Source organism: Cololabis saira, chromosome 20 (genome assembly GCF_033807715.1).
Source record: "Cololabis saira isolate AMF1-May2022 chromosome 20, fColSai1.1, whole genome shotgun sequence".
Taxonomy (NCBI): Eukaryota; Metazoa; Chordata; class Actinopteri; order Beloniformes; family Belonidae; genus Cololabis; species Cololabis saira.
Window position 1 is genome coordinate 11,348,139 of NC_084606.1, and position 102,500 is coordinate 11,450,638.

Here is a 102,500-nt window from a genome sequence, read left to right on the forward strand (position 1 = left end):
CTGGTTCTAGTAGTTTATGGTTCTTTGTTTTTACTGGTTCTAGAAGTTTATGGTTCTTTGTTTTTACTGGTTCTAGAAGTTTATGGTTCCATGTTTTTACTGGTTTTAGAAGTTTATGGTTCCATGTTTTTAGTGGTTCTAGAAGTTTATGGTTCCATGTTTTTACTGGTTCTGCAAGTTCATGGTTCCATGTTTTTACTGGTTGTACAAGTTTATGGTTCCATGTTTTTACTGGTTCTACAAGTTTATGGTTCCATGTTTTTACTGGTTCTACAAGTTTATGGTTCCATGTTTTTACTGGTTCTAGAAGTTTATGGTTCCATGTTTTTACTGGTTCTACAAGTTTATGGTTCCATGTTTTTACTGGTTCTAGAAGTTTATGGTTCCATGTTTTTACTGGTTCTAGAAGTTTATGGTTCTTTGTTTTTACTGGTTCTAGAAGTTTAACAGTTCCTTGTTTTTAGTGGTACTAGAAGTTTATGGTTCCATGTTTTTACTGGTTTTAGAAGTTTATGGTTCCATGTTTTTACTGGTTCTAGAAGTTTATGGTTCCATGTTTTTACTGGTTGTACAAGTTTATGGTTCCATGTTTTTACTGGTTGTACAAGTTTATGGTTCCATGTTTTTACTGGTTCTACAAGTTTATGGTTCCATGTTTTTACTGGTTCTACAAGTTTATGGTTCCATGTTTTTACTGGTTCTAGAAGTTTATGGTTCCATGTTTTTACTGGTTCTAGAAATCTATGGTTCCATGGTTTTACTGGTTCTACACGTTTATGGTTCCATGTTTTTACTGGTTCTAGAAGTTTATGGTTTTGTGTTTTTACTGGTTCTAGAAGTTTATGGTTCCATGTTTTTACTGGTTCTAGAGGTTTACGGTTCCATGTTTTTACTGATTTTAGAAGTTTTTGGTTCCATGTTTTTACTGGTTCTAGAAGTTTATGGTTCCATGTTTTTACTGGTTCTACAAGTTTATGGTTCCATGTTTTTACTGGTTCTACAAGTTTAAGGTTCCATGTTTTTACTGGTTCTAGTAGTTTATGGTTCCATGTTTTTACTGGTTCTACAAGTTTAAGGTTCCATGTTTTTACTGGTTCTAGAAGTTTATGGTTCCATGTTTTTAGTGGTTCTAGAAGTTTATGGTTCCATGTTTTTACTGGTTCTAGAAGTTTATGGTTCCATGTTTTTACTGGTTGTACAAGTTTATGGTTCCATGTTTTTACTGGTTCTACAAGTTTATGGTTCCATGTTTTTACTGGTTCTGCAAGTTCATGGTTCCATGTTTTTACTGGTTGTACAAGTTTATGGTTCCATGTTTTTACTGGTTCTACAAGTTTATGGTTCCATGTTTTTACTGGTTCTACAAGTTTATGGTTCCATGTTTTTACTGGTTCTAGAAGTTTATGGTTCCATGTTTTTACTGGTTCTAGAAGTTTATGGTTCTTTGTTTTTACTGGTTCTACAAGTTTATTGTTACTTGTTTTTACTGGTTCTAGAAGTTTATGGTTCCATGTTTTTACTGGTTTTAGAAGTTTATGGTTCCATGTTTTTACTGGTTCTAGAAGTTTATGGTTCCTTGTTTTTACTGCTTCTAGAAGTTTATGGTTCCATGTTTTTGCTGGTTCTAGTAGTTTATGGTTCCATGTTTTTACTGGTTCTAGAAGTTTATGGTTCCATGTTTTTACTGGTTCTACAGGTTTATGGTTCCTTGTTTTTACTGGTTCTAGAAGTTTATGGTTCCATGTTTTTACTGGTTTTAGAAGTTTATGGTTCCATGTTTTTACTGGTTCTAGTAGTTTATGGTTCTTTGTTTTTACTGGTTCTAGAAGTTTATGGTTCTTTGTTTTTACTGGTTCTAGAAGTTTATGGTTCCATGTTTTTACTGGTTTTAGAAGTTTATGGTTCCATGTTTTTACTGGTTCTAGAAGTTTAACAGTTCCTTGTTTTTAGTGGTACTAGAAGTTTATGGTTCCATGTTTTTACTGGTTTTAGAAGTTTATGGTTCCATGTTTTTACTGGTTCTAGAAGTTTATGGTTCCATGTTTTTACTGGTTGTACAAGTTTATGGTTCCATGTTTTTACTGGTTGTACAAGTTTATGGTTCCATGTTTTTACTGGTTCTACAAGTTTATGGTTCCATGTTTTTACTGGTTCTAGAAGTTTATGGTTCCATGTTTTTACTGGTTCTAGAAATCTATGGTTCCATGGTTTTACTGGTTCTACACGTTTATGGTTCCATGTTTTTACTGGTTCTAGAAGTTTATGGTTTTGTGTTTTTACTGGTTCTAGAAGTTTATGGTTCCATGTTTTTACTGGTTCTAGAGGTTTACGGTTCCATGTTTTTACTGATTTTAGAAGTTTTTGGTTCCATGTTTTTACTGGTTCTAGAAGTTTATGGTTCCATGTTTTTACTGGTTCTACAAGTTTATGGTTCCATGTTTTTACTGGTTCTACAAGTTTAAGGTTCCATGTTTTTACTGGTTCTAGTAGTTTATGGTTCCATGTTTTTACTGGTTCTACAAGTTTAAGGTTCCATGTTTTTACTGGTTCTAGAAGTTTATGGTTCCATGTTTTTAGTGGTTCTAGAAGTTTATGGTTCCATGTTTTTACTGGTTCTAGAAGTTTATGGTTCCATGTTTTTACTGGTTGTACAAGTTTATGGTTCCATGTTTTTACTGGTTCTACAAGTTTATGGTTCCATGTTTTTACTGGTTCTGCAAGTTCATGGTTCCATGTTTTTACTGGTTGTACAAGTTTATGGTTCCATGTTTTTACTGGTTCTACAAGTTTATGGTTCCATGTTTTTACTGGTTCTACAAGTTTATGGTTCCATGTTTTTACTGGTTCTAGAAGTTTATGGTTCCATGTTTTTACTGGTTCTAGAAGTTTATGGTTCTTTGTTTTTACTGGTTCTACAAGTTTATTGTTACTTGTTTTTACTGGTTCTAGAAGTTTATGGTTCCATGTTTTTACTGGTTTTAGAAGTTTATGGTTCCATGTTTTTACTGGTTCTAGAAGTTTATGGTTCCTTGTTTTTACTGCTTCTAGAAGTTTATGGTTCCATGTTTTTGCTGGTTCTAGTAGTTTATGGTTCCATGTTTTTACTGGTTCTAGAAGTTTATGGTTCCATGTTTTTACTGGTTCTACAGGTTTATGGTTCCTTGTTTTTACTGGTTCTAGAAGTTTATGGTTCCATGTTTTTACTGGTTTTAGAAGTTTATGGTTCCATGTTTTTACTGGTTCTAGTAGTTTATGGTTCTTTGTTTTTACTGGTTCTAGAAGTTTATGGTTCTTTGTTTTTACTGGTTCTAGAAGTTTATGGTTCCATGTTTTTACTGGTTTTAGAAGTTTATGGTTCCATGTTTTAGTGGTTCTAGAAGTTTATGGTTCCATGTTTTTACTGGTTCTGCAAGTTCATGGTTCCATGTTTTTACTGGTTGTACAAGTTTATGGTTCCATGTTTTTACTGGTTCTACAAGTTTATGGTTCCATGTTTTTACTGGTTCTACAAGTTTATGGTTCCATGTTTTTACTGGTTCTAGAAGTTTATGGTTCCATGTTTTTACTGGTTCTAGAAGTTTATGGTTCTTTGTTTTTACTGGTTCTACAAGTTTATTGTTACTTGTTTTTACTGGTTCTAGAAGTTTATGGTTCCATGTTTTTACTGGTTTTAGAAGTTTATGGTTCCATGTTTTTACTGGTTCTAGAAGTTTATGGTTCCATGTTTTTACTGGTTGTACAAGTTTATGGTTCCATGTTTTTACTGGTTGTACAAGTTTATGGTTCCATGTTTTTACTGGTTCTACAAGTTTATGGTTCCATGTTTTTACTGGTTCTAGAAGTTTATGGTTCCATGTTTTTACTGGTTCTAGAAGTTTAACAGTTCCTTGTTTTTAGTGGTACTAGAAGTTTATGGTTCCATGTTTTTACTGGTTTTAGAAGTTTATGGTTTCATGTTTTTACTGGTTCTAGAAGTTTATGGTTCCATGTTTTTACTGGTTCTAGAAGTTTATGGTTCCATGTTTTTACTGGTTGTACAAGTTTATGGTTCCATGTTTTTACTGGTTGTACAAGTTTATGGTTCCATGTTTTTACTGGTTCTACAAGTTTATGGTTCCATGTTTTTACTGGTTCTACAAGTTTATGGTTCCATGTTTTTACTGGTTCTACAAGTTTATGGTTCCATGTTTTTACTGGTTCTAGAAGTTTATGGTTCCATGTTTTTACTGGTTCTACAAGTTTATGGTTCCATGTTTTTACTGGTTCTAGAAATGTATGGTTCTTTGTTTTTACTGGTTCTACAAGTTTATTGTTACTTGTTTTTACTGGTTCTAGAAGTTTATGGTTCCATGTTTTTACTGGTTTTAGAAGTTTATGGTTTCATGTTTTTACTGGTTCTAGAAGTTTATGGTTCCATGTTTTTACTGGTTGTACAAGTTTATGGTTCCATGTTTTTACTGGTTGTACAAGTTTATGGTTCCATGTTTTTACTGGTTCTACAAGTTTATGGTTCCATGTTTTTACTGGTTCTAGAAGTTTATGGTTCCATGTTTTTACTGGTTCTAGAAATCTATGGTTCCATGGTTTTACTGGTTCTACACGTTTATGGTTCCATGTTTTTACTGGTTCTAGAAGTTTATGGTTTTGTGTTTTTACTGGTTCTAGAAGTTTATGGTTCCATGTTTTTACTGGTTCTAGAGGTTTACGGTTCCATGTTTTTACTGATTTTAGAAGTTTTTGGTTCCATGTTTTTACTGGTTCTAGAAGTTTATGGTTCCATGTTTTTACTGGTTCTACAAGTTTATGGTTCCATGTTTTTACTGGTTCTACAAGTTTAAGGTTCCATGTTTTTACTGGTTCTATAAGTTTATGGTTCCATGTTTTTAGTGGTTCTAGAAGTTTATGGTTCCATGTTTTTACTGGTTCTAGAAGTTTATGGTTCCATGTTTTTACTGGTTCTAGAAGTTTATGGTTCCATGTTTTTACTGGTTCTACAAGTTTAAGGTTCCATGTTTTTACTGGTTCTAGAAGTTTATGGTTCCATGTTTTTAGTGGTTCTAGAAGTTTATGGTTCCATGTTTTTACTGGTTCTAGAAGTTTATGGTTCCATGTTTTTACTGGTTCTAGAAGTTCATGGTTCCATGTTTTTACTGGTTCTACAAGTTTATGGTTCCATGTTTTTACTGGTTCTACAAGTTTATGGTTCCATGTTTTTACTGGTTGTACAAGTTTATGGTTCCATGTTTTTACTGGTTCTACAAGTTTATGGTTCCCTGTTTTTACTGGTTCTACAAGTTTATGGTTCCATGTTTTTACTCGTTCTATAAGTTTATGGTTCCATGTTTTTACTGGTTCTAGAAGTTTATGGTTTCGTGTTTTTACTGGTTCTAGAAGTTTATGGTTCCATGTTTTACTGGTTCTAGAGGTTTACGGTTCCATGTTTTTACTGATTTTAGAAGTTTTTGGTTCCATGTTTTTACTGGTTCTACAAGTTTATGGTTCCATGTTTTTACTGGTTCTACAAGTTTATGGTTCCATGTTTTTACTGGTTCTACAAGTTTAAGGTTCCATGTTTTTACTGGTTCTAGAAGTTTATGGTTCCATGTTTTTACTGGTTCTACAAGTTTATGGTTCCATGTTTTTACTGGTTCTACAAGTTTAAGGTTCCATGTTTTTACTGGTTCTAGAAGTTTATGGTTCCATGTTTTTACTGGTTCTAGAAGTTTATGGTTCCATGTTTTTACTGGTTCTACAAGTTTAAGGTTCCATGTTTTTACTGGTTCTAGAAGTTTATGGTTCCATGTTTTTAGTGGTTCTAGAAGTTTATGGTTCCATGTTTTTACTGGTTCTAGAAGTTTATGGTTCCATGTTTTTACTGGTTCTAGAAGTTTATGGTTCCATGTTTTTACTGGTTCTAGAAGTTTAACAGTTCCTTGTTTTTAGTGGTACTAGAAGTTTATGGTTCCATGTTTTTACTGGTTCTAGAAGTTTACGGTTCCATGTTTTTACTGGTTCTAGAAGTTTATGGTTCCATGTTTTTACTGGTTCTAGAAGTTTATGGTTCCATGTTTTTACTGGTTCTACAAGTTTATGGTTCCATGTTTTTACTGGTTCTAGAAGTTTATGGTTCCATGTTTTTACTGGTTCTAGAAGTTTAACAGTTCCTTGTTTTTAGTGGTTCTAGAAGTGTATTGTTCCATGTTTTTACTGGTTCTAGAAGTTTATGGTTCCATGTTTTTACTGGTTCTATAAGTTTATGGTTTCGTGTTTTTACTGGTTCTAGAAGTTTAAGGTTCCATGTTTTTACTGGTTCTAGAAGTGTATCGTTCTTTGTTATTACTGGTTCTACAAGTTTATGGTTCCATGTTATTACTGGTTCTAGTAGTTTATGATTCCATGTTTTTACTGGTTCTAGAAGTTTATGGTTCCATGTTTTTACTGGTTCTAAAAGTTTATGGTTCCATGTTTTTACTGGTTCTAGAAGTTTATGGTTTCGTGTTTTTACTGGTTCTAGAAGTTTAAGGTTCCATGTTTTTACTGGTTCTAGAAGTTTATGGTTCCATGTTTTTACTGGTTCTAGAAGTTTATGGTTTCGTGTTTTTACTGGTTCTAGAAGTTTAAGGTTCCATGTTTTTACTGGTTCTAGAAGTGTATCGTTCTTTGTTTTTACTGGTTCTACAAGTTTATGGTTCCATGTTATTACTGGTTCTAGTAGTTTATGGTTCCATGTTTTTACTGGTTCTAGAAGTTTATGGTTCCATGTTTTTACTGGTTCTAAAAGTTTATGGTTCCATGTTTTTACTGGTTCTAGAAGTTTATGGTTCCTTGTTTTTACTGCTTCTAGAAGTTTATGGTTCCATGTTTTTACTGGTTCTAGAAGTTTATGGTTCCTTGTTTTTACTGCTTCTAGAAGTTTATGGTTCCATGTTTTTGCTGGTTCTAGTAGTTTATGGTTCCATGTTTTTACTGGTTCTACACGTTTATGGTTCGTTGTTTTACTGGTTCTAGAAGTTTATTTTTCCTTGTTTTTAGTGGTTCTAAAAGTTTATGGTTCCATGTTTTTACTGGTTCTAGAAGTTCGGTCTGGACCCGGACCTGGTATGAAGTGGTTCTGGAGAGGATGTGAGCAGCTCTGAACAATCAGCTGCAGGACGAGACAAGAACTTCATCCAGACATGAGACTTTTACACCTTTTATTTCCTCAAATTTTCAGAAAAGAAAACAAAAAGTCTGAAACTTCAGATGAAACAAATCAGTTGGTTAGTAACGATGAAGAAGATTAATAATAATAATTAATAATTAAATACTATTATTATTATTATTAATAGTTGGTTAGTGAAGAAGAAGAAGAAGACTGGACCAGTGCCAGAACCTGGACCGGACCGGGACCGATACTGGACCGGACCAGAGACACACGCAGGTGAGAATCGAACCAGACCTGGACCTGGACCTGAAGCTGAAACATCTGGAAGGGATGGTAAAACATCTGGACCTGAAGCTGAAACATCTGGAAGGGATGGTAAAACATCTGGACCTGAAGCTGAAACATCTGGAAGAGATGGTAAAACATCTGGACCTGAAGCTAAAATACCTGGACCTGAAGCGAAGTGCTGGACCTGAAGCTAACATCTGGAAGTGATGGTAAAACATCTGGACGTTAGTCTAACAGCTGGAAGTGATGCTAACATCTGGACCTGATGCTAACAGCTGGACCTGAATCCTGTCCAGATGTGCAGCAGCTACTCCACAGTCGTGCTGTTTACCTTCTTGATCCTCCTGCAGGGACACCTGAGCTTCACCTTCTGCTGGCAGCGACTCTCACACAGACCTGCCTGCAGCGGTGGCCGCAGCTCAGCTGCAGAGTAGAGGAGAGTTAGTGAAGGAACCTTCCAGAAGAACCTTCCAGAGGAACCTTCCAGAACCTTCCAGAGGCACCTTCCAGAGGAACCTTCCAGAACCTTCCAGAGGAACTTCCCAGAACCTTCCAGAGGAACCTCCCAGAACCTTCCAGAGGAACCTTCCAGAGGAACCTTCCAGAACCTTACCGTAGGTTGGGACTGGGGTGGAACGTAGGTTGGGGACTGGGGTGGAACATAGGTCGGGACTGGGGGGAACGTAGGTCGGGACTGGGGTGGAACGTAGGTTGGGAATGGGGTGGAACGTAGGTTGGGGACTGAGGTGGAACGTAGGTCGGGACTGGGGGGAACGTAGGTCGGGACTGGGGTGGAATGTAGGTCGGGACTGGGGTGGAACGTAGGTTGGGACTGGGGTGGAACGTAGGTCGGGACTGGGGTGGAACGTAGGTCGGGACTGGGGTGGAACGTAGGTCAGGACTGGGGTGGAACGTAGGTCGGGACTGGGGTGGAACGTAGGTCGGGACTGGGGTGGAACCTAGGTTGGATCTGGGGTGGAATGTAGGTCGGGACTGGGGTGGAACGTAGGTCGGGACTGGGGTGGAATGTAGGTCAGGACTGGGGTGGAATGTAGGTCGGGACTGGGGTAGAACGTAGGTTGGGACTGGGGTGGAACCTAGGTCGTGACTGGGGTGGAACGTAGGTTGGGAATGGGGTGGAACGTAGGTCGGGACTGGGGTGGAACGTAGGTTGGGACTGGGGTGGAACGTAGGTCGTGACTGGGGTGGAACGTAGATCGGACTGGGGTGGAACGTAGGTCGGGACTGGGGTGGAACGTAGGTCGGGACTGGGGTGGAACGTAGGTCGGGACTGGGGTGGAACGTAGGTTGGGAATGCGGTGGAACGTAGGTTGGGACTGGGGTGGAACGTAGGTCGGGACTAGGGTGGAATGTAGGTTGGGACTGGGGTGGAACGTAGGTTGGGACTGGGGTGGAATTTAGGTCGGGACTGGGGTGGAACGTAGGTCGGGACTGGGGTGGAACGTAGGTTGGGACTGGGGTGGAACGTAGGTCGGGACTGGGGTGGAAGGTAGATTGGGACTGGGGTGGAACGTAGGTCGGGACTGGGGTGGAATGTAGGTTGGGAATGGGGTGGAACGTAGGTTGGGACTGGGGTGGAACGTAGGTCGGGACTGGGGTGGAATGTAGGTTGGGACTGGGGTGGAACGTAGGTTGGGACTGGGGTGGAATTTAGGTCGGGACTGGGGTGGAACGTAGGTCGGAACTGAGGTGGAACGTAGGTTGGGAATGGGGTGGAATGTAGGTTAGGACTGGGGTGGAATGTAGGTCGGGACTGGGGTGGACGTACAGTAGGTTGGGACTGGGGTGGAACGTAGGTTGGGACTGGGGTGGAACGTAGGTTGGGACTGGGGTGGAACGTAGGTCGGGACTGGGGTGGAACGTAGGTCGGGACTGGGGTGGAACGTAGGTCGGGACTGGGGTGGAATGTAGGTCGGGACTGGGGTGAAACGTAGGTTGGGACTGGGGTGGAACGTAGGTCTGGACTGGGGTGGAACGTAGGTTGGAACTGGGGTGGAACGTAGGTTGGGACTGGGGTGGAACGTAGGTCGGGACTGGGGTGGAACGTAGGTCGGGACTGGGGTAGAATGTAGGTCGGGACTGGGTTGGAACGTAGGTCAGGACTGGGGTGGAACGTAGGTCGGAACTGGGGTGGAACGTAGGTCGTGACTGGGGTGGAACATAGGTCGGAACTGGGGTGGAACGTAGGTCGGAACTGGGGTGGAACATAGGTCGGAACTGGGGTGGAACGTAGGTCGTGAATGGGGTGGAACGTAGGTCAGGACTGGGGTGGAATGTAGGTTGGGACTGGGGTGGAACGTAGGTCGGAACTGGGGTGGAACGTAGGTCTGGACTGGGAGGGAACGTAGGTCGGGACTGGGGTGGAATGTAGGTCGGGACTGGGGTGGAATGTAGGTCGGGACTGGGGTGGAATGTAGGTCGGGACTGGGGTGGAACGTAGGTTGGGACTGGGGTGGAATGTTCGGGACTGGGGTGGAACGTAGGTCTGGACTGGGGTGGAACGTAGGTCGTGACTGGGGTGGAACGTAAGTCGGAACTGGGGTGGAACGTAGGTCGGGACTGGGGTGGAACGTAAGTCGTGAATGGGGTGGAACGTAGGTCTGGACTGGGGTGGAACGTAGGTCGGGACTGGGGTGGAACGTAGGTCGGGACTGGGGTGGAACGTAGGTCTGGACTGGGGTGGAACGTAGGTCGGGACTGGGGTGGAACGTAGGTCGGAACTGGGGTGGAACGTAGGTCGGGACTGGGGTGGAACGTAAGTCGTGAATGGGGTGGAACGTAGGTCAGGACTGGGGTGGAACGTAGGTTTGGACTGAGGTGGAACGTAGGTCGGAACTGGGGTGGAACGTAGGTCTGGACTGGGGTGGAACGTAGGTCGGGACTGGGGTGGAACGTAGGTCGGGACTGGGGTGGAACGTAGGTCTGGACTGGGGTGGAACGTAGGTCGGGACTGGGGTGGACTTCAGATCTGGGTATTGAAAGGAAACGAGGGCAAGTCGAGTCGGGCTGAGTAGGTGCTGGTGGAAAAGAACCATAAGTGTTGTGATAAGACTGTAGGTCCAGGACCAGCTGGTCCAGGACCAGGACCAGCTGGTCCAGGTCCAGAGGGATCTGGTCCAGGACCAGTTCTGGGTGACTCGGGTCCGCTCCCAGGCCAGCGTGAGGCTGCATGTCCTGGGGGAGCTGGTCCAGGACCAGCTCGCCCAGGTCCAGGACCAGTTCTGGGGGACAGGGGGCCATTATTACCCAGTAGGATCTGGTCTAGGACCAGTTCTGGGGAGACAGGGGGCCGTTACCTAGTAGGATCTGGTCCAGGACCGGTTCTGGGGAGACAGGGGGCCATTACCTAGTAGGATCTGGTCCAGGACCAGTTCTGGGGAGACAGGGGGCCGTTACCTAGTAGGATCTGGTCCAGGACCAGTTCTGGGGGACCCAGGTCCGCTCCCAGACCAGCGTGAGACCGCAGGTCCTGAGGGAGCTGGTCCAGGACCAGGACCAGTTGTATGGGGACCGGGGTCGTTCCTAGACCAGCATGAGGCTGCAGGTCCCGGACCAGCTGGTCCAGGTCCAGGACCAGTTCTAGGGGGACCGGGGTCGTTCCTAGACCAGCATGAGGCTGCAGGTCCAGGACCAGCTGGTCCAGGTCCAGGACCAGTTCTAGGGGGACAGGGGGCCGTTACCCAGTAGGAGCTGGTCCAGGACCAAGGCCAGCTGGTCCAGGTCCAGGTCCAGGACCAGTTCTAGGGGGACCCGGGTTGTTCCCAGACCAGCATGAGGCAGCAGCAGCTACTGTTTCTGCAGATGGAGGAAATCAGAGTTTTGATTCATTCCAGAACCAGAACCATGTGGTTCCAGGAAACCTGAACCCCCCCGGAGCTTTGATCCTCAGAAGCTGCAGCACACACACATAAGAACACACACACATCAACACACACTTAACACACGCTGAGGTGTTTTGGTCCGTCATGAGTCGTTAGAGCTGAGTAGAAAAACACCCTGGTGAGATAAGAGTCGGCCAGAGTCCTGCCGCCCAGTGACGCACTGACACACACTGGAAACACACACTTACACACACTGGACACACACTGGACACACACTGACACACACTAACACACACTGGACACACACTGGACACACACTAACACACACTGGACACACACTGGAAACACACACTTACACACACTAACACACACTCTACACACACTGGAAACACACACTTACACACACTGGAAACACACACTGGACACACAATAAACACACACTGAACACACTGGACACACTGAACACACACTAACACACACTGGACACACACTGGACACACACTAACACACTGAACACACACTAACACACACTAACACACACTAAACACACACTAACACACAACGTCTCTGTCTGGCTTCTGTTTCATAACAGAACCAGAACCAGACTCCGTGGTGGTCCGGGGCCCGTCTTCAAAGCCAAGTAGTGGAAACGGCCCAAAGGGCAATGTTTCTAACATTTTGCTAGGAAGCTAAAGTGGCAGAAATCCCCCTGCGCAGCGGCGGGTCTACAGCATGACCCCGCTCTGATGTGGAACAAAAATATCCCCAGCGCTTTTTTGTCCGTTAATGCGGCCCGAACCGCAACGTGCGCCTGGCGCCGCGTCAAACTTCAACGTTAAACAGGAAGTGATACTAGTAGCTGATTGGTCGATATTTGATAGTTGCTACTTTCTGCTATAACTTTTGAATGGTTTGACATAAAGAGTCGTGGGTGGTGTCATCGGACTTAGTTTTGAGTCCTTGACTTTTATTGGTGAAAATTGCACGCACAAGGGCCCGTTCATCGCTGCTTGCAACTTTAATTATTATTATTATTACTTTGGACCCTCGGGATCTGGGACTCACCTGCTGGGACCGGACCAGAACCAGGTCGTGGCAGGGTTCTGGACAGCGGTTTCGTGCTCTTCTCTCGGCCGCAGGGAACCACCAGAACCGCAGACCCGCAGGTGCAGGAAACCTCCACCGTCTCCGGGCAGGGACAGCAGCTACCTGCACAGGTGAGAGGGTGGGACAGGTGGGACAGGAGAAATTCCTACAAATACAATAGGGCCTTCGCACTGTCAGTGCTCGGGCCCTAATAATTATTAGCAGTATTAGGAGCAGTATTGCAGATGACAGAAAACCAAGGACTGTATTACCTGACTGATCGTAGAGGATGACAAATAAGGAGAGCACTTTCTAATCAATGCTAAGCCTCTTCCCATTTTGGACACAGTACTATCAATGTGATCAGACCATGAAAACAGTTCATCCAACATTACACCAAGTAGTTGTGTTTTCTTGACCTGCTCTATTGCTGTTCCTGACGTTGATAGATGCAGCCGAGGGTCACCAATAATCAAACTTCTCCAGCCAAAAATAATGCATTTTGTTTTAGAGATATTCGGGACCAGTTTGTTATTTTTCACCCAGCTAGAATATAAATAAAATTAACTTAATTTGCTTAAGACAGGAAGTATGCTTATTGGAAGGCTGTTAGCATCTGTGAAGTTAGATTTATTGTCCTTTGGTATTGGAATTATTTTAGCCTCTTTCCAAATCCTTGGGCAAACCCTGTTAGTTAAACATCTATTAAAGATGTGACAAATCACCCTCTGGTACCTCCAGTACCTCTGGTACTGGAGGTACTGGAGGTACCAGAGGTACATGGAAACGGATGATACTCAGGAGTACCACAAGGGTCTGTGTTAAGACTCCTGCCTCTTTAACCTGCCAGCACCAGTGTGGTCTGATGTTAATACAAAAGTCTGTTTATATGCAGACGAGTCTGAGACGACCATCTGATTTATGTTCCCAGTTGGTATCCAGACCGTTGTGGGAGAACTGGTCCAGGACCAGGACCAGGACCCCCCAGACTGGTACCAGGAGGCGGTTCAGAACCCCCACTGCGCTGGTCTGGGGTAAAGTTCTGGTCTGGGGTAAAGTTCTGGTCTGGGGTAAAGTTCCCATGTTAGGCAAGGCAAGTTTATCTGTACAGCACAATTCAACACAAGGTAATTCAAAGTGCTTTACATCAACATTAAAAGCGGAAAGACACAATTAAACAGTAAATAACAAATAAAATGAAATAAAATAATAAGAAAAGAGGTAAAATAATAAAAAGCTCAAGTTTTTAAAAAGTAAGGGCAGTAGAGTACAGCAGGTACATCTCATTCTTACAATGGCAAGAATTAAGTTTCTATACGGTCAAAATGTACAAAGACCGGGTCAAATACAGTATTACAAAGTAATCTGTAACAAATCGTACGGTGAATTAAACCAATTTGACAATTCTACGTCACAATGCCTGCATTCAGGGTTTATTCATGACTTTGCGCGGTTTTCAAAAAGTATTTAATTTAAGAGGATGCTTAAATAACAAATAAAATGAAATAAAATGATGAGAAAAGAGGTAAATTATAAAACAATAAGGGCAGTAGAGTCCAGCAGGTGAGTATTTAATTAAACAGTAATGTTTTTAGGCCTGACTTAAAGGAGCTGACAGTTGGAGCAGACCTCAGGTCTACAGGAAGTTTGTTCCAGCGGTGAGGAGCAGAACCGGGTTAATCCTGGAGGTGTGTCTCCGGTCTGCCAACACCTTCAGCTGAGTGTTTCCAGCTGATAATCGGAGTCTGGCTCCTACTTCAGATAAACGAGCTGCAGCTACTTCTGAACCCGGTTTACGTAACGCTGGATTTTAGCTTCAGTCCAACACCGACGATGAAGCAAACAAACACATCTGCTGTCTGGGAGAAAATCCAGACACCCAGATGAGCAGGAAACGATGTTTTTGAGGCTCTGAAACGTCGATCTACCCGGCTCGGTCTACTACTTCAGTTCTACTAGTTCTGGTTTAGATCTTTAGATCTAAATCAGGACAAATAAAAATACATTTAGATCAGGGGGGCGCAAACTTTTTGACTCACGGGCCACAACGGGTTCTATAATGTGACAGAGGAGCCGGGAGTATTTGGATGGAGTGTTTGGGCTGGATATACTAAAGCATTGCATGTAGTTTCTGCAAACCTCATAGTAATGACACGCAAATAAATGTACAACTTCTTGGAATTTCTTGGAATTCTGAAATAATTAACTTGTTAATTCAGAAAAACAGAGCAGATTTTTTTTTAAATTAAAACTTTTCTCGGAATTCTGGGATAATTAACTTGTTAATTCAGAAAAACAGAGTAGTTTTTTTTTCTCAAGTGAATGCAATACGCTTCTCTAAATTTCAGTGGGAACAGTATTGTTGGTGTCAGTGCATCAAAGTGTGAGTTAGTTTTGTTGTGGGAATTTTCAGGATAGATGTGAGGTTTTTTTATCAGTTAACCGGGATCTGTGACGCGCTGTGTTGATGTTCATGATGCTGAAAGTCTGCTCACACACGAAGGTTGAGCCAAACAACAGCAGAATCTTCTGTTCCGGCATACTCGGCACTCACTGTCCACTTTCCTTCTCTCTGATCCGCTGGTTTTTACAGAAGAGCTCGAATGGCGACATGAAATGAAATGAAATACGCGCCATGTTGAGCCGCATTTTGTAATAATGTTGCATTTTGTAATAAACATCCAAAATGTAATAACTTTGTCATTTCATTTTGTAATAAGCCGCATTTTGTAATAAACTGCCGCATTTTGTAATAAACTACCCCAAGGCATTTTGTAATAAATTTTGCTGCATTATGTAATAAGTTATTACATTTCGAGAAGATTAATACAAAATGCACTTGCAACTTTTTTATTCTCTAGGAAATGTAATAACATGGTGCATTTTGAAATAACAATTATATATATATATATATATATATATATATATATATATATATATATATATATATATATATATATATATATATATATATATATATATAATATATAATTCTATCTATATATAATTCCAAACTTCAAATAGGCAACTAAAGTTATATTTGGAGTATTATACATAGATTTATTGGGCTACATAGCTCTAAAGGAAATTGCATAAAAAACAACAAAAGTCACTCTTGTATAAATTAATTGTTAAACAAACAACAATAATAGGTATTATTACATAATGCACCATGTTATTATATTTCCTAGAAAATAAAAAAGTTGCAAGTGCATTTTATAATAATTTTCTCAAAATGCAATAACTTATTAAATAATGTGGAAAAATGTATTACAAAATGAGGCAGTTTATTACTAAATGCGGCTTTATTACAAAATGAAATGAAAAAGTTTTGGACCTTTATTACAAAATGCACCGTTATTACAAAATGCGGCTCAACACGACACTCCAACAACGGTCGATGTGTTGTGAGTGCGCAGGCGCCATCTAGTGGGGAAACGTGGGCATTGCAGGGAAAGGGGAAAATGAACGAGGTCTTTACACACACTTATACACACACATACACACACACACACATACTTATACACACACATTTAAACTTTAAACACACACACTTATACACACACATTTAAACACACACACACCTATACACACACATTTCAACACACACACACACACACACACTTATAAAAGAGAATGAATGATGCCCAACAGGAAGTTGAGGTCAGTGTTTTCCAGAACTTGTGTGTTTGTTTTCTAATCAGCTGCAGGAAACGTCCGTCACTCGGTCACATATAATAACATGCTCTAAAGATAAAGAAGATCTAGATGTATTTTTATTTGTCCTGGTTTAGATCTAAAGATTTAAACCAGGACCCGATACACCAGGGGTCGGCAACCCAAAATGTTGAAAGAGCCATATTGGACCAAAAACACAAAAACAAATATGTCTGGAGCTGCAAAAAATGAAAAGTCTTGTATAAGCCTTAGAATGAAGACAACACATGCTGCTTGTATCTATATTAGTTATAACTGGGGGAAGATTTTTTTTTTCATTATGCACTTCGAGAAAAAATTCGAAATGTCGAGAAAAAAGTTGACTGACTCCATATCAGACTCTGAAAGTCGCCTAAACATCCAATAACAACTTTATTCATTCATTGCTGAATCACATCAGTTCGTACCAACCAACCTTTCCGTGACATCTTAGTTTTATTTTAAAAGACAACTATACAGAACCGGTTTTTCGCTGCAAAATGTATTTTGATGTTTTTATGTCCAGACGCAGTTATGGGATGTTTTAGGATCTGGCTTTTATCTCCAGTAGTCGTCCCATACGGTCGTCATGGCGACTGAGATGTCCGACCTGTCAGCAGCTCCAGCTGAAAGCATCATGTTGGTCTGAACCGGAGCAGCTGGTCCAGTTCAGGGCAGAGATCCAGAAGATCCTCTTGGTACCTGAACCAGCTGATGGTCCAGTCTTAGTCCTGGACCAGCAGATCAGTGTGATCTGATGCATCAGCAGGTTCCTCTAACGGAGCCAAAGCTCCATCGGGATTTGCAGGTTCCATCGTTGAGCTCCTGCCGATAGTTGTTTGTTCAGATCATGTGGTTGATTGTGAGATTGTTGCAGCTCCACTTTTGTGTAATTTATCTGGTGATGTCAGGACTGTCGTGTCCTTCACGTGGTCATGAACTTATTGTTGACGTACTGCATCACCAGTGAGAGTCGCCAACGGACAAAACCTCAGAAAAGTGCGTAGGCCAGACATGATTTGTGCGTGGATGACCTCAACTTTCTACAATCAAATCACTTTTTGAACATCCGACCGTGAGCGTAGAAAGTTGCGTACGCACGTTTTTTGTGCGCCGCACGTTTCGTACATGAGGCCCCAGATCTTGATTGAGTGCAAAACAACAGGGTTGGTGGTAAAGTTAAAATGGGCTGTGTAAATGGCAACTTAGTACACAGTAAGGCTTTTAAAGATGTGGAATTTACAAATGCCCCCTCCAGATTTAGCCATTCAGTGTCAGTGTTATCATTATCCATCCAATATAACAGTACTTGAATGTTAACCGCCCAATAGTAATACAAGAAATTAGGGAGTGCGATTCCTCCCAGTGACCGAGGTCTCTGAAGTACACTCCAAATAAAACTTGATATCTGATTATTTAATTTCGTAAAGAGATACACTTACCCATGACATGAATGCATTACACTTTGTGAACATTATACGATAAAGAGAAAAAAAACCCAATTTTATCGCTTTATTTGATATTCATCCAGTCATTCGCCTTTATTTAAGCAGGCAGGTTATTAAGAACATTCGTATTTACAATGACGGCCTGGTAAGCGACAAGGACCACTTGGGGGAAAGGGAAGTGGTTTAGGGAGTAAAACACAGTAAAATTGTAGCTCTACAAAGGTTAGAACACCGGTGTTCTGCCATTTTTTGCTGCTTTGCCAAAAAATGCTACCTAATGGTTTTCTACCTCTAGAGCTACAATTTTAGTGTTACTCCCTAGCCCACTTCCTTTCCCCCCAATTGGTCCTTGTCACTTGCCAGCAGAGGTGTCAAGTAACGAAGTACAAATACTTCATTACCTTACTTAAGTAGAAATTTTGGTTATCTATACTTCACTGGAGTAATTATTTTTCAGACGACTTTTTACTTTTACTCCTTACGCAATTATCTGTACTTTTTACTCCTTACATTTTAAAAACAGCCTTGTTACTCTATTTCATTTTGGCCTTTAAAAAAAAACTATCCAGTTAAATTGCTCCATCCGGATAGAGTGAATTTGGTTGTGGTTGTTTCAGATGTTCTTGTCCAGTTTTGTTCTTACATCCGTTCCCTCAGATTCCTGCAACTAAACTTGGATGTACATTCCAATAAAGGTTAGGATAAATGATAACATGCCTCTGAAGTTTGACTTTTTGCACCATTACAATACTTATAGGCAACTAGTCATCATATCTCCTGCTCTCTGAAACACATGTTAATGCTCAATAGTACACATATATGGTTCTTTAATATATTTGCATTATACTAAGATGCATTCATTTTCAATGGCTTTTGTCCTTAATGGCTTTTTTCCCCCTTACATTACTTTTACTTTTATACTTTAAGTAGTTTTGAAACCAGTACTTTTATACTTTTACTTGAGTAAAAAACTTGAGTTGATACTTCAACTTCTACAGGAGTATTTTTAAACTCTATTATCTATACTTCTACCTGAGTAATGAATGTGAATACTTTTGACACCTCTGCTTGCCAGACCGTCATTGTAAATAAGAATGTTCTTAATGACCTGTCTGGTTAAATAAAGACGAATAACTGAATGAATATCAAATAAAGATATATAATTGTTTTTTTTTCTCTCTTTATCGTATCATTTTCACAAAGTATAATGCAATTCATGTCATGGGTAGTGTATTTTGAAGGATCAAATACTCAACATCCCATATTATCAATTTAGCGTGGCAATCAAACTTTGAAAAACGTCTGTGCGCATGCGCAGAACCACAAAGTAGCATTTCTCGGCAGGTAGCAGAGATTGTCAGAACACCGGCAGCCTCGACAACCGGCGACATCACTCCATCCCTCTGCAGCTTCATCCCTGGTTGCCAGGTGAGGTGTCGGAGCCGGGACCCTAGCAACCGGGACCCTAGCAACAGTAACCAGGGGGCGGAGTCTCTCCCGGCTGCTGCTCACTGCAACAAAGACGTCGATCCAAGCAGGATACAGCTTTTTGTCAGAGAACAGCTGGTCATCATGGACCAGAACCAGAACCAGGACTCGGAGCAGCAGGTTTCCGAGTCCAGCAGCAGGACAGAAGCTGGATCCTCCTCTGGTCTGCAGGTCAGTGATCAGGTCTGTCTAATGCTGATGATCCAACGAGGTTATTTTATCACTTATAAACTTATAAACTGAGCCCGTATTCAGATAACGGGCTCGTGGTGGTTGTAATCGAGCAGGGATGCAACGGTTTAAAAGTACTGCGATCCAGAGAGCCGCCATCGCTGGAGGCGCGGTCAGATTTCTACATGCGCCTCTATATCAGACTTTACGGTACATAAGCGCGCAAAAGACAATCACATGTGGCATAGAGTGGTAGTAATTTACCTCTATAACAAGTACTCGAGTTGAGGGGGGATGAGGGGGGATGGCATCCCCCCCTGAAATAAAAACGGTCCAAATCATCCCCCCTGTAAAACTGCTATCCCCCCTTTCCATCCCTTATGTCATTTCATCAATGAATGTGGTTTTACTGCTATTTCAACATTTAGAGTCATCACCAGAAAAATAACACCAGAAAAATAACTTATTTGACAACTTTCACCTGTTTTAAGTAAATTTTCACTTGAAATAAGTAGAAAAATCTGCCAGTGGGACAAGATTTATCTTCTTATTACAAGCAAAAAAATCTTGTTCCACTGGCAAATTTTTCTACTTATTTTAAGTGAAAATCTACTTGGAACAGGTGAAAATTGTTGTTTTTTCCAGTGATGAGTCTTGTTTTAAGTGTAATGAGATTTTTTTACTAAAATGAGACATTTTAACTACAAATAAGACAAATATTCTTAATAATAATAATGACTTGGATTTATATAGTGCCCTTCAAGGCACCCAGAGCTTTACAGAGATCATTATTCATTCATACACATCCTCACTGGTGGTGGTAAGCTACGTTTTTGTAGCTTACCACCACCAGCCCTGCAGACTGACAGAAGCGTGGCTGCCATATCGCGCCAAACGGCCCCTCCGACCACCACCAACATTCATACACATTCAAACACATTCACACGAGGCAAGGTGGGTAAGGTGTCTTGCCCAAGGACACTACGACATCAAACTGGGACAGAGCGGGATTCAAACCGCCGACCTTCCGATCATTGGATGACACGCTCTTCCACCTGAGCTACTGCCGCCCCCCAATTCTTGTTAAGATTTTGAGTTTTTGCAGTGATCCATTTTACTTATCCTGTGAAGGACAGAGTCATATTGATAAGTTCAGAAAACTGTTTTTTATTGTTGTGTTTTGATGTATTAGATGTAAGCCCAGTGGATATTTAAAGCTTACAGAAGCTGCATTTAACTGCTGCTATGTCATTCCTGCAGTATTTCTGCAGGTGTTTTGGTCAGTGCTATTATTTGTAATATATTATATTATTTGTTATCAGCACAAATTATCTGTCCCCATATGATAAAATCCACCATCCCCCTTGATTTGTTTTTACAACTCGAGTACTGTCTATAACATATTTCTCATAATTAGCATTATCAAATGACATTTTAGTGCTGGGAAGTTTAATATTTAAAGAATAGCGCAGTATTATGATTTGCTGCAGGTCAGTGGATCATGTTGGTCCCCCTTCAGCTCTATAGCAGCATATCCAGGATGAAGCTGTTTCAGACCAGCTGCTCTAGTCTGGTCCTGCAGCTGCAGCTACAACTACTGGCTCTAACACACTAGAGTTACACTAACTATAGGTTTAGTTACACTAACTATAAGCTTTACTTAACACTAACTAAAGGTTTACTAAACACTAACTAGAAGCTTTACTAAACACTAACTAGAGGTTTACTAACACTAACTAGAGGTTTACTAAACACTAACTAGAAGCTTTACTAAACACTAACTAGAGGTTTACTAACACTAACTAGAGGTTTACTAAACACTAACTAAAGGTTTACTAACACTAACTAGAGGTTTACTAACACTAACTAGAGGTTTACTAACACTAACTAGAGGTTTACTGAACACTAACTAGAGGTTTACTAAATACTAACTAGAGGTTTACTAAATACTAACTAGAGGTTTACTAAATACTAACTAGAGGTTTACTAACACTAACTAGAGGTTTACTTAACACTAACTAGAGGTTTACTAACACTAGAGGTTTACTAACACTAACTAGAGGTTTACTAACACTAACTAGAGGTTTACTAAACACTAACTAGAGGTTTACTAACACTAACTAGAGGTTTACTAACACTAACTAGAGGTTTACTAAACACTAACTAGAGGTTTACTAACACTAACTAGAGGTTTACTAACACTAACTAGAGGTTTACTAACACTATCAGCTATCAGCTTTCTCAGTAAAGAGCGGTCATCTCTGGAATGGACTCCCGCCACCAAAGGAAACCCTTACTAGAGGTTTACTAACACTAACTAGAGGTTTATTATTATTATTATTATTACATTTATTATTATTTCTTACTTTTTAGGCCTTTTTTAGGCGTAGAAGGCCCTGAAAGTTTTACCCCTGCTAAACACCAACTACAGGTTTACTAAAGACTAAGTAGAGGTTTACTAAACATTAACTAGAGGTTTACTAAACACTAACTAGAGGTTTACTAAACACTAATGGCACTTTTCCACTAGTCCCGCCTCCGCCCGGCTCGGCTCGGTGCGGCTCCACCCGTTTTGTCCCCGTTTGTTTTTCCACAGCCAGGGGAGAAGTGGGCAGGTTGGGGTGAAGCTGCTGTGACGTACTCGATTGCGCAACACCTTTGTTTGTGTCGGCGCAGATGAGAAATCAGCTGGAGCCGCGAGCGGCTGAGAAAAAAACAGCCCGTCTACATCCCTTTTTTAATTTTCTCGACAGCCACCAGGTTTATGAACATCTGCACCTCAGAGTTGGATCACCAAACAGACGTTTGCGCTGTATAATAAAATCGCCGCGAGTCGCCTCGCGCTGACTCCCGCTTCCTGATTCAAACGTTTGACGGCCCCGCCCCCCGACCAATCAGTGGCGCGGAGGGTGGTGACCTCAGAAATAGTCCCGGCTCAGCCCGGATAGAACCTCGCCAGAATGGTTACAGAAATAGTATCGGCTTGGAGCGGCTCTACCCGCCTCAGCCCCTAGTGCAAAAGCGCAAAACGGGGCCGTGGCGGGTAGAACCGAGGTGAAGCGGGACTAGTGGAAAAGGGCCATAAGTAGAGCTTTACTAAACACTTACTAGAGGTTTTACTAAACAGAAAGGTTTTAGTTTGGAAGTTGGTTCCATTGTAACGGTTCCTGGTAGCAGAAGACCGTCCTCCAGATCTACTATCAGGTCTTGGAGAAACCAGGAGTTTGGAGGTTTGGGACTTTATTCACCAGTACCAGAACTTTGAATTGGATTCTGAGTTTTACACGGACAAATGGAGGGAGGCTAACACTGGAGAGACGTGGTCTCTCTTGCTGATTCCAGGTCCACATGTACAAGACTGTTATGTCTGGTAGTTCACGACATACACTGTCACTTTAAGAACTTTCGGGGTACGACTCCCCGGTTCTGGATTACGACAGTCTGTTTTTACATGCGTTCATGGGTAGTTCAAAAATAAATGGAGTCACGTCAACTCCGACTTGAGTTACGTGTCGTGTTATCTTTTGCAATATAACATTGGCGACGAGAGATGGCTGAAGCGTGTTCCCTACCACCACCCGCTCCGTTCCTGGCCCTCCCGGGGGAACCACCGGTCCCGTGGCACCGCTGGATCTCCGCGTTCGAGACGTACATCCTGGCTGCCGGCTTAGCGGACGTGTCCGCCGGGAGGAAACGTGCACTGCTGCTGCACTGCTTGGGAACTGAGGGACAGCGGGTGTTCGGAACACTCGGCGACGCACCGTCATACTCCCTGGCCGTGGAGTTACTGAAGGGACATTTCGCGGCTCCAGAGAGCGCTCTGCTCCGCCGGGTCCTGTTCCGGCGGCGACATCAAAGGCCAGGGGAAACAGTGGCTCAGTACGTGGCGGACCTGCGGGGTTTGGCTACTTCCTGCAAGTTTGGAAGACTGCGGGACGAAATGGTCAGAGACCAACTGATTTTGCACACGAGCTGCAACAAAATCAGAGAAAGATTGTTGCTGGAAAGTGATGATCTGACTTTATCAGCAGCAATAAACCTTGCGGTTCAGGTGGAATCTGCGCTGGAGTGCGCGGCGAGCTTTTCAACTCCCCCGCCCTCACAGACACAGGCAGCGGGCGCGCTCACCTCACAGACGCCCCTCCTTCATGTGAGCGCTGACAGCGGGGAGGAGAACATCCTACTGGCCGCTCGGCCCCGCGATCAGTACCATCAGCAGTGTGGGAACTGTGGTTCTTCTGCACACAACTCCAGAGCCCAGAACTGCCCTGCCCGTGGTAAAACCTGCTCCAACTGTGGGAAATTAAACCACTTCCACAAAGTCTGCAGGTCTGCCCCAGCTCGAGCCTCTCAGCCACCCACTAACACCACAGTCATCCACAACGTGAGCTCAGCACGAGCACCGTTCAAAACGTGCTCGTTAATGGTTGGAGATGTCACTCTGCCCCTCCTCCTGGACACAGGAGCCACAGTGTCTCTCCTGAACCTGGCGACTGTTACACAGTTTTTCCCCTGCGAGCCACTTGGACCGGCCACCACCACCCTGCGTGGTTACGCCGACTCCAAAATTGACATTGTGGGCTCCCTCCAGCTGCCCGTAAAATATGGGGATAAGACACTGCCAGTTTTTAGATTCAATGTCGCACGCCACGGGACCAACCTCCTGGGCCTCGACCTCTTCACCAGCCTCGGTTTCACCCTGCTGGACACCCACGGCTCAGAGATCAACGCCGTTGTCATCCCCTGGCAGCAACAGTGGCCTGCGCTGTTCAGCGGGGTGGGCTGCCTCGTGGGTTTCGCCCACCAGCCCCTGTTGGACCCGACTGTGACGCCTGTCATACAGCCCCTCCGTCGTTCTCCCCTGGCCCTCCGTGATGACATCTCTGCTCAGCTGCAAGGTATGCTGGATGACGACATCATCGAGCAGGTGAACGCGTCACCCTGGATCTCCAATTTGGTGGTGGCCAGGAAGAAGTCTGGGGGGCTGCGACTCTGCGTGGACCTTCGAGCGGTGAACAAGGCCATCATCTCCGACAAATACCCCCTGCCAACCACAGAGGAGCTCACCGCCCAGTTCCACGGGTCCACCGTTTTTTCGAAACTGGACCTCCGCCAGGGTTACCTCCAGGTGCCACTACACCCCGAGAGCCGCAACCTCACCGCTTTCATCACCCACAGAGGGGTGTTCCGCTACAAACGCATGGCGTTTGGGCTAAGTTCCGCCCCCAGCTGCTTCCAGAAAATTATGGCCTCCGTCTTCGCAGGTATACCGGGTGTGGCAGTCTACCTGGATGACATTGTGGTTCACGGGGCCACGATCGAGAAACATGATGAGCGCCTGCACAGGGTGTTCAGTGCAATGGGCAAGCACCACCTCACACTCAATGGCGAGAAGTGTGTCTTCGCTGCCCCAGCCATTGACTTTGTCGGGTTCCACCTCTCAGCGGGTGGCACGTACCCACTCCACTCCAACACAGAGGCCATCCACCGTGTCCCGGAGCCAACCTCAGCCGCTCAGGTGGCCTCTTTCCTGGGCATGACGGCGTATTACCTCCGTTTCTTGCCACAGTACTCTGCCACGACTGCGCCGCTGCGTAAGCTGCTGAAGCAAGACGAGCCCTGGGTCTGGACACCGGCATGTTCCGACGCCGTGCGCCTACTGAAGTCCCAACTCACCTCTGCACCGGTCCTGGTCCCGGTTCCTCTCTGTCTCACCCCTTAAAGCCAAAACAGGTTTAACTTGATCAGGCAGTCAATCTGAGAACTTTCAGAGATCTCTGAACGAAAATGTGTGACAAGGGTGTGTGGCGGACCCAAGTGCAGCGCAACGGCACAGAGTTTTCAGTAAAAGTCTTTAGAAAAGTCAACCTCACAGCAGGCAATAGAGCAGAGTTCAGCCCTCAGGATCGTGGTAACGCTCAGAGTGGCAGGAGAGTGAATACCAGAAACCAGCTGGTGTGAGCGCTGAGTAGATCTGGAAGCCGGAACACAGGAACTGAAACGCCGGTCAGTCAGAGGAACTCCTCTGCGGACCCCTCCGATGATGAGGGGTCCTCCGCCTCGTCAGGACCGGCTATGGCCGTGGCAGTGGAGGTACTGGGACGGGGCCTCTGGCCGCTGGGAGGCTTCTGGGCTTCTCTTCTTATGAGCCTGGTCCTGCTCAAGGTTTCTTCCCTCCTAAAGCCTGAATTAAGGTTCTGCGCCAAACCAATGCAGAGCACACGCCGTCGCCGTGAGGCCGTCGTGAACCCTTCAGACTTCTCCGTCACTCCATTTCTCCACGGTGCAGTACCCCCCATGACCGCTAATTCGCGATCTTTTCCGGAATGGTTTATCCGACTTTTTCCGGTCACAGTGAATCAAAGAGATAAGGACAACTATTGTGCAAAAAAACAAAACAAAAAAAATCACACATAAACGAAGAAAAGAGCGCTGAAAGTTCACGACTGCTTCAAACCGGAAACCGGAAACCGGAAATGCGTTGCTACCAAGCGAACCAATCACAGCCCTCTCCGTCTGCGTGTGGTCTGCGTCGCCTCGACGCGTAGTTACAATTTTCGGGAGGTGCACGTCAGTGACGGCGTCAGTGACGTGTGGTCTGCGTCGACGCGTACCACGCGCTGTAGGCACGGCGTCGTTTTGATGCAGAACCATAACTCAAGCTTAAAGGGGAGTTTTTTTGCCACTGTTTGGCTTAAGGCTTTTCTCCCACTAGGGGAGTTTTTACCTGCCATTGTTTATGTAATAACTGCTCGGGGGTTTATGTTCTGGGTCTCTGGAAAGCACCTAGAGACAACTTTTGTTGTATTAGACGCTATATAAATAAAATTGAATTGAAATTGAATTGGACGGCTGGTCCGGGTATTCCCGATTGAAGTGGGTGATGAGTCGTGGGTCGAGGATAAAACCGGGGGGAACCAATGATCTTGCCTCCGGACCATAATCCTCCCACTCGGAGTAGACGAGACCTCCATCGAAGATGCAGAGAGGCGGGGGAGCAGGGGTGGGGGGGGTTCTCCATCACAGGCTTGACTTTAGAAAAGTGGAATGTAGGATGGACCCACATGGAACAGGAAAGCTTCAGGCGGACTGCAGCAGGGTTGATGATTTTGAATGAATTTAGGAGCCAGCTTTTTGGAATCACCTCGAAGAGGAAGGTCCCGGGTTGATAACATGACCTTCTGCCCCACTCGGTAAGTGGGTGCGGCAGAGCGTCAGCGGTTAGCTGAGGCGGAGTATTGGTCCACAGACCGCTGGAGGGCAGCCCTGGCCCGGGCCCAGGTGCGCCGACATTGGCGGATGAAAGTCTGTACGGCTGGGCAGGAAACCTCCTCCTTCAGGGCTGGGGACAGGGGTGGTTGGTACCCGTAGGCGCACTGGAACGAGGAGATGAGCTGAGCAGCATATTGTGGGCGTACTCCACCCACATCAGTAGTTTGGACCAGGTCAACGGGTGGCTGGAGACCATGCGATGGAGGGCCACCTCCATCTCCTGGTTCTGTCGCTCCGTCTGGCCATTGGACTGGGGATGAAACCCGGAGGGCAGGCTGGCCCTGGCCCTGACAAGGGTGCAGAACTCCCTCCAAAACACCTAGCAGAACTGCGGTCCCTGGTCGGAGACCACGTCCACAGGAAGGCCATGGAGCCGGAACACGTGTTGGAGGACCAACTCAGAAGTCGCTTTGGCCAAAGGCAGCTTAGGCAAGGGGATGAAATGCGCCATCTTGCTCAACTGGTCTACCACCGTGAGGATGGCGGTGTGGCTTTGGGATGGTGGTAGACCGGTTACAAAGTCCTGGGATATGTGGGACCAGGGGTGATGAGGTACCGGAAGCGGGTGCAGGAGTCCTGCCGGAGCCTGGTGGTTACAGACGGGACAGGCTTTAACAAACTCCTGGACATCTTGGTCCAGGGACTCCCACCAGAACCGGCGCCGGATCCCTGGGTGGCAAGTGAGACAATATCTGTGGCCCCACTGGAGCACCTCGGACCGGAGTTGGGAACAAAGAGTTGGGACAGGCACTGGGATCTGGCTGCTCCTCCAGTGCTGCCCAGACCCTCTCAACTCTCCAGGTGATGGCAGCGGCCAGGCGAGCCAAAGGAAGGATGGTGTCCATCTCTGTGGAACACTCCTCCTCCCCCCTCAAGAATTGGCAAGACAGAGCGTCAGGCTTGATGTTGCGGCTACCTGGTCGGTAGGAGAGGGTAAAGTGGAATCGGGGGAGGAAGAGGGACCAGTGGGCCTGCCTGGAATTCAGTCGTTTGGCCGTCCTGATATTCCAGGTTTTTGTGGTCGGTCCACACCTGGACCGGCTGTTTGGCCCCATCCAGCCAGTGGCGCCACTCCCCTTCACCACCAGGAGCTCTGGGTTGCCGTCGTCATAATTACTCTCAGCAGGGTTCGGCCGTCGGGAGAAGAAGGAGCAGGGATCTATCTTTTGATCATCGGTGGCCCGCTGACACAGGATGGCCTCTACGTTGACATCCGAGGTGTCCACCTCCACTACAAATTGTCTTTCTGGGTCAGGCATGCGCCTTTATGGTGATGTCATTGAGACCCCGGTAGTCTATGCAGGGCCTCAAAGTCTTGTCCTTCTTCTGGACAAAGAAGAACCCAGTCCCACCCGGGATGAGGAGGGACAAATTATGCTGGCCGACAGAGAGTCATTGGTATAGTCCTCCATCGCCTTTCTCTCTGGTTCCGAGATGAAGTAAAAGCGGTCCCCGGGAAGACTGGTACCAGGGAGGAGGTCAATGGTGCAGTCGTACGGCTGGTGCGGAGGCAGTGAGGAGGCCTTGGACTTGCTAAAGATTCGATGACAGGCTGTTTTCCAACCCAAGATGGACCCTGTCGCCCAGTTAATGTGCGGGTTATGGCGACGAAGCCAGGGGAACCCCAGGAGGAGCGGGATGTGAGTTGAGTAGAAGGATGTGGAAGGAAATGGCATTGACTCTGGTGCAGACGTTTCCCTCATCAACGGCGAGTTAGCCTGCCAGTTGGAGATTGGGAAGGTCCCTCTGCCTCAGCCAGTGCCCACCAAAGGACGGTCACGCCCTCGGAATGGTCAATTTGCAAAGTTTGCACGTCTGGTGGTAACACGACGAATATTTTATAGTTTAATCCCCTGAAGAGGAAACACCCCAAGCAGTATGCTGAGAGCCAAACAGCGAGGGGCCCGGCGGCACCGCAGGCGAAGGCGACAGCTAGCGTAAGACAAAACAGACAACATAAACAGGCATTTGACAAGTTCTACAATAATTTCTCAGTCCCAAAAATGATATTTGTTTTTTAGTCACAGGTTTGGGAGCTTGGAGGATTACAGTTTTCTTACCTTCAACTATTGTTCATCCTCCTGCACTAAGATTGGGTCACAAGTATTTTATCTGTTCTTTGTACATCTAAAGCTTGTTTTTACTTGCTTTATGACCTTCTTTAGCTAAATATTTTAGGAGTGCTAACGTCTCTTTGCAAACTTAGCAAATTACATTTGCTTGAGCTCGATTACTTGCGGAAAATCCAAACCAATTCCATATGATGACGTGGAATTGTTTTGCGACCGACTCCGTTTGGCTTTCAGCCACCGGTCTCCATGCACTTCTGCTACACACAGAAACAAGGAGGCGGGTAGGAAAGCGTGTCACTGCCCGTATTCACTATGATTGGTCGGTCAGGTTGGCGACATCAATACGTCTGCTGAGTCAGTGCATCAGCATAGAACTGCAATTTCTAGAATGTGTCGTAGATGATCCCACGATCTCTGAAGTTTGAAAGATCGTCTTCACGTTGTAATGAATGTGTGCAGTGTGAAGCGCTTTGGGGCTGTAGGAGTACAGCTGGAAAGCGCTATACAAGTGTAAGCCATTTACCATCTTAAGTTCCACAATGGAACCTTTGGAGTTTAAAGCGCATGATAGGCGCTGAGGCTACGTTTATTTTACAACACTGTTGAGTATTGATGGTTGTTTGGTCTTTTGACCAGAGTGGTCACATGACCAGGTTCTGTTCATGCCATATGTTTAACATTGACAGATGAGAGCGTAGCTATGACCACTGGACTAGTATGTGCTGTAAACTGCATTATAAGTTCAGTATCTAGTTAAGCAATTAAGAGAATACCATGTTTTCTTCTTTGTTGTTACAGAAAAAAAAAAGACGAAAGACGAAAAAACATCTCTGCTGTCAGGCCTGTGGAAAAGTCTTCAGCAGTTCATCAAATCTGAGGAGGCATAAGAAGATTCACACTGGAGAAAAGCCTCACAGATGTGATCAGTGCGAGGCAGCATTTAGAAGATTGAGCTGTTTAAAATGTCACCAGCGTATTCACACTGGGGAGAGACCGTACAGCTGTGATCAGTGCGAGGCAGCTTTTAAAAGATCTAGTAGTTTAAAAATTCACCAACGAATTCACATGGAAGAGAAGCCATTCAGATGTGATCAGTGTGATGCAGCTTTTACAACATCAAGTCATCGACGAACACACCAACGTACTCATTCTGGGGAAAAACCGTACAAATGTGACCAGTGTGGCGCAGCTTTTACAACATCTGGTCATCTGAGGATACACAAACGTAGTCATACTGGAGAGAAACCGTTCAGATGTGATCAGTGTGAAGCGGCTTTCATTACGTCATGTAAATTAAAAGTTCACATGTTTACACACACTGGAAGGAAACAGTACTTTTGTGGAGAATGTGGGAAAGGTTTTATGAGTGTTTCAAATGTCAGAAGGCATCAACAGAAGCATGCAAGATGAAAGCTGGTTAGCTGGAAACAGATTTGAAAAATGTACTATTACAACCAAAGCAGAGAAGAAAACTTTGAGCTGAGAGTGACTGCGATCTTGTGTGTGTGTGTGTGTGTGTGTGTGTGTGTGTGTGTGTGTGTGTGTGTGTGTGTGTGTGAGCACATGAAAGCATCCAGGTCAAGATATTATCTCTCCTTCCAAAATAAGACATCGGAAATGTTAAAGTGAAGTTAATTTTTTTTGTCTTTACATTTGTTTTATTAGTCATCAATGAGACTCCAGGAAATGAGAAACTGATCTGGAGAAATGAAATAAAGGCAGGAATAAGGAACACAGACTGAACTTAATGTGTTGGAATTTTTATTCCAACACCATGCAATGACGTTAATTACTTAAATTACTTTTTTTTTGTTTTTTTTTACCAATCAATAAGTTGGTGTAAACTTTTAAACTGTATCTTTTCAATGTAATTTTCAAGATGTTTAACCAAATAAAAATTGTAAAATTCAACTGCAAAGGATGTCTGTAATTTCAATTTTAGATTTTTTAAATCACAAAAGGCAGCTTTAGCTTGTCCTATTGCTCATTTGATTGACACATTCATCTGCACAGAAACAGCCAGTACCTATTTTAAACGTGTGCTCATTAACACTTATTCAACATATGTTACCAGTATCACAGGGTATCAGTACTGGACCCTATTTCCTTTAGTCTGTATATATATATATATATATATATATATATATATATATATATATATATATATATATATATATATATATATATATATATATATATATATATATTGATGATCTCCCATCAGTTTATTCATCTCTCACATCACTCGTAAATGTCAGCTGATGATACAGTTCTCTATGTTCATGTGAAAAACAAACATTGGGCAGCATCTAAAGTAGCTTCTGTGTTAGTCCATATATCTGTCTAAAAAAACAATGTCCTTGGGGTTAAGTGGGGGGTGTTGAGTCCTTCAAGCGGGTGGGGCTTCAGTGTGGGAGGGGTGTAGAGTTAAGAAGTTTATTTCTACTGCACAATTCAACAACAAGGTGATTCAAAGTGCTTTACAAAGACATTAAAACATCATATAGTAGAAAAAAGAGAATGTTTTAAAGTTTAAATAGAACAGAAAAATAACACTTTGTACAAAAGCACATTCAATATTTTGGCATTTATCCAGACTCAAACCTGAGGGACTCCAACCCAAGTAGAGTTTACAAGGTGCAAATATTGCGGAGCTAAGCTGTTTTGGGCTTTATACACAAGTAATAACATTTTTAATTGGATCTTGAATTTTACGGGGACCAACGAGTGAGGCTAACACTGGGGAGACGTGGTTTCTCTCGCTGATTCCTGTCAGAACTCGCTCTGCTGCATTTTGGACCAGCGGGAAATATTCATAGAATTACTTGGACATCCTGCTAATAACACAGTACAGTAATCCAGTCTAGAAGATACAAACGCATGAACTAGTTTTTCTGCATCACTGAGAGAGGATTTTCCTTATCTTTGCAATTTTACGGAGAGAAAATGCTATTCCTCACTTCTCTAATTCTGATGATTTTACTGCTAAATAAACTTACAGTATAAAGTCTTCGCTACTGAGAGCCTCAGGAATTCACGGCTCAACAGAGTTGTGACTCTTTGTCAGCCTGGCTACAGTGCTGAACAGAAAACGTGGGTTACTTTTGTTATCCTCTATCAACGATGAATAATAAACTGTTCTAGCTTTGTGAACCTAATTTCTGTGTCAATTCTTCTGAAAAGAACAATTATTAAAATCAGTTGAATTTATATAAAGACGTTTATAGTGAGGTGTAGCCTCTTGACTGATGGTATTCTGCTGTGTCCGATGTGGGTGATTTGAAGTAGCTGGTTTCTACAGCTAGCTCTGGCGTGTTCTCATTGCCTTGCGGAACAACATAGTGTCTCTATATGAAGAAAACCAATTCGTCGCGTGACCAATGCTTTGTACAGTTTTAGTCTGTTACAGCTGCTCCTTCTAGTTGCTCCAAACTACAGGCTGGGTTGAGGGTCAGACTTACCAAAACGTGCATGTGTTAATGTCCCGTTAACATTGGCAGCCTTAGAAATTACAGAAAGGAACACATGTATAATGTTTCAGTAATTAAGTCAGCAGTCCCTTATCCACTGGAACAACATATACATGGGATAATCCACTGCTTCCCTCCAAACTTTGACTTACGGTGGGCGGTCCTCCTGGGGATAGCTGGTTCCAGTGGTTGTTCTTGAAGTGTTTTCAGCTGAAAAATGCTTTTATTCTCTGCAGGTGCTGAAGCTTTGACATCCAATCGATCCTAAACCCTTTTGCATCCCCACCCCAGAAGGATTTCTTTCTGTTGTGACTAAACAGATATTTTTATTTAAACACCGTCCCACGCTGGTATGTATCGCCGGTCCGGCTCCTCCCCGGATGGTGTAACGAGTTCCTGAAGCTTCGCAAAGCTTAACCAAATCAACAGTTTCAAAGTAGAGCTTCATCGTTGCACTCATCACATTTATTTTGAATGTGTTTCTGAAGTCTAAATGTCTATAACCTGTTACTTTTATTAAAACTCTAAATTGCATTTCTGCAGTTGAAATTAGGTTTCCAGTGCAAAATCCCACCGATTTATCTGCTGAGCAGTTTCTTCCATTTCTTTGCCCTGATCTCCCTTGAAAACCGTGCAAAGTTATGGATAAGCCCTGAATGCAGGCATTGTGGCATAGAATTGTCAAATTGGTTTAATTCACCGTACAAATTGTTAATTACTTTTGTAATACTGTATTTGACCTGGTCTTTGTACGTTTTGACTGTATAGAAACATAATTCTTGCCATTGTAAGAATGAGATGTACCTGCTGTACTCTACTGCCCTTACTTTTTATACAACTTGTGCTTTTTATTATTTTACCTCTTTTCTTATCATTTTATTTGTTATTTACTGTTTAATTGTGTCTTGCCACTTTGAATGACCTTTTGTTGAATTGTGCTATACAGATAAACTTGCCTTGGGTCAGCTCAACTGATCCTGAGGAGAATGGCTTCTCTGATCCGCGTTGATTTCTCCCGTCTGAACATCCTGGTCTGATCCCTCTGTCCTGGCTCGTTCTCCAAAGCTGAGGTGCAGTATCGGCCCAACTGGGGCGGTCCGGAACCCCAACTCCATCCTCTCTGGGAGTCCCTCGTACCGTGTGGACCCCTGCTCCCGAGTGTAAGGCAGACCGGAGAACTACCATGGGGATGGTTCACGGAGCAGACAGCCTCCCCTGGACCCGACAGACCACCGTCACATATGCACGTCCCGCCGCGGCCTTCACCACCTCCTACTCAGGAGCTGAGAGGATCATCCGCCGACGTTCATGGACTTCAGCCGCTGACTAAAAAGGATCCTCATCCAAAACTAGTTTGATATTCTACTGTAGAGTATTAGGGCCATGCAGGAGAAAAAATATTTGAGAGGGGAAGATTTTCTTTATTGTGAACTACGAGAAAAAAGTCGAAATGTCGAGAAAAAAGTCGAAATGTCGAGAATAATGTTGAAATAGAATTTCAAGAATAAAGTCGAAATTTCGTCTTTTTTCCTCAACATTTCAACTTTATTCACGAAATTTTGACTTTTTTCTCGACATTTACTTTTTTCTCGAAGTTGTACTTCAACATTCTCGACATTTCGACTTTTTTCTCGAAATTGTACTTCAACATTCTCAATATTTCGATTTGTTTCTCGACGTGCATAATGAAAAAAAAATCTTCCTCCTCTAAAATATTATTTTTATTTTTCTCCTGCCTGGCCCTGATTCTCTTCCGTAGGTTCAGAGAGAGCGTGTGTGTAGGTGTGCGTGTGTGTGTGCGTGTGCGTGTGCGTGAGTGTGTGTGCACACGCAGGAAACAGCCCCAGACAGGAAACAGCTGAATTTATTCGAGTGTCGGTAGAGTAAAGTTCCCGGATGCAGAACGACGTGATACAAACTCGTGCAAAGCTTCACTGCAACAGTTGAACAACCAAAGAAAATAAACCAGAAACAAAACAAACCTCATGCTCAACGTAGCATCAGTCTGAAAGCTCGTGTTATAAAGTGGTGCGTCACCCTGAACCGAGGTCAGAGTAATGTGTGTGTGTGGAGGGGGCGGGGCCTCAGGTGTGATGTCAGCAGCACCTCACCACTGTAAACGCAGTGAGGCCGTGGTTGTTGTTGATGAATGACTTATCATCCCTGAATAATCACTATGATGAGGCCAGAGGTCGAGGGGGGGGTGAATAAGACTTCACAGTGTGTGAGCACACACAGGACACACACACCTCTCACATACTCACGACAACAGTTCATGCTGTAATAAATAAACATCCAGAGCATCTATAAATCCATATACGTCTATGTTTATATATGTGGTTGTGTTTAAATAGATTTAAAGGAGCTTTTGTTAAAACCATGTACATTTTTAAGTGCGCAGAGCTGCGTTCAAAAGCAATAAGACTTCAGGCTTCATGTGCTCCTGTCGGGTTGCTCCTGCCAGACTCAACTCGGGGCACAGGCAGGGATTCGCTGTGGGCCGAAGCGCGACCCTGAGCCTGCCAGGCCGAGCTGAGGGCAGCAAGCGCTTAGGAACGCAGCTCCTCAAGCTGCAGACAGCTACATTCAACCAGGAGAGAAGACGGGAGCATCCATCCATCCATCCATCCATCCATCCATCCATCCAGAGATGGACAGATTGATGAGAAGCCGAGGACAGGGAGGAGGGAGAGTCTTGTGGGGTAAGGCATATCTGTCCGTCGCTTGCTTTTCCTTCCTCCGCAGGTCCATTTCTCTCAGTCGGTCACCCCTCTCTGGCTTGCATTCGTCCTCCAGGAGATGAAGGAAGGGATGAAGAGGTCTAGGTGGTCAGTCCTCTCCTCTCCAGCTCCCTGGTCTGCTTCAGCTCCTTGATCCTGCAGGGACCAGGAACACAGATGAAGGGAAGGAAACGCTCCACATGAACGGCTTGTTAGTCACGAGTGAGAGGGAGAGAGGGACGACTATTGGCGCTTTTCCACTAGTATCTACTCAGCTCGACTTGACTCCGTTCGGTTCTTTTCCACTAGGTCTAACGTGTCGAGTAAATACTTTTTCTGTAACTACTCTGCCGAGGTTCTAAGCGGCTGAGTCGGCTGTATCTGACGTCATCACACTACAGGCCACCGATTGGTCGGGGGGTTGGAGTCAGACGTCTGAGTCAGGAGGAGGAAATCAGCAAAAGAGCGACGGCTTCCTGTTCATTTTATTCAACAGGCAATGGCAGCGCAAACGTCTGTTTGGTGATCCAACTCTGAGGTGCACATGTTCATAAACCTGGTGGCTGACGAGAGAATTAAAAAGGGATCTAGACGGGCGATAAGGAACGACCAGATCCACCAGGAGATCTCTCTCTTCATAGCTGCTCACGGCTCCAGCCGACTTTTCAGCAGTGCCAAGACAAACTAAAAAACATTAAAAAGCGTCACCGCTTGAAGCTTCTCTCACTCTCATTTTTTAACTTGATGTGGAACATATAGCACATTTATCATCTCCTCCAGGTTCTACATCTTTAGTGTTGTTGTCTTCTTCGTTTAGATCACACAATCAAATACGTCACAGCAGCTTCACTCCAACCTCCTACTTCTGATCTGGATATTGAAAAGAAACGAGGGCAAGGCGAGTCGGGCTGAGTAGATACTAGTGTAAAAGCGCCATATGTGATGAAGGTTAACACCTGCCAGCGGGTCAATGCCAGGCCCAAGGCAGTGAACCAACGCTAGATTAGAACCAGCTTCCCCATCCCTCCATCCAGGTGTGTGTTATCAGCTGCCAGGTCTGTTGTTACCTGTGTCTGCAGCGCCGGAGGAACCTCATGATCTTCCTCGCCGCCTGGTCCTGCTTCTTCGTCAGGAACGAGCCCCTGATGGACACACAATGACACACCTGTTTAGTGTCCCGATCGATCGGGCCCGATCACGGCATTTTCAAAACATCGGTATCGGCCTAAAAAGTATTGGGACATACCTAGTTATTAATGTTTTTAATATATATTAAATCGTTTTATATATCATTGCATTTAACGCCGGCGGCCGGCGTCACTTCCGGCCGACGAAGTAAGCGAAACTAACATGGTTTGAATTGTGAAATTTTATATATTTTAATGTTGCATTAAGCTGCTGCTATTCATTTCATCCATTCAGAATGTTGCACTAAGGTTAAGCCAAAAAGTATTTTAATTTTCATGTGTTTGTGAGTTTGACTGGATGTCATTCAACTACCTCTTTTGAAGTTACATTTATTTATTTTTGAAAATTTCATGTTACATTTTGTGTCACCAGTGCTGATAAACTTTGTTGAAATAAATGTCCATGTTGTTTTCCAATGGACAATAAAAGAAACTTGGTATAATTTAAGTTTTAGTGTTTTTTTTTTTTTCTCATTACCAAAATGTATCTGATCGGGAAAAAGTATCGGAAATGTATCGGGAGCCAAAAAAAGTCAGATGGGGAAAAATCGGGATCGGCAGATACTCAAACTCAAGTGATGGGGAGTTAAAAAATCCTGATCAGGACAACCCTATACCTGATGGTCAAAAAGTCCAACACAACCACCCCCCCCACCCCGGAGGCCCAACTGACAGAAAGGATCCACATTTTTTGGCGATTCATAACAGCTGGTACAAATGGCACCAACTTCAAAGCCAACACCGTCTGGTCAGCAGGGGATGTTCATGATCAGCAGAAGTGGATGGGAAATTTTCGCAGTTTTTCAGCAGATCCAGATCTGGTTCTGATCAATACTCAGATCTGCTCCTTCTACGGCTATGATGTTCTGTCAGTTACAAGGGGAGTGCCACAGGGTTCTATTCTCGGTCCACTTGTATTGTAGCCCTGTTTCCGCTGTAACTGCCCCGTGTCTGTGGCATGTGCTGCTGCTTCACTAGGACTCGTTCATCTCTGTGAGCTTCCTGCTTAAATGGCTAAAGAAATAAAAACATCAGTACCGTATTGGCCCGAATATAAAGCCTGAGTTATGGTTCTGCTTCAAACCAACGCCGTGCCGACGCCGTCACCGTGACGCCGGCACCGTGACGCCGTCGTAAACCCTTCGGACTTCTCCGTCACTCCATTTCGTCGCGGTGCAGTACCCCCCGTGACCGCTAATTCGCGATCTTTTCCTAAATGGTTTATTGTCACAGTGAATCAAAGAGATAAGGACAACTATTGTGGAAAAAAAAAAAAAAAAAAAAATCACACATACACGAAGAAAAGAGCGCTAAAAGTTCACGGCTGCTTCAAACCGGAAACCGGAAATGCGTTGCTACCAAGCGAACCAATCACAGCCCTGTCCGTCTGCGTCGCCTCGACGCGTAGTTACAATTTTCGGGAGGTGCACGTCAGTGACGGCGTGTGGTCTGCGTCGACGCGTACCACATGCCGTAGGCATGGCGTCGTTTTGACGCAGAACCATAACTCAAGCTTTCGACAGTGTTATTTCCATTGAAATAGGACTGAAAAAGTGGGGGTCGTCTTCCATTCGGGGTCTAGACATTATACCCATTCACAACGCTAGATGGCGCCAGATATCTCTAAAGCGAATGTCCCCTGGCCAAAGCCAACCCCTGTCACGAAGAAGAAAAATAAAAATTGCGGTAAGAAAGAAAAGAGAAGAAAATAAGAGAAGAGATAACAGAAAATGGAGAAACGTAGCGACAATCTGGAGAAAAGTGGGTGGAAGATCGGCAGGTTAACCGGCAGCCGAGGAGAAGTTATGATACAAACTTCAAGATGATGATTTGAATGAGGCAAAATAACATGCTTTTTCTCTCCAATGTATATATGTATATATATGTATATATACATATATATAATCATTTGTTTCAGATGTACTGCAATTATTTTCTGTATAGAAATTGAATTTGGTGTTCAAAAAGTATTTTTTCAAACTTGAGTCTTGAAAAAGAGGGTCGTCTTATATTCGGGCCAATACGGTAATTGTACCTGTATTTAGGGATTCCTGTTTATTTTGTTGGAACTAAAGAAACCAATACTTTAAGCGGCGGTGGACAGTAGGCCTGTGTTGAAAAGATCGGTTTTCCGATTTCATATCAATTCCTAAAAATCGATTCATATGTCTAAAGATCGATTTTTTTTTTTTTTTTCCATCATTACATTACAACTTTCGGTATTTTTTTCTTTATGCCCCAAAAAGGAATGTTTTGTGGGACACGAGAATAACTGGTGCCATGTTTTTGCCTTTAAATATGTTTAAAGGTATGAAAATGTATAAAGTTTTCAGTTATAATTGCATTAATTTTCTATTGTCTAAAAACCAAATTCTCAAATGGGAAAAAATAAAACCGATTTCATACGGCCTCTGTTTCCTCCCTGGATCTGTTTGATAATTCTGCAACACTATGTTTCTGAAAGCAGTTCTATCAGCATTCTGGGAGCTGATTGGTCCTTACAGCATCATTAGCTGCAATTCTTGCTGTTTAATCTCAATATAATACTAGTAGTAATATTTTGCATAACTACACAGTCATATTATTCATGCAACAGCTCAAAAAGTATTTTTATTAAACCTAACCCAAATCAATATCGGAATCGAATCAGATCGAATCAAAGCGTGATAATCGATTCTGAATCTTAAGAATCGGAATGGAATCGATTCTTTACATTTGAATCGATACCCAGCCCTAGTGGACGGTTGTCTCAGTGATGTTTGCCGAGCGGCGCTGCCAGAATCTTACTTGATCTTGGGGTTGTGGCTGGTGGCGCCGCGCGGCGTCTGCTTCAGCCTCTCGTACTCCTTGTAGCTGCGGTAGTACTGCTGAATGAGGACGGCCGCCCGCCGACTCTGCTGGAAGCGCTTCTGCTCGTAGTACGAGCGGAACTTGGACTGGATCAGGATGGCGGCCTGGGTCATCTTCTTGTAGAGGGCGTACTGAGGGGGGAGGAGTCACAGCATCAGAGTCTTCCCAAGTCCACAGTCTGCCATGTCATTGATCAGCCTCTGGACACGGCAGCTGGCCCTTTCCTCCTCAGATTCCTTCCAGTATAGAGGGAATGTGCATGACGTCACAGATGCGACTTCACAGCAGGTTACGCACACTGAGTGTCAGAAAGACTGAGTGGCAGAAAGACTGAGTGGCAGTTAAACTTTCAGTTTGAGCAACTGGAAAACATCTAAAATGGGAAAGAGCTGTTGTGCGATCGACTGTACTAATAGATTTAGTAAGGAATCGGAGTTATCGTTTTACAAACTGCCGAAAAATAAGTTTAAGAGAGACAAATGGATCGCTGTAATTCGCAGAAACAACTGGATTCCAGACACCGAAATGTGGATTTGTGGTTCCCATTTTGTATCAGGTAATGTTGGATTTTTGGGTAGCTAATGTTAAATGATCAAATCATAAAGTTCGGTGTCCTCATCACTTTAATTTCACCAACAAATCCTGCCTTGAAGTCGGACCGAGCGTCAAGACTTTTGTATGCCTTCAAGCTTTGCTTCGTGTATTTCCCCGGCGTAGAAATTAAGTACATATAAATATCAGGAAACTGGATTCGTGGCCAAATATTAATGTCCATGGACCACTGGTTCTTGGGGTAACTGTACGGGTCACTGTCAAGTCCAACTGCCTTTAATTTAAGCCGATAATCGGCTGTTATCCCGTCTTCTCCACTAGTTGCAGCCATTTTTGCTGATGTTTTGCCACTCAGTGTGAGTAAGGGGGCTGGTCCAGTGGAATGTGACGTCAATGCAGACCCTCTATTAACTGAGAGAGGAGGTTTTTAGGTGTTTTACTCTGGTGATGTTTAAAAGCTTCAGATGCCGCCCCCCCCACCCCCCCAACACACATACACACACACACCAACTACACATGACTACGTCAACTGTAGCTGTTTTACCTTCAGAGCTATCCATGTTAGCTATCCAGAGAGAGAAAGACACAGCAGGTTAGTGAGAGTTAATGAAGCTGCAGGACAAACACCCCCCCACCCCCACCGCCACACACCTGTTTGTACTTCCTGTAGCACCTCTGTATGACGGCTGCAGCCATGTCCTGCTGCTCCTTCAGCCTCCGACCCTGCGGGCACACACACACACACACACACACACACATAAGGTTTCAGCTTCACTCTCACCCAGGGATGGGCAAACTTTTTGACTCACGGGCCAAAATGGGTTCTAAAATTTGACAGAGGGGCCGAGCCAGGAGCATTTGGATGGAGTGTTTTATGGAGCCAAATCAAGGCCAAAAGTTTTGCTAATTTGAAAATAAAATTTGAACCTGAAAATTATTTTTTACAGTTTCAATTTTATTTTTTTCAGTTTCAAATCTTTATTTCAGTTTCAAATCTTTTTTTCAGTTTCAAATCTTTTTTTTTTTCAGTTTCACATCTTTTTTTTTCAGTTTCACATCTTTTTTTTTCAGTTTCAAATTTTTTTTTCAGGTTCAGACTTTTGGCCCCGATCTGGCGTGGGGGACGTGGCATCAACTGAGAGGGGCGTGGCATCATGAGTGACAGCAGAACAGAGAAGGCGGGGGACGTTCCTCAGTCATGTTGCCTTCAGGAAACGTAGGTTGCAGAAGTTATCAGTAGAAGTATGATTCAACATTGTATATACACCATATTCACGTGATTGGCAGTGGAAAAAACTGATATTAGTGACACATTTCTGTTTAAAAAGCTGTTTTAGACCGTACTTGGTAGTATGTGGAAGTGGGAAATGTCAAACTTTAAAGTGTGGCTGTTGAACTGTACAGTCTGGCATAGTTTATTGCTTTTATACTGCGATTGGTGCCAAGTACGGTCTAAAACAGCTTTAGCCCCCCCCACCCAAAGTATTTTCACCATTACATCGTAATTAATAACTAGTAATAACAACCAAAATACAGTCCGTGTTCATTCTGCTTGTGCTGTGATTTTGATACCAGGAGCGAGTCAGAGGCATCGCGCCCACAGAAAGCTGTTTTATTTTGAAAACCAACCGGATTTTCTTGCATTCCATAAATCTGACTTCCGGCCCGCCAAAATAAAAGATACAGTCAGTCAAATGAATTAAAAAATGAAAAGAATCCAGAGCAGCATATCCTCATATTTTACAGGATCACAACCAAAAATCCCGAGAAGAAAATGCGACAGAAGATAAAACCAGATGTGTCATTGCTGATTGAATGGTGGACAGCAGCATCTCCCCGGCTGAAGAGAGCTCCCATGTTTTCTGTTAAACTGATATCGGGAAAGAATTAAAAAAATATTAATTTTGTTTATCTATTTTTATTTGGCACATTTAAAATCAATATTAGGAGAAAATATTTCTGCATGTTCAAAATAGGCCTACCGCCTACGTAATTTAGCTTAAGTGTAAGGTTTACGCAAGAAACAAGTTTTCATAGCCTATACTGTTGGCCCGCTGTTGTGTGGTAATTTTTCTGAATAAAAATATTTCTGTTTTTTTCCACAAATCGCACCCTGGATATACTAAAGCATTGCATGTAGTTTGTGCAAACCTCATAGCACAGTAAGAATACGCAAAGTCATGTAAAACCTGATTTATTAACAGATTTGCACTAAGGACTGTCTTTCAAATATGCAAAATAGCCCTCATTAGTTAATAAGTTTGTCTCAAAGAATATGTAAGACATGGCTTTTACACACTATTTTGCACAATACTGGAAGGAAGAAAATGTAAATAGATTAAAATAGCATAGTGTACGCATTTTGATTTATCCAACCTGGAGATTAATTCTGTTTTTAATACGTTTCAATCGAAGGTACAAAGTTAAAAATATCAACATTTATTAAAAAAGGAATGGAATCACTTTCAACATTCAAAACATATTATTACTCAACAAAATACTCACAAGCTCAATTGTGTAATTGTGTTAAACCCCGCAAAATCATGGGTGGATTATTTTGACCACGCGCTCTCTCTGAGTCACTGTCTTGCGCGATTTTTTACAGAAGGGCTCGAATGGCGACATGAAACTAACGCCCACTCCAACAACGGTCAATGTGTTTGAGTGCACGTGCGGGATCTATTGGGGAAACGTGGGCATTGCAGGGAAAGGTGGAATATGAACAAGGTTTTTACTATAATTTGCACGAGTCCGGCGGGCCAGATTAAAAAGCCTAACTTTTTAAAGTAACGTATGTGGCCCGGGGGCCGTAGTTTTCCCTAACCGTTCCTCAGCCGGCGCAGCTCAATCCTGGAGCTGCTGGAGCTGCAGCTCGATGACATCACCGCTCAGTTAACAGACACACAAGTGTTCACAAACATCTAAAACTGGACAGTCCGTCACAATCACACCCAAAGATATTATCTTGAAATTTGAATGCGATGACAAACCAATATGCTTTATAACAAATCTTACGCTGCTGATGGGTAAATTTCATATTTATAAGATGAAGTTCTCCAAGTCCCTTCCAAACTTTGATATATTTACAGTGGAATTAAACTTTTATATAAACACTTTAGAGCTAATGTCAAATAAGAAAAGTGAACGAACACTGCTGTTCTTTAAAAGCTTACACAGTTTCTCCAAATATCTGGCTTGTCTTGCTTCGTTTTTGTTTTGTAAAGACCTTGTTTGAGGTTCTTTTCCACATCATTGATTTCCATCTTGTCGCTAGACTACATCCCGATCCTGCAGTGTTTTTTCGAGCCGCCCTGCAGCAAAGTTCAAACTGCCCGCAAGATTTGCGTTGGGTCCCGTGGGACCCGGCGGGACCCAATCCCAACGCAGCCCTCTAGTGTGTAGCTGTGAGAGGGCGTGGCGACTGACGGGCAGCATGAGCAGCTGAAGGGGGTCTGGTCTTTACCTTGTACCTCCTGAAGGCGTTCTGGATGATCCTGGCCGCCTCGTACAGCTCTCTCTGCTCGCCGTCCGTCAGCGTCAACAGGGCAAAGTCTCGCTCCATCTTCCCGTTGGCTGATGCGTTCAGAAACTCCGCCCACGCCAAGGAGGAAGGTGGGCGGAGCCTCTGGAGGGCCAGAGTGCTGAGCGGCGAGGGGGGGCACACCCTCCTGGAAGAGAACACACAGACTACGTTTACATGCAGTCAAAATTCGGGTTATTGCTAATATTCCGGTTACTGAAACATTCGAAATATTCCGTTTACATGGTAATTAATCATTTGGGATATCTGGATCAAACCAGCAATGCACAGAGAACATCATGACGTAATTCTCGTCATTTTCGCTTCTTCTTCCTGTATCCAAATTGAAAACAAATGCTGCTTTGCGCAACTTTTCGCTCACCTTCTTTTAAATCTCGCTATCCCCGTACTTTCTACCGTCTACAAATGCAGAAATGTTCATATCTTTCATTACATTTATGAAGTGATTAGTCTCCTCCTGGTCTTGTGTTTCTCTGTGTTTAGAAGAACTTCCTGGACTCAAAAGACCAGGATTCCTTGCGAACAGAGCATGTGCAGAAAACAAATTCATGTTCCGTTTGATGGGGATATTCCGTTTGGCGTTTACATGACCCAATATTCGGGTTTTTAAAAACCGGAATATGAGCAAATTCTGGTTATTCACAGGGTTATTGGTGTTTACATGGCCGTGCAAATTTGGGTTATTGCCAATATTCGGGTTTTAAAAGGGTTATTGATGCATGTAAAAGCAGTCACAGATCCATCTAACCTCCCTGATGAGGCTCAGAGTCCCTGCATTGGTTTCCATGGCAACCTCCTGCGGGGCTCACCTGGGCGGGGAGTGTGCGTCGACCGTCTCCAGGTAGGTGGCCAGCCAGGTGTCGTGGAGGGCGGGGTTGTCCCGCCTCTCTCTGAGGGCCGACTCCGCCCCCCTGGGGAAGTCCTCCTGTTTGATTCGCTCGGGGGTCGCTTCGATGATCTGCTCCGCCAGCGTTGCCATGTCAACCTGAGGTGTGGGGAGAGAAACCATAGCAACGCAGAGCGCTGGTTAGAGACCATGTGGTGCGTGTTGGTTTACTGTGTAAATTAAACTCAATTAAAAATTAGCTCCAGCACTCAGGGAAGAAAATTCCATCTTCATCATCATCATCATCATCGTCACTGATGACCTGGGGCCTCATTTATAAAGCTTGCTTGCGCACAAAACAGGGCTTGAAAGCTGCGCAAGCCAGCTTCCACGCAAAGGTTGGGGTTTAAAAAGAAAAAACTAACCGAAAAATGTGCGTATCCCAACGCCAACCCTGACCCTCCCGTAGGAACAGGCGTAAGATATGGGGAACTGGCGACACAGGCGGTGAGGTGGTGAAATGAAGCCAGATTCATGTCATACTCTTAATGTCATCACATATCACAACATGTCAGACTTATAATATAATATCGCTGATCGTGTCCTCTGTGTGTGAAGCGTCAGTCAGGACTCTGGTGCTGCTGCAGCCGCGGTGCAGGACACGCCGGGAACCTCCTCGTCACCCACCGCGACAACTGGAGAGTGACTGAGGACATAACAAATGAGTGCCGGGCCACTTTACGGAGCCCCTAAAGGGACTCAGATTTCTTTTATATATATATATATATATATATATATATATATATATATATATATATATATATATATATATATATATATATATAAATATATATATAATGAGTCTTACGCGCGCGTGTAAGCCTAATTATTGTTCCGCGCTAAAAAGATTAAGAGCCTACGCCGTAGGGTACGCGGCGACGCGCACCTACGCCGTAGGCTCTGCGTTGGTGTAACACGGAACCATAAATCCGCCTTAAAGGTTTCACGCGCATGTAAAACTCATTATATATATTAAAAAAATATGTGTCCCTGTAGGGGCTCCGTACCTCATGGCCTCCACCTTCAAATCACACCACTTCTTTTTTTTCTGCACCATCTGTCCGTGGCACTCACGGCGTTTAGCGCAGCAACGACGTGCCACTCACTCGCTTTATTTTATACTACTTTTACTGTGACCACCAAATAATGTGGTTTTCCTGGCCTCCACCTCATCCTCAACATCTCGATCTCAGTCTCTGTGAAATTTAGTGGCACGGTTGACTGGCTCGACACATCTCATTCATCCTGACGCGCAGCAGAAACAGGCTGCAGGAAGCCGCTGCGCATGCTCAGCAGGCTCATTTATATGCAAATACAGTCATGAACTACTTTGCATTGCCCATTTATGATATGAAGTGGGCGTGTAGAGGGCGGGATATGAGGCGAATTCACCTGCGCAACCTTCCAGCTTTTTTTTGCGCCCGCCATTTTCGGCTTTTGGGTTTACGTGCACTATTAGTATGAATCCTATGCACTCTTTTATAAATGAGGCCCCAGGTCTTCATCTTCATCATCATCATCATCATCGTCACTGATGACCAGTATTAAAGGGCAGCTACTAACTTGTGAGCGTGTGTGCAGATACAAATCAAAGTGGTGTGTATTATGACCCGTTGCCGTGACAATGTGTTAGTGAGACTTGACATGTGCACCTGTAGCACCTCCTCCTCCAGGTACTCCTCCTCCTCGCCTTCGTTCTCTGCGTTCTCGCTGTAGCTCAGCAGCTGCTCCTCCAGCGTTTGGGCGGCGTGCGAGCGCCGCCCCCCCGCGGCGGGGGAAGTGTTCTCGTAGTCCATGAGGTAGAGGGGGGAGTCTCTGGAGCCGCCAGCACTCAACCCTGCAACAGAGGCAGATGACGGTCAGCGGCGCCCAAACACCCACCCAATATTGCTTTGTTCCATGTATCAATTTAAACCTGAACTAATACTGACATTGAATGTAAGTAATATTTCTGTTGAACCGGTTTATGAGACAAAGGTGTTGGATGTAATTTTAGATCATAATCTGTCATGGTCCAAACAAACTGATTCTGTAGTTTGTAAAATGGGAAGAGGCTGGTGTCACCTCTGAGAAGAATTTCTAAATTTTTATCTCTAGATGTTAGGAGACGGGTTTTGAATGCTTTGGTTTTGTCGCAACTGGATTATTGTTTTGTAGTTTGGTCAAATACATCAGTTAAGAATGTGAAGAAATTACAAGTGGCACAAAATAAAGCTGCATGTTGTGCTCTATTGTGTCCTTATAGATCTAATGTGTCCAGCATGAATAATAATCTAGGCTGGTTATCTATAAGACAAAGGTCTACTTATACTTTGTTACATTTTCTGAGGAATATACTGGTGACACGATCTCCGAAACAACTGTATGACAGATTATATTATCATTTTGCTCACCATGGTTACAGTACAAGAATTACATCAGAAAACAGGTTCATACCAAGGGTGAGAACAGGTTTGATACAGAGAACTGTTTTTTACAGAGCCATGGTTGGCTGGAACTCTATACCAGTTCATATTTCTCATGCAGGTAGTAAAGATTGGTTTAAGATTCAGTTGAAACAATATCTTTTTAAAATATAATGAATGATTATTTGACATTTGGAAAGGAATAGAATGAAGTTTGAATAGAATTACAGGTAGTGTAAACCCTATCACAATAAAGGTGAAAAGTGGTCAAGAATTTTAAGATAAGGTCATTTCAGGCAGGTATTGTTTATGAAGGTGTTTTATTTGATTTCATTTCTATGTATTTACGTCTGAGAATGATGGTGATTTAGTTTTATCCTCTGTGTTGTTTGTGACTAAGGGAGTTGTGTCTATTATTGTTTGTTTGTCATGTATAATGAATGTCTGTTATGTATTAAGTGTTAATTTGTGTGTTGTGTTTATGTCGGACCCCAGGAAGAATAGCTAATGCTGTTGCTAATGGGGATCCTAAATAAAACAAACAAACCCACCGCCCCATCAGACCTCAGAGCTACCAGGTTACCTGTGCTGAAGGTGCCGTTGGGCTCCTCGCCCCACATGGACACTGAAGGCAGAGAGGGCAGACGGAGGGAGGAGGGGGAGGGCGGGGACATGGGCAGGGAGGAAGAGGAGGACAGTGATGAGGGAGAGGAAGGAGAGGTGTCCATGGGGGTGGGGCCACTGGAGTAGGCAGAGCTTGGAGAAGGGGAGGACGGGTCACTAGGGGAGGGAAGGCTGCTGGAGGAGCTGAGACCTGAGGAGTGAGAAGGAGAGACTGTTAGAGCTAGTGTTGTTTCTGGCAGCCTGTTTCAATTTTAGTTTTAGTCTAGTCTTTGGGTCAACCTATCATTATAGTTTTTATTACTTTTAGTCACGTTAATATTCCTTTTACTACCATATTACTACCATATTACCTTTACTTCCCAAACACTTTGAGCGAACTACTAGCATAAAAGAATTCAAATTATTAGTAAAGAAACATCTCTTAAATAAATACGTATAAAACTTATTTAATTATTATTAAATGGCAATTGGTTTACTAAAAAAAAAAAATGGTCATGGGTTCAAGTTACGATAAATGATTATAACTTAAATACATTGTTTGAATTGGTTGATGCTATTTAAAGAATGTATGATTTTGTAATGTAAAGCATTATATCTAAATGTTTCGGAAGGACTGTAACCTTAATATGAGTGTCAAAATGAGCACTGGTCTTATTTGACAGAAATCTAGAATATATTTTGTAGTAGAATTTCCTTTTTTTTTTTTTCTTTTCTATGTTTCGTTTCTTTTTCTTCTACTACCTCTTTAGGTTTGTTTTTTAATTTTTGTCTTGTATTGTATATGTGTCGGACCCCAGGAAGAATAGCTGCAGTTTTGCTGCAGCTAATGGGGATCCAAATAAAACTATAAACTATAAACTATTAACTTTTAGTCGAGTCAAGTCGACTAAATTTCTGAGCATTTTAGTCTTATTTTAGTCAAAATTGTCCAGGACCATACCTTACCTTATAGACTCAAGAATACATTCATTCCAGATACAGAAGACGCTCTAATTTGATATTTATTTTTCCGCATTTCTCTCCATCTTTTTCTTTTCCACGTCTATGTAGGAAAGTGTATTCAAAGATGGTCTGTTCTTCTTCTTCTCCAGCCCCAGAGCAGATCCCCGTGTTTCTCTATTTAACTTTGTTTTTAATGGACGTTAACTAGAGCTCTGCGTTAACGGCATCAGCCTCTAACTCTGCAGCTGCATCTTCTGGATCTGATTCCCCGCTGCAGCGACTGGGATTGAGGACTAACGTCACCCAGCAGAACTAAACCAGAGGAAACTACTTAAACATGGACATTAAGGATCTTTGGTTGAACATTTCGTCTCGTCCAACGAAAATGAAGACACATTTTAACAGAGTTTTTAATTTGTAATCTACATTTTAGTCTCGTTTTTATTCGTCTACGATATTGCATTATATATTTAACTATCGTTATCGTCACATGACCATTATTTTCGTTGCGTCTCCTCTTGTTTTCCTCAGCTGATAAAGGTTCGTTGACGACGATATTTAGGCATAATTTTCGAAAGCAACTTTAGTTAGAGCCAATCAGAGCGCTGGAATCAGGTCACATGACAGTGCCTCACCTGTGTCGGGGCTGGTGGAGAGAGGAGACGGCGGCGGCTGCAGCGTGGCCAGCGTGTGCGTGTCTGCCTGCGGGGCGGCGTGCGTCCTCTGCGTGTGCAGCTCCTCCAGCGCCGTGGCGAGGCGGGTGTGTCCGCGGGAGCGGGCCACGGCGAGCGGCAGGCGGCCCAGCGAGTCGGGGATTCCCAGAGCCGAGCTGTTCCAGCCGTACAGCAGCTCCGCTGCCCTCTGGTGGCCCAGCGCGCACGCCCACATCTGTAACGCACACGGTTAGAATGACTGGATGTCGCCACGGCAACGGCTCTGCCTCAGCACGCGGCGGGTCTGTCGTTTACCAGTGGCGTGCAGGAGAAGTGGTCGACGTTCAGGGGATCAACCTCCTGTTCCAGGTCCAAACTGTCGCCGTTTACAGTCCTGCAACAAACAACAGCAGTCAGTGGCTCCGGCCCCTAACCCTGGATTCACACCAAAAGTGTCACAGGCGTCCGGCTGCCATTCATTGTCTATGAAAGCGCCCTGCGAGAGGCGTTGAAGACGTTCAGGGCGTCAATTTGAAGTTGAGAGAATTTCAACTTTATGCAAATGAGCAGCGGCGACGGCGAGGCAGCGTCCAATCACAGACCGGGATTCCCGAAGCGAGAAGCCTCAATGCAGGTTGTACTTTCATGTAGACACAAACGTACACTCACTCACATGCGTACATGAGCAGAGCTGTGCACTAACAAACTTATTTTATCAGGAATTCATATATTCCATCCAGCAAATTGACATTTTTGCGGATTTGACTGCCGTTTTTACCTGAACTAAATGTTTTTACCTGAACTCTGCTCATGTGAAACACATAACTGATGGTTGAGGAGCTGGATGGTCTGAACTATTTTATTTGCTACATCGATCCAACGCAAAATAATTAAAAACCGTGCTCATTAATAAAAAAAAAAAAAAACACAGTTTAAACAATATGACCAAATCCGCTCCGACCCGGTGTGTCAGTGTTCACCGCAGACAGACTGCAGCTTCACCGGGACCAACAACTAGCTGATGTTGGCTCCGTTTCACGAAGCGGGTTCTGCAAAAACTCAGGGAAACTCGGCGAGGCTACTTAACCGACCAAGAGGGTTCAGATGAGCGAGGTGACTTGTACTCGGAATCTGTTACCGTGGTAACTGCCTGATGTAAACTGGTCCAGAGTTACTTCCTGTCTCCGCCCCTCATGAACCGTTTCTAGACGTCTGAACGACGACATGTTTGGGAATGAATATTGATGATCCGAGTGGCTTTGAACAGGTCCAGTCAGACCGGTCCTGGTGACACTTGATGGCTTTAGAGAGCGCCGGCTTTTATTCTGTTGTTTTGTCAGATATATATGGTTTTTCTCCCACTAGTGGAGTTTTTACCTGCCATTGTTTATATTATGTTTATGTAATAATTGCTCGGGGGTTCATGTTCTGGGTCTTTGGAAAGATCCTAGAGACAACTTCTGTTGTAATAGATGCTATATAAATAAAATTGGTTTAATTCACCGTACGAATTGTTACAGATTACTTTTGTAATACTGTATTTGACCCGGTCTTTGTACGTTTTGACTGTATAGAAAAGTAATTCTTGCCATTGTAAGAATGAGATGTAACTGCTGTACTCTACTGCCCTTACTTTTTAACAACTTGTACATTTTATTATTTTACCTCTTTTCTTATCATTTTATTTGTTATTTACTGTTTAATAGTGTCTTGCCGCTTTTAATATTGATGTAAAGCACTTTGATTTACCTTGTGTTGAATTGTGCTGTACAAATAAACTTTATTTATAGCCTTGCCTATAAATAAAATAAAATTGAATTGAATATGATCCTGTCCATCACAAATACCTCGTATGTTCATACCTCCCTCTGATACTCCTCCAGCAGCCTTCCTTCCCCTAGTGACCCCGTCTGAATGAGTCGTACAAGCTGATGTTCCCTTGTCAGTTTTAACTGATACTGAACAGACTATTTTATTACGTTAGAAAGTGAACGATGCAGAACTGAGGGAAAAGTGACCCACTCTCATAAGTACTGCCCCCTTTTTCCCCATCAACGTTCCAGTTTTATACTGGTTACAGTCGCCACAAAGTCATCAAGTAATACACCCTTTTTCAGCGAACGTCCAATAATAATGATGCGGTACATCTTGGCAACAGAAGTGGTGTTTTCTCCAGCAGTTGTGACTGAAAGACGAGGTAGCAACTGGTTAGCAGGCATTTACAGACTGTTCCCAGATTCAACATGTCTGTTGTTGCGTATACGGTTGTAGGGATCGCTATTCCACTGGTGGACTAAAGTTTTAAAGGATTCCAACAGGATCACAACTATTTCAGAGCAGCTGGCGGCGTCTGTGGCTGCAGGCGATCAAACGTGTGGACTGGAAGGAGGACATAATGAAAAACGCCTGCAGCGCCCGCTTTACACCAGCTAAGGTTTTCTATCTAACCCTTGATTTTACGGGAAAGCCTTGTTTACATTAGTGACTGTCTGTATGATGTAGAATAATAATCAAATGCAGCTGAGGTTTGATAATCTGGTGTTAGATCTGGCTGGTGCTTGCTAGGCTAAACAAACGTCGTCTTGTTTTATTTTTGCAGGCGAGGCTTTGGACTCTAATAGTCCTGGTTTTGTGTCATCTGTGTTTATGTACACAAACAAAGCCGGAAGGGGGAGGATTTCTCATCAGAGACGAGCTTGTGGCCCATGGTGCATCCCTTCATATCCCTCACTTCACCAAAGGAGAAGCAGCTTCCTGCACAGGAAGTGGACACATCTAGACAACTTAAAGTGATTTTACATTTGTAAAACATGTATTCAGGCCTGCTGATCTTAAGACTTAATGCATTTTAATAAACCTTTCCACATTGGTTGCTACTTTATTTCAGCACTAGGATTGTGTCGACACCACATTAAGATTTTCATTCGTCTCCACATTCCCTCCCCTCAGTTCTCTCCGTCAGCCGTCTGAACACGTACTCGTATTTATTCTATGATTGCAATCTTTGGTTCTGGTGAACTCAATAAGGAAGTCCACTTCCTCTGACTCTGCGTTGCCATGGTGAATCCCGGTATCAGAGCTCCGCTGATGATGGCTTTTCATCGTCGTGGTAACTCAAGAGTCAACATAGTTCAGGGTGCTTGCTCTTTTTCCAAATTAAAATTCCAGACTTTTCCCAGACTTTTTTAAAACCGATATTTTTTTTCCCAAGACGCACTTGTAAATTTCGGGTGTTGTAGCCATAAATTCGAAAACACGCAACAACCCATTTCTGTTGACCACTAGGCAATCGACCTCAGCAGTAACATCACGAAATGTTCCAGAGTAGGCTAGGCAAGCGTTGATTGGATATTATTCCTTTAGGTGAAGACAGTACGTGACTAGTTAGTAAAATTATAAGTTTTATAGCCTACCTTTCTATTTCTCATTTCACAATGCCTTTGAGCATACTGTAAAATTCTACCATACATTTTTTCCCCATACTTTATTAAGACTTTCACACAAAATTCAAGACTTTTCAAGGTCTGGAAAACAGTGTTTCAAAATTCCATACTTATTAAGACTTTCAAGACTTGCGCAAGCACCCTGTAGTTAGAGCTGACTGAACCAACTCTGAACACGTGAAACCTACAACTCAAGAGTTTCCAGGACTCGGACCCGGAGCCGGTTTCTGAGCCAGTTTCCCGGGACCCGGAGCCGTTTTTTTGGGAACCGGAGCCGTTTTTTTGGGAACCGGAGCCGTTTTTTTGGGACCCAGAGCCGTTTTTTTGGGAACCGGAGCAGTTTTTTTGGGACCCAGAGCCGTTTTTTTGGGACCCGGAGCCGTTTTTTTGGGAACCGGAGCCGGTTTCTGAGATGGTTTTTTGGACCCGGAGCCATTTTTTTGGACCCGGAGCCGTTTTTTTGGGACCCGGAGCCGGATTTTGGGACCCGGAGCCGGAGTCGGTTTCTGAGCCAGTTTCCCGGGACCCGGAGCCGTTTTTTTGGGACCCAGAGCCGTTTTTTTGGGACCCGGAGCCGTTTTTTTGGGAACCGGAGCCATTTTTTTGGACCCGGAGCCGGTTTTTTGGGACCCGGAGCCGGTTTTTGGGACCCGGAGCCGGTTTCTGGGCCAGTTTCCCGGGACCCGGAGCCAGTTTTTTGGACCCAGAGCCGTTTTTTTGGGACCCGGATCCGGTTTCTGGGACTCTGAGCCGGTTTCTGAGCCGGTTTCCGGGACCCTGAGCCGTTTTTTTGGACCCGAAGCCGGTTTTTTGGGACCCGGAGCCGGTTTTTGGGACCTGGAGCCGGTTTCCGGGACCCGGAGCCGTTTTTTTGGACCCCGAGCCGGTTTTTTGGGACCCGGAGCCGGTTTCCGGGACCCGGAGCCGTTTTTTTGGACCCCGAGCCGGTTTTTTGGGACCCGGAGCCGGTTTTTTGGGACCCGGAGTTGGTTTCTGGGCCAGTTTCCTGGGACCCGGAGCCGTTTTCGGGACTTGCAGCCGGTTTTCGGGACCCAGAGCCGGTTTTTCGGGACCCGGAGCCGGTTTCCGGGACCCGGGGGCGGTTTCCGGGGCCAGTTTTTCGGGACCCGGAGCTGGTTTCTGGGACCCTGAGCCGGTTTCCGAGCCGGTTTCCGGGACCCGGAGCCAGCGGAGCCTCCTTTGACATGGGGCCCAGGTGTGTGTCTGTGTGTTTACCTCCAGTGGATCAGTGTGTGGATCAGGTGTGTGTATCCTTGTGCAGCAGCCAGGTGGAGCAGCGTCATCCCACGGTGGCGGACTGAGTGATGAAGCCTCTCTCCTCCTCCTGCTCCCCACCGTCCTCCCCTCATCATCCGCTCACAGACTCCGACGATCCTCCTTTCAAACCACTGAGAGGACTGACACACAAACACAAAGGTGACATTGTTCTGATCACTGATCAACGACCTCATCACTTTCATCTGACCTGCCAGGCGCTCTGTCCCGGCCGTCACCCCCCCTCCCTCCCCTGCAGCTGATGGGAAATATTACATTCATGCCCCCCACCCCTCCTCATTGCCCTGGCATGTGCCCCTCGTCCTGCCCCCTTCCACAGTGACGCACATGGCAGAGTGAGGATAAGACTGAGTGACAGCTGAGAGAGCGAGGCTCGCTGTGATCTGGAAACACCTCCTGTCATCACTCGACACCCCCGCCCAGCTGTCACTCATCCATCCTGCCCTCAGACAGCTGCAGTGCAACCCCCCCCAACCCCCCCCAACCCAAGTCAGGCGGTCATAGAGAGCCAAGAGTGGAAAAACAAAAATAAATCCAAAATACAGTCATGCATAAAAGTTGAGTCTCCGAGGGGCAGAACTTTAATAACAGCAGTTTTGTAGGAACCGAAGACGCTTCATCATCTGCACCATCACTGATGTGACAAATGACAAACTAAATCCTGTGGGTAATCCCAAATTCCCCTCACTGCCCAAAGACTTATGATGCATTTAGGTGTTAACACAATGACAAGCAGGAACAACATGAGTAATGGAAGAGAAGCGTGGAGGTGCACTAGTCCGGATCAAAGCTGCTGCGACCGAGGAGGCCGTGGCCCCTTGTTGTTATTCCTGGATTCAACCAGGTTACATCTCACTGATGATATATTCCCCACGCTTGTGGGGGTGTTGTCGCGGAGACAGCACTGATCTGGCAAACCTGTGGTTGTTGAAGGGCTTGAAGTGTTGTTGGCTCGGATCAATAACAACCGAGACCTTCACAGTGAAGGGTTTCAGACGGATAGGACTCTCTTAACCTTACTCTGTCCCTGGGCCCACACATGAGAAAGGACTCCCACTCCCACTGTTGCCTTCTTGCTGGGTTGCTGGAGTCCACAGCTAGTGTACACTGGACCAGTTTCCTGTTTGATTTGTTGTCACCACCACCTCCTCAGAGGCTGGCCGTCCTCCCGTTCTCTCCCTGAAGCTGCTCCCAGGTTTCTGCTGCATTTTAAGACTCATCTTGCACCAGGGTGGTGACACCCTGCAGGAACTAATGGCGCTTTTGCACTAGAACCTACTCAGCCCGACTCGACTCGCCTCTCCTTGGTTCTTTTCCACTAGGGGTCTAACGTGCCGAGTAGATATTTTTTCTGTAACTATTCTGCCGAGGTTCTAAGCTGCTGAGTCGGCTGTATCTGACATCATCACACTACAGGACACCGATTAGTCGGGGGGTTGGAGTCAGACGTCTGAGTCAGGAGGAGGAAATCAGTGAAACAGCGACTCTGACGGCGACTTCTTGTTCATTTTATTCCACCAGCAATGGCAAAAGTCTGTTTGGTGATCCAACTCTGAGGTGCAGATGTTCATAAACCTGGTGGCTGAGGAGAGAATTAAAAAGGAATCTAGACGGGCGATAAGGAACGACCAGATCCACCAGGAGCTCTGTCACTTCATAGCTGATCGCGGCTCAGGCTGACTTTTCAGCAGCGAGAGACAAACAAACAAAAAATTAAAAAGTGTCGCCGCTTGAAGCTTCTCTCACTCTCATTTTTTAACTTGATATCGAACACAAGCCACAGACCCAGCAGCACATTTATCATCTCCTCCAGGTTCTACATCTTTAGTGTTGTTGTCTTCTTCCTTTAGATACACAATCAAATACGTCACAGCAGCTTCGCTCCAACCTCCTACCTGTCCAGATGCTGAATTGTTATGGAAAAGAAACCAGGCTGAGTTCAGTGGAGCCGAGCTGAGATGAGTAGAGCCGAGTAGATACTAATAGAAAAGCGCCATCAGAAACCCCCTGAAGTACCAGGTGAACTTTGGTTGAAAGACACCACTCTGCCCGACACGTCTGTGGAAGGAGGAACAACTCCTGGTCTCCTTTGAGACTGCAGGATACTGATTATCAGAAAGCTGTGAAGAAGGAAAAAGCTGACTTCAATTAAACTTTAGTTTAAACTACTTTAAACTCTTAATCACCTGAGCACAGATCATGGGACGCCATCAAGTATGCTGTGTGAGGATGTTTTAAAGTCTAATGACGAAGCTTCTGGACTTATGACCTCTTCCATCTCTGTCAGTACTGACCCCTTGGTTTCCTCTGTGTCCAGCTGTTGTCCAGCTGCTGTCCAGCTGTTCAAACCCAGTTGAATAACTACACCCCACAAACTCCCTTTGGACAGCATCCCTACTCGTTTATCTAAGGATGTCTCTGACACCACAGGGCAGGTATTCTCACGTTGGTGAATATGTTTCATCATGCAGCAGGCCATCCTGCAACTCCTTTTACAAAAGAGGAGTCTAGATTTTTCAACCCATCTTTTTATCTAAAGCTTTTGAGTTGTTTTTAATCAACTGTAAACATTCTCAGAGGAGTCCAGTTGTGACGGCTTATAAAACTGTCCTTTTCAAGACTTTTTAATGACAGTAACTGTTCATTCAGGCACCTGTGTCGTTTTAGTACTTCTAGATTGTTTTTTTTTCTAGATTCAGCTTTCTCTCTGGTGGGATATCTCAGGGTTCCATTTTGGGCCCACTCAGGTTTTCTTTGAATATGCCACCCTTGGGGCTATCTTTTAAAAAATAATCTGTCCTTTCACTATTTTGTAGAAGACAACAATCAATACCAATTTATCTACCATTTAAGTATAACAATTCTGTTAAAGGAGCTTGAGGCTCCTTTTAAGAAATGAGACTCTCTAGCGCCACCCTTCACCACGACGGCAGTCGGGGGTACTGCAGCCAACAGTGAAGCCGACACAGGAGAACGGGGAGAACGTGCATGCAGCGTCATGTGACGTCACATCCGCAGGACAGCGCGGGAAATTCGGGACCGAATTGCAGCACATTTTGCAGCACACAGCCTGTTCAAGGCAAAGGAGAGATACACTAGAGGGCTCATTCTTTTTGGTTTGGAACGCTTCATCTGACATTATTACTAGAAAACTTAAAATGTATACGGATTTTTTTCATAAATCCTGCCACAATCCGGCCTCAAGCTCCTTTAATTGTATTAGTTCTGTGAAGAAGGACATCAACTTTTTTACATGTTGATGAAAGAAAAACAGAAATGATTACGAGTTCAGGGACTGTGCTGCCTCTCCTGGAATTATTTATTCATCAATCTGCTAAAACAGTGTGATTTTGGAAAGGATAGTTTTAGTAGTTGTCACTACTGGACTCCTCAGAGAATGGGAAGGAAACATTTGATAAAACAGATTAATTTAATTGTAAAAAGCATTTTCTTCCAGTTAATACGGTTGACATTAGACCATGCTTGTTCTGTAAGTGATTCTGAAACTGTTGATTACCGTCCTGGATTACTGTTCAAGGTCAGTCATCTCTTCGTTAGCTGTAGCTGGTGCAAAATGCTGCTGCAGTGATTTTAACCAGAAAATCTGAAGATATTGGTACTGATATAACTTCACTCGCTTCGTATCCATTTTACAATAATTTTTTTTTTTTAAATATATTTTTATCCCCGATTTTTTACCACCCCGTGCTCATACCTAAGTCAGTCCTGGGCATTGCCAACCTCTGCCAACCCCTTCGCTCAGGTCTCCTTCTAAACCAGACAGGGTGGGGTTTCTCTGGCCGGACGTAGCGCGTGGAAGGATCACGTTATTCCAGCCGATCAGTTTATTGCCTATGGACACTGACTGAGAAGAAGGGCTGAAAGCTTCCTCAGACTGGATCCGTCGTGCAGCCTGACCGTGAACTGCCCGACACCGGTGTGCCGCTGGCGTGCGGCGGAGAGGTGGAGCTGGTATTTGAGGATTACCGGGGGACTTGGTGAGCAGCAGCAGCTGCAGTTTAAACCAGCCGAAGACAACGGGTCTGCAGCGGCGGCGATTGTTTCAGTTCAGGTCGACGCTCTCTGTCGCTCGGTCTATTTTAACTCCACGACTCCATCTGCCAAATTCCCATGACATCAGCCACAGACGGGGCGGAGCCAGTCATGTAATCCGCAGGACACCTGCACACAGACCGTCCTCAGCACCAGGAGTCCAAGGTCTGCTTAGTTTTCCTGATCGACAGTTAACTGAAACCACTTTCTCTCAGCAAAGTCAGTCAGAGTAACACGTGAGATTAAAGCACAACAGGCCGTAGTAACTGAGGATGAAGCACAGCAGAAAAAAACCCTGTTGGACTACATCTTCTACTTTTGGAGCTCATTTCAATAGAAAACCTCTCACCTGATCTCCCGAGTTTTGTTGGTTTTTGAAGAGGAATGTTTTAAAGGACTTTGCAAATTCTTACGTGCCTTTATCATACTATATACCATATTTTACGCACTATGAGGCGCACCTAAAAGCCTTTCATTTTCTCAAAAACCGGCAGTGCGCCTTATAATGCGGTGCGCTTTGTTTAGGATCATTTCAGTAATTTCTGTTACTGTAGTCAGGGGGATTGTGGGTAATGTAGTCGGTGTAGCCGAAGTAATGGCGCTAAAAACGCTAGGAATCGTCACAGACGTTCAAGACAACAGCAGCGACGGTGACTCGCATAATGGCGACTGTGACGAGACGGAGCAAAGCTGGTTTTTATTTTGTTAATAAAGTTTGACTTACGGTACTTTTCTTCTTGTTTTTTTTTTTTTGCAATTGCTGTTGCATTTGTACCATTTCCTGTAGCGCAGCTCCATCAGGTAGATACGTAACTCAACCCCAGCCACTATAGTACAGTATTTTACCATATATTTAGAGTAGGAATGGGCGATATTTTACCGTTCACGATAAACCGTCAAAAAATTTCCTCACAATAAGAATTTGTCATCTCGCAGTAAAAACGATAAATTCCCGTTGATGATGTTTTTGTGTAAAGCTGATTTTTGGAAGGAAGGAATGAAGGGAGGGAGGGCAAAAACAAGGAAAGAAGGAAGGAAGGGAGAAAAGAGGAAGGGAAGAAGAAAGGAGAGAGCAGGAGGAAGGAAGGGGAAAAAATAAGGAAGGAAGGAGGAAAGGGGGGAATGAAGGAAAGAAAGAAAGAAAGAAAGAGAGAAAGAGAAGAAAGATAAATTCCCGTTGATGACGTTTTTGTGTAACAAACATGACGGATCTGAGAGCGAGATAGATTTATAGTTACAAAGGTGGAGTTAAATTGGTATTTTTTTAATCATCATTTTTATCGTTATCGGGATAAATGCCAGAAATGATCTTGATACATTTTTTAGTCCATACCGCCCATCCCTAATTTAGAGCGCCTTATATATGAAGAGAGTTTTAAAAGAAGTCTATTTATTGAAGGTGCGCCTTTTAATATGATGCGCCTCATGGTGCGGAAAATACAGTAATCAACTCATCGCATTTTTCTGCAACAGAACCCACAAATCCCTTTCTGCGGCACCTGCTTGGGGCTACAGTGTGGGACCCGGCAGGACCCACTGACCCAGGAAACTAACACTCGTACCACTTGGTTGCGGTAGTGCACCCAACCCGGCAGTCTTCCAGGCACGGACGCCTGTGGCCTGCGCTTCAGCTGCCGGGCTGTCAAACTGAGTTTGAGCTCTTCACAAGTTTTATGCATCCTTGTTTCTAAAAGTGGAAATTTTAAGAAAAACAAGGAGGAGCTTTGGTTTTTTTCATTTCAGAGAAGTTCAAATCAGGTTGGATGTTTTCCAAAACAACACGGGGCCCGGTTCCTGGCACGAAGGGGGCCCTGTTCCCTGTGGACCGAAAAAACCGGGGCTGTCTGCATAAACAGGGCCCAGTGTCTGGCATAAATGCTCGGTTGTGTCAGGTCACAGTTGCTACGGAGGGGCCACATGGTTTAAAGGGCCCCAACTGGGATTCAATTCATTCAACACAAACATTCCACAAAACGCTTCCTTATGAAAATAAATTGAAATAATATTTTTTTATTTCCAGTAAAGTGAGAGATTTGTTGATGCAGCATTTGCCGTCCTGGGTGATATTTAGTGTTTCCGCTTAGATTGTTTTTGTGCCCCCCTCTAAGGTCCTAGGACCGGCCCTGGCAGCATATATATACAGTGCCTTGCAAAAGTATTTGCCCCCCTTGAACTTTGTGACCTTTTGCCACATTTCAGGCTTCAAACATAAAGATATAAAACTGTAATTTTTTGTGAAGAATCAACAACAAGTGGGACACAATCATGAAGTGGAACGAAATGTATTGGGTATTTCAAACTTTTTTAACAAATAAAAAACTGAAAAAGTGGCCCAATTTTTCAGTTTTTTATTTGTTAAAAAAGTTTGAAATATCCAATACATTTCTTTCCACTTCATGATTGTGTCCCACTTGTTGTTGATTCTTCACAAAAAATTAGTTTAATATCTTTATGTTTGAAGCCTGAAATATGGCAAAAGGTCACAAAGTTCAAGGGGGGTGAATACTTCGCAAGGCACTGTATGTGTGTATGTGTATATATATATATATATATATATATATATATATATATATATATATATATATATATATATATTTATTAGGGGTGTAACGGTACACAAAAATCTCAGTTCGGTAAGTACCTCGGTTTGGAGGTCACGGTTCGGTTCATTTTCGGTACAGTAAGAAAACAAAATGCTAAATATAAACGTGCTAGTTGTTTATTACACACACACAAAATAACATTGGCTCTACTTGTGCCGGCGCTAGGACCCGGCGGACGCATGGTGTGTCGTCAGGCGGTTTTTTCCTTCATGCTTCCCTGCAGCGTCTCATGCAAACACAAACACACGTACCTGGCAGAAACATTTCTTTATATAATGTTGTCTGTCGCCCGCGATATTTTTTGTTTTTTTGGCCGGCGCCATAGTTGGCTGGCTACAAACTCTATACATCCCATAATGTATAATAATATGCCCGCGCTCTCAGCAGCGGTACTCGCATCGTTAAGGCTGATTTATGGTGCTGCATTACACCAACGCAGATCCTACGGCGTAGGGTGCGCAGCGAGCGGCCGTACGGTGCACGTCGCTGCGTACCCTACGGCGTAGGCTCTACGTCGATTTAACGCCGAACCATAATTCAGGCTTTACTAGGCAACGAAGCAGGTTGACTCTCGTTGCAGAACAGCGCTGCAGAGGCGCTCCTAAACGTAAATGATCATTGTTTTTTTTTTTTAGGCCTGGCATAGGCCCCGCCAGGCCTAAACAATGGTAGGGGAAACACTTGACTTGTCACAATTATGTGCTTAGCTCTTTAGTTCTTCATTAGTTAGTGCTTTTTTCTTTAATCTTAATACTTTCTCGCTGTGAGCGCAACAGCAGCAGCGCTCTGCTCCACAACGTGCGGTCCTCTACTTAATATGTCCGTGTGGAAACTCGTTCGGTACGCCACCGTTCCGAACCGAACACGCTATACCGAACGGTTCAATACAAATACATGTACCGTTACACCCCTAATATATATATATATATATATATATAACAAACATATATATATATATATATATATATATATATATATATATATTTTAAGGCTGGGACTTTAGCGCGTTAATTTCGATTAATTAATTACAGAAAAAAATAGCGCGTTTTCGCATTCGTTTTTTCCCCTCGGAACGTTTCTCACGGGGACGACTTTCATACGGACGGCGCACCAACCAACCAGACCCTTGAGAGAGAGGCTGCATCCGAAATCGCATACTTCCCCCCTAATGATATTTATTGATATTTACTGATATTTACTCAAAAGTGTGCCGAACTTAAGTATAATTTTTAGTATATACTTTTTAGTATGGCATTTCGGACGCACCGAGAGTTATGACACTTACGTGGACTCCCATTGTAAGCTCCGCGGCGAGATCAAAGCACTTTACAACTCTCTCTCAAGGTTCTGCAACCAACGTGCATTATGTTACAGCGAAGTGCGGCCGTCGTCATAACACAAGCTAAGTTGTTACCACACACGTTAAAGATGAATGAAGTCGCAGACAAAAAGGGTCTCGTTGGTCCCGTGGATGGGAAATTTTGTTTTAAAAAACGGATGGATGGAAGCGTGCTCTGTTTTTTAATGTGTTTCCATGTTCTGGAATGTACTTGAAACAGTTGAAAGTATTTTGTTATATTTAAGTGTTGTTTACAGAAGGTCCTTGACTATAGGCTACCTGTCTCATTCAATGTGCATACTGCATATATTTAATTTACTGCACTTTATAGCAAATTGCACTGATTTGTTCTTGGTGAAGCCCCACCTTGATAAAAATAAACTGTTTCATAAATTGAACGTATGTTTTCACTAGTCAATCATTCACTCGTATACAAAAATCCATTTGAAACAAGCAAAAAAAGGAAATCTCATTGTTCTCAGGTCTAAAATTGATATGCGATCAAATTGCGATTAATTAATTACAAAGGCTGTAATTAATTCGATTAATTTTTTTAATCAAGTCCCAGCCCTAATATATATATATATATATATATATATATATATATATATATATATATATATATATATATATATATATATATATACACACACACACATATACATATACATATACACACAAAGATTTTTTTTTTGGGTTCTAGTGGCCCTTTAGTCAAGTTGCAGACAGGAAGGGGGTAGAGAGAGAGAATGGGGATGACATGCAGCAAAGGTGCGCAGGCTGGGATTCAAACCTGTGACCACTGCAGGAGGACTGCAGCCTCAGTATATGAGCCGCTTGCTTAACCCACACGGCCACCGAGCGGCCCAATAGATACATTTCTATCTCTGAGATCAAACGTATAGCCGCCTCACCTGTTCTTGGTCCACAGGTAGAGGTGGAGGAGGGGGCGTGGCCAACTGGTTGCCGCGCTGCTGCTGCTGCTGCTGCTGTTGTTGCTGCTGCTGCTGCTGCTGCTGGACGTTGTCGCGAGCGGCCATCTCCGCCATCCTGCGCTCCATCTGCTCCAGCCGCTCCAGGATGGACATCCTGAACTGATTATCTGCAGGCAGACGACAGGTGTGTCACTCCAAGCTCGGCCCACTCCTGATCTCAGCCTTTCCAGGGCACATCAAAGATGGACTTGGCGTTGACGTCTCCGTCAGACAACCAATGACATCAAACACATCAGCAGATGAGCCTACATCTCCCACAATGCACCTGGACGGCGTCTCAGCCAAGTCTTGCTGTCTGATAAACGGCTTTGCGGGACAACGGTGGCGTCCTCAGATGCTTGAACCTCAAGACAAACATGAAACCTTCAGCCTGTCAGCTGCCCGTCAATCATCCAGAAACCAATCCGATTGGCTGGAGGAGCTGAGCGCGGAGTGTGTCGACAGCTCTAACCAGCAGCCCACTCTTAAATAACTGTTTAAAGGGAGTCTCTTAAACACACACACACAAGCTCACACACACACAGTCTCTCAAATGGAAACTATCTGGCTGACTTCAATCAGCTGGCCGCCTGGCACCCTCACTGTGTGTTCAAGAAATAAAAGCACAGCGCCCAATATAGCCTGATACACTGTGACCTGACCCCCAACACGCACGCACGCACGGGACGCGCTGCTAACAGCTGCAACAACGTTTTGCTGTTCATTCCCATTTACCTTACAGAAACCTACAAACATAAATTAATAGATGACTGCAAAGAGAGAAAGGTGGGTGGTGCTGCTGCGCAGGCGTCCATCAAGAACAACTTCGGCTCTGTTTTTTGAGGTCAATGTGGAAGTTAGAAAAATATGCAGATTGATCATTGCGAATCAATCGTTAAACTTAAATAATATCTTAAATAAGAGAGCTAATCAGAAGCCGGTCAGCGCCACTCGCAGGTGTTCTGTTCGGCCCTCCTCAACGGGTGAGATAGACTCCACCGTGACGCAGGCCGTCTAATCGCTCTTGCAGAGTTCATGGTTCTCCAGCCACCTCCAGTTATTCCATCTATATACATGGCCATATGTAGATTCATAATTTATTAATTATTGAAGATATTTTTAAAATTAAATTAAAATGAACAGCAAAAGACTAATCTAAAGTCACTGTAGGTTAATGCTGTGATTGACTCATCACTGCCCCCTGGTGGATGTTGCTAAACAACCAGACAAACGCAAACGAGGAGTGTGAGGGACGGACTCACTCAGGACAGACGGATGTACAAATGTAAGTGTAATGCAAGTGGAGAATAAATGGATAGATGGGTGAGTGAGTGGTTGGATGGGTAAGTGAATGCATGAGTGAGTGATGATGAAGAATCTGAAATGCAGACTAGGGCTATTAATTGCATTTGCGATAATACCGCGATGTGATAAAACGGGATTTTCTAACTGCAAAGGCTGCGATTTGACCAGTCACGTGATCTGGTCACGTGATCTGGTCATGTAATGTGCAAGTGAGCAGAGCGGTGCCGCCATGGCCTCAGTGTTAGGGCTCGGCCAGGCGGGGCTTTATAAATATATGGGCTTTATAAATTTATTAACTATATGAGCGCAGAGTCGGCGCGGCAGACAGTGAGTCGCGCTGTGAACCTGAACCTGCAGCTCGTCAAGGCTGATTTATGGTTCCACGCTACACCAACGCAGAGCCTATGCCGTAGGGTGCGCGTCGCCACGTACCCTACGGCGTAGGCTCTGCGTCGATTTAACGCAGAACCATAATTCAGGCTTCAGCTCATCAAAGGTGAGGTTAAAGAGCGGGGCTGCGAGTTGTTCATTGCTGGTTCGTTTTGTTAACAATGTGAGCTTTGTTGGTTTGTTGGTTAGTTTGTTAGTTTGCTGGTGTTTTTTTTCTCCCTGTGGTTTTTGAGTTATTTGTGAAGAAGTTCCGAGTTCCCTGTGAGGAAGGTTTTTTTGTTCCATGTGTGAGTTTTTCTATTAAACTACGCCTCGTTTTGGCTAAAGTTTAACCCGGATTGGGTTAAATTGGGTTCAGAGAGAACGACCCATAACACTCGTGTGTACAGACGTGTGTAGACGTGTTAAAGAGGTAAAGCCACAGATTAGTTTTCTTTATTGTTGTAATCTGTGCTTTAAATAAATCTGACATTGTTTATTATAAAACAGACTGATTTATTGCTTGTGTAGTTGAAAAATACATGAGAACAGGACCTTGAAAAAAATAATTGCATATTAAATCGCAATCTTGAGGAAAAAAATCGCAATTAGATCATTTTCAAAATTCGTTCAGCACTAATGCAGACAGTTGCTAGTGTTACAGATTAGCTATGTAACCATGACAATCATATACCCCCCATCTCTCTCACACACAGTCCTACCAACACAGTCCTCCAATCGAGTTCTGTCCATCCTCTGAAATCAGTGAGATGTGATGTCACATGATGAGTCAACATGTGCTCGCTCACCACGCACACGCACACAGGGGATCAGTTAGAGTTAAAAGGCACAGAGAGAGAGAAGCGTGTGGTCATCCAAACATATCAGCACGGCATGCTGGGAAAACCACAGAGAGGGAGGGAGGGGCGGAGAGTCTCACCCGCCTGGTAGAGTCCTGAGACATGAGGGGGAGAGACCCAACTCCGGCCCCCCAGTCACTCGGCTCCCTCAACCTCTCGCCGCTACACCAGACGGTGGAGCATCTGTGTCAACGCCAACAAGGAAACACGCATTTCCTCGATTGACGCCTGCAGTCTCCTGCTGCTTCTGAGTCAATGTGTCATTCTGGGGACGTGGCTATCGGAGAGCATCTTCACAATAACCCATCTTGGTGGACCGCAGCACGCACAGGTAGGAGGTTGCAAGCTACCCAACGCCACGTTAGAAAGTGCATTATATTGTTGGAGATGTACTTCAAAACCAACGCTGGCGTCCGCTGGAGTCTGGCTTCATTTCACTATGCAGGGCTGTACGCTTACTTTTTTGAATGGTAGCACTGGTGCTAGCAAGTTAAAAATTTTAGTAGCACAAATAAAAATTTCCTAGCACACCCGGGTGGACAGTTAGTAGGGGTGTAACGATACACTAATCTCACGATATGGTACGATACACGATACTGAGGTCACGATAACGATACAATATTATAGCAGTATTTTTTTAACAACCTTGAATGAGGAACATATGACTGGAAAAAATTGTCTTTTATTTGAAAGACACAAAATACAAAACAATACTGTGCGTTTGCCTTATTGTTCCAGTTTGTAATGATTTATAACTGTTTAAGTTTTAAAGAGAAAGACAGGCCAACCTTTTTCCACAAAATGAACTAAAAGTAAATGTCAGGTTTGCATTATGCATCTTCAGTTTCATACAATAAAAATATTTTGCCACAAACTGAATAGTTTCTCTCATGTATGATTTGACTTTTTTATTTTCCAGAAATTTAACAACTAAAATTAAATAAATAAATAAAAGTAAATGAATACATACAATTTTACATCATAAAAAAGATTGATTTATGCTCACCTTATAAGTGTAAGAGGAGATTTATTTTTTTTAAGGTTATTTTGGTAATTCAGGGTTCATTATTTTATAAATATATTCTTTATATTCTGATGTAAATCAGGGACTATAATCACACTAGTCAGTTTATCTGTAGTTGTTAATATGTTTTAGATTGGGCGGAGTGATACAGCACTAGCTACTGTGTTGATGTTCTAAAATCCTACACTGTTGAGCGGACAGTAAAGTACTCTCAAACTCAGCAGAAGTTGTCCTCTGTTTATCTTACTCACGACCCGAAAAAGGTTTAATTTAATAAGGTAAGGCTTAACTCTACACCAGACTTAAAAGTTCAGAGCTCAAAACCCCGCTAGAGTCCCGTGATCGGGACCGCAAAAAGGTACTACTTTCTTCTGAGCGGAGTAAGATTTTGGTCCGCATGTCGAGGCGCAGTCGCCACGTGCAGTCGGATCATGGATGTATTAATAGTATTAATAGCCTTTCCACACGGCGCCCCGGCCGTATGGTCGCGAAAATACGGTATTTATATATGAAATGTCAGAATAGGTCATTTTTTGACGACACCCCGGTTGAGAAAGGCTGATGTAGGTCAAGAGACATTCATATTGATTTTCACACTTTTTTTAACATGACCCCAGCGCAACTCACTCGCACAAATGCGAGTGGATACATATTTCTCTTCGCACCGGATGATTTTTATTCGCAAATGCAATGAAAACTGTCGCACTGTACAGCCCTGCTATGTAATGAGTGATGTCCTGATCCTGACTGTTATTGGCTGAATGACACACGTGTGCACGTCAGGTCCGGCTCTTTGATACATGTTGATTCAAACGGCAGCGGAAGTGACGCAAGTGTCCAGACGTATATGCTGACTGGGGGGTGGCGGTACGGTGACAGTAAGGTGGTGGTAACGGTAACACTTCAACTATGAGAGACAGAATGGGGGGGGAGACCCAGGAAATCACATTGGAGGATTTTTACTGAGTTAATTGGTAAATTCCTGGGTAAAATAAGTATTTGGTCACCTACAAACAAGCAAGATTTCTGGCTTTCACAGACCTGTAACTTCTCCTTTAAGAGGCTCCTCTGTCCTCCACTCGTTACCTGGATTAATGGCACCTGTTTTACCTCGTTATCAGTATAAAAGACACCTGTCCACAACCTCAAACAGTCACACTCCAAACTCCACCATGGCCAATACCAAAGAGCTGTCAAAGAAACTAAATTGTAGACCTGCACCAGGCTGGGAAGACTGAATCTGCAATAGGTAAGCAGCTTTGTGTGAAGAAATCAACTGTGGGAGCAATTATTAGAAAAATGGAAAACATACAAGACCACTGATAATCTCCCTCCATTTGGGGCTCCACCAAGATCTCACCCCGTGGGGTAAAAATGATCACAAGAACGGTGAGTAAAGATCCCAGAACCACACAGGGGACCTATTGAATGACCTGCAGAGAGCTGGGACCCCTGTCCTGCATGTTTTAGATGCTACCCTGCTTCAACACACCATGATACAAGTACCTGTGTCATCAACAGAGTTGTGCAGACCTTGGTGACAAGCTAATGAGGACCTTTAATTAGAATCAGGTGTGTTGGTGCATGGAAACATCTAAAAATTGCAGGACAGGGGCCCACGAGGACCGGGATTGAGAAACACTGGTGTAGGGAAAGAATGAATGGGGCCATGTATGGTGAGATTTGGAGTGAAAACCTCCTTCCATCAGCAAGGGCATTGAAGATGAAACATGGCTGGCTCTTTCAGCAAGACAATGATCCAACACATCGTCCGGGCAACGAAGGAGTGGCTTCCTAAGAAACATTTCAAGGTCCTGGAGTGGCCTAGCCAGTCTCCAGATCTCAACCCCATAGAAAATCTTTGTTGCCCAGCGACAGCCCCAAAACATCACTGCTCTAGAGGAGGAATGGGCCAAAACACCAGCAACAGTGTGTGAAAATCTTGTGAAGACTGTGAAAACGTTAGACCTCTGTCATTGCCAACAAAGGGTATATAACAAAGTATTGAGATTAACTTTTTTTATAGACCAAATACCTATTTTCCAGTATAATTCGCAAATAAATTCTATAAAAATCAGACAATGTGATTTTCTGGACTTTATTTATTAATTTTGTCTCTCATATTTGAAGTGTACCTGTGATGAAAATTACAGGCCTCTCTTATCTTTTAAGTGGGAGAACTTGCACAACTGGTGTCTGACTAAATACTTTTCTGGATCCAATGGTGAGTTTAACTCCATCGACCAAGTTAGAATTGTTCAACTTTAAAGTAGAAATAAACATATTTAAGGTCTGGTACCGGTGTAGTACTGATCTGGTACTGTTCTGGTACCGGGTCCAACAGCCCAACCCTGCCCCGATGTCGCTCATCTCCAAGGCATAAAGATGTGCGATGATATCAAACATGTTTGATCTTGCTGGAAGTCCAAAACACAGCAATGACAACCTCAGATTCACCTCAGAGCTGCAGTCATTGTGCGTTTGTGATAATCTGTGGAAATTATCACTGCTGATATTAGATAAACTACGTGATTCAACAAACAAATCTACTCCTTTCCTGCAGCTCCTGTTGAAGCTCCTCCAATCACAGCCTGGGGGCGTGGTTACAGAAGTCAACTACAGTCCTGCTCGTGCTCCAGCTACAAACTCTGTCTCGATGGGCCCGTTTGTGGGAGGGGATCGTCCAGAGTTCCTCTGGAGTGGACTCAAACATCATGAGGGTTATGTGAGGCAGCCGCTCTTCTTTCATCAACGGTAGACAGTTGCTACAGAAACCACAGGATTCCACTTCTGTCAATCATTCCATTCAGTTCACCCGATAAACCCGCCCACTTCATTCTACTGAGTGTTTCTATCAGTGACTGATTTAAACTGGTTCGGTCCCTGTTTTAAGACTGGTTTAAACTGGTTCCCTCTCTGGTTTAGACTGGTTTAAACTGGTTCCCTCTCTGGTTTAGACTGGTTCCGTCTCTGGTTTAAACTGGTTCCGTCTCTGGTTAAGACTGGTTCCGTCTCTGGTTTAAGACTGGTTCCGTCTCTGGTTTAAGACTGGTTTAAACAGGTTCCGTCTCTGGTTTAAGACTGGTTCCGTCTCTGGTTTAGACTGGTTTAAACTGGTTCCCTCTCTGGTTTAAACTGGTTCCGTCTCTGGTTTAAACTGGTTCCGTCTCTGGTTTAAACTGGTTCCGTCTCTGGTTAAGACTGGTTCCGTCTCTGGTTTAAGACTGGTTCCGTCTCTGGGTTAAGACTGGTTCCGTCTCTGGGTTAAGACTGGTTCCGTCTCTGGGTTAAGACTGGTTCCGTCTCTGGTTTAAGACTGGTTCCGTCTCTGGTTAAAGACGGGTTCCGTCTCTGGTTAAAGACGGGTTTAAACTGGTTCCGTCTCTGGTTTAAGACTGGTTTAAACTGGTTCGTCTCTGGTTTAAGACTGGTTTAAACTGGTTCCGTCTCTGGTTTAAACTGGTTCCGTCTCTGGTTTAAACTGGTTCCGTCTCTGGTTTAAACTGGTTCCGTCTCTGGTTTAAACTGGTTCCGTCTCTGGTTTAAACTGGTTCCGTCTCTGGTTTAAACTGGTTCCGTCTCTGGTTTAAACTGGTTCCGTCTCTGGTCTAAGACTGGTTCCGTCTCTGGTCTAAGACTGGTTTAAACTGGTTCCGTCTCTGGTCTAAGACTGGTTTAAACTGGTTCCGTCTCTGGTCTAAGACTGGTTTAAACTGGTTCCGTCTCTGGTCTAAGACTGGTTTAAACTGGTTCCCTCTCTGGTTTAGACTGGTTCCGTCTCTGGTTTAAACTGGTTCCGTCTCTGGTTTAAACTGGTTCCCTCTCTGGTTTAAACTGGTTCCCTCTCTGGTTTAGACTGGTTTAAACAGGTTCAGTCTCTGGTTTAAACAGGTTCCGTCTCTGGTTTAAAACTGGTTCCGTCTCTGGTTTAAAACTGGTTCCGTCTCTGGCTTAAAACTGGTTCCGTCTCTGGCTTAAAACTGGTTTAAACTGGTTCCGTCTCTGGTTTAAACTGGTTCCGCCTCCGGTTTAAACTGGTTGCATCTCTGGTTTAAACTGGTTCCGTCTCTGGTCTAAGACTAGTTTAAACTGGTCGCGCCTCCGGTTTAAACTGGTTCCGTCTATGGTTTAAACTGGTTCCGTCTCTGGTCTAAGACTAGTTTAAACTGGTTCCGTCTTTGGTCTAAGACTGGTTTAAACTGGTTCCGTCTCTGGTCTAAGACTAGTTTAAACTGGTTCCGTCTCTGGTCTAAGACTAGTTTAAACTGGTCGCGCCTCCGGTTTCAACTGGTTGCATCTCTGGTTTAAACTGGTTCCGTCTCTGGTCTAAGACTAGTTTAAACTGGTTCCGTCTCTGGTCTAAGACTGGTTTGAACAGGTTCCGTCTCTGGTTTGAACAGGTTCCGTCTCTGGTTTGAACAGGTTCCGTCTCTGGTTTGAACAGGTCCCGTCTCTGGTTTGAACAGGTTCCGTCTCTGGTTTGAACAGGTTCCGTCTCTGGTTTGAACAGGTTCCGTCTCTGGTTTGAACAGGTTCCGTCTCTGGTTTGAACAGGTTCCGTCTCTGGTTTAAACAGGTTCGGTCTCTGGTTTAAACAGGTTCCGTCTCTGGTTTAAACAGGTTCCGTCTCTGGTTTAAACAGGTTCTGTCTCTGGTTTAAACAGGTTCCGTCTCTGGTCTAAGACTAGTTTAAACTGGTTCCGCCTCCGGTTTAAACTGATTCCATCTCTGGTTTAAACTGGTTCGTCTCTGGTTTAAGACTGGTTTAAACTGGTTCCGTCTCTGGTTTAAGACTGGTTCCGTCTCTGGTTTAAGGCTGGTTCCGTCTCTGGTTTAAGACTGGTTCCGTCTCTGGTTTAAGACTGGTTCCGTCTCTGGTTTAAGGCTGGTTCCGTCTCTGGTTTAAGGCTGGTTCCGTCTCTGGTTTAAGGCTGGTTCCGTCTCTGGTTTAAGGCTGGTTCCGTCTCTGGTTTAAGACTGGTTCCGTCTCTGGTTTAAGACTGGTTCCGTCTCTGGTTTAAGACTGGTTCCGTCTCTGGTTTAAGACTGGTTCCGTCTCTGGTTTAAGACTGGTTCCGTCTCTGGTTTAAGACTGGTTCCGTCTCTGGTTTAAGACTGGTTCCGTCTCTGGTTTAAGACTGGTTCCGTCTCTGTTCTAAGACTGGTTTAAACTGGTTCCGTCTCTGTTCTAAGACTGGTTTAAACTGGTTCCGTCTCTGTTCTAAGACTGGTTTAAACTGGTTCCGTCTCTGTTCTAAGACTGGTTTAAACTGGTTCCGTCTCTGTTCTAAGACTGGTTTAAACTGGTTCCGTCTCTGTTCTAAGACTGGTTTAAACTGGTTCTGTCTCTGTTCTAAGACTGGTTTAAACTGGTTCTGTCTCTGGTTTAAACTGGTTCCGTCTCTGGTTTAAACAGGTTCTGTCTCTGGTTTAAACTGGTTCCATGTCTGGGGTCTGACTGGTTTCAACTTGTTTTGTGTGTCAGGTGTAAGTGGTTTAGTGTCTGACTGGTTTAAACAGGTTCTGTCTGTGGTGTCGGGCTGGTACGTGCTGACAGTGTGGAGGGGGAGTTCTGACTGACCGTCCAATGAGAGCCAGTCCAACTGAGAGCTGGGAAGAGAGCTGGCATTTCTCGCCCTGTACTCGAACAGAACCGATGAGGAGACAGCGCCTCCAGACTCGAGAACCTGCAGACACACCAGACCGGCCTCATGGGCTGAAACAAAGAACAGTGAAGAGTTCAGGTTAAACCTTGTCTTCACTCTGCTGTTGTCAGAAACTCACCATCATTTGATGATGGTGGATATCAGTATTTACTAGGGGTGTAACGGTACACAAAAATCTTGGTTCGGGACGTACCTCGGTTTGGAGGTCACGGTTCGGTTCATTTTCGGTACAGTAAGAAAACAAAATACAAAATATAAACGTGCTAGTTGTTTATTACACACACACAAAATAACATTGGCTCTACTTGTGCCGGCGCTAGGACCCGGCGGACGCATGGTGTGTCGTCGGGCTGTGTTTTCCTTCATGCTTCCCTGCAGCGTCACATGCAAACACAAACACACGTACCTGGCAGAAACATTTCTTTATAATGTTGTCTGTCGCCCGCGATATTTTTTCTTTTTTTGGCCGGCGCCATAGTTGGCTGGCTACAAACTCTATACATCCCATAATGTATAATAATATGCCCGCGCTCTCAGCAGCGGTACTCGCATCGTTAAAGCTGATTTATGGTGCCGCGTTACACCAACGCAGATCCTACGGCGTAGGGTACGCGGCGAGCGGCCGTACGGTGCACGTCGCTGCGTACCCTACGGCGTAGGCTCTACGTCGATTTAACGCCGAACCATAATTCAGGCTTTACTAGGCAACGAAGCAGGTTGACTCCCGTTGCAGAACAGCGCTGCAGAGGCCCTCATAAATGTAAATGATCATTGTTTTTTGTTTTTTTAGGCCTGGCGGGGGGTCTCGATGGTAGGGGAAACACTGGACTTGTCACAATTATGTGCTTAGCTCTTTAGTTCTTCATTAGTTAGTGCTTTTTTCTTTAATCTTAATACTTTCTCGGTGTGAGCGCAGAGCGCAACTGCAGCAGCGCTCTGCTCCACAACGTGCGGTCCTCTACTTAATATGTCCGTGTGGAAACTCGTTCGGTACGCCTCCGTTCCGAACCGAACACGCTATACCGAACGGTTCAATAAAAATACATGTACCGTTACACCCCTAGTATTTACACAAAGACATCAGATGGTTAAACCTGGTGCTGCTCATCATCATTCATGATCACCAGCAGATGATCTGGATATATATTTGGTGTTAAATATTTTACAGGGAGAAAACATTTTCACAACTGGAAAACATTCAAGACAGTTTTCGATTTTCCCAGGAGCAGATGTCTCAGCAGATTTACTTCAAGATGCTCAGAGAGGTACAAAAAACCTACAGAGCCCACTGAGCATGTTAATGTTATAGTCCATGACGGCAGTCAGAAGTACCTGGGCAGTAGCAGCGCAGCACCCCAGGCTGGATTAGCGAGGCGGGGACGGTGCTCTGATCGAAAACACATGAGTACCGGCCGGACGGCTCGCTCCACGGTCCTGTGATGAGCACCTTGACTCCACCCTGCAGAGAAAATAACAGGTCAAGGCGGTGCTGCAGCTAAGCTTCATCAGAGAAGGGTTCACTGGTTAACCTGTTAACTGCTAGGGATTTGGGAGGTGAATTTCACCTGAACAGGCGTATCCAAATTAAATCAACAATATCTCCACAATTATAAGGACAATATGCATAATCTTGGTCTTAATGGATAGATAAAACCTCACAGCATTATATATTTCCAGTGTCAGACAAATTGTGAAAATGACAACGAAACAGTAAGGAAATAAAATATACTGCTTTTGATGGGAATAGCTTTGGGATTTGCTGACGTAGTGTGTGATGAACACGCAACCTGATGTGCCGGCTGTGAAATGTGAACTTTGGCTTTCGGTTTGTTTTTGGATTGGCATGAAGTGGTCGGCCCAGAAGAGATTATGTTCGGTATCATCTGAAAATGTAACTTTTCTAGCGTTTCATATTATACGCACTATGTTGGGGTGGAGACAATGGATCTTGCGTTCCGTTGCGGGTGTTGCTCATGTTGGTTGCATATGTATTTTGAAGTTGTTATAAAACAAATACTTTGTTGACAAAACGTACTTGGAGTTTTGACATATTGGCTTTAGGGATTCTTGTTTGAGAAACAGTTGAAAGAAAATACCCTGACAGCACTTGAGTAGCTTTTTCAACACATGAACTGGTGCATAGAGCTGCTGGACCCGGTACCGGGTCCGTTGGGGAGAAGGGGTTATCGATTACTGAAAACATGTATGAGAAGCTTCTCATGGCTGATCAAAGTTTGTAAGGGACACATGTCTGTCTCTGCTGCCCCCCAATGGATGTGCAGCTCAACTGCAGCCGGTTGAATCTGCGTTAAGGAGGAGCTGAGAGCATCATGCTGTAATTTGTTTAGGGCTGCAGCTATCGAATATTTTAGTAATCGAGTATTCTACTGAAAATTCCATCGATTAATCGAGTAATCGGATAAAACATATGTTTGTTTAGTTAAAGAGCAATTATAAATATACATAAAATGTTAGATGTTAATTGACATCACTAAGACTAAATTATATAATAAAGTAGGTTCATGGCTGTGCATTTAAAAACCCTGAACTTACACCAGTTGACCAAATTCACTGCCTTCACTCAAAAAACTAAGGATCTTACCAAGAAGTTTTCTTATTTCTAACCTAAAAATGCCATTACACCTGATAACACATATAACTTAAAAGGTTAGGTGTTTTTCCCACGTGTTTCAATTGAACTTTCATTTGTGTCGAGCTAATTTTAAGTTCTAGTTAAGTTTTAAGTTAAAGTATAAGATTTTGAGTTTTGGCAGTGTTCAAAATAAAATGATGAGACCTGCTGTATTGGAGCACATTGGGCACCAGTGCTGCTTGTTTTATCCATGAATCACTACAGAGCTACAATTGAAAACTACCCAGTTAGCTTTATTACGTTTTTATTTTTCTGACATTTTCTGCCTTTTCTTTTAGTTAAAACTGTAGCGGGAACAGATGTTTAGAGGAACCTATGCATGTACCGGGTTAGAGGGGGAACATATAGGAGAACGGACCAGAAGAATATAGCGTGGATTGAAAATAAAAGTTAAGCAATGAGCTACATGTTTCTCCCATCTGGGAGAATGTCCATATCCGCCGCCTCTTTCTTCTTCTTTTACGTGTGCGGCGTCAGCGCGCTGTGCCGCATTAAATGTAGTCCGGGCGAATTTCTCGATCATTTTTTGTAATCGAATTATTCGAATTATTCCAGGAATCGTTTCAGCCCTAAATTTGTCTGATCAATACTGATCGATAGGACAGAACTAAGAGCCAGGAGCTTTGAACTGAGATTACCTCGGGGTAGGACCACTCCGGAGAGAAGTCGGTGATGGAGGCCAGGCGCATGGAGGTAGAGGAGGGCAGCAGGTGAGGGAAGGGCAGGAAAGAGGAGGAGGGGGAGGGTTGTGGGGGCACCACGTAGCGGACCCCCGCCGGGAACACGGCCGGGGTCGGAGTGGTGGTGACGGTGGTGGCGGGAGTGGCTTCCTCGGTGATGAGGTCAGAGATGAGGTCAGGAAACTGGCTGTCGAAGGAGATGTCGAGCTCCTCCGCTCCGCCCCGTTCACACGACTCCGCCTCCTCCTCAGAGTTCGTGTCCATGCACGTGTCCTCCGAGTCATAACTGCGTCGGCCCTCTTCCTTCACCTGGACCGGGGGCGTTACAGGTGCGGGACTGGCGACAGATGCTGCGACGGCTTGGCCGTTACTACACAGCTCCAAGGCCTGATGGGACATCTCAGCTGGGGGAGGAGTTCCGTGTGCAGTCAGGCGATTGGCCAGGTCCACGACCAACGCCTGAGTGGCCGGGTGGCAGGTTTGTCTCAACCCATCCTGGCGAGCCAAGATCAAGGGGGCGGAGCTGCTGTCCATCTGCTGCAGAGGAAGTGATGTGGAGGGGGCGTGGCTTGTCTAAATCACACAGAGACAAGCAGATGTCAATCTAAGGATAGTGTCACACAATCAGGTTGATATTGAGGACACGCACATGCAAACACTAATTATTTCACCCCTCACTTTATAAACGGTGGCTTGATGTTGTAAAGAACACGGCCGCCACCTAACAAAGGCCAAGAAAAACCAACAAAAGGATGGACCGACGAGTGGGTTCAGGTCTTGCTGTCATATTACACCCATATAGAGGTCCTGCGGGGGGGGTTCTTTTGATATAAATCGCTGCGCATCCATTGTTTACGTGTTTCTTCTTCTCTTCATTCTTCTGCTGGCCATCTGCAAACTGCAGGAAATGTGCTTTACTTCCACCTGGTGGTCGGTGGCAGTATTTGTTCAGCCCAGGGTTCTTGTGAGGCGCTACAGTGTGAAGGAAACACGCCGGCTGAAGGGCCAAGGAGACGCTGACCCTGTTGGAAGTTCATGTCTGGTGGATTTACCCAGAACTCCCTCTGGTGGAAACACGCCTTTAAATTCACAGTAAACCCACTTCTCCACCCCCTTATTCTCCAGTTTTTGAAATACAGTATTCCATCGCTATAACGCGGTTCACCTTTCACGTCTCGCTGCTTCACGGATTTGCATTGTACATCGTGTTCTGCATTCTGATTGGCTAAATAGTCTCCCCGCTTCTTCACTTCCTGTGTCAATAACGTTGGTCGCTTAGCAACAATGCTGAGAACGACCAATGAGCTTCAGCAGCAGCTCAAGAACGGGACATTTTGATGAATCATTCATTACAGTCTCAGATATAATCGATGGTGGCATGTCGGTTTATAAGAATCTTTTTGCCCAGAAGAAAAAAGAGCGACAACAGCTACCCATAGCTATGTTCTTCTCTTGAAAAAACACACCTGCACCGTGGGCTTTAGAAGAAAAAGAGCAGAGTAAAGTCAGGATGCAGCGGCATCAGAAGAGCAGTGAAATACGCACCAGTCACAATTTGTCCTACTGTACTTATGTTATTTTTTCATTTTCTCCCATTCAAATCCAATTACTGGGGTCGCAGCGGGGCGGGGCTGATCTCCCCAATTTGAAGCCTTGTATAATAATTGTAAAAAAAAGAAAGGTTGCTACTTTGCGGATTTCACCTTTCATGGGTTCTTTTTGGAACGTAACCCCCGCGAAAAACGAAGGATTACTGTATTACAACAGCATCCAATAACAGTAAACCCCGTTCTGCAGCACTTGGCCCGGTACAGAGTGAGTAAAGGCTCAGTTATGCTTCTGCGTCACACCAACGCAGAGCACACGCCGCAGCCGTGACGCCGTGCTGAATCCTTCAGACTTCTCCGTCTCTCCATTTGGTCGCGGTGCAGTACCCCCCGCGGCCACTAGTTAGCAATCTTTTTCTGAATGGTTTATCCGACTTTTTCCGGTCACAGTAAATCAAAGAAATAAGGACAACTATTGTGCAAAAAACAAAAACAAAAAAAATCACACATAAACGAAGAAAAGAGCCCTGGAAGTTCACTACTGATTCAAACCGGAAACCGGAAATGCTTCGCTTTCAAACGAACCAATCACAGCCCTCTCGGTCTGCGAGTGGACGGCGTCTCCTCGACGCGTAGTTACAATTTTCAGGAGGTGCACGTCAGAGACGGCGCAGGTGACGGCGTGTCTTCTGCGTCGATCCAAACCACACGCCGTAGGCACGGCGTCATTTTAACGCAGAACCATAACTGAGCCTTAAGTCACATGGGTCGCCCTGGTGGTCAGGAGAGATAATGAGAGCACTTGAATCTGGAAGCGGGAATATCTGATCCGACAGTTTTTCTTGGCTTTAGTTTGGAGTCTGGGTGTGAGTTGTGCCCCAGTGGAGACCACACCTACCTCCACACAGAATGCATGTTCCACAGCATTCAAGCCGATTGAATCCCTTTATATAAAAAAGGAATAAAAATCTTCTTTTTTTTTTTTAACACATTCATTTCATACCTATAACATTTTTAAAAAAAAACGTAAATTTTTAAGCCTCCAAAATTTTACAATCTTCAGATATGCCTGCACTGTGTACAAAACCCTTCATGGTTTTGCACCAGCGCCGCTGAAACAGTTCTTCAGAAGGAAATCTGTGGGTGGTATGAAACTCAGGCGTGTGATAGAGGCGACGGTGAGACACAGACGAACCACCTTTGGGATGAATGTGTTATCTGTTGTAGGCGGGAAAATCTGGAACAGCCTTCCACCTACAATAAGGGATTGTCCCTCATACTCTTCCTTTAAGGGACATCTGGCTTAAAACATCTCAAATCTGTGATCATTAATTGTTTATTGTATTAACTATTGCAGTGTTGTGCGACTTTTAATTGTTGTTAATAGGGACGCCCCGATACCGATACTGGTCTCATATACTCGTACTCGCAAAAATTCTCCGATACCACTTCATTGTTGTTGTAGTTACTGATTAGTGACTCTAGGGGGAGATGTTGAGCCGCAGTCAGCGGTGATGAGAAGAGAGTGATACCCGTGAGTGAGACTGGCAGCGCCATTTCAAGATAGCGACAAATAATGCAAGCGGGACGTCAGCAGTGTGGACATATTTCAAAATAAGGGACGTTGACAGAAGCAAGGCAGACTGCAAAGCTACTGCTGCTAAGGTGTCAAGAGGAGGAAAGGAGAATACGTCGTTTAATACCAGCAACTTGATAAAACATCTCAAGACGCATCATAAAGCTGAGTATACGGAGTTTGCTACTGCAAGACCACAACAGCAACATTAGCTCAGGTTCTGCAAAAATGACAGACAATGGCAAGAGAAAACCCACGGGCCGTTAAAATAACGGAGGCTCTAACCCATTATACAGCGCTGGATGAGCAGCCACTGACTGCGTTTACATGCACTCAATAACCCTTTTAAAACCCGAATATTGGCAATAACCCAAATTTGCACGGCCATGTAAACACCAATAACCCCTTTGAATAACCCGAATTTGCTCATAACCCCTGGGTTACTCCTTTTAAAACCCGAATAATCGGTCATGTAAACGCCTAATGGAATATCCCCATCAAACGGAACATGAATTTGTTTTCTGCGCATGTTCTTTTCGCAAGGAATCTTGGTCTTTTGAGTCCAGGAAGTTCTTCTAAACACGGCGAAACGCAAGACCACGCCACACTTTTGGAGTGAGGAGATTAATCACTTCATAAATGTAATGAAGGGCATAACCCTGTTTGCTCACGCATGTAAACAGAATATTTAGAATTTTTCAGTAACCGGAATATTAGCAATAACCCAAATTTTGACTGCATGTAAACGTAGTCACTGTCAGTTGGAGAAGACGAAGGATTTCACCGTCCTTCTCAACGCACTCGAGCAGCGATATGATGTTTCATTGATATGTCATATGTTTGATATTTTCTTAAATGTGAAGTGTGGAGACTTTTTATTTACACAGAAAGCTGATTTTTTTTCTTTAAAATAGTTATTCTACTAATTTAATTTATTTTTATTGAATTTATCTGTTGCAAATAAAACCTGTCTTCCAATTCATTGCATTTTTCGCCTAGTTATTTTTGTGGTAGAAATATTGTATCGGTACTCGGTACACTTGCCGATACCGAATACTCGTACTCGGTGGGAAAAAAAAACTGGTATTGGGGCATCCCTAGTTGTTGATATTGTGTGTCGTATAATGTTGCTTGTATTTTTTTACTGAGTCTTGCAAGGGGACTGCCAATGCAAATGAGCCTTTTGGCTACAATTGGGTATATTTACATTTTAAAATGTGTACACAAAATAAAGTGAAAAATGAAGAAAAATGAAATAAAAGTGGAGCAACGCCGGCGACGCAGCTGCTCGTGTACCAGGACTAATGTTCAGATTACACAACCAATCAGGAAGCTTACCTGCAGGAGCGCCAGCTTGGTGGGCGGAGCTCTGCCATCATCGTCGTCGTCATCGTCATCTCCCCCCCCTCTCCTCTCCTTCTCCTCTCCATCGGTTCCCCCTTCCTCCCGTCCTCCCGACTCCCCCAGAGCTCCCAGCTCTAGGCAGAGGGGGAGAAGGGGCGGCGCCACGGTAGAGGTGGGAGAAAGTGAGAGGGAGGGGGGGAAAGTGGATGAAGGTGGGGAGGAGGAGGAAGGAGATGTGGACAGGGGGAGCGACGAGTCTCTCCTGTCCACCTCAGAGGAGAGAGAGGACAGGGAGGAAGGGGGAGAAACGGAGGAGGGCGGGGTCGAGGCGGGGGAAAGGGAGAGAGTGAGGGAGGGGTGAGAGACGGGTGAGGAGGTTCTCAGGGCAGACAGGGTGGAGAGGGGAGGGGGGCCCCCGTACGTCTGTCCCTGTTTGGGGGAGTTGAGGAAGGAATCGGGGTCGAAGGCCGGGGGGAGGGATGGGAGAGGCGGAGGTGGGGAGAGGGGAGAAGGGGGAGAGGGCTGGGGGGCGGCTGCAGGTGGGGGCGGAGACCTGAGGGAGGTGGAGGCGTGGGAGTGGGAGGGGGTGAGGAGCAGACCCCCGATGACCGGGGAGGGCAGGAGGGTGAGGGACAGGGTGGCCATGCCGGGGGGCTGCCCCGAGGGCGGGGCGGGGGGGAGGGAGGGAGGCGTCGGGGAGGAGGATGGAGGAGGGGAGGGCGGGGACAGCAGCAGCTGTCCGAAGCTCCTCCTCGGCCCCACGTCCTCCGACCCGGCCCCGCCGGCGAGCCCCCCGCCCTGGCGTGCTCTCCTCCCGGGGATGGTAGCCGTGGTCGCCATGACGATCACGGCGTTCTGGGGCAGCGTCATCGTGGCCAGGTCCCCGTAGAAGCCGTTGGCGGCGCCGTTGGCGGCTCCGCCCCCGGCGACGGCGGGCCTGTGCGGCTGGGGGGGGGAGGACGTGGACAGGGGCCGGGGCGAGGAGGCGGGGCTGCTCTGAGCCTGGAGGTGGGGGACTCTGGCGTCTCCTCCACCCGCGTCTCCCCGGGGGGCCTCCCCCGCCTCGGAGGAGAGCGGCGAGGGCGAGGGCCCGCAGGAGGAGGGGGGGAGCTTCGGCGAGATGATGCGGTGCTTGGTGCTGTTGCAGCGGTGGGGAATGTTCACGCCCGCCGACACTGGAGGCACACAAAGCATCACCTGACCGTTATCTTTACCCAGATGGCGCTTTTCCACTAGAACCTGATCAGCCCGACTCGACTCGCCTTGGTTTGGCGCTTTTCCACCAGGGGTCTAACGTGCCGAGTAGATACTTTTTCTGTATCTACTCTGTCGAGGTTCTAAGCGGCTGAGTCGGCTGTATCTGACGTCATCACAATACAGACCACCGATTGGTCGGGGGGTTGGAGTCAGACGTCTGAGTCAGGATGTGGAAATCAGTGAAAGAGCAACTCTGACGGCTTCTTGTTCATTTTATTCGACAGGAAATGGCAGCGCAAAAGTCTGTTTGGTGATCCAACTATGAGGTGCAGATGTTCATAAACCTGGTGGCTGACGAGAGAATTAAAAATGGATCTAGACGGGTGATAAGGAACGACCAGATCCACCATGAGTTCTGTCACTTCATAGCTGCTCGCGGCTCCAGCTGACTTTTCAGCAGCGCCCAGACAAACAAAAAAAATTAAAAAGCGTCGCCGCCAGGTAGGGCTGGGCGATATATCGAGATTTTAATATATATCGATATATTTTCAAACGCGATATGGTACAAGACAATATCGTTTATATCAAGAAGAAATTTTTTTTTTTTTTTTTTCATCAAATAAGCAAAAGTAAGTCTGCCCGTTACTGTCTACATTGTATTAATTGCACAGTGTATTTAAATGTAATTGTTATGAAGGAAAGGGATATTTGTTTTATTTTATTCAAGAAGCATTTTTATTCTATATATGCAGGCAGTCTATTTTTATTTCATTTGTTTTATACATTTTGATATTGTGCAGACCTCTGTTAATAAAGGTACCTGTGTGACATTTGGCACGAGGCTTTGTATTAAAACTGACAGTTTTTTTAAGGGTTTGCCTCAGAAAAAATGAAGCTAACAGAGATGCTATGCTATAATGCTTTGGGGGAAACCCCAATTATGGCACAGAAAAAATATCGATATATATCGAGTATCGCCATTCAGCTAGAAAATATCGAGATATGACTTTTGGTCCATATCGCCCAGCCCTAGCTCCAGGTGCTGAATTTTTATGGAAAAGAAACCAGGCCGAGTTGAGATAAGTAGAGCCGAGTAGGTACCAGTGGAAAAGCGGCAAGAGTGATGTCACAGTGATGTCACGGCTCCGGGCCTTACCCTGGGAGGTATTACAGAGGCAGGCGTGTGTGCGTGGCTGGGGTTTGGTTCTCTGCCGGTCCAGGATGTGCTGAACCAAGTCCTCGATGCTGAAGTCTCCGGAGCCCACCGAACACTTCATGCTGTAGACTGAGACGCAGTAACGTTACTACAGGGGTGAACACGGGATACGGCGATGAACGCGGGCGGGGGGGAGGGGAAACGTACACATGGGCTTCAGCTGGCTCAGCAGGTCCTCCCGGCTCCACCTCACGCTGTCGTGGCGATCCGACACGGCGCACAGCAGCGGACTGCATTTCCCAGAATCCTCCAGTGAGGGCACATTCAGGTAGTGGACCAGTACGATGTCTGGATTCTGTCACACAAAACACACCAGTTTGTTCCCACGGTGATCGTGTTGCACCAGACATCTGGGCTCAGGACTGGTCTCAGGTCCTGATCCGGGTCTGATCCGGGTTTGATCTCAGGTCCTGATCCGGGTCTGATCTCAGGTCCTGATCCGGGTCTGATCTCAGGTCTGGGACTGATCTCAGGTCCTGATCCGGGTCTGATCTCAGGTCCTGATCCGGGTCTGATCTCAGGTCCTGATCCGGGTCTGATCTCAGAACCGGGACTGAGATCAGTTCTGGAGCTGGTACGTGTGTGGACTCTGAGTCAAGACTGCAGAAACGTCATCAGTGGAGCTCCGCTGCAGTGAATCACCATGGCAACGGCAACACAAGGCCTCTGCTGCAGCCATGAACCTGAGATCCAGCTCTCAAAACCAACTTTAAACATTAATGATCTTGATTTCAACATCAGACCCAAAAACGCGTAAAATTCTGTGTGTGTGTGTGTGTGTGTGTGTGTGTGTGTGTGTGTGTGTGTGTGTGTGTGTGTGTGTGTGTGTGTGTGTGTGTGTGTGTGTGTGTGTGTGTGTGTGTGTGTGTGTGTGTGTACCTGCAGCAGCCAATAGCATCGTCTGTGGAATGTTGGCACGATGGAGGAATGGACGTAGCAGCCGTAGAGGCACTGAAACACCAGAGAAACACCACCGTCAGCCCTGGCCTACATCCCATAATAACCCTGAACAGATCACACTACCAGGAGACACCGGGGAGCTGTAAAACCCTCGAAGTAAAACCCTCCGCAACGCGGTAAGTGCAGTTTAGAAAATAAAATACTCCCTATACTTCCGGTAATACTCAGAGACCTATTTCCTGACATATATGTGTTGAACATCAACAAGAACATCTACACTAATACCCTTTTCTCCCCGAATATTAACAGCTCTCAAAGAAATAAAAGAAAACTTGACAGCAAAAACACTGCCCTTCAAAATAAAAGCGTGCACTTGGCTGCCTTGTTCATTATATGGCGCAACAACATCACACCACTACAAACACAGACAGACTCTTCTGTCCCTCCACTCGTCCCAGATCCCGGGTCGTTTCCTGCCGTTCCGCCCAACATCAGGCTATCGTGGTCCATCTTCGTTACAACTGGAGCTCCGTTTATGATGCCTTGATGCGCCTCAACTATCATTCTTGGATTTCTGGATTGGATTATTTTAAAACTATGTTTGTTAGTAAAAACTAAAATTAAGTAGGATCAGTATCAGCACACACCCTTCGACGCCGCTCACCGTTTCAGAACATCTAGTTATTATTCTGGCAAGAACGGTTGGGGTTCCTTCAGACCCAGGCAGAGACCGTAGTCACCAGTCAGGGGACTATGGCCCGAAGCAGGTAGGGTAGCCACGGCGACCACGCCATCCCTGAAGAAGGTAGGGTAGCCACGGTAACCACACCGTCCCTGAAGCAGGTAGGGTAGCCACGGCGACCACCCCATCCCTGAAGCAGGTAGGGTAGCCACGGCGACCACGGCCTAACTGAAGCAGGTAGGGTATCCACGGTAACCACACCGTCCCTGAAGCAGGTAGGGTAGCCACGGCGACCCCGCCATCCCTGAAGAAGGTAGGGTAGCCACGGCGACCACGGCCTAACTGAAGAAGGTAGGGTAGCCACGGCGACCACGGCCTCAATGAAGAAGGTAGGGTATCCACGGCGACCACGCCGTCCCTGAAGCAGGTAGGGTATCCACGGCGACCACGCCATCCCTGAAGCAGGTAGAGTTCCCACGGCGACCACGCAGTCACATGCATTTCTACTTGCACATTATCGCTCGCGTCATTCTGTAATCACACCACTAGGCGCCAGTGTTGCTTCTTTTCTTCAGCAGCGTTTACTGTGCGTAGCTTAGACTTAGCAACTAGCTAATCACATGTTTCCAACGGAGCTGATAAATGTTGGTAATCAGCCCAACATTACAGACCCTGCTGCAAACTTTCATTCAACCAGCTTTGAACCTGACAAAGGAGAAACAGCGGCCGGAGGTTTGAAAAAGAAGAACGCAGTCAGAAAATCCTGGTGGTGCACGTTGGGCGCCGCGGAGCTCTACAGAGGGGATTGTGTGGGCTGGCTGAGTCACGATGCCATTGATTTGATTCAAGGGCATCCATCGAAGGCCCAGTCTCGGAGGAGCAAAGACGGACACAGTTGTGAAGGGCGTTGGCAGCTCAGCGAGTTAAGCGGGCGCCATTTAAAGAGGCTGTCGCCCTAGTGCAAGCAGCACGGGTTCGAATGACACGTCCCTCTGTGCTGCACGCCCCCCTCTGCCTACCTGCTTCCTATCCATCTACTTCATCAATAAAGGCCACTAGTGCCACAAAATACAAATAAAAATGTGTAAGAAAGTTATTAAAATGTCTACAACAAGACATTTCAAGAAAATCTGGAAGGGACGTGCAAGACCCTGGAGAGATACGTTCACAAAAGACACTTGAGACTTCACCGTGGGACAGAAGCCAGAGGGGACATCTCTGGACTTGGAGGCATCTGGGATGGACCATCCCCATGGAAACATAGATTGTAGTAGCTGAGGAGTACCACAAGGGTCTGTATGAGGACCTCTGTTTCTTTAATTCTACAAGACAACACTCACAACAGTGTTATCTGGTGTTAATCAATACAAATGCCAGTTTATTATAGATGACACTGATTTGTGTTCCTTATCAGTATTCCAGATGGTTTCTGGAAGGAGAAACAAGCACCAGAGAGGAAGAAGATCCAGTCCAGGATCCAGACTGACGCTCTGGGGTTTTTATCAGTGTCGAGAGCTCATTTTCTCTTCTGTGGTGCAGCAGATTTTAGGACCTCATCTGGTGCCTTCAAGACCACACCTCTACCTCACCTGTCCTTGACAGAGAATGGTGGACTTAAACCCAAAATATGGCAGCAACAACTCAGAATCTTTGGACACCTTAAGATGTCCAGGAAGAACAGGACAAAATAACACCTGGAAGTCGGTATCTTCAACACTAGGACACGGTTTAAGCTAGCCATCTTAATATTACTGACTCATACTGCCTTCAAAGAAACAAAAATTAGCATAAACGTCCTGGTTTTCATTTCGACCTATTTGAAAGCGCTGTGTTGGAGCTCAGCTGAGCATCGCTCACCTCCATGCCCTGGACCTTCAGCTTCATGTGGTCCTCTCTCGTCGTTTTTCCATCCTTCCTCTTCTTCCAGCAGTAACCATCCTTCCTGTACTTCACCTTCTTCCTGTTGTAGAGGATGATGCTGCCGTTCTTCGGCCTGACAATCAAACAACACAATCAGTGAGCAGTGTAGCGGGCTGACATCCCCTCAGCGGGGTCTGGCAAGGCACATGCAGAGGGGTACCTGGTCTTCAGGGCGCAGGAGAGCCACTCGTCATGTCTGTCAAACGATATCAGGTAGGAGGCGATCTCCTGCGGTTCAAAGGACAAGTAAACGCTGCAGTCTTGATCACATTATCATTTTTCTGATGGGCCATGAATACATCAAGACATGTGATGCCACCAGGAACCACATTTCCATTACCATTTTGCTCACCATGGGTACAATACAAGAATCACATCAGAAAGCAGGTTCATACTACCAAAGGTGAGAACAGGTATGATTCAGAGAACTTTTTTTTACCGAGCCATGGTTGGCTGGAACTCTATACCAGTTCATATTTCACATGCAGGTAGCAAAGATTGGTTTAAGTTTCAGTTGAAACAATATCTTTTTAAATTTAATGAATGATGATTTGTCACTTAGAAGGAACAAAGTGAAGGTTGAATATAATTATAGGTAGTGTAAACCCCATCATAATGTATTTTATTTTATTAAGAATCCCCATTAGCTGGTACCGTAGTAACCAACTAGTCTTCCTGGGGTCCACAAAGAACAACAACAAAAATATAAAACAGTCAATCACATCATCCACAATATATCATACATTTACAAATACAATTATAAAATATCTGATGTTAAAACACTTAAGACAAACATTTAATAATTCTATGAACCTAAAATTCATTTGCACTAAAACACATAACGGAACCATTCGACATACAGCCAAGTCAACATTATAATCTAAAATCTAAAATTAGATTTAAGTTTCTTTTTAAATACTTGTTTACTTTCTATAAAACAGAGATAGTGAGGCAGATTATTCCATAGGGTTAGTGCTGTATAGATAAAAGATCGTGATAAGGCATTTGTTCTTGGGTGAGGCACCTCCAGCTGACCTTTGCTGGACCCTCTAGTCTCATGATCATACACAGTACTTCTAAATAAAGGTGAAAAGTGGTCAAATAATTCTAGATAAGGTCATTCCAGGCAGGTATTGGTTATAAAGGTGTTTTATTTGATTTCATTTCTATGTACGTATGTCTGAGAATGATGTTGATTTAGTTATCCTCTGTATAGATTGTGATTAAGGGAGTTGTGTCTATTATTGTTTTGTTTTGTCATGTATAATGTATGTCTGTTATATATTAAGTGTTAATTTGTGTGTATGTCGGACCCCAGGAAGAATAGCTAATGCTGTGGCTAATGCTAATGGGGATCCTAAATAAAACAAAACAAACATCATCTCCATCTAGAGACTGTTTTCTTCTTGACCGCACAATAATAGAGATGCATTGATTTTTCCCACCCCACAAGAGAAATGTTGTCCTAGACAAATGTATCTGATTTAATGTTAACATGATCATTGTGGAGCTTGATGGATAATTGACAGTTCATAGGCACCTGACTGAAAGTTAGATGCAAATCCATCATTGTCATCAACCACAAGCTATTTCTCCTTTCGCGCATCAATTATGTGGTTGAGGTTATAGCAACGAGAGTAGGCTGTGAGTGGCTCAAATAACACTTATAAATAACATAAAATAAACAAAGTTAACGAATGGAACGAAATAATCTAACAAATGAATCGCTTGGCCATTACATTGCTGTGGAGGAAGAGAATGTTGCTGACCGACTGCGTCCCAATCCCTGCGTCTCTCTTCCAAGATGCTCCACAGACACTAAACACAGTTCGTCCAAATATCTGACTGGCCTTGCTTTGTCTTGCAAAGACCTTGTTTGAGGTTCTTTTCCACATCATTGATTTTTATCTTGTCGCTAAGCTACATCCCGATCCCGCAGTGTTTTTTAGCTGCCCACAGCAAAGTTCAAACCGCCCGCTCCCGTCAGATTTGCGTTGGTTCCCGCGGGACCCGGCAGGACCCAATCCCAATGCAGCCCTCTATCTCCATCATCATCATCATCATCATCATCATCATCATCATCATCATCATCATTATTATTATTGCGTTATTCTTCCACCAAAGGTAAAAAGCTCAAAGTAGGGCTGGGGATCGATTCAAATGTCAAGAATCGATTCGATTCCGATTCTTAAGATTCAGAATCGATTATCAAGATTTGATTCGATCCGATACTGATTTGGGTTGGTGTTATTTTAACTGTTTTTGAACTATTGCATGAAATATATGACTGTGTAGTTCTGCAACATAATACTAGTAATATATTGAGATTCAACAGCCAGTATTGGCAGCTAATGATGCTGTAAGGACCAATCACCTCCCAGAATGCTGATAGAACTGCTTTCAGAAACATTGTGTGGCAGAATTATCAAACAGATCCAGGGCAGCAAACAGAGATGGATGAAATGGTTTTATTTATTTCCATTTTTGCTCTATTTTGGTTTTTTAATTTTTGAGAATTTGGATTTTAGCATTTTATGCAAATGTGACCCCAAGACAGTATATAAAGTAATGAAATATAGACAATTCACACAATTATAACTGAAAACTTTAATGTTTTCATACCTTCAAATATATTTAAAGGCAAAAACATGGCACCAGTTATTCTTCTGTCCAACAAAACATTCCTTCTTTGGCCATAAACAAAAATATACCAAAAGTTGTAATGTAATGATGAGAAAAAAAAAAAAAAAAATCTATCTTTAGACATACGAATCGATTTTTAGGAATTAATATGAGATTCGACTTATAATCGGAAAATCGATTTTTTCAACACAGGCCTAGCTCAAAGTCTGACTTCATTCACCTCTTCTTAATTCTACGCGATTTTTTCAAAAACAAAACGATGCAAAAACCGACAGAAGCCCTCACCTCGTTGGTGTTCCACCTCAGACGCTCGCTGGGCAGCGTGGACGAGCGAGGGAGACACTCCAGCAGCTTGTTGGGAACAAACACCTTCCTCTGAGCTTTATTGTCTGCACACACAGATAATAAAGTTACTGGTCAGAACAAACAGCCCCGGTACAACTGGTTCTGCTGGGCTGCTGCAGGCCCACATCCACATCGTCACCGGGGTTTCCCCTCCTTCCACAAGTCGCCCCAACAGTACCAGTGATGGATTTCTAGAAACGTCTGGTTTCAACAGGTTCATTTGCATTTCTGGTTTAAGTTTTCCTGCAAAATCACGTGTCCACATCCAAGTTCTGCAGATATTTTATCTCCCGCCATCACCAGGGACCTCCAAGCTAAAACATCGCGGGAACGCCCCGGAGACCTTCCCTCTAAAGGCCCCGGAGGCCTTCCCTCTAAACACCCGGAGGCCTTCCCTCTAAACACCCGGAGGTCTTCCTTCACATTTTTTGGGGTTTGGCCAGCGTATCACACTTAACCCAGAACAAGTTGGTTTTTCCTGAATCAGTGTGTTTACATTAATTCCTCTTTAATTCAGAATTAAAATTAAATCCCATTTAAAATTAGCAAAAATTACCATGTAAACACCTAATTCCGAATGAAAATGTCCAAATTAAACTTAATTCCGAAGTAAGTGGCTGGTTTATTCCGATTTTAAATCCGAATAGAATAATTCCGCGATCATGTATACACTCATCATTCCGCTTTAAATTAATTCCGGTCTTTCTCCGCTGCTCGTTCCCTTGCCCGTCTGTCTCCATGACGCTTATATTCCGCGCTGGGCTTGTTTTCCAAACAAAGTTTCAAGATGACAGCTCGCAGTAAACGGAGCAGAGACGATTTATTTAATAAACAGCTTGGAGGACCTGGAAATAATTAAAAGAACAGATGGCAGGAAACATAAAAACTGTGAGCTTTTCAAAGTTGTAGCGGCTAAGCGGCTAAGTTTGTTTTTCTCCCTGTAGACGTAACTTCCGGTCCCCCCCTATCCAATCAGAACCTTCCCAACCCCCAGACCTTAAGAGGAATTGGATAAAGCCGATCAAACCTGTTTTCCATGTAAACCCCAATTCGGAATTACTATTTCCATGTAAACTCGAAGAAAAATAGTTCAATTCTGAATTATTTAATAGAATAATTAATTCCGAATTAAAAAACATCATGTAACTGTGGCCAATGTCTGCCACCACATCAGCTTCCATAGACACCTCAGAGTAGAGTGTGAGAGAGACAGTGAGAGAGCGACAGGTGAGGGTGAGAGAGAGTGTAATTGAAGGAAAGGGTGAATGAGTAAGTGAACAAGAGAGAGAGAAAGAGAGAGAGAGAGACAGAGGGAGATTGAGAGAGTGGATGGTAGTGGTGCTTCATTGTAAAGTGTACAGTTTCCTAAAGTGGAAAAAAAAACAATACAGAGTAAAAAGTCCAATTCTGGATCAAAACTCATATTTGTTGCGTTGCTATGCTTTTTCCCATCTGGCTGGTCGTCATGGAAACATGACACTCTACCAACAGTGAAACTGATCAATAACAGGACTGATCATTGTCATTAGAGCGTTTCCTTCTCTACTTCCCCATCAATTCACTGTACTTTCAGCAATTTAACCCATTTTTCCACTTTAAGTCTGTCTTTGCATGGGTGGGGGGGTGGGGGGTGTTGTGGAATTTATCAAACCAGTTCAGAAGTCCGCTTTGTGGTTTTTATGAGGTTTTATTGAGCCGGCGGTGAGCACTTCTACACAGGCCAGAGGTCTGGTAGAAATGCTGACCTCGAGTGAGGTTGTAATCAGATTCTTATACAACAAGGAGTTTAACAAATGCAGGAATACACGAATCAGGCAAGAGACAGAAAAGTAATTTACAGTCGGATGTGAATCGGGCCAAATGTCATTATCAGACATTTGGCATGACTGACACAGACCTCCAAATCACCCCATGGGGTGCTCTCTTGATTCCTGTCTGTTTGAACCAACTTCCAGGTGTCGGGATCTGCCCGGGGGGTAGGAAGTTGAGTAGCAAGTTGGAGCTTCCTCAAAAGGTCTTGAGTCCAGTTCAAAGCCCTGCAGGAGGTAGGACTGGGGCGACCTCCCCCTGCAGGGGGCCAAGCTGTCAAAATTCTTCATCAGGGGCAATGGCTACAGAGGTGGGCTCGAGGTTCACGTCCCCGGGTTGACAACAGTGGTGGAACAGCAGCCCACTAGTGTAACTCACGATGGCTTAGAAGCAGGGGACAAAGTCTGCTTTGTAAGATAAATGCTGACAAATAAAGATCCCCATTAACTTTAATTCAGGGAAACATTGTGGGTGTCTGGATTAGCACGCATTCATCGGTTTCATGGGCTTCAGAGTCCAGAAGGACAAAGTCAGAGACACTGATCAGTCCTCTATAGGTGGTTCTGATGCTGGACTGAAGTTCCACACCAGAACCGCGCCATGGTGTCGCAGAGGCAGAATTCCAGTTAGATGAATCAAACGCATAGAGTTCATATTTGTTTGGGGAAAAAACAAGAAGATCCCAATTTTGTTCTGGGACGGCCGAAACAACACAAACTTTATTCCTAACAAAAACTGCTACATCTCTAAAAACGTCCCGCTGAACTCATCCTGTCCAGCTGAAACACGTTGTTTTTAACTTATCTGAAGGGTTTGATCAAGGCAATTAATGAACCAATGTTGGCCCTTTAAAAGGAAAGTTTTCATGTCATCTGTCATCATCAGGAGCTTCTCATCAGAACTCAGTCACAACTTGATAAAAGTGGATCGGCACATCTCTAAATTAACCTATCCTCACTCAAATTCAACATTTAGGGTGCTTTCACACCTGTCCCGTTTGGAGCAGTTGTTCCGAAACAGGGAGCGTTTCCCCCTAAAGATTGGTTTGTTTGGTATATGTGAACACAGCAATCGCGCTCGGATGCGGCATAAATATTGCCCGTCTCCGTCCATCACTCTCCTTCTCTACCGCTGAAACCTTGATCCACGCCTTCATCACCTCAAGACTCGACTACTGCAACAGCTACGGTTCAACTTCCAAGGTCCTCAATAAACTCCAATACATTCAAAACTCTGCCGCCCGCCTGCTCACCCACACCCGCTCCAGAGATCACATCACCCCAGCTCCACTGGCTCCCCATCCCTTCAACAGATCCACTTCAAAATCCTTCTCCTCACCCACAAAGCCCTCCACAACCAGGCCCCCTGCTACCTCACCGACCTGCTCCACCGCTACACTCCCTCCCGCAGCCTCCGCTCCTCTGACGCCAACCTCCTGTCCCTTCCAGTCAGAACCAAGCACCGGACCTGGGGCGACAGGGCCTTCTCCATCGCTGCACCCACCCTCTGGAACTCCCTCCCCAAAAACATCCGTGACTCTACAGACCTCCCAGCATTCAAATCCCATCTCAAAACTCACCTTTACAGAACTGCTTTTAATGTGTGATTAATGTCCTGTCTCATGTTGTGTCCTTTTGTACTGTCCTGTGTAATTGTAATTTGTATTATGTGTTTTGTTTTAATGTAAAGCGTCTTTGAGTGCCCAGAAAAGCGCTATATAAATAAAATGTATTATTATTATTATTATAAAACAAGCGAGCCGAGATCACCTAGGAGAGCTGGTCTCGGCTCGCTTCCATTCCAGACCTGGAGCGGTTCGTTTGCAGTGAGAACATAATCCACACAGCAACCGACACAACCCACTCATAACTCGCTTACGATGCTCCATAGTTGTTGTTTTTCCCGGGGTACAGAAGAGGAAACTCCTTCTGCGTTCATTTCTGACCAATGAGAGAACTGTTGGTTCGCGCATGGCATTTGTAACAGCTTTGAAACGCTACAGACGGTTGCCTTTTGAACACAAACGGAAAACGAAACAACTGTATCGATTTAGCCCCTGAATCGGAACAAATCAAACGGGCCACAGGTCTGAAAGCACCCTGAAACTACAACTACTCAGAGGCGACGACTGTACGGACGAACACTTTCAGTTTAGTTTTACACATCTGATGACATTTTATCTTTCCATGTAGAAGGATTTCAGTGTGAATCCATCCATCCATCCATCCATCCATCCATCCATCACTCCATCCATCCACTACACCCGTCTGATCCTGTCCAGGGTCTGGGGGGCGTCTGCCAGAGCCTGTCCCAGCTCATTACAGGGGTCCACCCTGGACAGGTCACCAGTCTGTCACAGGGCCACTTATGTGGACAGACAACCGTGCACGCTCACACTCACACCTATGGAAAATTTAGAATCATCAATCACCCTACACGCACGTGAATGAAACAGAATCCATGTATTTAATAAGAGCTTACGTTGGACAGAAATACATCGCGCCTGTCTGGAATGATGGAAAACTCAATACGTGACCAAGTGTCATTTCTGTCTCTGCCAGTGCACTAGCTTAAGTCTTGTTCACTTACATCACCGCCATTCCTCCCTTCTTTCTCCGTGTGTGTCTGTAATTGTCACCTCAACTCTGAGCTTCACAAACGATGCGCTTTGTTCCCGGAAACTTCCAGAAAACACTCAAAAATAAGGAAATAAACACACACACCCCAACCCCCCCCCCAAAGAAAAGCAGCACATGCGGTCACCGTAGCAACGCAGAAGGACAGCCCTCACAGCCCTTGTGGTGTTGCCATGTCTAGGTGTTTGGGACTGACCTGTCTCCGTGGAAACCATCTCCTTGTTGCTCATGGCGACGGGTCCATGCAGGATGAGACTCAAACTACACACAGCCACCTGCTCTGCCCTGCTGCAGAAAACACACACACACACACACACACACACACACACACACACACACACACACACCATCAGCAGCAGCTCCCAGTTGCCTAGCAACCACCACATTTGCACCCACTTTACATGAAGAGTGAGGGACTTATATAACAACACAGATGAAGCTGTGGGATTCAGATACACAAATGACTTAACAAACACAGATCAGATAAGCAATTCACAGCAACCCATCAATCAATCCATCAATAAATCAATCAAATGCTTTTCAGTGCCCCAACAAGCACGAACTACTGACATTTCCTCGCAGGTGGGGCCAATTAACCTGCTGGGCAGGGAGGGGAAGACCTGCAGGTTGGATGTTTTAAAATGTCTGTGAGGCGGTTTTTTCCTGCCGGAGGCCGCTGCCAGCCCGCGGACTCGCCTACCTGCCGCGGCCGCCTCTCGGCGCTCCCCCCCCGGCCGCGGGAGCCGCGCAGCTCCCGGTCGGCTAACTCTAACGAGCCTCGGTTAGCCGCTTAGCTCCCGGTAAAAACACCCCCCGACAGCCGGAGCTGAGGGCTGCGGCTCCGGGGCTGAAATGCCCAGGACCCCGAGGCCAGTCCCGCCCCCCGGGGATCCGCGCAGGGTTAAGGGGGTGTTAGTCGGTAAGATGCATCGTGCGGAGAGCAGCTCCGGGACGGAACCGTCTGTTAAAGCTCTTTACCTTCTTCCGCCTTCACCGCAGCCGCCATGTCGTCTGTCCGTGACGTCACTGCGTAGCAACGAGCAGCCATCGGTTCACCTGCTGCCAGAGGTGTCAAAAGTATTCACGTTCATTACTCAGGTCAGGGGCGTCAATTGGGTATGGCAAGGTATGGCAGCCGCCACACCTTGGCTGCAAGGGTTAAATGTAAATGTTTGTTTTTTTAAATACATTTATGGAATAACTACAAATGCAAATAAGAACAACATGATCGATTTCACTAGTTATTATACACTGCAAAAACTCAAAATCTTAACAAGAATATTTGTCTTATTTCTAGTTAAAATGTCTAATTTCTAGTTAAAATGTCTCATTTTTAGTCTCATTTTTTTTTTAATCTCATTACATTTAAGACAAGACTCAAAAACAACCATCTTCACCTGTTTCAAGTAGATTTTCACAGATTTTCACATTTCACAATTGTTTTGCTTGCAATGAGAAGATAAATCTTGTCCCACTGGCAGATTTTTCTACTTATTTCAAGTGAAAATTTACTTGAAACAGGTGAAAATGGTCAAATAACAAGTTATTTTTCTGGTAATGACTCTTGTTTTAAGTGTAATGAGATTTTTTGACTAAAAATGAGACATTTTAACTAGAAATAAGAGACTTTTGAGTTTTTGCAGTGAGCAAGACTACATTTGAAAAAGTTCCAATTTTCTTGACCACACAGATAAGCTACATAGACTTCTGTGATGAGTATTTGCTGGACGTGTTGATTGATACTCTAGTTAAGTTCTGTGACTCGTAACCTTGCCATACCTTAGCTTCGACTGAATTGACGCCACTGACTCAGGTAGAAGTATAGATACTAGAGTTTAAAAATACTCCTGTAGAAGTTGAAGTATCACCTCAAGTTTTTTACTCAAGTAAAAGTATAAAAGTACTGGTTTCAAAACTACTTACTTAACCCTCCTGTTGTCCTCATTTTCTGAATACAGTCCTCTGGGTCAAAATGACCAGTCTTCAGTAAACCCCCATTATAAGCACCTTAATTGAATTTTAAACACCAAATTTCATCTTGCTTGAAGAAACAACGCCATTCATCACAAAATGCATGAATGTTTAAGTTTTCCCTCTTCAATTTTATTTCTATAGGTAAAGAAAAAAAAATGTGCAAAAAGGAGTTTTGAATGCATTTTTAATTCATTCCAATGACTCAGTTTCTTTTTTTTACGCCAGTGAACAATTTTAGATGATGTACAATACGAAAATACGAAATATAACATATCCCCATTCAACTAATTAGCACATATAGGGCAGTATGCAAATGCACACAGCCTTTGCAGATATGTCACACCTGCAGCACATAGTATAGTCCTTCTTTTGAGGCAGAACTCACATCTCTTCCTCTTGTGAAGTTACATTTCAGGTAAACACATTGGCGGGGGAGTTAACACATTGGCGGGTAATTGTGACCTGAGAACAACAGGAAGGTAAAAGTAAAAGTAATGTAAGGGGGAAAAAAGCCATTAAGGACAAGAGCCATTGAAAATGAATGCATCTTAGTATAATGCAAATATATTAAAGAACCATGTATGTGTACTATTGAGCATTAACATGTGTTTCAGAGAGCAGAAGATATGATGACTAGTTGCCTATAAGTATTTAATGGTGCAAAAAGTCAAACTTCAGAGGCATGTTATCATTTATCCTAACCTTTATTGGAATGTACATCCAAGTTTAGTTGCAGGAATCTGAGGGAACGGATGTAAGAACAAAACTGGACAAGAACATCTGAAACAACCACAACCTAATTCACTCTCCGGATGGAGCAATTTAACTGGATAGTTTTTTTTTAAAGAACGAAATGAAATAGAGTAACGAGGCTGTTTTTAAAATGTAAGGAGTAAAAAGTACAGATAATTGCGTGAAAATGTAAGGAGTAAAAGTAAAAAGTCGTCTAAAAAATAATTACTCCAGTGAAGTATAGATAACCACAATTTCTACTTAAGTAAGGTAACAAAGTATTTGTACTTTGTTACTTGACACCTCTGCCTTTTGCACCGGATTCTGTCTTTTCTGATTTTCACCTTTATTTTAAGAATGTTTAATAATAAATAATGAATACTTTATTACAGACTCAAAACGTTCCATATAAAATACATGAAAATTACAGGTCACACATTAAAATACATGCAAACATCTGTTCCAATGTTTCCATAATCCAGATGTGTACCTTGTGTCTCCATTTGATGTTAGTGAGTCCAGTTATTATCCAATTTTCTGACTCATGGAGTCGACACATACATTTAAATATAAAATTCCTCAGCAGAGCATGGAAGGTGGGGACATAACAATGAACACAAAGTGCAAGGGGTGTGCGAACCGTGCGACCGCACTGGGCCTCGCGCCCTATAGGCCGTTTTTTTTCCCCGTTTTTTTTCCTTCTTTCCCTTATAAATATTAACAGTCACGTTCCATTACAGACCTAAATGTGTACTAGTCTGTGCATATCAATAAATATATGTGCAATGATGTGCTTGCTGATTGATGTCGCTGGCTGCGCAGCTGCGCGTGTCTGTTGTTCAATACAACTGCGTCAGACCAAGGACTCTTTGACTTTGACTCTGAAATTGGGCAAAACCCAATGAAACATTCATTATTAACCTCATCATACTGTTGGCTAAATTTCACATTCACAAATGTAAATTTACACATAGAAAACGCTCTTTTGTTGCTTATCACAATGAGCTCAAACAGTACATCGACTCCATTAAATTTTCTCTTAATTAAAAGGCGATCACAACTATTAATATCTGTGCTCATTTTAATGTTTTCTTGTAAACTCTTATCCCCCCTGGCTTGAAATGTGATTTCTATGTTCTGTTGAAGATATATAATTTGTAAACTTCATGTTTTTGCAAAATAAAGTTTTTGAAAAAAAAAAAAGAAGAAAGGTTCACCTGCTGCACAGGTCTCCCGGTACCATCTATCCATCCAATGAGCTGTTAAGAAAGAGATTTGGCATAGATCATAATAACTGTATCTTCTGTGAAACTGAAATTGACACAACTGATCATCTGTTCTTCCATTGCAAATACTATGGGACATTTTGGGAAGATTTGTAAGACTGGTTGTCAACCAAAATCCAACTTGCTCCCCTCACAAGGGGAAATGTTGTATTTGGTATCAACATAAAAGACACTAACTGTGAACTGATTGTGAACAACCTGATACTCTTGGGCAAATTCTTCATTCACCCATCCAAATGGACAAAAAACAAAACCACTTGTCTCTGTTTTTAAAAGGACTCCTCTGGATAATCACTTCAGTTCTTTGAAACTTATGGAAAAGAAACATACAAAAGCTCTCCTGACAGCATATGAAACACTGGAAATATTTGTGGCTCCCTAGAACAACAATGACAATCTCTGCAGAACTCTGAATATAATTAGTATTATTTATTTATTTTTCCACTATCATTTGCTATATTTTTTTTTAAAGTCAATTCCAAATGTGCCTTGTATGTTAAGAGGTGTTAATTGTTTTGTATGTTGCCATGATGTTTTGTAAATGAACCCAAATCAACCTGGAGTCCCCCTAGTTCACTACATAGTGCGTGTTTTGCCGTTTGCAGTGTTACCTATGCTACTACACATGAAGTGAAGGTTTATTACTGCGTTCAGTGTAACAACACCACCTGTCCTGGTGAACTTAGTTCAGTCATTCCAACTAGAAGGTGAAACTCCAGCTCAGAACAAGCTCCCCATATCTGACTGAGAGTCCAACAAAACATGTCTTTTTCTGAATAAACATAAACAGCTGAATAAACATGATCCTCTGCTATTTCTCTTCATTCAGCTTTTTATTTATTTTTACCTCCACCAGTGCGCAGTGCGGGGGGAGGAGGCAGGTGTGCCCGGTTACCAGATTAGTTCGGGGGAAGGGGGGCAAAAACCGACGGGATTAATTTCAAGTTCCTACAAAATGAATTAAATTCAAAATTAAAGCTGCAAGCAGCGATGAACGGGCCCTCGCACCCTTGTGCACGTTCAGGCGTGCTGCAGGTGGAAGCGTTTGTATGACTTGCATGTAGATTCTTCAGGCCTGGTCGGACATTTAGCGGATGACACCAGCCACGACTCTCTATATCAAACCATTCAAAAGTTATGGCAGAAAGTAGGGACTATCAAATATCGACCAATCAGATGAAGGGGGGCTCGCTTTTTGGCGTCTATCGTCACCACGGTAACGCTTTTGAAAGAGAAAAGTAATGTCTATAACACACCTGGGTGCACGTTACGGTTCGGGCTGCATTAACGGCCGAAGAAATGGCATAAATTGCGCCAAAATTACACGATTAATTCAAAATGGCCGACTTTCTGTTCGGTTTCAGCCATGGCGCCAAGAGACTTTTCTTTAAGTTGCGACATGATACAGGTGTGTACCGATTTTCGTGCAAGTACGTCAAACCGTATTGTGGGGTTTGAGGCACGAAGTTTCCTAGGGGGCGCTGTTGAGCCGTTAGGCCACGCCCATTAATGCAAACCATTAAATATCAAATTATTTGCCAGGCCTGGCTTGCGTGCAAAATTTGGTGACTTTTGGGGCACGTTTAAGGTTTAAGGCCCTCATTTCGTCGGAAGAAAAACAACAAGAACGAGAATGAGAATGAGAAATGAGAACATTTCCTACAGATACAATAGGGCCTTCGCACTGTCAGTGCTCGGGCCCTAATAATAACAACAATAATAAGATAGTAACAATGATAATAATACTACTAACAATAATACAGATAATAATACAGTACTAACAATAACATAATTACAATAATAATAATGATAATAACAATACTACTAACAATAATAATAATATAATAATCAATTTTATTTATGGAGCGCTTTTAAAAGATCTCAAAGACGCTTCACAGACAAAGATAAAACATCGAAATCAAGAAAATTAAAAACTACAGGAATAACAATAATAAAGATAATAATAACAATATCACTAACAATAATAATAATAAGATAACAAAGATAATAATATAGTACTAACAATAATAAAGATAATACTAACGATAAGATAATAACGATAATAATAATACTACTAACGATAATAATAATACTACTAACAATAATAATAAGATAACAATAATAATAAACAATATTATTAGTATAACAGTAATAATAATTCTTATAATAATAATTATAACAATAATAACAGTAATGATGATGAACAGGTCACCAGAGAACTGAAGAGACTCCCTCCCAAGAAGGCAGCCGGCCCAGACACGGTGGCACCATCATGGATCCTGGACCACTTCACCGTCGGACCACAGTTCGTCAGGTTGAGGAACCGCCCTGCCCCCTTAAAGCCTAACCCTAAACAAAGCCGACTGCCAGAACATCTCAGCGCTGTGTCACACCAGGAGGTTCTCGGGCGACACGCAGACCTGTATCAGCGAGGAGCAGGAGAGGGAACACAGGAACCAGCTGCACACAAGCACATCAAAGACCAAGGAGATGGTGCTGGACCTCTGTAGGACGGGACCACCAGCACAACCTGTACTCCGACAGGGGATGGGGGGGCAGACCCCCATGGGCAGACCAGGATGTACTTCCTGAGCAGGCCTGCAGAAAACCACTGCAGGTGTTTGACCAGACTGAGGGTGCCAGCGGTCCCCCTAGTGGGGTGGTGGGGAGGCAGCAGCAGGAAGGGAGGGCTCAGATAGCTGGACCTGACCAGACGGCTCCGTGGTCAGGATGGAACTGGAGTCTGCACGTCACCATCGCGTCCGGGCGGAGCAGGGATATTTCTATTTTCTTTTCAGATTTTTAGATTCAGATGACTATTAATCCCTTTGGGAGGTTCCCTCGGGGAAATTGACATCTCCATCTCACTCACTCAGCACTGTCATATACAAATCAAACACCCCAGAAAGCAAACACCCATATAAAGATAAAAAGATAAGAAAATTAAAAATAAATATAAAAATAAAAGTAAAAGTAAAAGGTAAAAAAAAATAAAAAGTATAGAAAAATAAAAATAAAAATAAAATAGAAAGTGCGGTGCCATAAAAAGATTAATGAGGATAGAAAAAGTGTTGTGTAATATTAGACAAAGTTATTGCACTGTCCTGGTTATTGCACAGTCCGGATTGTCGTTGGTCAGACTGACTGACTGAGACTGACCCACCAAAGTCCCTCTGTTCTTCTGTTCTTATCTTTTTTTCCTGTTTTCCTTATTATTAATTATTTTCATCGAATGCTTAGGTCCGAGGGGTGGGTTTGGAAGGGTGTGAAAATATGTGTATGTTTGTTTGACATCATTGTGGATGCCACCATTTATAATTTAAAAAAAAAGAAATATAAATAAAAACATTTGATAACAAAAAATTATAATTCACATTTCTTATATTCCTCCTTTCTGCAGGTCGGTAGAAGACGCGGGTCCCCCCCGCTCCACCCACGCTCGTCCTCGCTCTCGGTTTCCGTTCAAAGAGACAGACGTCGGAGGCATTTAGAGAAAATATCTGAGGTTTATTTTGTAGAAAAGCAGAGCGGGTCGTCCAGCAGGGTTCGTACAGATGTTCGTACAGATGTTGGTACAGGTGTTCAGGGGCTCGTTTTCAGCCTTATACTTCATTTACAGTCAAACGTCCAGCAGAGACGGACGCCTGCCGTTTCTGGGTCGGCGAACACAAATCCTGCTTCACATTTTCACCTGGAGCTTTGGTGGTTTCTGCCGTCAGGACGGCCAGAAGCTGCTCAGAGGCTGTGGAAGAGCAGAACCGCCCAGGTCCAGGTTCAAGAACGGCCGTCACCCAGAAGTCATCACACCCCAGACTTCAGAGCTTCTTTATAAATATTGTCAATGTCACCTTTCCATCATGTTTGCGTCTGCAAACAAAACAGTAGGCCTTTTACCGGGCTTTTATTGTGGAATTTCAACAGGAAGCACTGAGCTTCACAGCTGTCTCACAGCTGTCTCACAGCCGTCTCACAGCCGTGTCACAGCTAGCCGTCTCACAGCAAGCCGCCTCACAGCTGTCTTACAGCTGTTCACTCCCCAGGTATGTGCACGTGACGGACAGCTTCTCGTGCACGGCCTGGTTCCTGAAGCCTGGAGTTGTGAGACCACGGCAGGATTTACGTCGCCGAGCCGGAAAGCAGCTCGGCGTCCGTCCCCCGTGACGACGGGAGGCTGGACGACAGGAAGGAGGCTTAAGACTTCATCTGACAACAGCAACGCACCGACCAGTTCCTGATCAGTGATCATCAACAGTGAGGGAAGTAAAAAATAAAATAAAATACAATGTTCTGCAGAGACTTACAGAGGAAACGAAAACAAGTTCAAAATCCACAGGAACAAGTGTGTGTGTGTGTGTTCATGTCTGGCTGTGGATGAGGGGACTGGCATCGTAAAACATCACACTGGGGGGCGGGGGGGCTCAGGTGCAGAGACGGTGTCCCATCTCAACTGCGGGTCCAGACTTGGTTCCAGGACTCAGGTGGGAATAAAATTAAAGATGGTGGTGAGGAGCATGAAATACTTAAGTGTCCCCACAATGACAGACAGACGTGTGTGTGTGTGTGTGTGTGTATGTGTGTGCTTATTTGTGTAGTGGGCGGGGTCATGAAGGCAGCAAACCCCTCCCTCCGAGTGACAGGCTCAGCTCCGGCGTCAGACGTCATCACATGCCCTGTCTGATGCTCTGGATGATCTGGAAGATGGCTGCAACACACGCACACACACACACACACACACATCAGTACTCTTTCACCACAGGTTCAGGTTGTGTTTTTGATAAATGACCACAGGTGTCACCAAGCCGACAGTTTCCAGACAACGCGTTTGTTTTGGCGGGAAAGGAGGACGTGTGGAAGCGTCCCGTGTCCCCCCCCCCCACCCCCCCCCCCACACACACACGGTCCAGATCTTCTGGACCTGGACCTGCATACGACGAGTGTCTCAGCTGGAACTCCGCGGAGCACGAAAACGCTGAATCATGGAAGATGTGACACAGCGAGATGGCGATAAGAACAGCTTCCTGTCCTGCGTTCATCTGATAAGCACTCCTACTTCCTGTTTCTCCCCATGAGACAGAGGTCCTCCATGTATGACTCGACTGCACCTGCACTTGTACTGCACCTGCACTTGCACTGCACTTGTACTGCACCTGTGCTGCACCTGCACTGCACTTGTACTGCACCTGTACTGCACTTGTACTGCACTTGTACCGCACCTGTACCGCACCTGTACCGCACCTGTACCGCACCTGTACCGCACCTGTACCGCACCTGTACTGCACCTGTACTGCACCTGTACTGCACTTATACTGCACTTATACTGCACTTGCACTTGTACTGCACCTACACTGCACTTGCACCGCACCTGCACTGCTGGTTTCCTAACGACCCCCTGGACCAGCAGCTGGACCACCCAGGTCCACCCGGTACCAGGACAGGAGGATGCTCGGAACCCGTGGTGGGGAAGCCGTTCCGCCAGCGGGCAGCAGCAACCTGGTGGCGTGGAGCGGAGTTACATGAACGCAGGTGAGCCGTCTGAGACCGGCGACCAAAAACTAATCAAAGGCGGTCGACCCATCGAGAAAAAGATCTGTCAACGATGATTGTGGATCACGACGACTATATCGACTAATCGCGACAGCTCTAGTGCAGAAGGCTGAGACCTTCACCCAGACGTCATCAGGTTCCTCAGGATCCTCAGGTTCCCCAGTAGTGATGCACCGAATGTTCGGCCGAAAAATAGCAAAAAAAAACACTTTCGGTGTTCTGTGGAATAAGTGGGGGAAAAAACAAACAATAACGGCGTGTGATGATGCAATCAAACAGCGAGGAGTGCAGCAAACATGTCCGCATGTCAGCCCATTACTTGGATGTGGGGAAAAAGCAGAGGACACGAGAAATGATCCAGGCTGAGTTGGATTCGGGAAAGCCGCTTGGTGATGGAGACGGTCACGGGACGCACAGCGCATGAGATCGCAGAGAAAAGGGCCTGTACTACAGATGCGGTGCGCCTCACTGTCTGATATGACGAGATCCTCCAAGAAAATAACCCAGATATTTACAATTATTATACAAGGCTTCAAATTGCGGAGAT

General features: G+C 44.5%; 2 protein-coding genes across 5 annotated transcripts in view; both read right to left on the reverse strand.

Moving 5' to 3' along the window:
- Positions 1–33,823: 33,823 nt before the first annotated feature.
- Positions 33,824–93,467, reverse strand: camta2 (calmodulin binding transcription activator 2). Of its 4 annotated transcripts, none has more exons than XM_061710728.1 (25): positions 93,396–93,467; positions 92,614–92,705; positions 87,913–88,016; positions 85,145–85,212; positions 84,922–85,057; positions 82,362–82,433; positions 81,630–81,777; positions 81,423–81,551; positions 79,064–80,244; positions 74,561–75,175; positions 72,602–72,728; positions 71,185–71,319; positions 61,986–62,173; positions 53,017–53,198; positions 48,653–48,731; positions 48,320–48,572; positions 46,702–46,932; positions 45,375–45,550; positions 43,637–43,812; positions 42,750–42,954; positions 39,938–40,009; positions 39,831–39,851; positions 38,672–38,865; positions 35,765–35,839; positions 33,824–34,853 (listed from the first exon to the last, which is right to left on the reverse strand). In XM_061710728.1, the coding sequence occupies exons 2-25, from the start codon at positions 92,645–92,647 to the stop codon at positions 34,799–34,801; spliced, it is 4,656 nt and encodes a 1,551-aa protein (XP_061566712.1). In that variant the 5' UTR covers positions 92,648–92,705; positions 93,396–93,467; the 3' UTR covers positions 33,824–34,798. The 4 variants fall into 4 exon arrangements, with proteins under 4 accessions (XP_061566712.1, XP_061566710.1, XP_061566711.1 ...); XM_061710726.1 differs by having other exon boundaries at positions 45,366–45,550; positions 93,396–93,466; XM_061710727.1 differs by lacking the exon at positions 93,396–93,467 and adding an exon at positions 93,118–93,382 and having other exon boundaries at positions 45,366–45,550.
- A 6,428-nt stretch (positions 93,468–99,895) lies between these two features.
- Positions 99,896–102,500, reverse strand: part of zgc:85858 (uncharacterized protein LOC405879 homolog) — a 5,836-nt gene continuing 3,231 nt past the window's right edge. The window contains exon 3 of the mRNA XM_061710432.1: positions 99,896–101,111. Within this exon, the coding sequence (XP_061566416.1) occupies positions 101,071–101,111 (41 nt within the window). The 3' untranslated portion in view covers positions 99,896–101,070. The remainder of the gene's footprint in view (positions 101,112–102,500) is intronic.

Bases quoted from the DNA above. Each gene is read 5' to 3' on its own strand.
- camta2 (XM_061710726.1), bottom strand. From the start codon at position 92,647: ATGAGCAACAAGGAGATGGTTTCCACGGAGACAG. The intron at 82,434-84,921 runs GTGAGCGATGCT...CTGGTGTTTCAG, and splicing joins TGAAGGTCCAGGGCATGGAG to TGCCTCTACGGCTGCTACGT. The intron at 62,174-71,184 runs GTCAGTCAGAAC...GTCTGCCTGCAG, and splicing joins GGACTGGCTCTCATTGGACG to ATAATCAGTTCAGGATGTCC.